Below are 143622 nucleotides of genomic sequence, written 5' to 3' on the forward strand. Positions count from 1 at the left end.
GGAGCCTCTTGTTTGCAGCCTGCCCTATGGAATTTGGACTTGTGCATCCCCACAGTTGCATTAGACAACTTTACAAAGTCTCACACTATTTACGGTATCTCCAAATACAACAACAAAAAATATCTCTAAAATAGATGTCAGTTCTATTTCCCTAGAGAACCCTGACTAATACCAGACGGGTTTATTGTTCTGTACTATTTTACGTATATTAGCTTGTCCCACTTTTTTTAGTTCTCCATTTGGAATTATGATTTTCATGATGCGCTTCCTCTACTAAAAGCTTCAGAAAGGGTACAGTGTGGCTGAGGCACTGTCCAGTTTTGCCTGGACTCCTTGACCAACTTGTGGTGGGTTTTCTTGTGGGTGCTTGTATTAGTCAGGGTTCTCTAGGGAAACAGAATCAACAAGAGATATCTGTCAATGGTATGCGATTATATAAGTGTCTCTCATGCAGCTGTGGGGATGCACAAGTCCAGGTTCCCCATGCAGGCAATGAAAGCCCAATGAAGGTTCTTTTTTTTTTAAAAGATTTATTTTTCATTTATTTCTCTCCCCTTCTCTGCCCCCCTCCCATTGTCTGCTCTCTGTGTCCATTCACTGTGTGTTCCTCTGTGTCTGCTTGTATTCATCTCAGCGGCACCGGGAATCTGTGTCTCTTTTTGTTGCATCATCTCGCTGCGTCAGCTCTCCATGTGTGCGGTGACACTCCTGGTCAGGCTGCACTTTTTTTGCACTGGGTGGTTTTCCTTATGGGGCGCACTCCTTGTGTGTGGGGCTCCCCTATACAGGGGGACACCCCTGCGTGGCATGGCACTCCTTGCATGCATCAGCACTGTGCATGGGTCAGCTCATCACATGGGTCAGGAGGCCCAGGTTTGAACCCTGGACCTCCCATGTGGTAGGCAGACAGTCTATTCATCGAGCCAAATCCGCTTCCCCAAAATGAAGGTTCTTGATGAGTTCTGGGAGATGTTGGCTGACCAAGGACGAGCTGGGAAATTCTCTCTCAATGCGGACATCACTTCCCCTTTTAAGGCATTCAACTGATTGAATAAAGCATCACTCATTGCTGATGGCAATCTCCCTGACTGATGCAATTGTAGCCACCTATCCATGATTTACCACTGCAGTAAAGTCAATGGTGACTAAAGTCCATAAATGCGCTTGTATTACAGTTAGTCCAGTGCTTGCTTGACCAAACAACTGGGCACAATTACCTGGCCGAGTTGACACGATAGCCTGACCATCACAGTGCTGCAGTGGACAGCTTGCGGGCAGCCTCTCCCACCGTGTGAGTGCTAAGGGTCGCTGGTAGTTAGTGAAGTTACCCTGCCCTCCTTTCCTGTTTAACTCGAATTGTCTCTGAGGAAACAAAGTCTTCAGGTACACAGGCATAAATCCCTATTTTTCCATGTAGCTTGGGACAGGATTTCCTTTCTTGAGAGGCAGAGCTGCTTCAGCAGGCATTTGGGAAGAGGGTGCTAAAGAGGACATCTTCCCAGGATCCATTTTCTTGATTTTTGATTTTCCTTGATGATAATTTGTGAAAATTACACTGTCATGGAACAATTAGAACAACTATTTATGCTTCACCATCTGTGTAGGTGATCTCGTTTTTTAAAATGTTTTACTGAAGTATATCATTCATGTATGAACATACACAAACCATGTGCGTAGTAAAAGTTGTGAACTGGATCTCATGTTCTTTTAAAGTTTTGTCACCTTTCTAACAGTACCACATTTTTACTCTCTCTAGGAAGTGTGGAGGGAAAACTTACACGTTCATTGTGTGTCTCCTGTCTGAGAAAGGTCATGTGAAATGATTCCTTGGCTCAGTCCTCCCCATTGCGGCATCCTAAGGCATCACTTGTGGAGACCCCTCCCATTCTGACAGCAGCCTGGGGGCTCAGGGAGATGCAGAGGAGATGCCTGGTGCAGCCCTGCGTGGCCTAAGAGGAGAACAGGTGGCGGCACGTCACGGCCGTCCTCTGAAAGTCTTTCCACCCAAACTTAACCAGTAGAGGCAGAGCCCGGGACTGGGACGGAGAATAAGGGGAGTACCTAGAAACCCCTCTCCCAAGTAAAGGGCCACCTTAAGGCCTGAGGGGCCCAGCCTCCCACCCCCTTACTGTCATTTAATAGGGCCCAGGGGAAGCTGGGAAGCAGCCAGGTGGAGCGAGATGCCTGAGGCTCGCGAGAGTCCAGGCTGGGTGCCAGGTACTCTCCTTGGCCGTCTCTTTGCTTCCTGGGTCAGAGAAAGTCCCAGGCCTTTTCTGTCCCAGAGGAAGGAAAAGCTGCTCCCACGCTCTGGGGGCTCTGCCTGTGTCCCAGAGACCCCAGGTACTGCCTGGCACCTGCCCCAAGACTTACTCCTGAAAGCAGCTTAAGTGAGAAGCAGGAGGAGACACGGCTCCTCCCTAAGGAGCCAAGGGTGTTCAGTGAAAGGCCAGGGCTCAGAAGAAGGTGGGGGGGGGGGCAGTGTGCCCCTAGGGAAGGACTTCAGCTCAGAGACTGGCCCTCTCAGAGGGGCAGAGGGAGCCTGGACACAGCCCCACGGGCAAAGGAGGATTTAGGTGGGCTGTGGGGTACAGGGATGAGCGGCGAGTTGTGCCTGGAGCAGGGCAGGCTGGTGAGAGCAGCTCCCAGGAGTCAAGATGACCCTGGACGGGTCAGTGAGGTTGTAATAAGCCTGGTCCATAACGAGAGAAGTGCAGCTTTGGAGCTTTCTTAATTTTATTTCTATTTTTCTCTTGACAGCTTAGAAAATTCCTTTTGAAAATCCTGTCCCATCTCTGCTGAACTTAGGGTAAGGAAAGTCTGCAGGCTGCCAGAGGAGCCTCTGGAAGGAGCATCAGGGTCCAGGGCCCCCACCTCAGCCCCTCCCAAGGGCTCCCAGCCCTTGCGCCCATGTTTATCTTAGAAAATGGCAGTATTAGCTATGCCTCTGCTTGCGCACCTCCAGGGAGTGGGGTCGGGCCTTCAAGCAGCCTGTCTGTGTAGAGCAGCCCTCACTGTCAGGTCTCCCTGGAGGGCGTCCCCACCCCTGCACCCCCAGCCCTGCCCTCCCCTCCCCTGTGGTCTGCAGTGGAATCAGCCTCTCAGGTTTCTAGTAATTTCATCAGGGCTGCATCACGTTGCTAGAGCGAGATAACATCTCCCACGGGTAACCCTTCCCTGCTAGAGCCTGTGGCTGTAGCCAGTTGGGGGAGGGGGGCACTGGGGTGGGGTGATGAGTTTGGGGGTTGCGAAGTCCGTGAAGCAGAGCAGCTGGCTGGGATGCCGGTGCAGTGCTCAGGAACATGCCATCTGCCATGCGGCCCAGGGAAGGGGAAAGGGGCAGCAGCCGGAAGGGGGCCTGGGGAGCCCCTTAGCTTGGTGCTTTCCTAGACAGTGCTGTTCCTGGCGTCACCATTGAGGCTCTACTGAGAAGCCCCCCAAAGCTGGCGAGAGGCCCCGCCTGCCCTGAGACCGGGCAGGAACTGGCCTCAGAGCGCCAGGGTCCACCTTAAACTGTGGGCCGGGCTCTGGGCGGGGCGCTGCGCTGCGCGATGCCACGTGAGGTTGGCAGCCAGGGCTGGCGCCGGACGGGCTTGCGGGCAGCACCTGCGTCCCACACAGGGCTCCACACCCGGGGTCCGCGCCCGGCACCATGATCCAGGATGCCCCTGAGCCTGGCGGCCCCCACTGGGGCTGGGACGAGGATGACGACTGGGACGCTGCCGTGCTGACCCTGCTGGCGCTGGCTGTGGGGGGCGGCCACGGCACTGGCCTTGCATTGGTTTGGCTCCGGGCAGGACCAGGAGGCGACAGGACCAGCGCCCACCACCGTCCAGGCTCAGCCTCCTCCGGCTGTAGACACCGAGCTGGCCCTGCACCCTCAGCCCGAGGCCAGCAGTGGCACCGAGGGACCAGAGCAAGGGAAGCGGGTCCCTCCAGGACCCAGCCAGGGTGGGCCTGTTGCAGCAGGGGCCCAGAGCCGGGGGCCCGGAGTGGGTGAGGGCCTGGTCTGCAAAACAGGCCCTCCATGCAAGACACCTGATGAGGCCGGCAGCGTGGCCGCAGGACAGCAGTGCGGTGGTGCCGCTGAAGCCCCCCGGGGTAAAGGCAAGGAGCCTCCCAGGCCAGGCAGAGCAGGAGGGACATCCGTCCCCATCTTGATACACTTCATCCCTCGGGGTCCTGGCAGGGAAGCGGAGGTGGCGGTTGAGGCAGCTCCCCAGGCTTCTGTCCACACAGCTGAACAAGACACTGGCCCTTGGCAGCCACGAGTCGGGCCACCTCCTTCACCGGGGAGAGGCCAGGGCAGGCGGCACCAGGCGGCGACCAGCACAGGGGACAGAGCCCGCCGTTCCCCGAAGCCGGACTCCCTGTGCCTGGGCTCAGTGGTGAGTGTGTGGGACGCTGTTGATGCAGCTGCTCTGGACATCCAGGCTGGCAGCTTTGTGGCAGGCTCCCAGAGGCCCCCTTTCCTGCGAGGACCTGCCCCCCAGGAGCTGCCCCCAGCACATGCTGTGCAGACAGGGCCCCTGATTGATGGCTCAGAGGGGGGGTTTGGGAAGAGCAGGCTCCAACCAGTGCCAGTGGTAGCCTGGGCCCCCAGGGACAAGGCTGATGGGCTTGAGAGCAGGGAGACCAGTCCCCAGCGCTGCACAGACAACCCAGTGGACCCAGGCAGTGCCTCTGTGGAAGCCTGGCCCTGGGCGAGGAGGGAGGTCCTTGTTACCAGGAGCTTCAGCTGTGCTCCAGGCTCTGTGGGTTCATCACCAGGGGGGCTGCACTGGGGGCGCCCACACTTGACCCCAGGCCAGGGGCCCACAGAGTCCTGCAAAGTGGGGAAGGCTGGGGCTAATGGCCCTGGAGACAGCAGCTCCTTCCTCTGCCCAGGGCCTGGAGGGACAGAAGAGCAAGGGAGCCACAGCCTTGGAGAAGAGAGAGGGTCCCAGCAGGGGCAGGCAGAGCACAGCAGTGGGCAGGCGGCAGGCAGGCAGGGTGCTGACGTGAGGCCAGGGCAGTCCCTGGATAGAGGGACGCCAACCCCAGACGCACCGAGAGGCATACTGAGCTGTGCCTCCTCCCTGAGTCCTTCAGGCGCCCTCCCCACGAACGCTCCCTCTCAGCCTCTCCCAGCCCCGGCTTCCTTGCCCACAGCTCATCTCCATGTGGGTCCTCCAGGTGCAGCCCCTGACCTTCCAACTTCTCAGTCACATTTGCATGGAGTTTGTCAGGGTCCTGCTGAGGATGAAAATCTCAGGGCATCCCCTGCACCAGCCCCTTCCTCAGCCCCAGCCCCTGCTCCAGCCTTAGCCCTTCCCTCAGCTCCTGCCCTTTCCTCAACTTCAGCCCCAGCCCCTGCCCCTGCCCCTGCCCCAGCCCCTGCCCCTGCCCCAGCCCCTGCCCCAGCCCCTGCCCCAGCCTCTGCACCTGCTCCAGCCCCAGCCTCTAACCCTGCTCCAGCCCCAGCCCCAGCCCCTGCCCCTCCCTCAGCTCCTGCCCTTTCCTCAACTTCAGCCCCTGCCCCTGCCCCTGCCCCTGCCCCAGCTCCTGCTCCTTCCTCAGCCCCAGCCCCTGGCCATTCTTTAACTCCAGCTCCAGCTCCTGTGCCAGAGCCTTCCTCATCCCCAGCTCCTGCCCCAGAGCCTTCCTCAGCCCCCTTCCCAGTTCCAGCCCAAGCTACAGCACCAGCTAGCGGGTCAAGGGCTGTTCTCCAGGAGCCCAGTGAGGCTCTGCCCAAGGGCTGTGAGGACCGGAACGTCTCAAGCGGCTGGGGAAGCCTCATTTCAATGGTTCTTAGAAGTCATCCCTTCCCCAGGCAAGAAAGGCCCCGAGGGGCAGCCCCCCACAGCCTTGCAGATGCCCACGTATCCCAACACACTGAAAACGGGCAGTCTGGGGCTCTCTCTGAAGGGGCCACCTCCAGCCTATTGGAGAAGCATGGTTCTTCTGCGGGAAAGGACACCACAGACACGGGGTCTGGGGTGCCACAGCCTGGAAACCTGGACGCCAGTGCGGCTTCCACAGCAGCCCACCCCCCAGGCCCAACAGGGCATGGAAGGGAGGAGACGGGCCTGGCTTCACTGGGCTCCAGAGCCCTGGTCCCCTCACGCCTTCCTCCGCAGCAGCCACCGCCTGACTCGGTCTCACCCGCTGCAAAGGCTGCCCCTCACAGCCGGTCCCCCGACCGAGGAGGAAACGCAGCGTGGGGGAAATCGCCGCGCGCATCCGCCTGGGCAGGCGGCCTGGAGGCGCCAGGGCAGCACCAGGGAGAGGCGCCAGGGCGGGGGACCAGCCCTGCAGGCAGCAGGGGCACCCTCAGCGAGAAGCAGAAAGAGGCCCGCAAACTCATGGTCTTTCTGCAGCGGCCCGGGAACTGGGGGGTGGCGGAGGCGCCGCCGAAGCCCAGCTGTCACCCCACAGCGCTGCCCGCCGCGGTGGCGGCTCTGCCGCGGCGCCTGGACCTGGGCAGCTGCCTGCACGCGTTGGCCCTCGCGCAGCAGCACGGGGAGCCCGGCCTGGCCCAGGAGGCCTACGCCTTGATGAGCGCCAACCTGCTGCACGTCCTGGGGGACCCGCACCTCTACCGGCAGCTGAGCGGGGCTGACCGCGAGCGCATCCTGAGCCTGCGCACCGGCCGGGGCCGGGCGGTGCTGGGCGCCCTCGAGCTGCCCAGCCTCTGCCAGGTGAGCCGCGCGGGGCTCACGCGGGGCTCTGGAGGCGAGGAGGCTCCTGCGGCCAGTCCCGCGCCGCGGCCGCGTACACGTCTGCACGTGTTTGACCCTCGAGGGAACGCCTGGAGGCCCCTGACCACCGTGCCCGAGGAGGCCCCTCTCCGGGGCTGTGGCCTCTGCACGATGCACAACTACCTGTTCCTGGCGGGAGGCATCCGCGGCTCCGGGGCCACGGCCGTCTGCTCCAAGGACGTCTTCTGCTACGACCCCCTGACCGACATCTGGAGCCAGGTGCGGCCCATGCAGCAGGCGCGCGCGCCCAGCTCAAGCTGGTGGCGCTGGACGGGCTGCTGTACGCCATCGGGGGCGAGTGCCTCTACAGCATGGAGCGCTACGACCCCCGCACGGCGGCCTGGGCCTCGCGGGCGCCCCTCCCGGCGGGCACCTTCCCCGTGGCGCACGAGGCCGTGGCCTGCCGTGGGGACATCTACGTCACGGGGGGCCACCTCTTCTACCGCTTGCTCAGGTACAGCCCCGGGAAGGACGCGTGGGACGAGTGCCCCTACAGTGCCAGCCACCGGCGCTCCAGCGACATGGTGGCGCTGGGGGGCTTCCTCTACCGCTTCGACCTGCTGCGGGGCGTGGGCGCCGCGGTGATGCGCTACAACACGGTGACCGGCTCCTGGAGCCGCGCGGCCCCCCTGCCCCTGCCCGACCCGGTCCCCCTGCGCTGTGCGGTGCTGGGCAACACCATCTACTGCCTCAACCACCAGGTCACCGCCACCTTCACCGTGTCCGAGGGGACTGCCCAGTTCCAGGCCAAGGAGCTGCAGCCCTTTTCCATGGGGAGCAAGGGGGTCCTCTGTCCCTTCGTCCTGACTCTGCCCCCTGCAGACCCCCTGCAGACTGAGCTCTGAGCTGCCCCCGCACCCCGGAGGGCAGGAGTCCGGCTTCCTGCTCTCCTTTCTTAGGAATAACTTTCCCTGCCTTGTTTCTGGAGACGACTCCTCGCCCCACCTCCACATCCCTCTCCTGACCCCCCGGCCCCATGCTGAAGACCGCGCAGCTGCCCCAGGGAGCCGGGCTGCTGTCCCCACAGCCCTCCTTGCCTCTCCCCACTGCACCTAGGCTGCTCACTGCCCATCACGTCCAGGACGTCACCTGCCCTGACCCACTGGGGTAAACTGGTCAACTCGGCTCCATCCTCGCCACCTCCAGGTGGAGTGCTCTGGGCTCCCGCAGGGCAGGGCCCTTGCCACTCAGAGGCCCTACTGCAGCGCTTTGCGGCGGTTCAAGAGCCAGTCACGGGGGGGCCACAAATGGCATGGGCTTGGTCCCTGAGGACCTGGCAACACCAAGGAAGGAGAGAGCTAGAAAGCACCTGTACCTGCTTCCCTTCTGACTGCAGGAAGCCACCCTTGGTCCAGGGCTTTCTGGCCATCCTGAGCCCCCTGAGGCTGGGGGGCTGGCTGGGGGCTTCCCCAGGGACCTGCCCTGTGCTCTCCTGATTCCAGCACAGCAAGGGCTCCTTTGGCAGCCCCTCCCAGGCCCGCCCGCCCCTCCAGAGGGCCTCCTGCCCACCCACTTTCCCAGCCCCCACTTCTAAACGAGACCTGGTCCCAACCCTCGTCCTGCCGCTTACTAGCTGTGTGGACTTGCACGAGGCCCTTGGATGCGGAACACGGATATTGTGCCTCTGGGCAGCTGTGATAGTGTGAGACCTGGCAGTGGTGCCCAGCTCAGTGCCCGGGGCACTGAAACACCACAAGTGACATTTCTTCCCATGTCCACTTTGAAATCCCCTTCCCGGAAGGTAAATAAATTTAAATTGAACACTGCTGCTTGTCCCAACCTCCTGGCTGGTTTTTCCCTGTCTGGGTCCTTTTTGTTTTTTATTCTAGGCTTAGGGCTGCTGAATCTATGAACACATCTGCCTTTTACACTTACTATGTTTTGTTCATAAGGTTTAATATGCAGCAAGGAGAGAGGTCCTCACATTGAGCTTGAAAATATGTTTACTGAGGAACAAGTGCTGTGCACACAGCTGTCCACTTGGGTCACTGCTTTCTGCCGTGCAGAGAAGGCTCCCATCCCTGAGGGGCTCTCCTGCACAGGCAGGTGGTGACAAGCTGGCACAGGGGTGGGCGGCAGGGCAGCTACTTGCGCTTGGTTTCGTTGAGCAGCTCTTGCCAGTTCTTCTCCATCTCCTCCTTGCAGTTGAGGAAGGCGTCCTCCAGCCGCCGCATGGACTCGGCCAGGGCGGGGTTGGTGCGCATCACCACCATGTCATAGGCCATCCAGGTGGCCTGCACTGCAACCAGCAGACAGGGCCTGGTCAGGGTCAGGTCAAGGTCGGGGTCAGGGCCATGGGGGTGGGGGCCTGTGCTGCAACCAGCAGACAGGGTCAGGATTGCAGGTCGGCCACAGCCTGCAGTGCCTGCGGGAGGTGTGGGTGCCTCTACCACCTCCGCATCCAGCGTCAGCGTGCTGAGCTTCCTAACTGCTCTGGCAGGCTCCTACACATCCCTGAAAACACTGCTCACCACTAGAGTGGTACTGAGCCTTCCTCAACTCACACAGGCTTAACTTCTGTGGCACTAGAGGCAGGAGGCCGGTCTGATGCTAGTCCTTGAGTCCCAGTTAACGGCAGGGGGCTGCAGAGTGGCCCAAGGAGCAGGAGCATCACCAGCATGTGTTCAGGATGCTCTGGCCACATCCAGACCCACCAGGCCCGAGTCTTCCCGCAATTGCAGGTTCTGTGGCCTGGCTGCTGCCTGCCTCTACCTGGTCACCCCTTGGGATGTCCCCAGTGTGCATGCCCTGGTGCCCATCTTTGTCCCAACATGCAGGTTTATCTGTCTTTCCTCTGTGCGCAGCCTGAGGGCAGTGGTGCTCCAGGTCTCGCGCAGGGCGACACAGCAGTGGGCACCTATGTGTTCCTGTACGGATGGAGGGGAAGCCTGCAGAAGCCCCACCTTTACACCCACCTCTGCAGCACCCACTCTAGAAACAGAACAAGGAGCAAAGGTGAGCTCCCTTCTACACGATATTTTACAATAGTGAATATGCTCCCTTAAAACTTCGCTTTGTTGGCACTGTGACAGACTTCAAGTTTTAGAGAAAATAACACGTTTGGTTAGGGAAACTTGGTTAGAAAAGATAAGCACAGTGCCTCAAAAGACCAGTACAGGCATTCTCAATTGTCGTGCGCATGAAGATCATGAGGAACGCTTGTTAAAATGTGGGCACCAGGTCCCCATGGAGGCTCCTGTTTGTGGGAACTGAACGGTACCTTGACAAGCATCCAGGTGATTCTGGTGCAGGGATCTGCAGACCATCCTCTCAGAACACCTGGACAGCAGGTAGAAGTCTCTTTAGCCCTTACTTCCTGCCTGTGTGATCTTAGACAAGTTACTTAACTTTAAAATACCCGTTTCCTCTTCTATAAAATAGAGTATAAGGTACTATCCTGTGGGCTTGCTGTGAGGATTAAATAACATATGTAAACTGCCTAGCACATATCAGGTGTTCAAAAAAAGGAGAAACTCTTACTTTAAAATAAATAATTGAGAGATTCAGGGCACAAAGAGAGGATGGGTAAGAAATTAAAATTCAGTGGGGAACAGCTCAGAGAAATGAATCTCCTACATACACAAACCTCTACATAGTAGCTGGAATTCTAGCTCTGAACTTCTTAGGGCCAAAACAGAGAAGGAAACATGCTTAGTTAAAAAGATTCAGTGGCCGTAAAATAAAAATAAACCCACTGAGATGATGTTACCAACTTAGTGACATAAGTCATCCCCTGGAAAAGTCTCCCCTCAAAATCAACTAAGAAATACATTTTCTAAATCAATTCAAAGAGATGAAGGAAAATATGAATATAAAGCTAAAGGATATTAGAAAGACAATGTGTATGCATAAAGAAGAATTTGAAAATTTAAAAAGAAACAAATTATGGGGGGTGAAAGGCACAATAATGGAGAATAAAACTACACTAGATCCTTACTTGACACCTTATACAAAAATTAACTCAAAATGGATCAAAGACCTAAATAAAAAAGGAAGAACAGCAAACTCCTAGAAGAAAATGTAGGGAAACATCTTTAAGATATGGTGGTAGGTGGGGGTTTCTTAAACCTATACCCAAAGCATGAGCAAAAAAAGGAAAAATGGATAAAAGGGGTCTTCTCAAACTTAAACACTTTTGTGCTTCAAAGGACTTTGTCAAGAATACGAAAAAGGCAACCCACTCAAAGGGAGAAAATATTTGGAAAATACATATCCAGTAAGGGTTTGTGACAGTTTGAGATTATTTATGAATCCCAGAAAGAGAGAGGTTATGTTTGTAAACTAATCTGTTCCTCTGGGTGTGATACCCTTTGAGTGTATTAAATTCAATGAGGGACCTCTGATTAAGTTTACTTGATAAAATCCGTTCAGGGCTTCTGATTGGGCTTTGTCAGTAAGGTGGAACTCAGGTTGAGTCCCCATTCCTTTGGTGGGCTGATATAAACACTCACTCAAGGAGATACATGGGGAGTGGTTGTGGTTCTAGCAGTTGAGGGCCCACCTCCCACATGGGAGGTCCTGGGTTTGGTTTCCTGGTGCCTCCTAAAAAAAACAAAACCAAACAACAAGCAAACAAATGAAAAAACCAACTCAAGGGGGCTGATGTGGCTCAGTGGTTAAGTGCTGGCTTTCCATATACAAGGTCCTGAGTTCAATCCCCAGTCCCAGCACCTCAAAAAAAAAAAAAAAAAAAAAAAAAAAAAAGATACATGGGAAGAGATGAGCCATTTGCCTGATAGTTTGCAGTGGACAGAGAGGAAGTACTAAAAGACAAGCCCTATATCAATCTACAGCTAGAAGAAGCTGGGCCCACAGAGACTTCAGAGTAAGAGGAAGCCCAGGAAGGAGAGACCAGGCAGAGATCAGCCACCACCTTGCTTCCATATCTGACTTTGGTGAGAAAGCAGCCTTGAGTTGGACTCTTTAGGGCCTTATATCTGTAAGCTTTTACTTCAAATAAATGTCCTGTATAGAAACTAAAAGATTTCTGGTACTTTGCATCAGTACCCCTTTGGCAAACTAATTCAGGGTTTGATTTCCATGCTATATAAAGAGATCATATAACTCAACAATAAAAGAGCAAGTAATCCAATTAAAAAATGGGCAAAAGACTTAAATAGACATTTCTCCAAAGAGGAAATATAAATGGTGAACAAGCACATGAAAAAATGTTCAGTATCACTAGCTATTAGGCAATGCAAATCAAAACTACAGTGTGCTATCATCTCATACCTCATAGAACGGTCATTATTGAAAAAAGAGGGGAGTGGATGTAGCTCAGTGGTTGAGCGCCTGCTCCCACATATGAGGTCCAGGGTTCAATATCCAGTACCTCCTAAAAAAAAAAACAAAAACAAAAAACAGAAGAGGATTTGGGGAAATAGGAACACTCCTTCTCTGATGGTGGGAATGTAGAATGGTGCAGCCTCTGGAAGACAGTTTGGCAGTTCCTCAGGAAACTAAATATAGAACTGCTGTATGATCTGGCAATCCATCCACTAGGAATACATACAGAAGAACTGAAAACAGTGATGGGAACAGACATTTGCACATGGATATTTGTAGTGGCATTATTCACAATTGCCAAAAGATGGAAATAACACACAAGTGCATTAACCAATGAATGGATAAACAAAATGTGGTCTAGACATATGTATTAGTCAGTCAAAGGGGTGCTGATGAAAAATACCAGAAATGGGTTTGTTTTTATAAAGGGTATTATTTGGGGTAGGAGCTTACAGATACCAGGCCATAAAGCATAAGTTACTTTCTCACCAAAGTCTGTTGCCATGTGTTGGAGCAAGATGGCTGCCGAGGTCTACAAGGGCTCAGCCTCCCTCTTCCTCTTAAGGCTCCGTGGTCCCAGCTTCTTCCAATATCAGCTGTAGGCTGGGATGAGTCGTCTCTCTCCTGGGGCTCATTCCTCTCTAGGCTCAGGTGCTCTGGTCTCTCAACAAGGTCAGCTGTAAACTATCAGGCTTGTTCTCTTCCTGGGGCCTCTACTGTATCTATGGAGCCATCTCTATTTCTCTGTGTTCTTCTCCTGTGTTTACTTCCTGGGGTTCCAGCTCAAAACTTCAACTAGTGGGGTTGAATGGGACCTCACATATATATTTTTAATGTAATATTATTACAAAGTCAATAAAAAAAAAAAAATTAAAAAAAAAAACAAAAAACTTCAACTAACTCCTCTGTCATTTAGTATTCCCTGTGAGTCCCCAGTCCCCAAGGAGGCGGAGACTCAATGTCCCACTGACGTGTGTGGGAAACAAAGGCATGCTGTTTCCATGGTAGCAAGTTACTTTCTGTCCACTGGATCATGCTGTCCCTAGAGATATATGTGCAGGTGGCTAATCTCTCTAGGAAACATAACATTCCAGCAGAACCCAGACTTGATATCTCAAGTAACCTGGGCAACAAGTTTTATGAGTATATTTGTTTCAATAACATAATAGAACATCTTGGGCTTTAGTTACTATCTTATCCACTGTACACTGTGTTTTCATTAATGAAGTTATGGGAATAGTTAGCTAGGATAGTTGCTGGTTCTCACGATCGCTTGGGGTATATAAAGAAGCCCCTGATATTAATAAATTTGTCTGATGAGCTTGAGGCTTCAATGCTCGCAGATCCCCTGATCCCAAACTCTCTTTGTCTTTCATTCCCGATACCCTTTGGGTCTGTGACTCCGACAGATGTGGTCCAATCAAAGCCCTGACCACAACTCAATCAAGTAAAAGTGAAACTTCTGAATTCAGTACAATCTAATATGCCCAGTAGAAAAGAACAGTTCACAAACATAATCCAATATGTTATTGGAATTCATAAACAATATCAAACTGCTACAGCATATGATGGAATACTATGCTGTTATAAGAAGAAATGAAAATGGGATACATCTGATAACATGGATGAAACTTGAGGACATTATGCTAAGTGAAACAAGCTAGACACAAAAGGACAAATATTGTATGGTCTCACTAATATTAACTAAATATGAAGAATAAACACATGGAGTTAAAACCTAAATTATAGGTTATTTGGAGATAGAATGAGGGCTGAGAAGGGGTACTGATGCTTAATGTAGTAGAATTTTTAATTAGCTTAACTCTAAAAGTGTGGAAATGGATAGAATTGATGGTAATACATTATAGTGAGTATAACCTGACTGGTTTATAAATGGAATTGTGGCTGAAAGGGGTCGTCTAGGGATGTAAATGTCCATTGAAAGGAAGCTAGAGAACAATCTAGGGACTGAATAACATAGTGAAACCAGAGGTGGATGAGGACTGTGGTTAATAGTACAAATACAAGAATGTTCTTCTATGAACTAGAGCAAATGTATGTCACTATTACAGGTTGGTAAGAATATGGAGATGCATGGGAAAATATAATTAATGTAGTTATAGTTAACAGCAATAGTGTGATATTCTTGTATCAATGTCAAAGAAGTTACGTATCAATGCTAAGGGGTAAGGGATTTTTTCTTTTGACTAAGGAAAACATTCAAAGGTTTACTTGGGATGATGATTGCAGAACTCTGTGATGAAAGTGAGAGCCACTGAGTGTACACTTTGAATAGAACGTACAAAGCATGGGACTGTATAACATAGTGAGCTATGTGGTAGAAGATGGACTGTGGTTAACAGTACAAATACTAGAGTTTTCTCTCATGAACTATAATAAATGTACAATACTAATATACAGTTTTAATAATAGGGGGTGTATGGAAAAATATACCAAATGTACACAATGGACTATTGTTAGTGGTAACAATCTGATCATGTTCTTTCATAATTTGTAACAAATGTTCCACAAATGTAAGGTACTGGTGCAGGGGTGATACATGGGAATTCTGCACGATATGAATGATTGTTTTGTAAGCTCACAACTTCTCTAAGAAAAAAAATGAAGGGAAAAATACACTAGAGGCAAACTACAGCAGATTCAAAGAGGCAGAAGAATGAATCAGTGAACTAAAAGGACAATCAAAATCACAGCCAGAAAAACATATATAGAAAAGAATAGAAAAAAATTGGGAAGTGTCTCGAAATCTGAGTGACAGCATGAAGTGTAATCATGGGTGTCCCAGAAGGCAAAGAGAAAGGAAAGGGGCAGAAAGAATATTTGAGGAAATAATGGCTGAAAATTTCCCAACTTTTATGGAAACCAGAAATATATATGTCCAAGAAGCATAACATATCTCAAACAGAATAAACCCTAATAGACCCACTCTGAGACACATACTGTATTAGTCAGCCAAAGGGGTGCTGATGCAAAGCACCAGAAATCTGTTGGCTTTTCTAAAAGGTAAAGTGCTTATAGCCACAAGGTCATAAAGCATAATTTACTTCTTTCACCAAAATCTGTTGCTGGTCTCTGTGAGGGTTTAGCCTTCCTCTTCCTCCTAAGGCTCCTGTGGTCCCAGCTCCTTCTGTTTTCAGCTGTAGGCTAGCATAAGGCTTGTCTCTCTCCCTGGGGCTTGTTTGTTTCTGGGCTTTCTCAGCTGTTCAGGGCTCCGGTCTCTTCAGTTGCAAACTATCAGGCAAACGGCTTGGCTCTCTCCCTGGGGATCCAGTGTCCAAAACTAAACTCTCTGTGCTCTCCTTCTCAGTGTAGTTTTCTCTGTGAGTCCCTGCATAGACTCAACAAACTACTGATGTGGCCGAATCAAAGTCCTAATCATAATTTAATGATTTTTGGAGTTCATAAACAATGCCAAACTGCTACACATATTAATCAGAATGTCAAATGCCAAAGATCAAGTGAGAATTCTGAAAGGAGCAAGGGAAAAGTGAATCACCACATACCAGGCATGCTCAATATGACTAAGTGTCAATTTCTCATCAGAAATCATGGAGCTGAGAAGGCAGTGGTATGATATATTTAAGGTACTGAAAGAAAAAAAAACTGCTAGTCAAAAATTCTTTATCTGGCAAAATTGTCCTTCAAAAACTAGGGAGAGTCCAAAATATTCACAGATAAGGAGAAACTGAGAGTTCATCAACAAAAGCCCTGCCCTAGAAGAACTGCCAAAAAGAGCTATTCATTTTGGGAGGAAAAGATAAGGGAGAATGGCTTGGAGCAGTTTGAAGAAGTGAAGATCTTTAGTCACAGTAACTAAAAGAGTAAATGCAAAACACAGTAATAGTGTATACTCAATACACAGCTCTACTAGTTCCTATAAAAGTAAGAATACAATGGAACAAAAAAAAAGTGTATTTTCTAATATTGGACACATAAAATATAAAGTGGTAAAGTGGGACAAAATCAACATAAAGAGGGGAAACAGGGATATGGGAGCAGGGAACATGTATGCTATTGATGTTAACTTAGTATCTTTTCAATTTAGCAGGTAATAGATGCAGGTTGTGTAAAACAAACCCCAGAGTAACTAGAAAGAAGGTATTTATAGTGTACCAGAAACAGATGTGAGAAAGGATCAGCTACATCACACAGCATCAACTATAGAGCAAAGGAGGTTGCAATAAAGGGAAAAAAATGTTCCCCCAAAAGGCAAAAAAATATGATGTATAAAAACCAAAGGACAAGGACTTCTGGAAAGGTGGTGGACTAAAATGACATGGGACTCTCTCCTCTCCCAGAAAAATAGCTAGAGGACAGAAGTGACCTGGAAAAAAATGTTCTAGAGTGTAGGAAATAGGAGAAGGCTGGACACAAACCAAGAAGAGGACAAAGGAAAAGACTCTCAATGGCAAAACTGTGAGTTAAAGCAGCTGCAGTGGTCGGAGCTCTCCCCTACCTTACAGACAAGTTTGAATTCTCTTTGTATGTAGCTGGTGGCTACAGACAAAGGGGGCCACAGGGATCCACCTATCCAGGAGAGAAAGGGACACTGCCCAAGGCTGACTCAGCTTTTGACCCACAAATTGGGTCTGCTGTGTCCCATGAGTCCTTTGAGTGGGGGGTGGTGTGCCATGGTTTGCCCTGGTAGCTGGCACAGGACTAAATATATCCAACCTTCTCAAGCTTCCTCCATGCGGACCAGGATGGGTTGTTGAGGATGCAGAAGGGAGTGGAATTATTTCTTACCCAGGAAAAGAGAAAGTGATGCCAGCAAAGACTGGAGAACTGTCTCTGAGAAAGTTTGAATTCCGAGGCTCTTAGCCTCCAGGTAGGAAACTCTATCACATTAATCTGGTTTCTGTAGCAGCAAACATACTCTGATCTGATTTTGAATTGAGAGGGCTGCTGAAGAGCACCATCTTCTGGCAGACCAAGGAAGTGCACATGAAGAAATTAAAAAGGATGTGGCTGAAGCAGTTGGGCACCTGCCTACCACATAGGAGGTGCTGGGTTCAGTTCCCGATGCCTCCTAAAGAAGACCAGCTGGCACGATGGGCTGGCAAGCCAATGCAATAAGAAGATGCAGTGAGATGACACAGTGAGATGCCAAAGATAAGAGGAAAATTCCGAGAGCAGTAAGGGAGAAGCAAATCGTCAAAAACAAGGGACCCCCAGTAAGACAGTGTGGATTTCTCATCAGAAACCATAGAAGTGAGAAGACAGTGGTATGATACAATTAGGATGCTGAAAGAGAAAAACTGCCAGCTGAGGATTCTTTATCCAGCAAAAATTGTCCTTCAAATATGAAGGTGGGTTTAAAATATTCACAAACAAACAAAAATTAGGCAAATTTGTCAAAAAGAATCCACGTTTGCAGGAATACTACAGGGAGCTTTACAGCCCAGAAGAAAAAGACAGGAACGAGGTATGGAGGAGATTTTAGGAGGCTAGCTAGAATAAAGGATAACAAAAAGAGTAAGAAGACAGACAAAATTAATACATGACCTATAAAAACCAAAGAACAAAATGGTGGCAGTAAATAATGCATTTAGAGTAATAACACTGAATGTGAATGGATTAAACTTCCCAATCAAAAGATAGGCTAACAGAATGGGTAAAAAAACATGAGCCATCCACATGCTGCCTACAACAGACTTCCCTTAGAATATAAACCCACTGAAAGTGAAAGGTTGGAAAAAGATACTCCATGCAAACAGTAACCAAAAAAGAGCAGGGGTAGCTATACTAATATCAGACAAAACAGTCTTTAAATGCAAAAAAGTTATAAGTGATGCAGAAGGCCATTGTATATTAATAAAAGGGACAATCCACCAGGAAGAAATAACTATGTACCTGACCAGGGTGCTCCAAAATACATGAGAAAACTCTGGAAAAACTGAAGGGAGAAATAGATATCCTTATAGATAGATACAACAGATAGATGTAAATAGATACAATAATAGTTGGAGACTTCAACACACCACTAACATCAGTAGATAGAATAACAAAACAGAAGATCTACAAGGAAACAGAGAACTTGAACAATATGATGAACAAGCTAGACCTAACAGACATACAGAACACTGTAACAAACTCAGCAGGTTATACATTCTTCTCAAGTGCCCATGGATCTTTCTCCAGGATAGACCACATGTTAGATCACAAGGCAGATTTCTATAAGTATAAAAAGACTGAAATTATACAAAGCACCTTCTCAGATTATAATGGAATGAAGCTCAAAATCAATAATAGATGGGAAAGGGGAAATTTTGCAAATGTGTGGAGGCTGAACAACACACTCCTAAACAATCAGTGGCTAAAGAAGAAATTGTAAGTGAAATCAGTAAGTATATTGAGATGAATGAAAACAGGAACACAACTTATCACAGCAAAGGAAGTACTGAAAGGGAAATTTATAGACCTAAACTCCTATATTAAAAAAGGAGCAAGAGCTAAAATCAAAAGATCTAACTGAACTGGAGAAATTAGAAAAAAGAACAGCAAACCATCCCCAAAGTAAGCAGAAGTAAAGAAATAATAAAGATTAGAACAGAAATAATGAAACTGAGAACAACAAAAAAACAAAACAGAATATCAACAAAACATAACCAGGTTCTTTGAGAATATCAATAAAGTTGACAAACCCTTAGGTAGACTAAAAAAGAAAAAAGGAGAGAAGATACAAATAAAATCAGAAATGAGAGAGGGAGGGAAGCAGACTTGGCCCAGTGGTTAGGGCGTCCGTCTACCACATGGGAGGTCCGCAGTTCAAACCCTGGGCCTCCTTGACCCGTGTAGAGCTGGCCCATGTGCAGTGCTGATGCGCGCAAGGAGTGCTGTGCCACGCAGGGGTGTCCCCGCGTAGGGGAGCCCCACGCGCAAGGAGTGCGCCCTGTAAGGAGAGCCGCCCAGCGCGAAAGAAAGTGCAGCCTGCCCAGGAATGGCACCGCACCCACGGAGAGCTGACACAACAAGATGAAGCAACAAAAAGAAACACAGATTCCCATGCTGCTGACAACAACAGAAGCAGACAAAGAAGAACACACAGCAAATAGACACAGAGAACAGAGAACAGACACCTGGGGCAGGAGGGATGAAATAAAATAAATAAATAAATCTTAAAAAAAAAAGAAATGAAAAGTGGGAAGTTATGACTGACCCCACAGAAATAAAAAGGATAAGAGGATATTATGAGAAACTATATACCAACAAACTAGACAACCTAGATGAAATGGACAAATTCCTAGAAATGCAGAAACAACCTACATTGACGCTTCAAGAAATACAAGAATTCAACAAAACAATCACATTTAAGGAGATTGACACGGTCATCAAAATTCTCCCAACGAAGAAAAGTCCAGGACGGATGGCTTCACAGGTGAATTCTATCAAGCATTTTGAGAAGAATTAACACCAATCCTGTTTAAATTCTTTCAAAATATTGAAGAGAGGGAAAATTACCCAACACATTTTATGAAGCCAACATCACCCTAAAACTAAAGCCAGATAAAGATATCTCAAGAAAATTTATAGACCCATCTCTCTAATGAACATAGGTGCAAAAATTCTCAACAAATCCAACAGCATTTTAAAACAATTATACATCACAATCAAGTGGGTTTTCTCCCAGGTATGCAAGGGTTGTTCAATATAAGAAAATCAATATAATATACCACAGTAACAAAACTAAGGGCATGGGAAACAGACTTGGTCCAGTGGTTAGGACGTCTGTCTACCACATGGGAGGTCCGCGGTTCAAACCCCGGGCCTCCTTGACCCGTGTGGAGCTGGCCCATGTGCAGTGCTGATGCAGGCAAGGAGTGCTGTGTCATGCAGGGGTGTCCCCGCGTAGGGGAGCCCCACGCGCAAGGAGTGCGCCCCGTAAGGAGAGCCGCCCAGCGTGAAAGAAAGTGCAGCCTGCCCAGGAATGGCGCCGCACACATGGAGAGCTGACGCAACAAGATGATGCAACAAAAAGAAACACAGATTCCCGATGCTGCTGCTAAGGATAGAAGTGGTCACAGAAGAATACACAGCAAATGGACACAGAGAGCAGACAATGGGGGAAGGGGAGAGAAAGAAATAAAAAATAAATCTTAAAAAAAAAAAAGATTACATTAACTTTAAAAAAAACAACAACTAAGGGCAAAAGCCACATGATCATCTCAATTGATGCAGAAAAGGCATTTGACAAAATCCAGCATCTTTTCTTGATAATAACACTTAGAAAAATAAGAATATAAGAAAATATCCTCAACATGATAAAGGGAATATATAAAAAAACTCACAGGTAACATGATATTCAATGATGAAAGACTGAAACTGTTTCCTCTACGATCTTTTTTTTTTTTTTAAAGATTTATTTATTTATTTAATTTCCCCCCTTCCCCTGGTTGTCTGTTCTCTGTGTCTATTTGCTGCGTCTTGTTTCTTTGTCCGCTTCTGTTGTCGTCAGTGGCACGGGAAGTGTGGGTGACGCCATTCCTGGGCAGGCTGCTCTTTCTTTTCGCGCTGGGTGGCTTTCCTCACAGGTGCACTCCTTGCGCGTGGGGCTCCCCCACGTGGGGGACACCCCTGCGTGGCAGGGCACTCCTTACGTGCATCAGCGCTGCGCATGGCCAGCTCCACACGGGCCAAGGAGGCCCGGGGTTTGAACCGCGGACCTCCCATATGGTAGACGGACGCCCTAACCACTGGGCCAAAGTCCGTTTCCCTCTCTACGATCTTGAATAAGTTGAGGATGCCCACTGTCACACTGTTATTCAATATTGTACTGGAAGTTATTACCAGAGCCGTTAGGTAAGATAAATAAATAAAAAGATTAAAATGGTAAAGGAAGAAGTAAAACTTTCACTATTGCAGATGACATGATCCTATATAGAGAATGTCCCAAAAAATGACAACAAAGCTACTAGAGTTAATAAAAGAATTCAGCAGGGTAGAAGGGCACAAGATCAACACACACAAATCATAATTTTTCTATATATTAGTAATGAGGAATCTGAGGGGGAAATCAAGAAAAAATTCCATTTACAATAGCAACTAAAAGAAACAAAGATCTAGGAATAAACTTAACCTAGGATATAAGGATTATACATGGAAAACTACAAAATTTTTCTAAAAGAAATCGAAGAAGACCTAAATAAATGGAAGGACAATCTATGCTCATGGATTGGAAGACCAAATTTCTTTAAGATGTCAATTCTACCCAAAATGATTTACAGATTCAATGAAATGCCAATCAAAATTTCAATAGCTTACTTTGCAGAAATGGAAAAGCTAGTTATCAAATTTAATTGGAAGGGTAAGAGGCCCTGAATAGCCAAAACCATTTTTAAAACAAAGAACAGGGAGGCAGACTTTGCCCAGTGGATAGGGCATCTGTCTACCACACAGGAGGTCCACGGTTCAAACCCTGGGCCTCCTTGACCTAGGTGGAGCTGGCCCATGCGCAATGCTGATGCACGCAAGGAGTGCCCTGTTGTGCAGGGGTGCCCCCTGTGTAGGGGAGCCCCACACACAAGGAGTGTGCCCCGTAAGGAGAGCCGCCCAGCGCGAAAGAAAGTGCAGCCTGCCCAGGAATGGTGCCGCACACACGGAGAGCTGACGCAGCAAGATGGCGCAACAAAAAGAAACACAGATTCCCGTGCTGCTGACAACAGAGGCGGACAATAAGAAGAACACATAGCAAATGGATACAGAGAACAGACAACTGGGGCGGGGGGTTGGGGGAAGGGGAGAGAAATAAAAAACAAAACAAAACAAAGAACAAAGTTGGAGGACTGATATTTCTGACGTTAAAAATTAGCAGATGTAGCTCAAGTGGTTGAGTGCCTGCTTCCCATATATGGGGTCCCGGGTTTGATCACCGGTACCTCCTAAAAAAAAAAAAAGAGGTAGAGATCTATCTTTACTTTAAAGAAAAAGTTACAAAGTTACAGTGGTCAAAGCAGCATGGTAATGGCTTAAGGATGGATATATAGACCAATGGATTTGAGATTTCAAAAACAGACCCTCACATCTATGGCCAAATGATTGTTTTTAAACAAATTAATTTTATTGATACATATTAATAAAGCAAACAATTCAACAAAAGTGTACCATCAATGGTATGTGGTATAATCACATAATTGTGCATTTATCACTTCAATCATTATTAGAGAATTTTCATTACTTCAATAATAATAATAAACAGAAAACAGACAAACAAGAAAATTCTTCACCTCCCAATCTCTCTATGCTTTCCCTGTTGTATAGCTGCCATTTCTGGCTATTCCTGCACATTTATTTATTAAGCAGTTTTATTGAGATACATTCACATGCCATATGATCTATCCAAAGTGTATAATCAATGGTTTTTAGTATAACAACACTGTTCTGCATTCATTACCCCCAAAATTTGAACAATTTCATTACTCCAAAAAGAAATACTCCACACCCCTTAGCAGTCCTTCCCCAGCCCTATATAACCACTAATCTAATTTCATCTTTATAACTGATTTATATTTACATTTTATATAAATGGAATCATACAATATGTAATAGTTTGTTTCTGGTGTCTTTCATTTAGCATAACATTTTTTTAGTCTGATAGTAACATCTTGTAGTATTAACATAATTTGTTTAGTTTCAAACAAAAAGTCTTATACATGCAATTTTACCCATATTCATATTTCACATTTAGTTTTACTATACAATTCCATGTTACATTTTTTAGCTTTCCTTTTAGTAATATACATGACCTTAGACATTCCCTTTAAACTACTTTTATAACCACGTGATAGTCCTGCTAGTGACAAATATATTGGGCTTGCAACTTTTCTATTCATTTCCAAAGACTAACACGTATATTTTTTCTTTTCTTTTCTTTTTTTTTTTTTTTTTACCAATTCTGCACAAGTTAACCTTTAACTTTCCATTATCTAACCTGATTCTAATTTCTGGTGATCCATATTAAAGTTATTAACTCCATGAGATTTCACTATACACACACACACACACATATATATAATACAATATATTTAGTTCATAGTAGCACAATCATACAGTGTTTGTCCTTTTGTGTCTGGCTTGCTTCACTCAACATAATGTTCTCCACGTTCATTCAAGTTACCATACACTTTACGACTTCATTCTTACAGCTGCATAATATTTCATCATGTGACTAAACCACAGTTTGTTTATCCATTCATCGGTTGACAGACACATGAGTGGTTTCCAACTTTTGGCAATCGTGAATAACACCACTATGAACATTGGTGGGCAGATGTCTGCTGTTGTCTCTGTTCTCAGTTCTTCTGGGTATATACCCAGTGGTGGTATTGCTGGGTCACGTGGCAAATCTATGTTCAACTCCTTTAGGAAATGCCAAGCAGCCCTGCACAGTGGCTGTACCATTCTACATTTCCACCAACAGTGAGTAAGTGTTCTTATCTCTCTATATCCTCTCCAACACTTGTAGTTCTCTGTCCTTTTAATAGTGGCCATGATGATAGGTGTGAAATAACGTGTAGTTTTGATTAGCATTTCCCGAATTGCTAGTGATGTTGAACCTTTTTTCATGTTTTTTTTTTTTTCATTTCTATTTCTTCTTTGGACAAGTATCTATTCAATTCTTTTGCCCATTTTTTAATTGGGTCATTTGTCTTTTTATTGTTAAGTTGTAGTATCTCTTTATATATCAAGGATATTACACAACTTATCAGACATGAGATTTCCAAATATTTTTCCCCATTGAATTGGCCACTTTTTCATCCTTTTGAGAAGGTCCTGTGAGGTGTATAATTGTTTAATTTTGAGGAAATCCCATTTATCTGTTTTTTCTTTTGTTGCTAATGCTTTGGGTATAAGGTCAAAGAACAAAACCACCTACCACAAGGTATTTAAGATGTTTCTCTGTATTTTCTTCAAGTAGTTTCATGGTCCTGGCTTTTATATTTAGGTCTTTGATCTACCTGGAGCTGATTCTTGTATAGGGAGTGAGATAGGGATCCTCCTTCATTCCTTTGGTTACGGAAATCCAATTCTCTCAGTACCGTTTGTTGAAGAGTTTGTTTTGTCCAGGTAACGTGGACTTGGTAGGTTTGTCAAAAACCAGTAGGCCGTAGAGGTGAGGGATTATTCCGGACTCTCAATTCTATTCCACTGATCAATGTGTCTATCTTTATGACTGTACCCTGCTGTTTTGACCACTGTAGCAGTGTAATATGTTTCAAGGTGCAGTGAAATTCCTCCCATGTTGCTCTTCGTTTTTAGAATGCTTTTGGCTACTCGGGTACACTTTCCCTTCAAAATGAATTTGGTAATTGCCTTTTCTATTTCTGTAAAGTAGACTGATGGAATTTTGATTGGTATTGCATTGAATCAATAAATCAATTTGGGTAGGATTGACATCTTCACAATATTTAGTCTTCCAACCCATGAATACAGAATGTCTTTCTATTAGTTTAGGTTTTCATTGATTCATTGTAGCATTGTTTTATAGTTTTCTGCATATAGGTCCTGTACTTCTTTGTTTAAATTGTTTCCTAGACATTTGAGTCTTTTTGTTGCTATTGTAAATGGAGTTTTCCCTGATTTCCTCCTCAGATTGTTTAATACTAGTGTGCAGAAACATTATTGATTTTTCCATGTTGATTTTGTATCCTGCCACTTTGTTGAACTTATCTATGAGCTCGAGTAGCTTTGTCATAGATATTTCAGAATTTTCTAATTATAGGATCATGTCATCCATGAATAGTGAGAGTTTTACTTCCTCTTTTCCTATTTCTATTTGGATGTCTGTTTTTTTTCTCGTCTAATTGCTCAAGCTAGAACTTCTAGTACAGTGTTGATTAACAATGGTGACAGTGGGTGTCCTTGTCTTGTTCCAGATCTTAAGAGGGAAATCTTTCAATCTCTCCCCATTGACTATAATGCTGGTTGTGGGTGTTTCATAAATGCCTTTCATTATATTGAGGAATTTTCTTTCTATTACTGTCTTTCAAAGTGTTTTTTAAATCAAGAAATGATGCTGGAGTTTTTCAAATGCTTTTCTGCATTGCTTGAGATGATCATGTGGTTTTTTTCCCCCTTCAATTTGTTAATGTAGAGCATTACATTAACTGAGTTTCTTATGTTGAACTACCCTTGCATACCAACAATAACTCCCACTTGCCCATGATCTATAAGTCTTCTGATATGCTGTTGGGTTCGATTTGCAGGTATTTTGTTGAGAATTTTTGCACTTATATTCATTAGAGAGATAGGTCTGTAATTTTCTTTTCTTGTAGTGTCTTTATCTGGCTTTGGTATTAGGGTGATGTTGGCTTCATAAAATGTGTTGGGTAACTTTCCTTCTCTATTTTTGAAGAGTTTTAACAGGATTGGTGTTAAATCTTCTCGAAATGCTTAGGTAGAATTCACCTGTGAAGCCATGTGGTCCTGGACTTTCCTTTGTTGGGAGAATTTTGATGACTGATTCAATCTCTTAACATGTGACTGGTTTGTTGAGTTTTTGTAGTTTTTGTAGTGTCAGTGTAGGTTGTTTGTGCATTTCTAGGAATTTGTCCATTTCATCTAGGTCATCTAGTTTGTTGGCATACAGTTTCTCATAATATCCTTTTATGATCCTTTTTATTTCTGTGGGGTCAATCATAACTTCTTTCCTTTCTGATTTTATTTGCATCTTCTTTTTTTTTTGTTAGTCCAGCTAGGGGTTTATCAATTTTATTGATCTTCTCAAAGAACCAGCTTTTGGGTTCTGTTGATTTTCTCTATTTTTTTTCTCAATTTCATTATTTCTGTTCTAATCTTTATTATTTCTGTCCTCCTGCTTGCTTTGGGAATGGTTTGCTGTTCTTTTTCTAGTTTATCCAGTTGTTCAGTTAGAGCTTTAATTTTAGATCTTTTTTCTTTTTAAATATAGGAGTTTTGGTCTATAAGTTTCCCTTTCAAGACTGCCATTGCTGTATTCCATAAGTTTTCAGAAATTGTGCTCTTGTTTTTATGCATCTCAATATATTTATTAATTTCATTTACAATTTCTTCTTTTACCCACTGATTACTTGGGAGTGTGTTTTTCAGCCTCCATACATTGCTAAATTTACCTCTTACCTACCTATTATTGATTTCCAGTTTCATTCCTTTATGATCTGAGAAGGTGCTTTGTATAATTTCAGTCTTTTTATACTTATAGAGATCTGCCTTGTGATCTAATGTGTGGTCTATCCTGGAGATAGATCCATGGGCACTTGAGAAGAATGTATAACCTGCTGTTTTTGTCTGCCTTGTTCTTTATATGTCTGTTAGGTCTAGCTTATCATATTGCTCAAGTTCTCTGTTTCCTTGTTGATCTTCTGTTTTGTTGTTCTATCTAATGATTTGAGTGGTGTGCCGAAGTCTCCAACTTTATTGTAGGGATATCTATTTCTCCCTTCAGTTTTTCCAGAGTTTGCCTCATGTATTTTGGGGCCCCCTGGTTAGATATATAGATATTTATGACTGTTATTACTTCTAGGTGGTTTGTCCCTTTTATTAATATATAATGGCCTTCTGTACCTCCTATATAACTTTTTTGCATTTAAAGTCTGTTTTGTCCAATATTAGTATAGCTATCCTTGCTCTTTTTTTTGTTCCTGTATGAGTGGAATATCTCTTTCCAACCTTTCATTTTCAGCTGGTTTGTATCCCTGGGTCTAAAGTGAGTCTCTTGTAGGTTGCATATGGCTGACTCATTTTAAAAATCCATTCTATCAGCCTATATCTTTTGATTGGGAAGCTTAATCCATTCACGCTCAATGATACTACTGTAAATGCATAATTTACTTCTACCATTTTGTTCTTTGGTTTTCATATGTCCTATCTTATTTTTTCCTGTCTTTTTACTCCTTTGGTTATCCTTTATGCTATTTTTTTCTTCTATACTCTCCTCTAAGCCTCTCTCTCCTATCTTGTTCTTTGAGGGTGTAAGGCTTCCTTTAATATTTCCTGCAAAGGTAGATTCTTTTTTATGAACTCTCTTAGTTTCTGTTTGTTTGTGAATATTTTAAACTCATCTTCATATCTGAAGGACAATTTTGCTGGATAAAGAATTCTTTTTTTAAAGTAAAAAAAAAGAGATTTATTTATTTATCCCCCACCCCCACCCCGCCCCGCCTGGTTGTCTGTTTTCTGTGTCTATTTGCTGCGTCTTCTTTGTCCGCTTCTGTTGTGAGCAGCATGGGAATCTATGTTTCTTTTTTTTGCGTCATCGCACTATGTCAGCTCTCCGTGTGGGTGGTGCCATTCTTAGGCAGGCTGCACTTTCTTTCACGCTGGGCAGCTCTCCTTATGGGACACACTCCTTGCAGCATGGGGCTCCCCTACGTGGGGGACACCCCTGCATGGCATGGCACTCCTTGCACACATCAGCACTGCGCATGGGCCAGCTCCACACAGGTCAAGGAGGCCTGGGGTTTGAACTGCGGACCTCCCATGTGGTAGATGGACGCCCTAACCACTGGGCCAAGTCCGTTTCCCTGGATGAAGAATTATTGGCTGGCAGTTTTACTCTTTCAATATCCTAACTAAATCATACCACACTACTGTCTTCTCACCTCCATGGTTTCTGATAAGAAATCTACACTTAGTTTTACTGGGCATCCCTTGTATGTGATGATTTGCTTTCCTCATTCTGCTCTCAGAATTTTCTCTTTATCTTTGATGTCTGATATTCTGAGTAGTATGTTTCTTGGAGTAGGTCTACTTTCATTTATTCTGATTGGGGTATGCTGTGCTTCTTGGACAAGTAAGTTCATTTCTTTCTTGAGTTGGGAAATTTTCAGCTATTTTTTCCTTGTATACTCTTTCTACCCCTTTTCCCTTCCCTTCTTCTTCTGGAACTCCTTGACATGTATGTTGTTGCATTCCATGTTATCACTCAACTCCCTGAGCTCTGGTCAATCTTTTCCATTCTTTTCTATTGTCTTTTCAGTTTCAGCTGTTCTGTCCTCTGTGTCACTTATTCTTACTTCTATCATTTCCAGTCTGCTATTGTATGCCTCTTTTTTTTTTTTAAAGATTTATTTATTTATTTAATTTCCCCCCCTCCCCTGGTTGTCTGTTCTTGGTGTCTATTCGCTGCGTCTTGTTTCTTTGTCCGCTTCTGTTGTCGTCAGTGGCACGGGAAGTGTGGGCGGCGCCATTCCTGGGCAGGCTGCACTTTCTTTTCACGCTGGGCGGCTTTCCTCACGGGTGCACTCCTTGCGCGTGGGGCTCCCCCACGCAGGGGACACCCTTGCGTGGCACGGCACTCCTTGCGCGCATCAGCACTGCGCATGGCCAGCTCCACACAGGTCAAGGAGGCCCAGGGTTTGAACCGCGGACCTCCCATATGGTAGACGGACGCCCTAACCACTGGGCCAAAGTCCGTTTCCTGTATGCCTCTTATGTTTTTTAAAAATGTCACCTATCTTTGTCTTTCATTCCCATAAGCTCTGTTACTTTTTTATTCAGGTTTTTACATTCTTCTTTGTGCTCACTCACTGTCTTCCTTATGTTCTCTATCTCTTTAGCCATATTGTCTTTCAACTCATTAATTTGATTTTGAAAATTTGTGTGCATCTCCTTGATTAGTTTTCATAACTCCTGTATCTATTCTGGGGCTTTGATATATTCCTTTTCTTGGGCCATTTTTTCTATTTTTTTAGTATGGCTTGTAATTTTTTGCTGATGTCTAGGCATCTGATTAGGGTGGTGAGCTTACTCAGATGCTCAACTTCTCACTCTTTCATAGGGTATTTGTGGCAGGAGTTTGTGTGTTATTGCTGTTCTTTGATTCTTGGTTCAACCTCTTCTGGGTCTTTAGGATTTTCCTTGTTAGTTGTTCAAATCTGGACCCTAGATCCAGTAATGGGTTGCAGACCTGCTTCTTAGGGCCTTGGGGAGGGCAGCTGTAAAGTCTGGAAAAAGCTTCTCTTACTTAAATTCTTCATGTGCACTTCCTTAGGCTGCCATAGATGGCGCTCTTTGACAGCCCTCTCAGTCCAATGAGTGTGTTTGCTGCAACACAGCCTAGATCAATGTGACAGAGGTTTCTGCCTGGAGGCTAGGAATCTCAGAATTCAAACTTTCTCAGAAGCAGTTCTTCAACCTTTGCTGGCAGCCCCCTCCCTTTTCTGGGGTAGGAAATAGTTCCACTCCCCTCTGCACCCTCAATAACAAGTCCTGATAAGTAGGGAGACTGAGAGGGTCTGATCTCTTTTGTCCCTTGCTGGGTCACAGGGCAAACAATGGTGTGGCCCCTCCTGGCCTGGAAGGGCCTGTGGGACTCAACAGATCAAATTTTTGGGTCTAAAGTTGAGTCAGCCTTTGGCTGTGTCTCTCTCTCTCCCTTTCCCTGGGGAGGTGGATCCCTGGGGCCCCCTTTGTCTGTAGCTGCCAGCCTGGAGGCCTGAGAATTTACAAGTGTCTGTAAGGTTTGGGGTGATGTTGGTATTTGCATCTGCAGCTTTTAACTCACAGTTTTGCCATCACAATTCTTTTTCTTTGCTCCTCTCTCCTCTGGGTGGTGTCCAGCTTTTCCCGTGTGTCCTAAAAGTGAAAAGATTTTTCCAGGCTCTTTCTGTCTGTCCTCTAGCTATTTTTCTGGGCAAAAAGAGAGTCCCATGTCTTTTTAGTCTGCGATCTTCTTGGAAGGCTGCATTAGTCAGTCAAAGGGGTACTGATGCAAAGTACCAGAACTCTGTTGGCTTTTATAAAGGGTATTTATTTGGGGTACAAGTTTACAGTTACCAGGCCCTGAAAAATCCAAGTCAAGGTACCATAAGAAGTACTTTCTCACCCAAAGTCATTTGCCATGTGTTGATGCAAGATGGTGGGCAATATCTGCAAGGGTTCAGCCTTCCTCCTTCCTCTTCAGGGCTCATGGTCCCACCTTCTTCCAATCTCAGCTGTAGACTAGTGTAAAGCTCGTCTCTCTCCCAGGGTCTCGCTTCTTTCCAGGTTTTCTCAGGTGTTTAAGGTTTTGGACTCTTCAGCAGCAAACTATCAGATGAATGGCTTTGTTCTCTCCCTTGAGCTCCAGTGTCAAAATTCAACTCTCTGTGTTCTCCTTCTCCATGTATTTTCTCCCCTGTCTTTGATTGAGCATCGTTTATATAGTCCATAGCTGTAGGTTAACTGTTGGCGGGGACTCAAACTGAGTCACCTTAATGACATGGTCAAATAAAGGCCTTAATCTTGATTAATAAAGTAAATGTGAAACCTCTGAGTCTAATACAATCTAATATGCCCAGAGGAACAGACCAGTTTATAAACACAATCCAATATCTATTTTTGGAATTCATAAACAATACAAAACTACTACAAAGGCCAACTGATTTTTAACAGGCTTCCAAGTCCACTCAATTGAGAAAGAGTAGCTCTAACAAATGGTGTTGGGAGAACTGGATATCCATATGCAAAAGAATGAAAGGAAAACCCCTATCTCACATCATATACAAAAACTAACTCAAAACAGATCAAAGACCTACATATAAGAACCAGGACTATAAAACTCCTAGAAGAAAATGGAGGGAATCATCTTCAGGATCTTGTGTTAGGTAATGGTTTTTTAGCTCTACACCTAAAGCACAAACAACAAAAGAAAGAACAGATAAATGGGACCTCATAAAAATAAAAACTTCTGTGCCTCAAAGGACTTTATCATGAAAGTGAAAAGCTAACCTACTCAATGTGAGAAAATATTTGGAAACCACATATCTGATAAGGGTTTAATAGCCAGAATATATAAAGATATTCTATAATTCAACAATAAAAAAATTCAAACAACTCAAACTAAAAATGGGCAAAAGACTTGAATAGACATTTTTCCAAAGAGGATACATGAATACCTAAAGAATAGATGAAAAGATACTCAGCATTATTAGCTATTAGGGTAATGCAAATCAAAACCACAATGAGATACCATTTCACACCCACTAGAATGGCTACTGTTAAAAACACCCAGAAAACTACAAGTGTTGGAAAGGCTGTGGAGAAATAGGAACACTTATTCATTGCTGGTGGGAACGTAAAATGTTGCAGCCACTGTGGAAGATAGTTTGGCAGTTCCTCAGAAAGCTAAGTATAGAATTACCATATTACCCAGCAATTTCTCTACTATGTATATACTGAAAAGAACTGAAAGCAGGAACTTGAACAGAACTGTTCGACACCTATCAGACTGGCAAAAATTAGGAAGTTGAATAATATCAAGGGTTTGGTGAGATTGTGGGACTAAGAACACCCAGGTGCTGCTGGTAGGAGTGTAGTCTGCTTCAACCATTCTGTGAAACAATCTGGCAGTAACCTGCCTGCACCCAAATTATCACATTCGTCCATGAGGGTAGATATACCAAGATGCTCATTGCAGGATTACTTTTGGTGATGAAGAGTTAGAGGCAATTTGGCTGTCCATTACTGGGAAGAGCAAGGGGGCAAAAAGTAGATCATCATGGGATATTATAGTGCACTGAACAGTAAATGTACACATGGCAACTTAAATGGATCTTTATAACATGATCTTAAAAAGTTAAAAAAAATTTAAAAAGACACAAAGAACACAACACTGTATTACATGCACAGAAGCACCTCATCTTCCATTCCTGAAGCTGCATAATATTTACCCTTTTGTCCACAGAATCCTCTCCCATGATCTGAAACAAATCATAAAGAGATCTAGGACTGACTATTCCAGGAGGAACCATTTATACATCACATGAGTTGTGAACTCCAGAAGTTCTTCGTGATTCTTCCACTTTTCAAAAAAATAAGATACAGCTTAAGATATAATAGAATATAATTTACATGACTTAAAGATATATGCTTACAAAACAAAAGTACTTATTTTTAGTTCTAGCCAGGGCAGTTAGGCAAGAAAATGAAACAGAAGGTATCCAAATGGGATAGGAAGAAGTAAAACCATCTCCATTTGTAGATGCTATGATTTTATATATAGAAAGTCCAAAAGAATCCACAAGAAAACTATTATAGTTAATAAACGAGTTCGGTAAAGTGGCAGGGTATAAGATAAATCCAATTGTGTTCTTCACACTAGCAATGAACAATCTGAAGAGAAAATTAAGAAAACAATTTCATTTATAATAAGACCTAAAAACTAAATACCTAGGAATAAATTTCATCAAGGACATAAAAGACATATACTGAAAACTACAAAACTGCTGAAAGAAATGAAAGATCTAAATAAATGGCAAGACATCCCATGTTAATGAATTGAAAGACTTAGTATTGTGAAGATGTCAATATTCCCTAATGTGATCTACAAATTCAGTGCAAACCCTATCTCACACCTTATACAAAAATTACCTCAAAATGGATCAAGTACTCAAATATGAAAACAACCATAAAACTCCTAGAAGAAAATGGAGGAAACATCTTCAAGATCTTGTGGTAGGTGGTAATTTCTTAAATCTTATACCCAGAGCATGAGTAACAAAAAAAAAAAATAGATGGGACCTTCTCAAAATTAAACACTTTTGCACCTCAAAGTGTTAGGCCTCAAGGCAATGCCTTAATGGATAACCAGAGATGGCACGAAGAAAACTTCAACACGAGTTAGGCAAATTCACATTTATTATGTCTGCAGAGGTAAGGAGCCAAGGTCAATTAAGAATCAGTGACTCAGATCAACCCTGGTCAATCTTGCAGTGTCACTCTTGTTTAAATACTCAAATTACTACTTAGTATTTGCTTTGATTATGCATTAGTTTTTATGCATATGGATAAACACACATAGCTGATTATATAATTGTATGATTAGTATTTTCAGGAAATCATGCTTGCACATACATAGCATGATCAAAAAAGGGGCGGGTAACTCCACCCTTGGGTGGGAATTTTACTATGTTAATTAAGCAAGTTGACGTGAGGACAGCAAGGGGCTGCTTCTGCACAGGTCTGGCCAACTGGTTGAAGCTGATTTTCATACTTCATAGCTTAAGCAGGATATTCTTAACCAACAAAAGCAGAATTTGGCACAAAGAGAGGATTACATCTCATTACCTTTTGATTTACACATAATTCTTTTTTTTTTAAGATTTATTTATTTATTTATTTCTCTCCCCTTCCCCCCCGCACCCTGATTGTCTGTTCTCTGTGTCTATTTGCTGCGTCTTTTGTCCACTTCTGTTGTTCTCAGTGGCGTGGGAATCTGTGTTTCTTTTTGTTGTGTCATCTTGTTGTCAGCTCTCTGTGTGTGCGGCACCATTCCTGGGCAGGCTGCACTTTCTTTCGCGCTGAGCGGCTCTCCTTACTGGGCGCACTCCTTGCGCGTGGGGCTCCCCTGCTCAGGGACACCCCTGAGTGGCACGGTACTCCTTGCGTGCATCAGCACTGCGCATGGGCCAGCTCCACACGGGTCAAGAAGGCCCAGGATTTGAACAGTGGACCCTCCCATGTGGTAGACGGACGCCCTAACCACTGGGCCAAGTCCACCACCTGCACATAATTCTTTTTTTTTTCTGTATCCTAGCAACAGGGAGAGAAAGAAGTTACTTTCAGATATTCGGTCATCCTACATCTATCAGAAAGACTGTCAAAAAGGAGAAAAAGCAGCTGACTCAATGGGAGAAAATATTTGGCAATCACATATCCAGTAAGGGTTTAATATCCATGTTATAGAAAGTGATCATACAACTTACAATAAAAGAAAAACTGCCTGATTAAAAACTGGCAAAAGACTTGAAAGATAATTGTCCAAAGAAGAAATGCAAATGGTGAAGAAACACATGAAAAAATATTCAATGTCTCTAACCATTAGGAAAATGCAAATCAAAACTACAATGAGGGGGAAGTGGATGTGGCTCAAGTGATAAGGCTTCCGCCTACCATATGGGAGGAACTGCGTTCGATCCCTGGGGCCTCCTGGTGAAAAAGAAGAGAAAGCGTGCCTGTGTGGTGAGCCAGTGCCTGCCTGGCAGCCAAGTGCCCATGTGGTGAGCCAAGTGCCCCATGTGGCAAGCTGAGTGTCCATGTGGGTGCCCATGTGGCAAGCCAAGTGCCCACATGGTGAGCTGAGTGCCCATGTGAGTGCCTGTTTAGTGAGCTAGTGCCTGCATGGTAAGCCAATGCCCACACAATGAGCCGAGTGCCTGAGCAAGTGCCTGTGTGGTGAGCTGGTGCCCGCATGGTGACTGAGAGCCTATGTGAGTGCCTGTGTAGTGAGCCAATGCCTGCATGGTGAACCAGTGGTCTGTGCGGCGAGCCGAGTGCTCACATGGCAAGTCCAGTGCCCACGTAAGTGAGTCACGCAGCAAGATGATGATGCAACAAAAGAGAGATGAAGGGGAGAGTCAAGGTGAAGCGCAGTAGAGACTAGGAACCGAGGTGGCGCAATTGACAGGGAACCTCTCCACATCAGAGGTCCCAGGATTGATTCCCAGTGAATCCTTGAGGAGAAAGACAGAAGAGAAGACAAAAAGAGAAACAGATACGGAAGATTATACAGTGAAATGGACACAGGCTGTAAAAACAGCAGGGTGGAGGAGGGAAGAAAATAAATAAATAAATACACAAAATTTTTAAAAAACCACAATGAGGGAGTGGATGTGGCTCAAAGCAGTTGGGCCAACTGATTTTGATAAGGATCTTAAATACATGGTGTGGGGAAAGAATAGTATTTTCAACTCATGGTACTGGGACAACTGGAAATCCACATGTAAAAGAATGAAGTTAGATTCCTACTTTATACCATATACAAAAATCAATCAAGGACCTAAATATATGATAAAAACTATAAAAGTTTTGAAGATAGTATGGGGCAAATCTATGTGACCTCAGATTTGGCAATGGATTCTAAATAAGACATCAAAAGCATGAGCAACAAAATAAACAATAGATAAATTTGATTTTATCAAAATTTAAAAACTTTTGTGCATTAAAAGAAATTATCAAGAAAGCAAAAAGACAATCTACAGAATAGGAGAAAATTGTTGTCAACCATATATTGGATGATGGCTTAACATCTTCAATATATGAAAAATTTCCACAATTCAATAACAAAACACAAACAACCCAATTAAAGAATGGGCAAAGGGCTTGAACAGACATTTCTTCAAAGAAGTTATACAAATGGCCAATAAGCATGTGAAAAAATGCTCAAAATCATTAACCATTAGGGAAATGAAAATCAAAACCACAATGAGATACCATTTTACACCCACAAGGATGGCTATTATTTAAAAAATGAAAAATAGAGAGACAGCAAGATGGTGGCGGAGTAAGGAACTCCTAGAGTCGGCTCCTGCTACAGGGCAGTTAGTAAATACCCAGAGTTATCTGGAGCTAGATGAAGCACCTGTTTGGGGGTTTCAGGAGGCCAGAAGTGCATCCTGCAACATCCTTGAAGGAATGGAAGAAGGAGGCAAGCCATCTGCAGAGAAGACTCGTAAGTAGAGTGCTTCAAGCTGCGGAGGCCAGTGCCCATCCTCCATTGGAGACACAAGCCGCCTCAGGAGCTGCTCTGTGGCTGGAATTGAAAGCTCCATTTCCCAAAAATGGGAGAGGAAGAGACGGTTGGGCACCATCTTCAGCTAATGATGAGTAAATTCAGCAGGCTAAAGTATAATCCTGAGAATAGCTAAAGTTTGAGCCTGTCCAAGACAGAAAGAGGCTGGAAGCTGCCACCTTAACACCACACCTGGCACAAGGGGAAGCGGGACACTATGAAAATCCCAGTGCTGGTGGCGACCAGCTTCTTTCCATCCAAGTCAGATTGCAGGTCTAGACTAAGACCCAGTGCCACCACTGACAGGGAGGAAGCTGCACGGACCTGCACCTGCCTCTCTGGGAAGTTGCTGGCCAAGCCATGGAGGTTGGTGATTGTCCTACTCTGGTGGTGCAAGCCACCCCAGGAGATGTTCTGTGACCAAAAGTGGAAGCTCCATTTCCCAAAAACAGGAAAGGAGGAGACGGTTGGCTGCTGATTTCAGCTACTGATTGGTAGACTTGGATGGCTAAGGAATAACGCTAGGAACAGCTGGGGTGTGAATTTGTCCAAGTTGGAAAAAGGCCAGTGGTCACCATCTTGACTCCACCCCCAGCCTGAGGGGAAGCTGGCCAAACCAAATATCACAGTGACCTTAGGAAGCGGTTTCTTTCACCTGGATCAGCCTGCAGCCTTAGCCTAGGCGTTAGTTCCACCTCTGGCAGGGAAGAGGCTGGCTAGCTCAGCACCAGTCTATCCAGGTAACTGAGGGTACCTTTGGCTGGCACAAACTGAATAATTAAAAGTCTACCAGGGCAACTGCATTCATCTTGGACCTGCACTGCATAGACTGCTGCCCACACCTACAGCTCAATCCATGCCCCAGGCATGGAAGAAAGGGGTATGAAGCTTCATCAGTCTCTTGGGCAACTCCAATCTAGGCCCGTACGACTTGGATTATTCCACACAGTTGTAACTCTGTCTCTACACTGGGAAAGAAGAAAGTTGGGAGAAGCTTCATTGGTCCCTGGGGCAATGAGGACAGCTTGAACCTCTACAGTTTATAGCACCAGTTACATCCTTGGCTCCTACTGCACAACCAGCAAGGGAGAAAGTGTAGGAAGCCCTAAACTAAAGAGAAAAACTTCACCCCGAATAAATACTCTAGTAATTCCGATGCCAAGACATCAAGCAAAAATTACAAACCACACCAAGAAATAGGAAGATATGGCCCAGTTAAAGGAACAAGATAAGCCTCCAGATGACATAAAGGAGTTGAGGCAACTAATTACAGATGTTCAAACAAATCTTCTTAATAAATTCAATGAGATGGCTAAAGAAATTAAGGATATTAAGAAGACACTGGATGAGCACAAAGAAGAATTTGAAACCATGCATAGAAAAATAGCAGATCTTATGGGAATGAAAGGCACAGTAAATGAAATTTAAAAAACATTGGAATCATATAATAGCAGATTTGAAGAGGCAGAAGAAAGAATTGGTGAGCTTGGAAAAATGGCCTCTGAAAGTGAACATACAAATGAACAGATGAAGAAAAGAATGGAAAAAATTGAACAAGATCTCAGGGACCTAAACAACAGCCAGATATATGCAAACATATGTGTCATGGGTGTCGCAGAAGAAGAAGAGAAGGGAAAAGGGGCAGAAGGAATATTTAAAGAAATAATGTTAGAAAATTTCCCAACCCTATTGAAGGACATAGATATCCATGTCAAAAAGCACAATGTACTCCCATTTGAAAAAAATCCAAATAGACCAACTCCAAAACACATACTAATCAGAATGTCAAATGCCAAAGACAGAGAGAATTCTGAGAGCAGCAAGAGAAAAGCAATGCATAACATATAAGGGATACCCAATAAAATTAAGTGCTGATTTCTCACCAGAAACCATGGAGGCAAGAAGACAGTGGTCTGATATATTTAAGATACTATGAGAGAAAAACTTCCAGCCAAAAATTTTATATCCAGGAAGACTGTCATTCAAAAATGAGGGCAAGATTAGAATATTCACAGATAAACAGAAACTGAGAGAATCTCTAATCAAGAAACCAGATTTTCAGGAAATACTAATGGGTGTGCTAGAGCCCAAAAAGAAAAGACAGGAGAGCAAGGCCTGGTAGAAAGTCTAGAAATGAAGATTATATTAATAAAAGTAACTAAAAGTGTCAAAAAAGTGGTGAAAATAAAATATGACATAAAAATCAAGTAGTCAGGAATAAACAGAACCAATGATGTAAAGCACTTGTATTCAGAAAACTGCAACCCAATGTTAAAAGAAATAAAAAAAGTCCTAAATAACTGGAAGAACATTCCATGCTCATGGATTGGAAGACTAAATATCATTAAGACGTCAGTTCTACTCAAATTGATATACAGATTCAGTGCAACTCTGATAAAAATTCCACCAGCATTAAAAAAAAAATGAAAACAGAATTAGCAAATTTATTTGGAAGGTTAAAGGGATCCTGAATAGCCAGAAACATCATAAAAGGAAAAGCAAGCCCTCATCTCCAGACTTTAAATCATACTACCTAGCTATAGTGGTAAAAACAGCATGATACTGGCATAAAGACAGATACATAGACCAATGGAACCAAACTGATGGCTCAGAAACAGACCCTCACATGTATGGTCAAGTGATTTTTGACTAGCTGTCAAACCCACATAGCTCGGGCAGAACAGTCCATTCAGCAAAATGGTGCTGAAAGAACTGGATATCTATAGCCAAAAGAAGGAAAGAGGACCTTGATCTCACATCTTATCCAAAAATTAACTCAAAATGGATAAAAGAACCTGAAAATAAAAGCAAGAATCATAAAACTTCTAAAAGAAATTGTAAGAAAATATCTTCAAGACCTGGTGGTAGCTGGTGGATTCTTAATGAAGGTAAGAGAAGGACTGAGATGGACTACTGATGTTTAATGTATGTAGAAGTTTTAATCAGTTTATTGTAAAAGTGTGGAAATGTATAGAATGGATGGTAAAAATAGTAATAGCTAGTTTATAAATAAGGATGTGGCTGAAAATGGTAGTGCAGGGATGTAAATACCAATTGACAGAGTGCTAGAGAATAATCTAGGAACTGAATAGCACAGTAAACCAACAGGTGGATGAGAATTGTGGTTGATGGTACAGATGCAAGAGTGTTCTTTGTGAGCTAGAGCAAATGTATATCACTACTGCAGGGTGTTGGGAACACATGAGAAAAATACAACTGGAATGACCTATGAAATGTGGTTAGCAGTGATGACATAATATTCTTGCATCTATGCCAAAGATGTACTGTGTTGATAATGAGCAGAATGGAAAATGTGAGACAAATGTATACTATAGACATGGTAACAATCTTATGTATTTTTGTGTATATGAGGGTGAGGATCCATTTTTTCATTTATATTTCTATGAATAACCATTTTCTCCAGATTCACTTATTGAACAGCCCCTTCCTCTGATCCACTGATCTTCCATTTTATGTATAAAACTTCCATTTTATGTATAAAAACTCCCTGTGAGGAAACCGGACTTGGCCCAATGGATAGGGCATCTGCCTACCACATGGGAGGTCTGCAGTTCAAACCCTGGGCCTCCTTGACCTGTGTGGAGCTGGCCCATGTGCAGTGCTGATGCGTGCAAGGAGTTCCGTGCCATGCAGGGGTGTCCCCCGCATAGGGGAGCCCCATGCACAAGGAGTGCACCCCGTAAGGAGAGCTGCCCAGCGTGAAAGAAAGTGCAGCCTGCCCAAGAATGGCGCTGTACACATGGAGAGCTGACACAGCAAGATGATGCAACAAAAAGAAACACAAATTCCTGGTGCCACTGAGAAGGAAAGAAGTGGTCACAGAAGAACACGCAGCGAATGGACACAGAGAGCAGACAATTGGGGGAGGGGGAAGGGAAGAGAAATAAATTTAAATAAATAAATACTCCCTGTGTATATTTTGGCTTTATGTTACATTCTGTCACTCAACTTGCTTATTTCAAATTCAGTATCACACTGTCTTAATTATATAACTTAAGCTATATAATTATACAATTATAATGTTATTATATATTTTTATATATTTATATATAATATAAAGAGTATTTATTTGGGTTAGAAGCTTACAGTCACAGGGCCCTAAAGAGTTCAACTCAAGGTACCATAAGAAGTACTTTCTCACCCAGTTATATGCCATGTGTTGAAGCAAAATGGCGGGCCATGTCTGTGAGGGTTCAGCCTTCCTCTTCCTCTTAAGGCTCCGTGGTCCCAGCTTCTTCCGATCTCAGCTCTAGGCTGCATAAGTCTTATTTCTTAGGGCTTCTCAGCTGCCGTGTTCTCTTCAGCTGCAAACTATCTCTTCTTCTGGGACCTCTACAATGTCTGTGAGCTGCCTCTTTTCCTCTGTGTTCCTCTCTATGTATCTACTTCTGTATTCTTGATTGAGTGTTCATTTATATAGCTCATCAAGGGGGTAGTGACTCAATTCTGCACACCCTAATGATGTGGTCAAATCAAAACCCTAATCTTGATTTAATCAAGTAAACGTAAAGCCTTTGAATTTAACACAATCAAAGGGTATTATGTCTAGAGAAACAAACCAGTTTACAACCAACCAATATCGCTTTTTGGAATTCAGAAATAATATCAAACTGCCACACATCCCTTGATAAACTTTATGTCTTTAGAATCCTGGCATCACCTTTGTCTGGTATGGTGCTAATAGTGAACTAGGTGTTAAAATATACTTGTTATCCTTGGCACCTTTTTTTGCCTGGCAAAGTGATAGAGTGCAACATATTTCCATTTGTGATAGATGATGGGATATACTTTGTTCCTTTCCATTTCCTGTCAGCAATAATTGGTCTTCATTCATTACTTGCTAATTATTTGGTTATGTTTATTTGTTTTTCCTCAGGCAGAAAGGTTGAGTACCATCATTGGTCCATTTAACAATCTTCTATAATTTTCTCTCTTTACTTATGCCCCTTTATTACCATTCCTTTGGGGGGGTATATCTCTTTTTTTATGTTTTCCTGTAAAACACGTCCTTAAAAAAATAAACACTCCCGTTTTCCCCCTTCCCTTCTCCATAACCTCTAATCTGCTTTCTATCTCTGCAAATCTGATATTTCTAGTCATCTCTTTTAAGTGACATCATGCAATTTTTGCCCTTTTTGTGCCTTGATTATTTCACTGAGCATAATGTTTTCAAGGTTCTTCCATGTTGCCATATGTCTCATAGCTTGATTATTCTATGGCCAAATAATATTTCGTTGTGTGTATGTACCACATTTTGTTTATCTATTCATTTGTTGATGGACACTTGGGATATTTCCACTTTGGGCTATTATGATAATGCTGCTATAAACTTTGCTGTATAGCTATGTATGTGCAAGCTTGTTTCCACTCTCTTTAGGTGTATACCTGGAACTAGAACTGTCAGGTGGGATGATAATTCTATACTTAACTTTTTAAGAAACCGCTATCTTGCTTTCCACAGTGGCTGCATCATTTTACATTCCCACCAGCAATGTATTAGGGTCCTTATTTCTCTGCATCCTCTCTGGCATTTGTTATTTTTCATATTTTTAAAATATAGCCCTCCTTATTGGTGTGAAGTGGTATCTAACTGTGGTTTTGATTTGCATTTCCCTAATGGCTAATGAAGTTGAGCATCTTTTCATGTGATTATTTGCCATGTATAAATCTTTGGAGAAATTTCAATGCAAGCCCTTTGCCTATTGGCTCCCTTTATTTTAATCTTTAATATCTCTTAGTCAAATTTTATAATTTTCTGCATATAGGCCCTACACATTTCTTGTTAAATTTATCTGAGATAAACTATAGATTTGCATGTGTGTTGTTCTTGTTGCTGCTGCTGCTATTGTAAATGGTGTCTTTAAAAAACATGTGTTCTAATTCTTTGTTGTTTGTATATATAAATGCAACTGACTTGAAAAAAATTTATCATGGAATAATTTCAAACTTACAAGACAGTTGGAGAACTAATACAAACTCTGTAAGAGACAACAGATCCCCATTCCCCCAGATGCCCAGATCCATCAGTTTTAACACTTTTAGCACTGTGATCTTTCATTCCTTCTTCCCTCCCTTCTTTCCTCCCTCCCTCCATCCATCCAACCATTCATCCATCCAATGAACATCTGAGGGCAGGTTTCACATTCATTTATATAATCACCTTAAGTGCAGTTATCAAGTTCAGGAAATTGAATATTGATATGAAGCTTATACTCCATATTCAATTTTTTGGTCCCAATAATGTTCTTTTTGAGCCTTTTCTCTTTCACTCTTAAATCCTATCCAGTATCATATATTGCATTTAATTGTCATTCTCTTTAGTTTATCTTTCTTTTTTAAAAATTGTGGAGCATATCTTCCCATCCCAACCTCTACCAAGCAGACCATTCAGTGGGATTAATCACATTCACAGTGGTGCAGTACTGTCACCACCTTCCATTACTAGAGCTTTCCCTTCCCCTCAAACAGAAATCTTATGCCCATTTTACACTAACTCCCCAATGTCCCCCCTTCCCCTGGTAACCTGTACTCTACTTATTATCTCTTATGAGTTTGCATATTCTCTGATATTTTCTTTGTGATTACTATAGGGATTCAATTTAACATCTTAAGTCTATAACAATCTCATTTGATTTGATACCAACTCAACTTCAATAGCATGCATAAACTACATTCCTATACCCTTCCATCCCCCCACTTTATGTCGTTCTTATCACAAGTTATATATTTATACATCATGACTCTAAAACCATTGATTTATCTTTACACTTTATGCATTTGCTTTTAAATACTGTGGGAAGTAAAAAAATGGAGCCACAAATAAAAAATACAATAGTACTGGCATGTATATCTACCCATGTCATTATCTTGTTATCAAATTTAACAAGAAATGTGTAGGGCCCTTATGCAGTCTAGTATTCTTTCCTTTCAACCTGCAGAACTCCCTTTAGCATTTCTTGTAGGGCTAATCTAGTGGTGACAAAGTCCCTCAGTTTTAATCTGGGAATGCCTTAATCCCTCCTGAGGCGGCTTGCTCGGTCGGTAGAGGTGGGGTCTGGCTGCGGACGAGGGGTTGGTCCAGCTCAGGACGAGGGGTCGGTCCCGCTTGGGATGAGGGATCGGTCCCACTTGGGACGAGGGGTCGGTCCGGCAGCAGACGAGGGGTCGGTCTCACAGGGGTTGCGCGGTTCGGCTGACGGGGTCGCCCGGCAAAGCCGGCGGTGAACTGGGGACAAGGGAGGCCAGGCCCTTGTCGGGGGCTCTCAGGACTGGAGGGCACATGACAGAAAAACTACCGCGGAGACAAGGTAAACACGCAAGTCCACTTTATTGAGGGAGAGGCAACAGTTTTATAGGGGCTGGGGAAGGCTGATTGGTCGAAGCCACGCCCTGTTCTGATTGGTTGCCGGAGAAAGGCCAGTGGGCGGTACTGGATGGGGGAGGGGTGGTGGTTAGGGATTGGCTGTCGCTGTTGCTGGGGGAAGGGGCAGGGTTTAGGGATTGGTGGCTGCTGTTGCTGGGGTGGAGGGCAGACTTGAGTTTCCCACCCATGCCTGGCTGTTGCTGCTGTCGGGGGGAGGGAAAAGGGCAGACTGGATTTTTCCGCCCACGCCTGGCTGTTGCAGCTGTCGGGGGAGGGGAAAAGGGCAGACTGGAATTTTCTGCCCTGCGCCTGCGCAGGGAGAAAGAAGAAGAAGGGTGCCGCCCCACAGGCATCGTGTGGCGGCATCCGGGAGGAGGGGCGGCCGCGGAAGCATGGCTGCCGAGAAGGGGAGACCCGAGGGCACTCTGCGCCCATGCCGAGCTCCCTTCAGGGGTGGCGGTGAGTCCGAACAGCCACCCTATTGTGGGGGCAGTGGCTTGGCCTGCCGCGGCTGCTCCCCCGCCAGGCCAGCAAACCACACTTCAGCCCGAGGGTGACCGCACCCTCCCTCAGTTTTGAAAGACAGTTTTGCTAGATATAGAATTCTTGGGTGACAATTTTATATGCTTTAAACATTAGTCTTTCCATTGCCTTCTTACCTCCATCCATGTTTCCAACAAGAAATCAGCACTTACACTTATCGAGACTCCCTTATTCGTAATATGTTGCTTCTCTCTAGAAGCTTTCAAGATTCTCTCTTTACCTTTGGCAGTTTGTTTATAACATGGTGCAGTGTGGGTCTATTTTGGTTTATCTGTTTGGAGTTTGTTCAGTAACTTGGATGTGTATATTCATGTCTTTCATTGAACTTAGGAAGATTTCAGCCATTATTTATTTGAATATGCTCTCTGCCCCTTTCTCTCTCTTCTCCTTCTGGGACTCCCACAATGCACAGACTGGTATGCTCAATGGTATCCCGCAGGTTCCTCAAGCTCTGTTTACTTTTCTTCATTTTTTCCTCTTTCTCCTCCTCAGACTGAATGATTTCAATGGCCTTATCTTTAAGTTCACTGATTCTTTCTTCTGAAAGCTCCAATGTGCTCTTGAACCCCTCTAGGGAATTTAAAATTTCTGTTAATGTGGTCTTCAGCTCTGTTTGGTTCCTTTCCACAATTTTTAAGTCTTGATATTCTCTTTGTGCTCACATATAGTTTTCCTGATTTCCTTTAATTCTTTGTCCATATTTTCCTTTAGCTTTTTGAATATATTTAGAACCATTTTTGAAACTCTTTGTCTATATGTTCCAGGTGTGACTGTCTCATTGATGGTTTCTAATACTTTAATTTTCTCCTTTGCCTGGGCCATTACTTCCTCTTTCTTTATATGCTTTGTAATCTTTTGCTAAAACCTGGACATTTTTTATATATTAGTGTGCTATCACTGGAATTTAGACAAGAGGAATCGTTTCCTTAATCTCTTAAGCAGTTAGTGTTATGACAGGGCTTTCCTCAAATGCCAAGAGCTAACCAAGAAAAAAAAAAAAAAGGAAAAAAAGAAAACATCTTTTTAAGTTTTTGTGGATTGACCTGTTCAAGTGCTCTCCTTTAGAGCTTATTCAGAGTTTTAGAGAATAGCATAAAGCCCTTCTTTCCTTTTCTCTATATTTTTGAAATTATTTTCTTAATGGTTAACTTTGTAACTATAATTAACATCTTAAATTAATAATAATTTAGTTCAACTAGTACCAACCTGATTTTGCTCCTATATAGCTCTTTCCCTTTGCCCTTTATATTACTATTGGCTCAGATTTATATACTGTATGCCCATTAACATAGGTATTAAATGTTATTTTACTCATTTGCCTGTTAAGTCATATGGGGGGCAGTTACAAACCGAAAGTATAATAATTCCAAATTTTTATATTCACCTATGTAGTTATTTTTACCAATATTCTTTATTTCTTCTTATGGCTTTGATTTAATATCTAGTGTCCCTTTGTTTCAGTCAGAAGGACTCCCTTTAGCATTTCTTGCAGGGCAGGTCTTCTGATAATGAGCTCTTTCAGCTTTTGTATATGTGTAAATGTCTTAATTTCTCCTTCATTCTTGAAGGATAATTTTGCCAGTTATAGAATTATTGGTTGGCAGATGCTTTTTTCTTTAAGGATTTCAAATATGCCATCCCACTGTCTTCTGGCCTCCATGGTTTTGATCAGAAATCTGCTCATAAGCTTATTGGGAACCACTTGCATGTGACAAGTTGCTTCTCTCCTGTTGCTTTCAAAATCCTTTGTTTTTGGATTTTGATAATTTCACACTAATATGTCTTGGTATGTATCTCTTAGAGTCTATCCTGCTTGAAGTCAGTGAAGTTCCTGGATGTGTATATTCACATATATTATTATTAGACTCAGGAATTTTTCAGCCATTATTCTTCAAATAATTTTCCTTCTGGGACTCATGTTATATGGTGTCCCACAGGTCCCTCATGCCCTGTTCATTTTTTGTTATTATTTTTTCTTTCTGCTCCTCACACTGGATAATTTCTATTGCTTTATCTTCAAGCTCACTGATCCTTTCTTCTGCCTGTTCAAATCTGCTATTGAATCTGTTCTTTTCATTTCAGTTAGTATGCTTGCAGCTACAAGATTTCTATTTGCTTTCCTTTTATACTTTCTATCTCTTTATTGTTTTTCAGATATTGTTTTCCTAATTATTTCTTTGTATATGGATTCCTTTAGCTCACTGAACATATTTAAGAAAATCAGCTGATTTAAAGTTTGACAAGTATTTCTGATGCATGAACTTCTTCATGGGTGGTTTCTGGATAATTCCTTTTTTTTCCTTATGAATGGGCCACACTTTCATGTTTCTCTTTGTATTTTGTAATTTTTTTGTTGAGAGCTGGACATTCTGAGTGTTATGTTGTTATAACTCTGGCAATAATTTTCTCCTACTCCTCTCAGATTATTATTTTGTATTTATTTCTCTCCCTCTGCCCCCTCCCCCAGTTGTCTGCTCTCTGTGTCCATTTGCTGTGTGTTCTTTTGTGTCTGCTTCTATTCTTGTCAGTGGCATGGGAATCTGTGTCTCTTTTTGTTGCATCATCTTGCTGCATCAGCTCTCTATGTGTGCGGCGCCACTCCTGGGCAGGCTGGACTTTCTTTCGCACTGGGCAGCCCTCCTTATGGGGTGCACTCCTTGCTTGTGGGGTTCCCCTATGTGGGGGACACTCCTGCATGGCACAGCACTCCTTGTGTGCATCAGCACTGCATGTGGGCCAGTTCCACATGGGTCAAGGAGGTCTGGGTTGGAACCACGGACCTCCCATGTGGTAGGCAGACACTCTATCCATTGAACCAAGTCCACTTCCCCCAGATTAGTTTTTTGTTTTTGTCCTTGGTGTAGTTGTTAAAGGCTAGAGCCATCAATCTGTAACTCTTCTAGACTTTTTTTCCCTCCCAAATGGCAATGGAAAGAGAAAAGGTAAAAACATAGGTACAGCCTCTTTTAGACTCCTCTGCTGCTTCTGCCCAAGGGAGACTGGAACAATGACTGCCCTCAGAACTACCTCTCATCCAAGCAATCTGAAGTACTGATCAAAAGCAGTGACCAGCAATCAGACCATATCCTCCTCCCCTAAGGAATAGATCCTTATAGTTCACCTTGGCATAGCAAGCTGCACCAGGAGTTCAGGCTAGAGCCCCCATTGCTGCCTGTCACATGGTTGCAGGGTGTGGGGGGGTGATACCTGTTCAGGGAGGGTGAAATTTATCCATATATATCTCAATTTGCCGGCCTCTTCCTCCAGGTCTTCCCTGGAACTGCATGGTGCTCCACTAGACTCCAATTTGAAAACAGTTGATTCATATAGTCTTTGTCAGTTCAATAGCTGTTTTTGTGTAGGGACTGATTTCTGGATCTTCCTATTCCACTATCACCCCACAATTGATATCTCCATTCCTGAAAAATAGTTTGCTGTTTGCATAATTATGGGTTGATGGTGTTTTTATTACATTTAGATATTATTCCACTGACTCCTGATTTTCATGATTGTTGCTAAAAATTAATTCCAATGGTCATTATTTCTTTTTCTCTGGCTTTTTACAAGGTTTTTTCTCCTGGTCTTTGGTGTTCTGAAGTTTTCACTAGCATGTATCTAAGCAGGGATTTCACTTTATTTTGCTTGGGAAATGTTTTGATTCTGGGATCTGTGGATTCAATTTTTCATAAGTTCTGGAAAAACTGCAGCCATTTCCATTGTATTATAAATATTGTCACAGTTCCATTTTCTGCAGCGTTGGGTAGTATTGTGCAGTTTTGGCACTGCACAAAGGCTTTTAGCCCAAGAAGGTGCATGGAGGTTGAAATCTAACTCACAATCCTCTCATCAAACTCTGATAGGCTGATCTAGCCAAAGGACCAGCTTTTTCTAACTTGTTCTAGAGAGGGAAGTTTTTCTTGATTTACCTACTCAAAGGAAGTGCCTTTTTCTAACTCACAAAGAAGTGCAGCATTGGCCAGGGAAGACCTATCAGATTATGTTTGTCTACATATTTTTTTTTGAGGATGTGGAAACTCTCCGACATTTTGTGAGACCTGGTGAATCTCAAAGAATATGTTCTATCTAAAGTTTAGTTCTTGAGGGGTAGAAGGATCCTGCAGAGCTCCTTAACAGTCACGATATTAGAAGTGCAAGTTTATTTTCTTTTCCACCCATGTCTTTGTCCTCACTAAAATAGCTCTCTTCAAATCACTAAGTGATCTCACAAGGGACATATTGATCCTCACTCCTTCCTGGAACTTTCTATTGCCTTATTTTGCATGACACTATTCTTTCCAGTTTTTTTATACATCTAAGATGGTTCTTCCATCTCCTTTATGGCTGTTTTAGTTTGCCAGGGCTGCTGTAACAAAGTACCCCAGACAAGTTGGTGTAACAGCAGGAATTTATTGTCTCATGGTTCTGGAGGCTAGAAGTCCAAAATAGCAGGGCCATGTTTCTTCTTACAGGGAAAATCCTTCCCATGCCTCTCCCCAGTGCTTCTATTGGGTGGCTGGTAATCTATGATGTTCCTTGGCTTGTGACATATCTCAATCCCTGCCTCCATGACATAGCCACCTTTCTGTCCCTTTCTCTGTCAAAATTTCCTATCCTTATAAGGACACCAGTCATACTGTATTAGGTACACCACAATCCAGTTGGCCTCACCTAAAATAATAACATCTTCAAAAACCATATATACAAATAAGTTCACATTAACAGGACTGGGGTTAGGACCTGACCATGTGTGGTTTTTTTTTTTGCGGGGGGGGCACAATTCAATTCATAACAATGGTCAAACTCCTTTGTCTGCTGTTTACTATCAATGGCACTCCTTACAGTTCTGTCCTTGGAGTTATACCAACTAGTCTGGGGTACTTTGTTACAGCAGTCCACTCCTCTCTGAACCTACTGTCTTGGTCAGTGTCATTTATTGTACTTTTTAAAAAAAGCAGTTTCATTGAGATATATTCACATACCATATAACCTATCTAAACATCTATCATACTTTGATGACACCTAAATCTACAGCTGTAGGCCTATCCTATTCTGTATATTTCAGACTTTGTACACAATAGCTAGTAGTAATAAATAATATTTATTGAATACTTAGTGCAATTTTTCTAAGAACTTTATTAGTATTACCTTGTTTAATTCTTGCAACAACTCTCTGAGGTAGTTTCTGTTATTATTCCCATATTAGAGATGAGGATATTGAAACACAAGAAGGTTATGAAACTTTCCCAAAGTCAAACAAATATTAAGTGATGATCCAATATGATTCTAGAATGTGAATTATTAATCACTATGCCATGCAGTCTCCCAACATCAAATGACCTGTTAGACATTTCTATCATGATGTTCTATGGGCACCCTAAACTCAACACATTCAAAGTTGAACCTCTAATCTCTGCTCTTCCTATAACCCAATCTGGTTGAATAGCACCATCATTCACCTACCTGCTTATGGCAAAAACCAAGGAATTATTCTCTCTCTACCATCATCTGCCATGGTCAATTAGTTTACAAGCCCTGATGATTTTCCTTTTTAAATCTCTACTCTCCATTCCCCTTGCTAATGTATTAATTTAGACCTTCATAATACCTTTCCTGGAATATTGCTTCACCTCCAGATCTCCCATCTCTTAATGTCTTTCACATTGCTACATGATCTTCCTAAAAACATGTATCTATCATGTCATTACTCTGCTTAACATTCTTCAATGGATCCCTTGTTGCCTACAGAGTATCTTTTTAGCATGGTGCACAAAATCTTTAATAATATGACCTATAGGATCCATCTAGAGCCACTATGTATTGGAAAAGAGGAATAATCAGACTTTTCAGAGATTACCGTTTACTGGCTCCAAACTGAAATTAATTCCTGGCAATCCAAAATATCACTGTGGCCTACAAGTCAGAGTAGAGGCTTGTAGAAGTCAGGTGATCAATGGAATTTTAGCTCAGGTCCATCTCAGAGTGGGCCCCGGACCCAGTGCATGGTTATTTCTCCAGTTCCAGAATCCTGAATTGGAACAGACCTATTCAGAAACTCGAAGAATCCCTGTATTTGTTTCCTGACTCATGGGTTGAGGGCTTTTATGGTAGGAAAAGCCAAATGTAAACCACCAAATTGCCTCTACATATGACAATAGTAAACCAATAATAATACCGCATTCCTGGAGGGACTGCAGAGATTAATGCCACCTGTAAGGACTTGGAGGACGCAGGAGTGATGATTCTCACCACATGCCCATTCAAGTTGACTATTTGGCCTCTGCAGAAGACAGCTGGATCTTGGAGGATAACAGTGGATTATCATAAACTCAATCAGGTGGTAACTCCAATTGCAGATGTTCCAGATGTGATTTTTTGAGCAAATTAACACATCCCCTGGAACTTGGTATTCAGGTATTTATCTAGCAAATGCTGTTTTGTCTATATCTGTTACTAAAGACCACCAGAAACAGTTTGCTTTCAGCTGGCAAGGCCAACAATAACCTTCACTGTCCTACAGTTTTATATCATAATTTAGTCCACAGGGACTTTAACTGCCTTTCCCTTCCATAGGACACCAAGCTGGTCCATTACATTCATGATATAATGCTGATCAGAACCAAGGAGCAGAAGAAGCCAGACACAAAAGAGCACAGATTCAGTGATTCAACTTATATAAAACTCTAGAAAAGCAGATCAGTTGTTGCCTAGTACTGGAAAAAGAGAGGTAGGGATTGATTGGGGAGGGGCGGAAGAAAACCTTTTGGGGTGACAGAAATGTTCTATATTTTAACAGTAGTGTTGGTTACACTGGCATGTACATTTGTCAAAACCTAGTGAACTTTATGCTTAAAATGTGTTTATTTTATTGCATATAAATTATACATCAATAGAGTTGATTTAAAAACAATAAAAAAACAAGAATGCTAAATACCAATACTTACGGTATGCTGTAAAGGACATACTTAGAGATAAATTCACAAATGTTTTCATGATTTAAAAAGAATAAAAATAAATGAACAAAGCATTCAACTCAAAGGTTTAATGACACCACAACCAAAAATTAGGAAAGGCAGGAGGAAAAAATACAACAAAGATAAAAACAGAAATATAAACAAATGAGAATATGGAGAAATAGATGCATACTGAGATTCCTGTCTGGTCATATACCCTTTTCTGAGAATCTGTCATCACCTACAGATCCTACAGCTCGGTTGAGCCTAATTTCAATATTATTTATTTCTCATGTAGCTTAGCCCACCTTGGCCATGAATGTAGTCCACTGCAGACTTTGTTGCATTTTTAAAAGCCATATATTAAATGTGCACATAGCCATCTTGGAATGAGTTGAGACAGAATTTTGAGTAAAAAAAGAGTAAGAAATAGTATGAGATATATAACACAATACAATTTAATAGCACATAAATTAAAAATAAATACACATAAAAAGCACTATACACTTCACAAGAACAAACACACAAAAAATATACACATTAACCACATTAGAATTGTTATGTATGGATAGAGAGGAAAGGGAATGTATTATGTCAATTAAAAGGGGTAAATAAAAAATAAAATGAAAGGAGCCTTGCATGGACCAATAACCATAATGTGCCATGAATTGAGAAGTATGATAAAATCAATTTCTTACACCTAAGGTAGAAAATAAAAAAACAAAACAAAAATTTAGACAACAGAACAATTGGGAAATAGGGGACAGTCTTGAGGAAACCACACAAAATAAGATGAAAAAGAACAAATAAAAAAACTGATTTCAGAGATAATGATAAATAAAGAAGATAGACAAAAGAGACATATAATATGGATAATTGGATTTTCTGAAGAATATCAAAGAAATAATACAAAAAAAATCCAACGATATAATAAATGAAAAGGTTCCTATAAAAATACCACAGCTCTAAAGGATGACTGTGTCCCAGGAAAAGTGTTCCAGAACTTTAATACCAAGGAATACCCAGGTGAAATTAGAAAACTTCAGATAAAGAATGAGTCTTACAGGCAGAAAAAGTCAGTCACTTACAAGAGGAAAACCAGAGGCAGACCTCATACCACTCCACAGGGCCAATAAATTCTGAAACTTCTTCTAAGTTATAAAGAAAATATTTATAAGTATAATTAAGTTACCTGCCTAAGTTCTTGAGCACTTACTAAATTCAAGGAACACAAAATTCATAAGCCTTTTTAAAAACAAAGAACTCAGGAATGAACCAGGTATAGTTCCTGTGTTAAGTGCATGGCCTGAGTACAGAACTACGTCTGAACAACCACAGGAACTATGATTATAGAGCAGACAAGTTTCAACAATGTACAAATAACAGTATAATTAACAATTGGGAAGTAGAGGAGAGAAGGTGAGAAAAAAGATAAGAATGCTAATTTCCTCGTCTTTGACAGCAGGAAGATGATTAATCCTGGTTTCATTGCTAACTAGCTGGGGAACTTTGGTAGGTATTTCTTTCTCTGTGCTTCAGTTTATTTATAAAATGCAGCTAGTAAGAGTCCTTGTACCACATGAGGTGTAACTGGTTCCTTGATTATGTCAGCTCTCTCATCTCTATGACTGCCTTGGCTGTCTCTTCTGCTGGGGTGTCCTTCCTGTCCACCTCCCAGCACCTGCCATGTGCCCTGTCCAATCTCCACGCACTCCTAGCTGCTCTGTTCAAAGGTCCCTGGCCTCCCAGACAGCCAGCCTCTGCTCCTTCTCTACTCCTTTTCAAGTACTCTGTGTACACAATTTTTAGCATTCGCTATATAATTTTTATTTATTTAAATTATAAGTTAATTGTGTTGATGACTGCTCCCAGCCTCCATCCATCTCTTCTAGTAAAGTAATATCTCTCCTCAACTTTGTATTGCTGGAATGATTCAGAGTAGGTACTTGAAAATGTTATTAAAAAGGAGAGTATAATCAAATTGAAGGAATTATAGAGTTTGTTTATAGAGGAAAATTAATTACGGAACTTTTTTTAAAAAGGTGGTTTAGAAATATGAAAAACTTTCAAGTATACAGGCAAATTAATTGTAGACATTTTTAAGCACCAATTTTCTAAAGCCTGTTGTAATGAATGAAGATTATTTGCAAACTATTATTATCCTTAAAAAGAGTTTGTTTTCAGTTGAGTAGAGTGCTTATGCTTTCTAAAATCTGTTTTACATTACGATTTTATTTAGCAAAACATAGGCTCACAAATTACAAGTTTTATACGCACTCTGAATTAGTGAAGAACAAATTAAAGAAATCTTAAATGTACTGCTACCACTGCTGGATACCACTCAGTGAAAACATGTTAAATAAAATAATTATTATTTCTTTCCGAAAATGGAGAAATTCACTAAAGTCTATTGCTGCTTCATTCCAGTGAGCTGTACCTCTATTTCAGTACCTAGCCAGTCTTTAACACTATTACACTATTACCTAACAGTCTTTAACACTCTTTTGTTTAAATAATCCAGAAGGAAATGTTCCAATTCTACTTACAGGTGTCATTGAAACAGCATGTGTAGCTTGCTGAGCATGTGAGCATGCATCTAGTACTGTGTCAGTTACAAAAAAATTCAGTTTCTGCTGCAAGTTGATAATAATCCAGCTATAGAAATAACATGTAGACACATAAAATAATCAAAAAGCAATTCAAGGCAACATTCACTTGGAAGTGCCACATGTGGTACAGCAGTTACATGTACCAGGCAGGCCTTGCCGGGAAGGCACTTGGTTGGAGCAATGCAGGGGGGACTGGGCTATTAGAAAGAAGTGGAAGGCACACTGCCTGATGAAACATCCTACCTGAGATTTTCTCCATCTCTTCTAACAGCTTTTCCAAGTCCTTATTCAGGTCTGACAGCATTTTCAACATATCGTCATAGTTCCTTTCCCCGGGGTCAGAATCAGCCATCTAGCAGTGCACAGAAAGAAGCCAGCATCAGATAGACCCATGCTTCAGTCGTGGCTTTACTACTCACCACTGTGTGAGTCCTCTAACAAATTCTCTCCCCATCTTTTTTTTAAAAGATTTTTTTATTTATTTCTCCCCGCTTCCGTCTGCTCTCTGTGTCCATTTGCTGAGTGCGTGTTCTTCTTTGTCCGCTACTGTTGTAGTCAGCGGCATGGGAATCTGTGTTTCTTTTTGTTGCATCACCTTGTGTGTCAGCTCTCTGTGTGTGCGGCACCGTTCTTGGGCAGGCTGAACTTTCTTTTGCTCTGGGCGGCTCTCCTTACGGAGCGCACTCCTTGCAGCGCACTCCTTGCGTGTGGGGCTCCCCTACGTGGCAGGGCACTCCTTGCGCTCATCAGCATTGGACCGCCCCTGCGTGGCAGGGCACTCCTTGTGTGCATCAGCACTGCACGTGGGCCAGCTCCACATGGGTACACAGGTCAAGGAGGCCCGGGGTTTGAACCGTGGACCTCGCATGTGGTAGACAGATGCCCTATCCACTGGGCCAAGTTGGCTTCCCTCTCCCTATCTCTTAAATCTGGACAATATCACCTACTCTATAGGCTGTAAGGGTTTAATGAGATCATGTATATTGAGTCCAATACAGTATTTGGCCCCTCACTTTTCCTCTCTCCTTGCCATAGAAATGCATCTTCAAACATAGCTTAGGGCTGCAACAATTAAAGTGGAAGACATTTTCTTTGGTCATAGAGGAAAAAAAAGTCTTTGCTATAAAAGTTGTGACAAAAGAGTGGAGTTCCTTTTGGCAAAAATTTATTGATTATCCACTAAATGCAAGCTACTGCACTGACACTTTATAAAAAAAACAATCCCTGTACTGAAGGAATTTAAGACAAATCAGAATGACATATATCATAATATATACATAAATAATAGTTATTATAATAAATACAGATATGAATGGGAGTCTGGAGGAAGGTCATTTAATTTAATTTACAAATTTGCACATTATTTTAGAGCAAGCCTGTGCAGGGCTATCTTTTAGTATTTATTTATAATTATCAACTTAACCGACTTTTCAGAAGGACTCTCTTATACATTAGAGGCAGTATCCCATAGAGGTTGAGTCCAGGCTCTGAGGTCAAACTGCCTCGACTAAAACTTTCACTCCCCCACTTATTAGCTTTGTTACATTGGGCTCTTATTTAACCTCTCTGATACAGTTTTATAATTTTTAAAGTGGAATTAATAATAATATCTATGTCTTATGGGCTTGTTGTGAGCATTACCTATACAGTACCTATAGCATAATAAGCATTTAATAATTATAGGTATTATTATTAAAAATAGTGAACTCTAAATCACTCCCAGAGATCCTCTCCTGATCTTTATGAATATATATTTATTCATTCTATTAATATTTGATGTGTGCCTCTTTATCTACAAGGCCCTGGACTAGGTGAGATGGGAGATGAAAAAGTCCTGTAGTAGCTATCAGGGAATTTATGACCTTGTGAAGGTGAGGGAAGAGCACACTGCGGTGAGCACAGGTGCTGCGGTGGCAGAAGCCTATTGCCCAGTCCTGCCGAATTCAGGGTCCCTCTCAGTCCCCATGCAGCTCTCTGGGTTTCCCCCATCATTGTGCCTGGTTTTATGGTCACACATTCATCTACCTCTGCAACTAGACTGTGTTCCTGGAGAGCAGGGCTGTCTTTTCAATGAACTAATCCCACTGTCCAGCTCAGGTCCAGGCAAAATGCTGACTGAATAAAAGAATAAATATTGTAAAACTCTGATTCTAAAAGATTCTGGTCTCTCCCTCCTGCTTCCTTCTCTGTTAAGGGCAGAGATTCTGAAGGAGAAGCAGAGGTCAGTAGGCAGACTTGAGAACCTGGTCTTTTGGGATCTGTAAATGAGCAGCTTCTGTGGGCATGGAGCCATTCCCCATTTTGGGGGCCTTTCTTTTTCCGGAGACGTAGTGGTCTTGGTAATGTGCTCAGAGCGAGTGGGGAGATGCCAGGGCAGGGACCACAAACATGAGGTCCTTGGCCTGCTGCTCTATGGCTACCCCTTCCTTTCATGGCCAGGTCTCACACAGCTGCCTGTCCTGCAGTCTATTCCTCGCCTTGTGTCTCCACCACCCAGGGACACTTTTCTGTCCTTTTATTTAACTCTCTGAAGCAACAAACACAGTTGACCATTTTCTCCTTTTCACAGTCCTCCCCCTTGGAGCCTCATCCCTGTTCTCCCCTACCCTCCACCACTCTCCGACAGCTCCTTCCCTGCTCTTCACTGGCTCCACTCCCCTCACTGGTTCTGCAGTAGCCCTGACAACCGGCTCAGGCCTGGCAGTCTGCACTGCACACGCCCACTGGCAATGCCCTCTCTTCCCAAGGACATACCTGCCATGCTCAAGTTGAGGATTCCCAAGCAGAAATTCCAGTGCTCCTAAATCCCAGATCTGCATGTCCAGCTGCAAACTGCACTTCTCCGATCGGTGTTCCCTAAGCACTTCAGACCCCGACTTGTGGTACACTCACTTTCTTTTTCCCCAAAATCTGTTAATATTTCTCCTTTCTACAACCCAGTGAACAACCATCATTCACCCAGTAACCCAAGCCAGGAGACTGAAGTAATCTTTAATTCCTCCCTCTTGCTTATCTTCCAAATCTACTGGGTCATTAAGACTCATCTATGGGCAAGGAAGGCCTTGGACATGGGAACCATGAGTGAGCAGAACCTTGTCCTTTGGCACTCCTTCCTGCCATCACCCTCCATCCACTTCAGACTCCCTGAAAACCCACTATCTTCCAGACCTCCAGTGACTCTGTGGGCACCACAGCCACTTGGACAGATAAGCCTGTGCTCTTGTGGAGCTTCCATTCCAATGGAGGAGAGATAGATAATAACCAAGTAAGCAAGTACATCGAGAAGTTTGCTTGTGATAACTGCTGCAAAGAAAATAAAACAGGTGGTGTAATAAAGAGAGTCTCTTATGGGGAAGGAGTACTTTAGATTAGAAAGTCAGAGAAGTCTGCTCTAAGAAAATGACATTTAGCTGACACCTGAAGGACAAGGAGGGGTGGCAATGAAGAGGGGACAAGGCCTAGAAAGAGGAAAATGGTTCAAGCAAAGACCCTCACGGCGGGAATGGCTTGGTGTGCTTTGAAGAATGGAAAGAAAGTGCAGAGTGGAGCTGAGGAGAAGACTAATCTGAGATGAGGCAGGCAAGGACTTTGATTTTATTCTGAGAGTGAGGAATTACTTACTTTAAGAGTGAAGAAATTACATAATCTAATTTATATTTTAAAAAGTTGATTTTGGGAAGTGGATTTGGCTCAATGGATAGAGTGTCCACCTACCACATGAGGTCCAAGGTTCAAACCCAGGGCCTCCTGACCCATGTGATGACCTGGCCCACGTGCAGTGCTGATGCGCGCAAGGAGTGCCCTGCCACGCAGCATGTTCCTTGCGTAGGGGAGCCCCACGCACAAGGAGTGCACCCTGTAAGGAGAGCCGCCCAGCGTGAAAAAAGTGCAGACTGACTAGGAGTGGCACCACACACATGGAGAGCTTACTTAAAATTTGCTAGAGTTGTATACTTTCAAGGGAAAAGATGAAGAGATCAATGAGAAGACATGTAAAGGTAAAATTTTTTAAATAATTTCTTACACAAGTCCAAAGAAATGCAAGATGCAATCAAATTATTATGTCATCTTGGTAGTGATTATAAATTTTGTGTGAAGGCAGAAGAATTAGATAATGACATTATGTAAATCTAAACTATATGGCTACTTGCCCACTTCATTAAGTTAGAAAGTTTCAGTTATATTCTTTTATCCACTCATTCAACCCAAATCTATTGAGCTCTATTCTAGAGTCTAAGGATACAGCAGTGAACAAAACAGATTAAAATCTTGACCCCATGTAGCTTATATTCTAGTAGAGGGAGCAAACAATAAACAAGAAAAATAAATAAAATAAATATAAGAGGGTGATAGGTGCTAAGGAAAAAAGTTAACCAGAGAGGGGGTGTGGGTGTAAGGGGATGATTTCACTTTCAAGAATGAGCAAGAAAGCCTCACTGAAGTGATTCTGATTGACGACCTGGAAGAAGTGAGGGAAAGAGTCATGCATCTCTCTGGGCAAAGAGTGTTCAAGGCAGAGGGAACTGTAGGTAGGAGCCTGTGAATGGGCTGGCAGAGTGATATCAGTATAGTTAGTGTGGAGGGAGAGAAGGGAAGAGAAGTAGGAGATAAGGTGAAAACAAGAGGATCAAATTATGGAAGGCCTAAGAACCCACTGAAAAGACTAGCATTTTCTCTGAGTGAGATGAGAGCCTGGAGGGTGCAAATCTCATGTACATTTTAATAAATCATTAGGTTGAGAATAGCTTGTGTGGACAAGGGCAGAGGTAGGGAGACTAATCAGGAGGCTGCTGGAGTAGAATAAGTACTAACAAGTTGGCCGATTAAGACTACACTTTGAAGGCAATGCTGACAAGATTTGCTGATGAGCTGGATGTGGGATATGAGAGAAAGAGGAGTCATTGATGGCTCTAAGGTTTTGGGCTAGGCAACTAAGAAATGGAAATGTCATTAACTGAGATGAAAGAAGAATGGAAGAAGGTGGTTTGTGGGGGTCAAATCAAGGGTCAGTTTTGAACATATTAAGTTTAAGATACCTATTAGACATCTGAGTAGGGATGTTGAGTAGGCAGCTGGATAAATGAATTCAGAGGAGAGGTTGGGCTGGAGATAGAAATTTGGAAATCATTAATACCTAAAGCCATAAAAATGGATGAAATACCAAAGAATAGCATGCAGATAGAGAAGAGGTCTGACAGCTACAGATGAGAATGATGCAAAGGAATCAGCCAAAGAGACTGAGGAAGAGGAGCCAGAGAGAGAAAGAGAACGAGGGTCATGTTCTGGAAGTCAAGGGAATAAGAGGTAAAGGACCAGGGTCTGGTGTGTCCCAGCCAAAGTCCTCTGATCTGTCTGAGAAGACAACTCTAAACATCACAAGATTGAGAAACCCCAAAACTTGTATGGCATGATAAAAGTCCTTCCTTGATGGGTGAGCATCTTAAAACCCTAGGAAGATAGAAGAAACTTTTAAAAAAAGAAAAAACTAGGACTACTGTGACTATTTGGTATTTTATTTGTATATTAAAAGAATTGGGCCTATTAGAGTAGAAATAAAGTTTGTGATTATAGATTGAAAGGTGTAATTAAAGGAAAAATTCTAAGCCAAAATCTTACTAAGTTTATATACAGTTTTACTTTTTTTAAGATTTATTTCTCCCTACCCCCTTGTTGTTTACTTTTGCTGTGTCTGTTCCTTGCGTTCTCATCTTCCGTTTTTAGGGGGCACTGGAAACTGAACCCAGGACCTTCCATTTACACAGTTTTAGAACATTTAAGAGAACTCAAGGGTCACTATACTTATAAGTTTGATTTAGGATATTTATGACAATTATTTAAGAAAGTGGAAAGCTTTTGTTATTAAGACAACTGAGATACTTAAACATACAAGTTGATTGAGTTAAACTAAATTTATAAATGGGATAAAAATAAATTAAAACCTCCTTAAAAATTAGTATTTAAATTTGCCAGAGTTAGCACTTGTATTCAGAAAACTACAATGCACTGTTAAATCAAAGACCTAAATAAATGGAAGAACAGTCTGTATTTATGGATTGGAAGGCTAAATATCATTAAGATGTCAATTCTACCCATATTGATATATAGCTTCAATGCAATTCTGATAAAAATTCCATCAGCCTTTTTTTAAAGAAATGGAAAGCACAATTATCAAATTTATTTGGAAGAGTAAAGGGACTGAAATAACCAGAAACATGTTTAAAGGAAGAATAAAATTGGAGGACTCTCACTTCCAAATTTTAATCATATTACCTAGCTACAGTGGTAGTGCTGTACTGGTATAAAGACATATACATAGACCAATGGAACCAATTTTATGGTCCAGAAACAAACCCTTACATCTATGATCAAGTGATTTTTGACAAGGCTGTCAAACCCACCTAGCTGTGGCAGAACAGTCTATTCAATAAATGGTGCAGGGAGAAACTGGATATCTAAATCCAAAACAAAGAAAGAGGACTCTATCTCACACCTTATATAAAAATTAACTCAAAATGGACCAAAGACCTAAATATAAAAGCGGAAACTATAAAAGTCCTAGAAGAAAATGCAGGAAAGCATCCTCAAGACTTGGTGGTAGGTGGTGGTTTAAACCTTACACTGAAAGCATGAGCAATGAAAGAAAAAAAATGGATAAATGGGACCTTCTCAAATTTAAACACTTTTGTGATTCAAAGGACTTTGTCAAGAAGGTGAAATGGCAGCCCACTCAATGAGAAAAAATTTGGAAACCACATATCCAATAAGGGTTTGATTTCCATGCTATATAAAGAGATCATACAATTCAACAATAAAAGAACAAGCAATTCAATTTAAAAATGGGCAAAAAACTTAAATAGGTACTTCTCCTGAGAGGAAATAGAAATGGAGAAAAGCACATGAAAAAATATTCAATATCATGAGCTATTAGGGAAATGCAAATCAAAACTACAGTAAGATATCACCTCACATCTCATAGAATGGCCATTTTTAAAAAACAGAAAACAGTAAATGATTGAGAGGATGTGGAGAAATAGGAATACTCCTTCACTTTTTGTGGGAATGTAAAATGGTGCAGCCTCTGTGGAAGACAGTTCAGGGTTCCTCAGGAACTTAAATATAGAACTGCTGTATGATCCAGCAATCCCTCTATTAGGAATATATCCAGAAGAATGGAAAACTGATGCAAACAGACATTTGTGCACCGATGTTTATGGTGGCATCATTTACAACTGCTAAAAGATGGAAACAACCCAAGTGTCCATCAAACGATGAACAGATAAACAAAATGTGGTATATATTCATGATGGAATACTATGCTGTGTAAGAATAAATGAAATTAGGACACACATGATAACATGGATGAACCTTGAAGACATTATGCTAAGTGAAGTAAGCCAGACATAAAAGGACAAATATTGTATGGTATTACTAATATAAATTAAATAAGAAGAATAAACATATGGAGTTAAAATCTAGAGTACAGGTTACTAGATTATAGGATGAGGGCTGAGAAGGGGTACTGATGCTTAATGTATATAAGATTTTCAATTAGCTTGACTATAAAAGTGTGGCAATGGAGAGTTGATGGTAACACATTGTAGTGAGTGTATCTAACATGGCTGGTTTATAAATGGGATTGTGGCTGAAAGAGATAGTATAGGGATACAAATGTCAATTGAAAGAAAGCTAGAGAATAATCTAGTAATTGAATAATACAGTGAACCCAGAGGTAGATGAGGATTGTAATTAATAGTACAAATACAAGAAAGTTCTTCTATGAACTAGAGCAAATGTACATCACTATGGTAAGAATATGGAGATGCATGGGAAAAATACAATTAATGTAATTTATGGACTATAGTTAATAGCAATATTGTAATATTCTTTCATCAATGTCAAAGAAGGTTTGTTAATAATGGAAAAAATATACAAATGTATGTTATAGACCATAGTTAATGGTACTAGTAATAGTAATGGTAATAGCCTGATGATGATGTCTCATAACCTGTAACAAATTTGCCACAGCAATGTAAGGTGTAGGTGGAAGGGTGTTGTATGGGAACTCTGCACATTGTACATGACTGTTTTGCAAGTTTACAATTTCCCTAATAAAAAAAATATAAAAAATTTGCCAGACTTAAAAATAGAATAAGATTTATGAACTAAACTCAAATACTTAAGGACTAGATTTTTAAATCAGAAATTTTAATAAAATGAATATTAATTTTTAAAGCCAAAGCAAACATTTGAATAGTCTCTTCTGTGACTTAAAAATGCCTTCAAAGGTACCAAAGCTCATATTTATCAATGTCAAGCGATATCTACTTAGTAACTCTAAGCTTCCATTATATTAACTATTTAATTTGGTAATTTTGGATGCATATTACAGAAACTGAGAATTTAAAAATAGGGTCCCCAACCCTACATGCTACACACACCAACCCCTGAGCCCACCTGTACAGCCCCTATGTGCCCAGGAGTTGTGATCCTGGCCTGGCTGTTCACGGACAGCCTCCTGCAGTGGCGAATCCATGACTCTGGGGGCTCTCCCTTGGCTGCAGTGTCATGACTGGCTGCACAAATGGCCTTTCTGTGCTTGATAAAAAGCCATATGGGAGAGATATCACAAAAAATGATGGGATAGAAAGCTCTGGGGGATGGTCCCTCCACCAAAGCAACCACTGAGCTAGACAGAGGAACCAAAATCAACTATTTCGTAAGCCTGGAACCTGATCAGATACTTATAAGAAACTGGGGAGTGCTTGTACTAGGGAAACGCCTCTAATCTTTCCAATGTGAGGGGCATCTATGAACCAGAAACTATCCCAGTCCTCATCCCTCTTACAGCTGCAGAGATAGCAACCCATCTTCCTGGAGTAGCTGGTTAGTGCCAGAGTAGGTAGAAGGGAAGCAAATTTTTGTCCTCCAAATATATGGGATTGTGTATTTGTGTATTTGGTTGGTCTGGCAGTACTCTCTGAAAGAATGGCACAGAAACTTGCCTTGTGTTTGGCCCTCTTGTCTATGGTGGCTTCTCCCTGTGGGAGATTTAAAGCGGCAGAACCATACACACACACACACACACACACACACACACACCTTTTGGATTTAGACATTTAAGGAAATCTTTGTCAGATTGCTGGCTGACTATAGCAATAACAGAACAGAAACTTCAGGGACTACACACTATAAAGAATATAGTCTTTACAAAAATCATTTGGAAAAATCATAAATGGAAGACTCCAGCCCTCAACAAGCAAAAATCAGCAATCCCTGAGGAGGGGGAAAATCTGATTTCCAGAGTTACCACATTATAATACTCAGAACTCCAGTTCTTAACCAAAAATTATAAAACATGCAAAGCAACAGGAAAGTATAGTCTATTCACAGGAAAAAAATATTTTTGCAGAAACCATTTCTGAGAAAGCCCAGATACTGGAACTACTAGACAAGGCTTTAAAAACAACTGTTTCAAATATGTTTAAAGAACTGAATGAAAACCTGGACAAAAACTAAAGGAAACAATAACAAAAAAAATGATGTATGAACAAAATGAGAATATCAATAAGACAGAAATTATAAAAAGGAACCAAATTAATTCTGGAGCGGAAAAGTACAACAGCTGAAATGAAAAATTCACTAAGAAGCTCAAAAGATTTGAAAAGGCAGAAAAAGGATCAGCAAATTTGAAGATAAGAAAATTAAAATTATCTAGGGTGAGGAGCAGAAAGAAAAAACAATGAAAAATGAATGGAGCCTGAGATTTGATAAGACATAATCAAGCATACAACATACATATGATAGGAGTTCCAGAAGAAAAAGAAAGTGGCAGCAAAATATTTAAAGAAATCATGGTCACAAACTTCCCAAATATGATGAAAGACATGAATATACACATTAAAGAAGCTCATCAAACCCTTAACAAGATAAATTCAAAGAGATCCACAACAGGACACACAGACAAAATGTTAAAACCTAAAGACAAAGAGAGAATTTTGAAAACAGCAAGAGATAAGCAGCTCATTATGTAAGGTATCTTCAGTAATAGTAATAGCTAAATCCTTAATGGAAGCCTTGGAAGTCAGAAGGCATTGGGGTGACATATTTAAAGTCCTGAATGAAAAAAAAAAAACCTGTGAACCATATCTATATCTGACAAAACTATCCTTTGAGAATGAAGGAGGAATTAAAATATTCCTAGACAAAACTAGGCTGAGGGAATTCATTACCTGTTCACCTGCCATACAAAAAAATGCTAAAGGGTGTGTGATGGTCAGGCCAATGTGTCAACTCAGCCAGTTAGTTGTGCCCAGTTGTCTGGTCAAGCAAGGACTGGGCTAACTGTAATGCAAGGACATTTAAGGACTTTAGTCACAAGTGAGTTTACTGCATAGATGGCTGATTACATCAACATCAATCAGTGAGATTGCATCAGCAACGAGTGACGCTTTATCCAGTCAGTTGAAGCGATCTCAGCATTCAGAGAGAATTTCCCAGCTCGTCTTTGGACAGCCAGTGTCTCCTGGGAACTCATAAAGGACCTTCACTGGACTTGCACCAGAGTCCCTGGTATCAGTCTGCCTGTGGAACCTGGACTTGGGCATCCCCATGGCCATCTGAGAGACTCTGGCAAAACTTTACGCTATTGATAGATATCTCCTATTGATTCCATTTCCCTAGAAAACCCGGACAAATATGGGGTGTCTTTCAGGCTAAAAACGAAAGGATGCTAGACAGCAACTCAAAACCATAAAAAGAAATAAAGAACACCAATAAAGTAATATAGGCAAATTAAAGTCAGTATTATCATACTTAAGTTTGTGACTCTTTATTTATTTAAAAGGCAAAAACATAAGGCAATAATTATAAATCCATGTTGATGGACACACAGTGTATAAAGATATAATCTGAGAAAATAACAATATAAAGGGGGAAGGATGGCAATGTATTGGAACAGAGTGTTTGTATACTACTGAAATGAATTTGGTAGTTTTCAAACTAGGTTGTTGTAAGTTAAAGATGCTAATTTAATTCCCAAGGTAACCGCTAAGATAATAACTAAAAATATACAAGAAGGAAAGAAGGGAATCAAAACGTTACACCACAAAATATCAACTAAGTACCAAAAAAAAAAAAAAAAAAAAGGTAATGGAGGAATTGAAGAAAAAACATATAAGACACACAGGCTTTCCGCCGCCTGACAGCAGGCGCCCGCCTAGCGACGGCAGGCTGGCTGGCACCTGGGGGAAAGGTGGGCGCAAGGGAGGGGCCGCCGCTCGAGTGAGGAGAGACGCCCAGGGCCGCGCCCTCGGCGCTCGCCTCATTCTTCTCTTGGCCACCAGGGCGGTTCCGGAGCCCGGCGCGGGGTCCTGGTGCCTTCCCTGATTGACAGTCTGGCCGAAAGGGAGAAACTCTCCAGATGTCTTCCAGTAATGACCAAGTTTATATCCCAATGTCACAAAGGAACACCAATGGTTTGCCTGGGATGACTTCCAATGACCTAAAGACATCTACTGAAGGCACTGTGTTAAGTTTTCATAACATCTGCTATCGTGTAAAAGTGAAGAGTGGCTTTTTATTTAGTCGAAAAACGACTGAGAAAGAAATACTAAAGGATATCAATGGGGTCATGAAACCTGGCCTCAATGCTCTTCTGGGACCTACAGGTGGAGGCAAATCTTCGTTGTTAGATATCCTAGCTGCAAGGAAAGATCCACGTGGATTATCTGGAGATGTTTTGATAAATGGAGCACCTCGACCTGCCAATTTCAAATGTAATTCAGGTTATGTGGTACAAGATGATGTGGTGATGGGAACACTGACAGTGAGAGAGAATTTACAGTTCTCAGCAGCCCTTCGGCTTCCAACATCTATGACGAATCATGAGAAAAATGAACAGATTAACAAAGTCATTCAAGAGTTGGGTCTGGACAAAGTGGCAGATTCCAAGGTTGGAACACAGTTCATCCGCGGTGTGTCTGGAGGAGAAAGGAAAAGGACAAGTATTGGAATGGAGCTTATTACCGATCCCTCCATCTTGTTCCTGGATTAGACTGGTTTAGACTCAAGCATAGCAAATGCTGTCCTTTTGCTCCTGAAAAGGATGTCTAAACAGGGACGAACAATCATCTTCTCCATTCACCAGCCTCGTTATTCCATCTTCAAGTTGTTTGATAGCCTCACCCTACTGGCCTCAGGAAGACTCATGTTCCATGGACCTGCTCCAGAGGCCTTGGGGTACTTTGCATCCGCTGGTTACCATTGTGAGTCCTATAATAACCCTGCAGACTTCTTCCTGGACGTCATTAATGGAGACTCCAATGCTGTGGTATTAAATAAAGCAGAAGAAGACAGTGAAGCTAAAGGAGCTGAAGAAGGTTCCAGAAGAGAGAAACCAATAATAGAAAAATTAGTTGAGTTTTATGCCAATTCCACCTTCTTCAAAGAAATGAAAACAGAGTTAGAGGAACTCTCAAGGGATAAGAAAAAGAAGAGCTCAGCCTTCAAGGAGATTTCCTATGCCACCTCCTTTTGTCATCAACTCAGATGGGTTTCCAGATGTTCATTCAAAAACTTACTGGGTAACCCCCAGGCCTCTATAGCTCAGGTAATTGTCACAACCATCCTGGGACTGGTTATAGGTACCATTTTCTTTGGGCTAAAAAATGATCCTACTGGAATTCAGAACAGAGCTGGGGTACTCTTCTTCTTGACCACCAACCAATGTTTCAGCAGCATGTCGTCCGTGGAGCTCTTCGTGGTCGAGAAAAAGCTTTTTATACATGAATACATCAGTGGATACTACAGAGTATCGTCTTATTTCTTTGGAAAACTGATATGCGATTTACTATCCATGAGGATGTTACCAAGTATTATATACACTTGTATAATATACTTCATGTTAGGACTGAAGCCAACAGTGGAGGCCTTCTTCATCATGATGTTTTCCCTTATGATGGTGGCTTATACAGCCAGTTCCATGGGGCTGGCCATAGCAGTAGGTCAGAGTGTGGTATCCATAGCAACACTTCTCACGACTATCTCTTTCGTGTTCATGATGGTGTTTTCAGGACTGCTGGTAAATCTCAGAACCGTTCCATCTTGGCTCTCATGGCTTCAGTACTTGAGCATTCCTCGATATGGCTATTCGGCTTTGCAATGTAATGAATTTTTGGGACTGAACTTCTGCCCAGGTTTCAATGCAACATCAAACAATACTTGTGACTTTGCAATATGTACGGGCGAAGAATTTTTGATAAACCAGGGCATCGAACTGTCAACTTGGGGTCTGTGGAGGAATCATGTGGCCTTAGCATACATGATTGTTATTTTCCTCACAATTGCCTACCTAAAATTGTTATTTCTTAAAAAATATTCATAAATCTCCCTTTAATTTACTATGATGTATCTACCTTAATGAGCACCTTGATTTCAAGTAAAAAAAAAAAAAAAAAAAAGACATACAGAAAATAAATAGCCAAATGGTGGAATTCCTTCCTTACTAGTAATTACTTTATGTATTTATTTATTTTTAAAGATTTATTTATTTCTCTCCCTTTCTCTCCCCCTCCCACCCCAGTTGTCTGTTCTCTGTGTCTATTTGCTGCGTGTTCTTTGTCTGCTTCTGTTGTTGTCAGCGGCACGGGAATCTGTGTTTCTTTTTGTTGCATGACCTTGTTGTGTCAGCTCTCCATGTGGGCAGTGCCATTCCTGGGCAGGCTGAACTTCCTTTCGCACTGGGCGGCTCTCCTTACGGGGCGCACTCCTTGCGCATGGGGCTCCCCTGCTTGGGGACACCCCTGCATGGCACGGTACCCCTTGCACATGTCAGCACTGCGCATGGCCCAGCTCCACATGGGTCAAGGAGGCCCAGGGTTTGAACTGCGGACCTCCCATGTGGTAGATGGACGCCCTAACCACTGGGCCAAGTCCGCTTCCCAGTAATTACTTTAAATGTAAATGGAACACACTTTATCTATTAAAAGGCAAAGTGTACAGATTGGATTAAAACATGAACCATCATATGCTGTCAACAATAGACTCACTTTATATATAAAGTCACAGGAAGGATAGAAGTAAAAGGATAGGAAAAGATAATCCCTGAAAATAATAACCAAAAGAGAGCCAGGTGGCTACATTATTGCCAGACAAAATAGATTTTAAATCAAAAAGGTTACAAGCAACAAAAAAGGATATTATATGTCGATAAAAGCATCAATTCAATGAGGTATAGCAATTATAAACATATATGTACCTAAAACCAGAGCCTCAAAATATATGAAGCAAAAATTGACTTGAATTGAGGGGAGAATTGAAAGGAAAATTAGAGCTCTACAATAATAGTTGGAGACTTCAATACCCCATGTCTGATAATGGATATAAAAATTGAACAGAAGATCAACATGAAAATAGAGGTCTTAAACATCACTATAAACCAATTAGAACTAATAGACATTTACAAAACACTCAGCCCAAAGAGAGCAGGATATACATTCTTTTCAAGTACATGTGAAACATTCTCCAGGACAGAACAAGTTGCAATAAATTTAAAAGACTGAAATCATGAAGTATCTTTTCTGATCACAACAGAATGAAACTAGAAATTGGTAACAAAAGGAAAACTGGAAAATTCACAAATATGTAGAAATTCAACATCACACTCTTAAGCAACAAAGGGTAAAGGAGAGGGAAGCGGACATGGGTAACTGATAGAGCTTCCATCTACCATATGGAGGGTCCAGGGTTCAATCCCCAGGGCCTCCTGACTTGTGTGGTAAGCTGGCCCATGTGTAGTGCTTTGGCATGTAAGGAGTGCTGTGCCATGCAGGGGTGTCCCTGTGTAGGGGTGCCCCATGTGCAAGGAGTGCACCCTGCAAGGAGAGCCACCCCACGTGAAAAAAGCACAGCCTGCCCAGGAGTGGTGCTGCATACATGGAGAGCTGACGCAGCAAGATGATGCAACAACAAAAAAGACACGCTGTTTCCCACTGCTGCTGGATAATGCAAGCAGACACAGAAGAACACACAGCAAATGGACACAGAGAGCAGACAATGGGGGGAAGAGGAGAGAAATAAAAAGAAATGCACTATTTTAAAAAAAGGGTAAAAGGAGACATCACAAGGGAACTTACAAAACACCTTGAAATGGGTGAAAATGAAAACACAACATACTAAAACTTATCAAATGCCACAAAAACAGTGCTAGAGGGAAATTTATAGCTGAAAATGCTTGTATTAAAAAAGGAATATCTCACATCAATAACAACAATATGCATTAAGGAGCTAGAAAAAGAAGAGCAAAGTAAACCCAATAAATAGCAGAAAGAAAGAAAAGAAATAATAAAGATTAAAGCAGAAATCAAGAGAACAGAAAACAGACAATAAAGAAAATCAACAGACCTGAAAGTTGGTTCTTTGAAAAAAATCAATAAAACTTACAAACCTTGAACTACATTGACTAAGAAAAAAGAGAGAAATCTGAAATTACTGAAATCAAATATACAAGCAGGGACATTACTACTATTCCTAAAGAACTAAAAGGGATTATAAGAGAATACAAAGAACTGTATACCAACAAAGTAGATAACCTAGGTGAAATGCACAAATTCCTAAAACACACAAACTACCAAAACTGCTTCAAGAAGAAATAGTAATTCTGAGATACTTGTAATAAGGAGATTGAGTCAGTAGTCAAAAACCTACCAACAAAGAAAAGCCCAGGACCAAATGGCATCACTAATGAATTCTACCAAAAATATTTAAACAAAAAAAAATTTTTTTTGTCTTTATTTTTTTAATGTTACATTAAAAAAAATGAAGTCCCCATATACCTCTCCCTCACCCCACTCCTCCCTCCATAACAACAACCTCCTCCGTCATCATGAGACATTCATTGCATTTGGTGAATACATCTCTGAGCACTGCTGCACCTCATGGTCAATGGTCTACACCATAGCCCACACTCTCCCACAGTCCACCCAGTGGGCCATGGGAGGACATACAATGTCCGGTAACTGTCCCTGCTGCACCACCCAGGACAATGCCAACCCCCCAAAATGCCCCCACATCACATCTCTTCCTCCCACTCCCTACCCCCAGCAGCCACCATGGCCACTTTTCTTCAATTACTAATTACAATAGTTCATGAATAGAATATCAGTAAGTCCACTCTAATCCATACTCTATTCCTCCATCCTGGGGACCTTAGAATGGTTGTGTCCACTCCACATCTATATCAAGAGGGGGCTTAGATTCCCCATGGATGCTGGATGCAATCCTCCTGCTTTCAGTTGTAGGCACTCTTGGCTCCCTGGTGTGGTGGTTGACCTTCTTCACCTCCATGTTAGCTGAGTGGGGTAAGTCCAATAAACCAGAGTGTAGGGGTTGCGAGTCTGTTGAGGCTCAGGGCCTGGCTCTCACATGGTCAGTCCATAGATTCAGGTCCCCTGGGTATACATTAAACCCCAGCACCAACTACAGTTCTGGTAAAAGTAACTGGATAGGCTTGTGGACAAAGATCACATCTGAGTCCAGCTCCATCACACAGAAATACAAACTCCAAAGTAGGGCCAACTGACATGGCACTAAACTCCATCTGCCATGACCATAGAACCTGTGGGTCTCTGTAGCCCACAGAAGAACCCATACCTGGGGTTGAATCTACTTTATCTGTCTCTGGGACTCTGCTCAGGTGTGCATAAGGGCAACCCCTCTGATAACCTCCCAGCTCTTTTTGGAGACTCATAGCCATATAAACTCATTTGTCCTTTCCATTTTCCCCTTTGATTCAGGTCAAAAAGCATTTTTAACTCCTGGTATTATATGTAGATTGAGATATTCTGCTGGTCCGAGTTGGCCCTTTTATTCAAAGTCATTTTCTAGTTACATCATCAGCTGGTACTTGGTAGCAATCCCTCGGCACCAGGGAGGCTCATCCCTGGGATTCATGTCCCATGCTGGGGGGAAGGCAACACATTTACATGCTGAGTTTGGCTTTGAGACTGGCCACATTTGAGCAACACAGAGGCTCTCAGGAGGTAACTCTTAGGCACCCTGCAGGGAAGCAGACTTGGCCCAGTGGTTAGGGCATCCGTCTACCACATGGGAGGTCCACGGTTCAAACCTTGGGCCTCCTTGTCCCGTGTGGAGCTGGCCCATGTGCAGTGCTGATGCGTGTAAGGAGTGTCACGCCATGCAGGGGTGTCCCCCACATAGGGGAGCCACATGCGCAAGGAGGGCGCCCTGTAAGGAGAGCCGCCCAGTGCGAAAGAAAGTGCAGCCAGCCTAAGAATGGTGCCGCCCACACAGAGAGCTGACACGAGATGATGCAACAAAAAGAAACACAGATTCCCGTGCTGCTGACAACAACAGAAGCGGACAAAGACAACGCAGCAAATAGACGCAGAGAACAGACAACCAGGGTGGGGGGAGAAATAAATAAATAAATAAATAAATCGTAGGCACCCTGCAGCTCTAGGCCTTGTTCTTATTTCAGGTGCACAGGCTCACAAGCATAGTCAGTATCAAGGGCTCATTGTTGGACCTTCCTTCTCTTTTGGTCTTTGCCGTTGCACTTGGGGGATTGTTGCTGTTCCTTTAGGGACTGTGATAAAGCTCCCCTGGCTAGGAACTCAGCACTCCCTCGGTTGTTATTTTTAATTGTAACCACTATGAAAATATTCAAACATTTTTATGTACCCTGGTTAAACAAAAATTAATATAAATTCTCGTTAAACTCTTCCAAAAAACTGAAGAGGAAGGAACACTTCCTAACTCATTCTATGAGGCCAGAATTATCATGATACCAAAGCCAAACAAAGACACTGCAAGAAAACTACAGGTCAATATTTCTTATGCCATAATTCTCAACGAAGTACTAGCAAACCAAATTCAGCAGTATATTAAAATTTCTATACACCATGATGAAGTGGTATTTATCTCAGTGTTTTAGTTTCCTAGGCTGCTCAAAGCAAATACCATGAAATGGGTTAGATTTAAACAACGGGAATTTATTTGCTCATGGTTTTGAGGCTAGAAAAACATCCAAAACAAGGCATCATCAAAGTATCGTCATGGCAATGCTTTCTTCTGAAGACCAGCTGCTGGCGATCCTAGGCTCCTCTGTCTCATGACAGGCACATGGTGGTGTCTGCTGGTCTGTTGCCTCTCTTCCTGGTTTTGTTGATTTCAGTTTCTTGCTTCCATGGCTTTCTCTGTCTGAATTGTGTTCTCTTTTAAAGGACTCCAGTAATAGTCTTAAGACCCATCCTGAGGGGAGCAGATGTAGCTCAAGTGGTTGAGTGTCTGCTTCCCTTGTACAAGGCCCTGGGTTCAGTCCCAGGTACCTCCTAAAAAACAAACAAACAAAACCCATCCTGAATGAGGTGGGTCAAACCTTAATTGAAGTAGCCTCATCAAAAAGTCCCACTTAGGGAAGTGGATTTGGCTCAGCAGATAGAGCGTCTGCCTACCATATGGGCGGTCCAGGTTCAAACCCAGGGCCTTCTGATCCATGTGGTGAAGATGGCCCACGCACAGTGCTGATGCATGCAAGGAGTGCCATGCCATATAGGGGAGCCCCACGCGCAAGGAGAGCTACCCAGCGTGAAAAAAGTGCAGCCTGACTAGGAGTGGCGCCGCACACACGGAGAGCTGATGCAGCAAGAAGACGCAAGAAAAAGACACAGATTCCCAGTGCACTGACAAGAATACAAGCGGACACAGAAGAACATACAGTGAATGGACACAGAGAGCAGACAACTGGGGGAGGGGGAAGGGGAAAGAAATAAGGAAAAAGTCCCATTTAAAATGGGTTTACACCCACAGGAATGGATTACATTTCAGAACATGTTTTTCTGGGGGTACATATAACTTCAAACTACCACACCCAGGAATGCAAGGGCAGTTCAACATAAGAAAACCAATGTAATATACCTGTTATAGTCAAGTTCATGTGTCAGTTTGGCCAGCTTATGGTGTCCAGTTGTTTGGTCAAGCAAGCATTGGCCTCACTTTTACTATGAGTATATTTTTTAGACTTAAATCATCAGTGAGTTTGTTGCATCTATGGATGATTACATCTACAATCAACTAAGGAGACTGCTTTAAACAATGAGAGAAATCTCATCCAATCAATTGAAAGCCTTAAAAGGAGAAGTGATGATTTCAGCAGTTGGAAAAAATTTCCATCTCTACTTCAGACAGCCAGCTTCTCCTGGGGAATTCATCAAAAACCATCAGAGTTCCCAGCTTACAGTCTGCCCTACAGAAGTTAGACTTGTCCATCCCCACAGTTGCGTGAGCCAATTCCTATTTAAAAATCTCATAGCATTTACATTGTATATGTGTGTGTGTATCTTCTGTCAATTCTGTTTCCTTAGAGAACGTTGACTAATGAAACACTACATTAACAAAATGAAGGGGAAAAAAACACACATAATCATCTCACTTGAGGTAAAAAAAAAAAAAAGCATTTGACAAAATCCAACATATGTTCATGGTAAAAAAAACACTCAGAAAATTAGGAATAGAGGGGAATTTCCTTGAAACAACAAAGGCCATATACAAAAGATCCACAGCTAGCGTCATACTCAATAGTGTAAGACTGAATGCTTTTTCCCTAATAGGAATAAGATAAGGAGGCCCACTTTTACTACTTCCATTCAATGTAGTCCTGAAAATTCTAGTTCAAACAATTAAAAAACAAAAAGAAATAAAATGTTTCCAAATTGAAAAGGAAGAAGTAAAATTATCTGTTAGCCAATGACATGATTTTATACAAAGAAAAAACTAAAGAAGCCATGCAAAAAAATGTTAGCACTAATAACTGCATTCAGCAAAGTTGTACGATACAAAATTAACAAACAAAAATCAGTTGTATTTCTATATACTATCATGGAACAATCCAAAAAAGCAAATTAAGAACACTTCCACTTTTAATAGAATGAAAAAGAACAGAAAAACAGGCATACCTGGGAGATATTGTGGGATCAAGTCCAGACCACTACTATAAAACAAATATGGCAATAAAGTGAGTCACATGTATTTTTTGGTTTTCCAATGCATATAAAAGTTATGTTTACACTATCTGTAGTCTATTAAGTACGTAATAGCATTATATCTATAAAAACAATGTACACACCTTAATTAAATATACTTTGTTGCTAAAAGATGCCAACCATCACCTGAGACTTCAGCAAATTGTAATCTTTTTGCTAGTGGAAGCTCTTGCCTCCATGTTGATGGATGCTGACTGATCAGGGTGGTGGCTGCTGAAGGCTGGGTGGCTGTGGCAATTTCTTAAAATAAGACAACAATGAAGTTTGCTGCATTAATTGACTCTTCCTTTCATGAAAGATTTCTCTGTAACATGTGACACTGTTTGATAGCATTTTACCCAGAGCAGAATTCCTTTCAAAATTGGAGTCAAGCTTTTCGGACCCTGCTGCTACTTTATCAACTAAGTTTATATAATATTTTAAACCCTTTGTTGTCATTTCAACAATGTCCATAGTATCTACCAGGAGTAGATTCCATCTCAAGAAACCACTTTATTTGCTCAACCGTAAGTAGAACTCCTCACCCATTAAGGTTTTATCAAGATTGCAGCAATTCAGTCACATCTTTAGGCTCCATTTCTAATTCTAGTTCTCTTGCTGTTTCTATCACATCTGTAGTTACTTTCTCCAATGAAGTCTTGAAACTCTTGAAATCATCAATAGCAGTTGGAAATTAACTTCTTCCAAACTCCTGTTAATGTCAATATATATTTTTTAAAGATTTATTTTTTATTTATCTCTCTTCCCTTCCCTTCCCCCTCCCCCATTGTCTGCTCTCTGTGTCCATTCACTGCGTATTCTTCTGTGACAGCTTCTAATATCATCACCAGCACCGAGAATCCATGTTTCTTTATTTTATTTATTCATTTTTAAAAAAAATATTACATTAAAAAAAATGAGGTCCCCATTCACCCCTGCCGCCCCCACCCCACCCCTCCTCCCACAGCAACACTCTCCCCCATCATCATGACACATCCATTGCATTTGGTGAGTACATCTCTGGGCATTGCTGCACCTCATGGTCAATGGTCCACATCATAGCCCATACTCTCCCATGCTCCATCCAGTGGGCCATGGGAGGATCTACAATGTCCAGTAATTGTCCCTGCAGCACCACCCAGGACAACTCCAAGTCCCGGAAATGCCTCCACATCTCATCTCTTCCTCCCATTCCCCTCACCCAGCAGCCACCATGGCCACTTTTTCCACACCAATGCCACATTTTCTCGATTATTAAGCACAATAGTTCATGAATAGAGTATCATTAAGTCCACTCTAATCCTTACTGTATTCCTCCTTCCTGTGGACCTTGGCTTGGTTGTGTCCATTCCACATCTATGTCAAGAGGGGGCTTAGATTCCACATGGATACTGGACGCAATCCTCCTGCTTTCAGTTGTAGGCACTCTAGGCTCCATGGTGTGGTGGTTGACATTCTTCAACTCCATGTTAGCTGAGTGGGGTAAGTTCAATAAACCAGAGCGTAGGAGCTGAAGTCTGTTGAGGCTCAGGGAGTGGCTATCATATTGTCAGTCCAGAGATTCAAATCCCCTAGATATATCTTAAATCCCAGCACCAACTACAATTCCAGTAAAGTCATGAAAGGCTTATGAAAAGAGATCACATCTGAGTCCAGCTCCATCACGCAGAAACACCAACTCCAAAGAAGGGCCAAATAACATGGCAGTGAACTCCATCTGCCATGACCATAAAACCTGTGGGTCTCTTTAGCCCTCAAAAGGACCAATACCTGGGGTTGTATCTACTTTATCTGTCTCTGAGACTCTGCTCAGGTTTGCATAAGGGCAATCCTTCTGACAACCTCCAGACTCTTTTTTAGAGACTCATAGCCATATAAACTCATTTGTCCTTTCCATTTCCCCCTTAATTTAGGTCAAACAGCATTTTTAACTCCTGTTATTATATGTAGACAGGGATATTCTGCTGGTCCGTGTTGAACCTTTAATTCAAGGTCATTTTCTAGTTACGTCATCAGCTGATACTTGGTAGTGATCCCTCAGTGCCAGGGAGGCTCATCCCCGGGTGTCATGTCCCACGGTGGGGGAAGGCAGTGCATTTACATGCTGAGTTTGGCTTCGAGACTGGTCACATTTGAGTAACACGGAGGCTGTCAGGAGGGAACTCTTAGGCACAGTGCTGCTCTAGGCCTTGTTCTTATTTCAGGTGTATAGGCTCACAAGCATAGTCATTAGTATCAGGGGCTCACTGTTGGACCCTCATTCCATCCTGGTCCTTGCCGTTGCACCCGGGGGACTGCCGCTTCTCCCCTAGGGACCACAACAGAGCCCCCCCGGCCAGGAACCCAGTACTCCCCCAGCTGTTGTTTTTAATTGTTTCCACTATGAGTATATCCAAACATTTCCATGCACCCTGGACACATGCCCTGTATAACTCCCTGTCAACCATATGTCCCCTGTCAATACCATGTTTCTTTTTTTTTAAAGATTTATTTATTTATTTAATACCCCCCCTCCCCTGGTTGTCTGTTCTTGGTGTCTATTTGCTGCGTCTTGTTTCTTTGTCAGCGGCACGGGAAGTGTGGGCGGCGCCATTCCTGGGCAGGCTGCTCTTTCTTTTCACGCTGGGCGGCTTTCCTCATGGGCGCACTCCTTGCGCGTGGGGCTCCCCCACGCGGGGGACACCCTTGCGTGGCACGGCACTCCTTGCGTGCATCAGCACTGCACGTGGGCCAGCTCCACACGGGTCAAGGAGGCCCGGGGTTTGAACCGCGGACCTCCCATATGGTAGACGGACGCCCTAACCACTGGGCCAAAGTCCGTTTCCCCATATTTCTTTTTGATGCGTCATCTTGCTGTGTCAGCTCTCCGTGTGTGTGGTGCCATTCTTGGGCAGGCTGCACTTTCTTTTGCTCTGGGAAGCTCTCCTTACGGGGTGCACTCCTTGTGCGTGGGGCTCCCTTACACGGGAGACACCCCTGAATGGCACGGCACTCCTTGCATGCATCAGCACTGTGCATGGGCCAGCTCCACACGAGTCAAGGAGGACCAGGGTCTGAACCGTGGACCTCCCACGTGGTAGGCGGACACCCCATCCATTGGGCCAAGTCCACCTCCCAATGTTAATATTTTGACCTTCTCCCATGAGTCACAAATGTTCTCAATGGCATCTAGAATGGTGAAACCTTTCCACAAGGTTTTCAAATTATGTTGCCCAGATCCATCAAAGGAATTACTAGGAATGGCAGCTTTAGCTTTACAAAATGCATTTCTTACTAAGACTTGAATGTCCAAAATAACTCAATCTATGGGACGCTGAAAGGATGTTGTGTAAGCAGGCATGAAAACAACATTACTCTTGTTATAAATCTGCATCAGAGCTCTTGACAATTCACCTGACAAGCCATGTTGTAAACATATGTGCTGTCATCCAGGCTTTGTTCCATTCATTTACAGAGCACAGGCAGAGTAGATTTAGTATGATGTTTAAGGGCCCTAGGATTTGTGCATGCTAAATGAGCACCGGCTTCAACTTAAAGTCACCAGCTGCTTTAGCCTCTAACAAGACAGTCTAATCTTTGAAGCTTTGAAGTCAAGCATTAATTTCTCCTTTCTAACTAAAGTCCTAGATCATATCTTTCTTCCATTATAAGGCTGTTTCATCTACACTGAAAATCTGTTGCTTAGTGTAGCTACCTTCATCAATTATCTTAGTTGGATCTTCTAGATAACTTGTTACAGCTTCTACATTGGCACTTGCTCTTCATTTTCCACTTTTATGTTATGGAGATGGCTTCTTTCCTTAAACCTCATGAAGTAACTTCTACTAGCTTCAAACTTTTTTTTCACCTTTGTCACCTCATCTCTCTCAGCCTTCACAGAATTTAAAAGAGTTAGGGCCTTGCTCTGGATCAGGCTTTGGCCTGTGACTGGTTTGGTCTCTTCTCCAGACAACTGAAAATTTCTCCATATGAGTAATATGGCTGTTTCACTGTCTTATTTTATTTTAATTTCCATGAGGAACTTTTTCTTTGCACTCAAAACCTGGCTAAGTCTTCAGCACAAGAGGCCTAGCTTTTACCCTATCTCTGCTTTCTACATGCCTTCCTCACTAAGCTTAATCATTTCTAGCTTTTGATTGAAAGTGAGAGACATGCTACTCTTCCTTTCACTTGAACGCTTAAAAGGCCATTGCAGGGTTATTAACTGGCCTAGTTACAATATTTTTGTGTCTCAGGAAATAGGTAGGCCCAAGAAGAGGGAGAGAGACAGGGGAATGGCTGGTCCCATGGGGCAGTCAGAACACACATAACATTTATCAATTAATTTCACCATCTTACATGGGTGCATTTCTTGGCACCCCCAAACAATTACACTAGTGACATCAAAGATTACTGATCACAGATAACTATAACAGATACAAAAATAATGAAAAGGTGTGAAATATTGAGAGAATTACCAAAATGTGACACAGAGTCACAAAGTGAGCACATGCTGTTGGAAAAATGGTGCCCACAGACTTGCTCAATTCAGGGCTGCCACAAACCTTCAGTTAAAAAGTGCAATATTTGGGAAGCACAATAAAGCCAAGCACTATAAAATAAGGTATGACTGAAAATTTAACCAAGAAAGTGAAATACGTGTACACCAAAAACTAGAAAATATTGCTAAGGAAATCAAAGATGACCTAAATAAATGGGAAAGATGCCATGACCATGGATTGAAAGACTTAATATTGTTAAGATGTCAGTACTACCTAAAACACAATCTACAGGTTCAATACAATTTCTATCAAAATCTCAGTGACATTTTTTTTTTTCAGAAACAGAAAAACCCATCCTAAAATCCACATAGAATTTCAGGATGAATAGCCAGAACAACCTTGAGAAAGAAGAACCAAATTGGAGAATTCACACTTCTTAGTCTCAAAACTTACTGCAAAGCTACAGTAATCAAAATAGTATAGTACTGGTTTAGGATAGACATAGATAATAATGGAACAGAATAGAAAGCCCAGAAATAAACCCTCACATAGACGGCCAACTCATTCCTCCTCTCCTCTCCTTTGAAATGGCGCCCCTCCTCTGATTTTGCTCATTGTTTTGCTTGTTGTTTGTACTTGTCTGCTTGTTGTTTTTTGCTCCTCGTCTGTTTTTCTTCAGGAGGCACCTGGAATCAGGTGGGAGGCAGGCACTCAACTGTGTGAGCCACATCTATTCTCTACTCATTTTTTTGTTTTTGCTAATTTTTTCCTCATTGTCTGCTCATTTTTTTTCTTTTGTCTGCTCATTGTTTTTCTTCTATGACTACTCATTGCACAGATTGTATGGTGTGTGAACATATCTCAATAAAGCTAAATAAAAATAAATAAATAAATGTGCAAGAATAGCCAGAAATGGTGGCTATATATGGTAAGGGAAGTATGGAGAGATTGAGAAGTGAAGAATTTTTTGGGTTTTTTTTTGTCTGCTTTTTATTATTATTGGAATGATGAGAATGCTCTAGTGGTGACTGAAGTGCTGGATGCACAACTATGTGATTGTGCCAGGTACCAATGACTATGAACTTTGGACGAATTGTATACTTTGTTAGTGTGTGTCAAGAAAATTGATTTGTTTTAAAAAAATGGAAATGATAGCTCTTTTGCAGGTTGTCATGAAGATGTAAAGAAAGGGTATATGAAATACCAGATAGAGTAGTTACTAAGAAAATATTTTACTATAATTAAAAACTGAGAGATATAAATCCCCAAATAATAAAAGCTAACATTTATTTAGTGCTTAATATGTACCAAGAACTATGTAAATTCTCAACAAGTGTCATCTAATCTCATTCTCACAATACTATGAAATAAGTGCTATTATTCTCCCCATTGTAGAGATGGGGAAGTGGAGGATTATAGAAGCCAAACAATCTAACCAAAGCCACACAGCTAAACAATGACAGAGCTGGATTCAAATCCAGACCAATAGGATTCTAGAGATGAGGTTCTTTAGCACTATTTCCTGACAACTGCCTCTAACAATAGTGTGGTGGTTTTGAGTCTGTCAGGATAGATGGAGCAAAGGTGAAAAAAGAACGGGGGTGGGGAGAATGGGATAGGAAGACTGAGTTCAATTGGAGCAGTCAAGTGTGGTGTTCTATGGAATATCCATACAAATATTTAGTAAGCAGCTGAAATACAAGATTAGAGCCTTGGAGAGAGGATCAGCTGAAAATAAAGATTTGATGGTAGTTTAAATTTTGGGAGGAGAGGAAATCACTCCTCATGAGTGTTTAAGGGGAAAAGTGAAGAGAGAGTAGGAAGGAGCCCTGGAAAGCATCAGCTTACAAAGAGCAGAAGGAAACAAGTCCATAAAAGACATGGATGAGCAGTCAAAAGTGTAGGGAGGTGGGAAGATGGCAATGGACTAACAGGCAGAGCTGAAAGTTCTCACAAAAACAATGGAGAAAGAGCCAAAAGCTGTCCGAGGGACCTGCTTTGGGGGTCAGCAGACAAGGACAGTGCTACACAACTCTCAGGAGGGTTAGGGACAGAGAGACGAAGAAGCTGAAATGACAAACCTGAGTTATCAAGCCCCCATGGTGGTTGGGAAGGGCTTGCCCCTCCATCCCCAAGACACCATGGAGGAGAGAAGAAAGTAGTATGATGTATTTAAGGTACTGAAAGAGAAAAAATGCCAGCCCAAGAATTCTGTATCTGGCAAAGCTGTCCTTCAAAATTGAGGGTAAGTTCAAAGTCTTCACAGACAGACAAAAACAGAATATTTTACCAAAAGACCAGATTTTCAAGAGATACTAAAGGGGGTGCTGCAGCCTGAAAGGAAAAAACAAGGGCGAGGGATCTGGAGAAGAGCTTAGAAATGAAGATTATTAGGAAGGATAAACGAAAGGATAAGACAGACAATAGAACGATGTGAGAACAGAGGACCAAAGAACAAAATGGACGAAGCAATTCCAAGTTTTCACGTAGCCCTTCACGTCTATCCACGAACCCTGAAATATGAAAAGGCCTTTCTTGGGCAAGAACACTCCAGGAGCAGCAGAAAGTGGCACAGAGGATTAAAAAGAGTGAATCTGCAGAAGAGATTTCTCACCAAAGTCAATTCCTGACTATGACTGTGAAAGTGAGATTGTTGCTGTTTGTGCAGCTATTGCTGAGAAACTGAAGACAGCTTCAACAAATAAAACAATGGTTATTGTGTCTGCTTCTGGGACTGTAGAGACTGTAACTGAGAGGGAACATGGTGCTCCAATACCAGATGGCTGTTTTCATCAAAGCCCAATGAAGGAAAATACAGAGCATGAATTATTTGAATCTGTCTTTTTTGATTATCATTTAAAGTTTGTAAGATGAGTTTTTCAGACAAAGCATATAAATCTAAACAATAGCAATACTGTATAATGTTTGGACAATGTTTTGATAAGTTATGGTTTATACTTAAGATTAGAAATCTGAGCAAAAGGTTTTTGATGTATAAATTTAATTTAATCCAAATATATGGATGGATACATTTTAAAGACACAACTTGAAAAGCAAATTCTTGAATAGTAAATAACTTGGTCAGTGTTATTAAAATGTTGACTCATCAAATTTTGTTTTATGATAAAGGAAATAAGTGATTGCTTTCTCTCCTAGAAATATACTGTTACTATTTACTCTGTTTTCCTTGCTTCTGTAGAGTAAGTTTGTCACAAGGTTTAAGGGGTTTTAATGTTCATTTTGTTTCAAAGTTGTGGTTTTGTTACATGTGGAATCTCTGAATGTTCAGCCAAAAATGCATGCAAATGTGAACATTCTGGAGTTTCTCTTAATTCTGATTTGTACTTAAGTTTCTGGCTTTAAAGAAGTTATAACAATAGTAGTTGTTTCCTTCAGTATTTGCTAGAAGTGTGAAGTACTGATAAATTTCACAAGAATGGTTTTATTTTTTTTAGATTATTACTGTAGGTACGTTAATCCTTATATTTTAAAAATGTGCATTTTTAAAATGAGTTGCTTTTACAGATACATCATAATATATTGTACTGCTACATTAAAAAAAACGGGATGATGTGGGAAAGGGTAGGGATAGATGGGAATCGCTTATACTTTTGATGTAACTTTTCTGTAATCTAAAACCTCTTTAAAAATAAAGTTTATTATATTAAGGAAACAAATTTTAAAAACTGGGAGTGAATACATGAAGTCAATGGAAAAGAGAGGAGGGAGTGGTCAATTTATTAACTTACTCAACAAACACTTAATGAATGCTAGTCACTGTTTTAGGTGCTAGGAGTGTATCAATAAATAAACCAGACAAAAATCTGCACCCTCATGGAGTTCACTCTACTTGGGAGAGAGACAATAAACAAATAAATATATAAAGTGTAAGGTAGTAATATGCTATGGAGAAAATAAAGCAGGGTAGAGGAGGTACAGATTAATGGGGTGTGGGTAGCTACCCCATATATGTGAACAGAGAAGTCCTCTCTGATATGGTGACACATGAAAATAGACCTGAAGAAAATGATCATGTGAGCTTTATGGAGGGTTCTAGCTTTTATTGAGAGGAGGAGATATTGGAGGGGGGCTGACCAGAGGTGACATGATTTGAATTATCATTTAAAAGAAATACTTTGGTTGCTAGGCTGAATATAGACGACGGCATGGCGGTATTTATTAGTTTTGAGGGAGAACAGCTAGGAGGCTGCTGCAAAACTCCAGGTAAGAGATGATGGGGACTTAAATTAGGGTATTAGAAGTAGAGGTATTGAAAAGTGGATGGATACTAGATATGTCTTCAAAATGCTGGTATTTGCTGGCATTCAAATGGAAACATGAATCTGAAGTATGATGAAAATCAGAGTACAAATAGATGCTATTTAAAATCATGGGAATAATTGAGATTACCTAAGAAGTGAGGGTAGATAGAGGGCAGATCTGGGTTCTCCACTGTTTAGTTTGGGAAGATGAAGAGGAACCAGCAAGCAAAACTGAAAAGCAGCAGCCAGTGAGGGAAAAGGAAAACCAGAAGAGACTTGGAAGCCAAGTGAAGAAAGTAAGCAGTGATCAACTGTGCACCATATCAAGCAGTGCAAGGACTAAGAAACGACCATGAGAATCAACAGTCCAGAGGTCTTTGGTGATCCTACAAGAGCTGTTTTCACGGACTAGCAAGGACAAAAGCCTGATAGAAATGTGCTTAAAAAGGGAGGAGTAGAAACCCATGAGTTTTGTTTCAAAAAAGAACTGGAAATTGGCCAGTAGCTGAAGTATAGCATGGGTCACAGGTGTCTTTTGATTTAAGTTGGGAGCTATTACACCAATGTTGAATATTACAAAAGGTATCATCAAATTCGGGACATGTGATTTGGGTCATCTGAGTGAGACTTGTTTCAGGGGAGCAGTAAAAGCAGGAACAAGATTTCTGTGATTTAAAGAATTAATGGAACATTAGACAAAATAGGGTGTGCAGACTTAGATGAGGAGGGTAGGGAAAATGGAAGATACAGATGATCCTCACTATTCATGGATTCCATATTTGTGAATTTGCCTACTTGCTATAGTTTATTTGTAACCCCCAAATCAACACTTTGATGAAAGTGTGGCACTTTCACAATCATTCCCAAGCATGTGAAGAGTGGCAAAAAATTTGAGTTGCCCAATGTGCACATTCCCAGCTGAGGCTGAACAAGGTGATGCTCTGCTTTTTTTTTTCAGCTCTCATACTGTAAACAAATGTCATTTTTGCAGTATATTTAGCGACACTTTCCCCCCCAGTTTTGTACTTTTTCTGGTGCTTTGTTAAAAATGGCCCCCAAGCATAGCACTGAAGTCCTGTCAAGTGTTCCTAAGCACAAGAATGCTATGATGTGCCATACAGAGAAAATATATAGTGTTAGATAAGCTTCGTTCAGGCCTAAGTTGTAGTGCTGTTGGCCATGAGTTCAATGTTAATGAATCAACAACCTGTATTAACTAAGATGTCTTTAAACAGAAACATACATAAAAGAAAGCTGTGTATTGACTGGTTGATGAAAATGTTGTGGCAAGTGGCTCCGAGGAACCTAACCCTGTATTTCTCCCTAGCAGCAATGGTTAGCGCTCTGCTCACTTGGTCTTCAGTGGCGGCTTTATGTAACTACCGTTATGTAACAAGGAGACTCAACTGGAACTAGAAGCGGATACAGAGTGAAAATGTATGAGGGGAGAGATCTGCATTTTCTAGGCTGTGTGGGAAGAGCCACTGGGGTCGAAAAGGCTGAAGAATCGGGAGAAAGGGTAATGGTGCAGGGACTAGCCTCAGACAGGAAAAACGTCCTACGGAGGGAAAGGAAAAGGTAGGTACGGGTCTAAGTGGGGCAGCAAGGGGAGAGTTCAGCCTTGATGACTTCTAACTCACCCCACGAATTATAATGGAAAAGGGTTTTTATCTAAGAAGAAACATTCTTGGTTTGAGGAGCAGGATTGGGCCTTGGAAAAGCTGTGCGCCTCCCAGAGGTGCTTAGACTTGTAGCTGAGAAGCTGTGGTAGCAAGGCCAGGCTGGAGAGGGGTGAGGGTCGGGGGTGCGAGGAGTGGGGTCCGGGGTGGAGTGAGGGCTGAGGGTCCGCGGTGCAGCGTCGGGTGAGGGCGAGGGTCCGTGGTGCGGGGGCAGGGCGACGTCCCCGGCCGAGACGGCCCCGCCCGGCGGCCTCTCACCTCACGCTCGCGCTCCGTGCTGGCTCCTCACGAGGCGCCTACCGGCGTCCTGCCGCAGGGGCTCCTGGGAGCGCCGCAGGACCGCCCCTTTCCGTTACCAGACCCGCCCCTGCCGCCGGCCTCGCGCCCTCATTGGCTCGTCTCAGGGGCGGGAGGGGCGGGGCCTGGAACACGTGGCTGCCGATGCAGGCTTGCTCCACCCGAGGGCTTGTCTTAAGGCCGGGGTCTGAGGTTGTGGAGACAATTGCTGAGACGACAGGCGTCGGGCTCTCGCCCACCTGAGTGCCGGGACCACCTCTTGAGTTAAGGCCATGGACGCAGGTCCTGTCTGCTGTGTCTAGGGTGCTGCTTGGCACGGAACAGGTGCTAGTAGATGTTTGCCGACTTGATAGCTGCATACCCAAATATTTTGAATCCTCACGAACACCACGCTTGGTCGAAATTATGTCCCTCTTCCAGAGGAGGAAACCAAGCTCCGAGATGAAGCCGGTGCCCGAGGACTAGCAGCTGGGAGGTGCTGGAGCTCTAGGCTTCTGGAAGCACCCACCACAGAGCAAGCGAAGGCGATACTGCTCAGTGCTTAGAGGGGCTTTTCTGTTCCAAGCTGGAGAAAAGAGTCCACTGGCCTTCCTAGGTCCATCTTTATTCAGAGGCCTTGGGGTGGTCAGAGAGCTGAAGGGTGGTCAGCAGGGAAGTGATGTGGACAGATGTGTGTTTTAAAAAGGTGTCTCTGACTTTGGACAGAGGATGGAGTTGGAGAGACTGCTGTTGGATGGATGACAGATGATGAACACCGTTTCCTGGTGGAAGGAAGTTCACAAAGTCAAAGGTCATGTGGAAGGTCTGTTGGCAGGGCTTGGAAATGGGAGAGGTGAGGGAGAAGGAAGGAATGGGTTAGTGGTTACCACTGGCTGAGATGGGGAGAAGCCGTTTGGAAGGTCAGTAAATTCAGTTCTAAACACCTTGACTTTGATACTCTTTACACATCTTCTCAGGGATACTGACCCTTAGCAGACTACAGAGAATAATAGCTGGAATTGAGCCAGACAGTTCTGGGTAGAGTGAGCACTTACCTGTCTATTGAGGAGACTACCAAATGGCCACAGCCCCTCCCCAGCTGCCAGGCTCCTACCCCTTTCCCCTTGGTTCTCTGGCCTTTTCCCTTCATGAGTTACCACTTGCTTCAACTGCCCAGAGTTGACTTCTGATATAGCACCCCAGAAATCATGAGTCATGAAAGACTTGATGGGATCATGAAGGCAGTTTTGGGGAAGAGTAGTTCACCAGCTGAGAAAGGGCACAGGATACCAGGTAGATGGTCCAGCAAGTGCAGAGGCCAAGGTGTGAATGCAAATGGAGAAAGCAGGTGGAGGGGAGGACTTTGGGGAGGTGCAGAGGGTATTCTCTGGGAAGATATTTGGGGCTGGAACAGGAAGGGCCTTGATTGTCTGCCCAGCAGACACAGGTAGGCTACCTCAAACACCCCGTTGGAGTCCAGACCAATAAGGCATGGGCTTTCTGGAAAATTCAGAAGTCAGTCTGTTCTGTCCATTCACCAAATGTTTCATTTATATTCTGGGCACACAGCTAGACTTCATTTCCCAGCCTCCCTTGCAAGTATGATTCCTGCAATGGAATGTGGATGGAATGCTCTGTCTCACTCTATGGCACATAAAAGCTTCCCCATTTACCTACTGGATCTTTTTTTCCCCTAAGATTACTTTTTACTGCCCCTCCCCCCACCATATGATTCTCTCGTCTCTCTGCTCATTGTGCACCAGGAACTGAACCTGGGACCTCCCACATGGGAGGCAAGTGCCCGATGGCCTAAGCCACATCTGCTCTCTGTGGGCTGCGGCATCTGCTGGCTTGTGGCATCTTCTTGTGTAGGCGTCTGTTCGTTGCAGTGGGTATGGTGTTTGCTGGTCTTCTTTAGGAGGCACTGGGACCCAAACCTGGGACCACCCATGTGGTAGGTAGGTGCCCAACTGGCTGAGCCACATCTCCTTCCCACCTGCTGGATCTTGATGCCCAAGGGCACCTTGGGAGCTTTGTGTTGAAGGTGGGGCCTCTGCCAGCTCAGGTCCTTGGATAATGGTATGGAGCAGAGTCTCCTTACAGCCCACTGGAGTTGACTTGAGCAAGAATTGCGTTCCTTCACTAATGCAGCTCCCCAGGGACACAGGGCACTGGACAGCTTATCAGAGGGCCACAGCCTGGTTTTAGCACTTAGGTTTCTCGTCATTTATTTTTAAACAGGAACGAGTCAGATGGAAGAACCCCACAGAATGTCTGTTGAAAGCCAGTTGTTGGACAGCGTCTGCTCACTGCTGCCACAGGGCTGGGCTGGCTGGTGGACCAAGCCCCAGGTGTTTTTCCAGGGATGCTCTACAGTGATGAGCACAGAGGACAGTGAAGATATTTTCAGGAGGCTCTGCTATGGAATTTGACATTTTATGAATAAAAATGTCCTTTTATAAGCTTCTTGGGGTCTGTGACTGAAAAGAGGTGAGGAGCCCTGCCCTGGGAATGCTCTCACCGACTGTCACGATTTTAACAACCTTTAAAGATGTTGTTGTAGCCTAGACCTCTCCTTGGCTTCCAATTTATATTTTCAAAAGTCTGAGATAATTTCATGCAATTTCTTACGGACCGTTCAAACTCAACATTAAACATCTCATTTAATGGTGTTATCCATGTAATCACCCAAAATAGAAAATGTGAGTGGTCTTTTGTGTCTCCCTGCCAGTTCTTCCAGGTCTATCTCTGATACCCTCAGCTCTGAGTGCCCATTTCTGCGGTTCCTGCTTTAGTGTAAGTGCTGTTGCCTCCCGCTGCCTAACCCTTCCTGTACCCTCCCTCTTGTTTTAGTGGCCAGTGGCCAGAGGGACCCTCTGCTTAAACCCCAGTGGCTTCTCCGACCTTTCAGAAACGCCTCTGTGCTGACGCTGGCCTACAGGTTCCTACAGTTCCCACCCCGTCCTCTCTTTGCTGGCTCCACTTCAGCCACTCGCTCCTGCCCTCAGCTGCTCCTCAGATCGGCAGGTGAACGTCCCCACTCTAGGAAGCTTTCCTTAGCTGTGCTGTCTGGAATCACAGCCCTCCTCTCAGTCTCCCTGGATTTCCTCCTTAGCACTTACCACCACCCGGCATATTTGGAAGACTCTTCTCGCGTAAACTGTCTCCCCCACCAGACTCTGAGCCCCACAGCGTGTTGTTCACTGCTGCATCTGCAGCACGAGCACACTGTCGGCACTCAGTGATGGCTTCTGAAATCAATTATTCACGAACCCTCTGTGGAGGTCTGGAGCTGTCTGAACCCCAGGAATTCACGCTCTTAAACCTGACCCACTCCTGTGGGTCTGCCCAGCGTCAGTGGGACCTGATGAGGCTACTTGGGTTAAGGTGGGGCCACCTCCCTGAGGAGGGGTCTTAGTCCTCTTACTGGAGTCCTTGATAAATGGGATGGACACAGAGAGAGGGAGAGAGAGGCAGGGAGCAAGAAGCTGGAAGCAACGAAATCCCGAAGAGGGGAGAGACCAGCAGACGCCGCCACGTGCTGTGCCACGCGGCCGAGGAGCCAAGAATCGCCGCAGCTGGTCTTCGGGAAGAAAGCCCCGCCTGGACGATGCCTCGATTTGGGCATTTTCCCAGCGAGTAAATCCCCACTGTTTAGGCCAGCCCATTTCCTGGTGTGAAGCAGCCTGGAAAACTAAAACCCCCTCCTGTCTGATGTCCTCTGACCCGGCGTCTCCCTTCTGCTAGCCCCACGCCCCACAAGGCGGACACGTGGTGAGTGCGCACAAACGCGCTGGGTGAATGAGGCGCCTCGGGTTCGGGGTGCCCTGCAGAGTGCGGGACCTGCGTCCCTTCTGGCCTCCAAGGACCCTGGGCTTACTCCCCAGAACAGCCGAGGGAGTGCTGCTGAGCAGGCAGGGACTGGACGTAGCACCGGCCTGTGTCCAGGAGGCCCGGCGCCCCCCGGGGCTGGCCTGGAGGAGGCCGCTGGGCCCCAGGCTGGGGGAAGGCTCTGCGGCGATGTGTGTGTGAACACAGCCAAGACCAAGTCGAGCCGCTCTGGCCCCAGCCCCAGCCACGCCTCTCAGCTGAGCCAGGGCAGGCGGTCCTCCCAGTTCCCCAAACAAAACTCAGGCACCTAAGAGCTAAAAGAGAATTACACGGCCTTATTTTTATTAAGATCTACTGAGAAAAAAATTAGAACTCCATCCTGGCTCCATTCCCACCTCCACCTCCTCGGTCCTCAGGAAGCAGCATCTGGTCAGGGAGGCCCTGCTGCCCCAGCCGTCCTTCAGAGCCTGTGACCTGGGCACGGCCACCTGTGCCGGCCTGCGTGCTGGCCACGGGCCCCTTCCAACCACGACGTGGGGTGAAAGGGCAGCTGGCCATCGTGTCCAGCCCTCAGCTGTCAGCCTTGGGGACTTGGAAGAGATCCGCGATGTCCAGCAGAGCCTGGCGGATGTGGTTCCCGAAGCGCTGGGCGTTCTGTGGAGCAGGGTGCTCAGGCCCACCCGGCCGCCCCACAAGCTGGGTCCCCCCAGTGCCGCTCCTCAGGCTTGAGTGGGAGAGGGGAAACCTACCGTTTCTGAGCTCGAGAACTTGCTGGAGACATGGAAGAAGATTGTATTCTCACCCGCCATCATGTAGGAAACGCCATAGCCATCATCTGCGACCTACGGGCACCGTGAGGCAGGAAGGACCGGATGAGGAATCCAGGGTCTGCAAGTCCAGCTGGGCCCGCAGGACACTGAATCCTCTGAGGTGAGGTCAGGACAGCCCAGGAAAACGGGGCACAAGGCACCCCCCCCCCCCGCAGCCCCAGCCCAGGCCCAGGCCCACTCCTCATGTTTCCCTCAGAGTTGATGCTTCCCTGATCTCTAAGGTGGTCTCTGGCCTGACAAACCAGCCCGGTTAACATGCTAGTGGGAGAGCCTGCCTCTCCACAAGCACGGCACGGGGTGGCCCACGCCTCTCCACGAGCACAGTCCGGGGTGGCCCACGCCTCTCCACGAGCACGGCCAGGGGCGGCCTCTCCACAAGCATAGCCTAGGGCAGCCTGCACCTCTCCACAAGCACGGCTCAGGGCGGCCCACGCTTCTCCAGGAGTACGGCCTGGGGCAGGCCACACTGGCCTTGGCTCCCAGGTACCACCTCCCTGTGTTGCCAGTACACAGTTTTGGGGCAGCCATGGCCAGGGCTCTGTACCCTCCTCAGCGTGGTGCCCTCCCATCCTGACCTCACCTCTCCACAGAAGCCCCGTGCCCTTTTCCTCCCCCCCACCCCGCGCCACTCACAGGGCCAAAGCCGCCTCCGGCGCCCAGGTGATTGGGGTACTGGTCTGGGTCAAACATGCGGATCTGGAACTGAGCAGTCTGGCTGGTGGAGAGGCGCCAGGGTTCTGAGAGCACCTGCAACACAGACTGGGCCGTCGGCACTGCACGCTCGTGGCTGCTGTCCACCGGCAGTGCTGGGCCAGGCCTGCATGAGTGCGTCCCCTGCCCTGCAGTGCTGGGCGCACCTGCTGGCCTGCCAGCCGCTGCCCCCTGTCCCTGGGCCTGGCCGCTCTCAGGGTCTCTCTGGGGAGGCCCCTTTGCTTTCTCCGGCCTGCTCAAATGCCGCTTTGTTGGGGCCTTCCTGACAGCCCCTCTCCCGCTTTCCCCTCCTAACACCTCTGTCTGCCGCCCACGAAGAGGGACCGGTTCTCGCTGAGTGCCGGCCTTGGGGGGCGGGAAAGCTGGCCCCTGATTCCAGGGCAGCGCAGGGGAGCTGGTCATGCGGGACTGAAGCTGAGACCCAGGACCTGAGCCCTAGCCTGAGAGGGCCAGAGGGAGGAGAGGCACAGCGCTGCAGCACCGACCTCAGCCAGGAAAGGGGACGTGACCCCCAGGTACTTGGAGACCACGTAAAGGCAGAAGAGGTGCCTGTCGATCCCGGCCCCTGTCATGGCCAAGCGGTACATGTGCTGATGCTTATCGGAAGCTTTCCGGAAGAGATCCTGGAGGTCTGCTTTCTGGGGGGACAGGAGCGGACGGGTGAAGAGCAGCCCAGCTCCCGACGGAGGGTCCTCAGGCTGTGGGCCTGGCTGCGCGGGCAGGCAAGGCGGCCTCACCATGGCGTGGGCTTTCGTCATGGCCTGCACGAAGGCTGCGGACTCACTGGTGCAGGACCGCACGGTCTCCGTCCGCCCTTCGCGGAACATTCTGGTCATCGAGGCCTCGTAGGTCAGACAAAACTTGCCTCTGTCCTGAGGAAAAGAGGGAGAGCTGTGGCACGGGGCCCAAGGCTGCCCCTGCCGCCGCAGCACCGCCGCGGGCGCTTACCCGGAAGTGCGCCAGCTGCAGGGCGATCTGCACGAAGGCGTCGGGGCTGGTCCGGCACTTCTTGATGAGGCCTTTGCCGAAGGGCAGGAACTGGAAGCAGTATAGCTCCACGTCGTCCGCCAGGGCCTTGGCCACCTGATAGGAACTCTCGATGGCCGCCTCGCACTGCCGAGAAGCCAGAGGGGCGGGTGGGACAGAGCTCCTTCCGGGCAGGGCACAGGGCGCAGGGCTGTTCCCGGGTGTGCCTTTTGGTGCACGCCCCACGCCGTCGCGGAAGAGGAACCAGAGGGAAACAAGCCCAGGCACACCTGAGGCAGACGGGCCCCGGCCCAGCTGCACGCATGCCCCATGGGACCTCGTCCTCACGCACCCGTGGGGGGCCCGGGGCCTCTGCCCTCCTGCAGCCCTGAGATCTCCTGGCCTGCACCCTCGCTGTGGCCAGTGGAGGAAGGGCAGGAAGAGGAGGCAGAGGGGTGGCCCTGCGCACCTGCCCGTAGCCCCTGACCCTCCTACGAGGGCGTCCTCCCTGCCCTCCGTGCCCTGCCTACCTCCTTGGGGATGTCCCACTGTAGCCGCTGAGGTGGGGGCAGCGAGGGGTTCGGTTTGCCCAGGCAGTGCCCATTCTCGGTGTAGCCCAGGTGGAAGTTATCAGTGGCCAAGACAAACTGGGGGGAGAGGGGCCTGTTAGAGAGGCCCACCCTCTCCGCCCAGAACCTGGCCCCACCAAGACCCTCTGCTGCCATTCACCTCCCAGAGGTGCCCTATGATGGGGGCGTCCGCCCACGCGTGCTCCGTGTTGAGGCCCAGGCGGCCGTTCTTGAAGGCGACGAGCGTGAACGACTTGTCAAACCACCTGCCAGGGAGGAGGAGCGGGCAGGGGCTGTGAAGAAGTGGGCGGGGGCCTGGGGGCACCACGGAGGGGCGCGGGCTGGGGCCCACCTGTTGTAGCAGCTGCCGTGCAGCAGGGCCTTGCCGTAGAGACTCAGGCTGGCCTCGTCGTCGGGGTCGTAGCCATGGGCATCCTCGTCCAGAGCCACGAAGAAGGCGGCCCGCTCGATGGCCTCCAGCGCCACCTTGTTCCTACCGCTGCTGAAGAAGGCCTTGCGCGCCTCCGCCCACTCCACCCTGGGGACACAAGGGCGGTGCTGGGCTGCGGCGGGCAGGGCTGGGGCCCGGGGTGGGCAGAGGCAGAGACCGCGCTCCACGAGCTCCAGGGAGCCGGGCAGGGAGCGCCTCTCCCCGCGGAGTCACCCCTGCCCTCTGCCCGGGCCAGGACACCCTCCTGGCAGCCAGCACCTGCCCCCGGCGGTAAGGGCGGCCAGCTTCTCCTCCCCCCGCTGTGGCGGCGACGGGTCGTCCAGGATCCTCTGGATCTGCAGCTCCAGGTCCCGGGGCTTGAGCAGGCGGGAGCCGTCGTAGAGCCACACCTTGAAGAAGCGGCCCTTGTGGTAGACAGCCACGTGCCTGCTGTCCATGAGGTGCTGCAGCACATCTGCGGCAGAGCCAGGGGCTGAGGGCGGGCTCGCTGCGAGCCGCGGGGACCACCCCTCCCTGGCCCTGGGCCCTGGCCTCGTCCTCACGGAAGAGGAGCCGGAGCCCAAGGAAGTGTGTGAACTGCCGAGGACGCGGTGCGGGCTGTGCTTCCGCCACCTGGGCCTGCCCGGCCAGCCCTGGCCTCCGCGTCCACTGCTCCCTCTGTGAACCCGAGCAGAGCACTCTCGCTGCTGTGTTTGGTGGCACCGCCACCCTCCTGAGCACCGAGCCGAGCCTGGGGCCTGGAGAGTGTGCCGTAAGCAACTCTCATGAATTGACCGCTTTTCAGTTACGGGTCCCTGAGGCGCCGGCATGCGGGCTCAGCTGCGGGCAGGGTGCCAGCAGCATGGTGGGCCTGGGGAGGGGGCCCGGGGGCCTATCTCCATGCCTCCGCGCCTGGTACCTGTTTCCTTGCCCGGAATCCGAGTGGTGTTGAACATCCGCTCCATCTGGGAGGAGCACATGGGCACGATACCGAGGGCCATCACCTGCAAAGAGGCCCAGTGTGATGCAGGCGTGGGCGCCGGCGGCCCTGCCCACGCTGTCCTGGCCGCCACTCACAGGCCTGATCTCCTCCCGGTCCAGCTTGCGGCGGTACATGATCATGGCGTGGATGACGTTGCCCAGGCGGGCAGCCTGCACCTCTGTCGTCTTGGTGAGCACAAAGTCCTGGAAAGAGAGCAGGGACTGCAGGTGGTGCGATGGTGGATGCAGCAGCCTGCCCGCAGCGGCACGCAGGCTCCGCAGCCCGGGACCAGTCCACCCAGGAGCCTGACGTGCTGCTTCTGCTTTCCACAAGCCGTCCTGCACATGCTGTCAGGGTGGGCTTCCGAAAGGCAGGACTCAAGCACCACCCCCCTGCTCCAGCCCACCTGAGCTGCTTTGCTTCTCCATAAGCTACTGTATTTGCTTATGCTTTGCTTATTTATTTTGCTTTGAACAGGGGGTTCTGCTGCTAAAAAAAAACCAAACAACTTAAAATGTCTGGTGGAGACAAGTTGTGCATAAGCTTTGGAAAAGGACAGGAATGAAGGGGGGTTCCAGCTGGCCCTCAAGGCCGCAGTTCTGAGACGCGTGGGCTTCGGTCGTGGCTCTGGGCCTAGGAAGGCGTGTCAGAGGCCCACTGGGACCGGAGTGAAGCAGGCGAAGCCTGGGCTGGGCGGCGCCAGGAGCCCGAGGCTGAGAGAGACAGTGGGCAGGCAGGCTCGGGTGGGCCCTCCAAGCGCAGTTCCCCACTGCCCCACGCTGCGCGGGACTGTCCTTCAGGACCTCCACTCCCTCCTCCCTTTCTGCCCCTCGCCGCCCAGGCTCACCATGGCGTAGTAGTTGCTGTTAACCATGAGGGGGCTCCTGCCCCGAAGGTAGATGTACTCTTCCCACCAGTCGCTCACCTGCAGTGGAGTGGGCGGTCAGAGCAGGCCGGGGGCACAGTACAGGCGCCGGCAGCAATGTGGGTGCCCAGAAGGGGAAACTCACATAGTTGGCTGCCCACCACGACTTGAGAACCAGGTACTTCTGCAGCCGGGGGGCAGTCTTGTCCTGGAACTCTTTGGCCAGCGTCTCCATGCGGTAATACTCCTCATCATCCAACAGGGGCCGCACTGACTCCAGGTACTGCCCACCAAGTGGTCGTCACGGTGGGGCCATGCAGCCAAGGCGGCCTTCCCTACTTCCCCTTCTCCGCCAAGCCCTCCCCGTTAATCTTAGACCCGTTTACAGGGGAGTCATCCCCGAGGTTTGGGCAAGTCCTCTGAACCGGGCCCCCTCTCCCTGGTCCCACGGAGCCCCTCACCCGCTGGACTGTGGCAGACACACTGGGCACAGGGAGCTTGGGCAGGGATGTCTGGAAGCTGTAGAGCATGGGTCGCCGGCTGGACAGAAGCCGGACGCAGATCTGGGGTTGCAGGAAGGAGGGGTGGGGGTGGGAGCCAGGGGAAAGCATGAGACCAGTTAGCGACACCCGAGGAGCCAGCCTGTGCCCTGCAGGCCATGCCGCCCCCCCACCCCGGCACCCGCCCGAGCCAGCCCGCCTCTGCTCACAGCCCAGATCCTGGTGGAGTGGCTGGCCTTGCCGTGCATCTCGAACATCCAGCCGTGGTAGGAGAGCAGCAGCTTCAGAGTTTGGCGGAAGAAGAAGATGCCGGTCACCCAGACCCCCGTGGAGAAGACAGCCATGCTGATGAGGGCGCGGGCCTGCGGGCTCTGGCAGGGGCCACACCTTGGGAGAACGGAGGGGGCTGCACGGCCCGTTCTGACCGCGCTGGATCCCCGTCGAGTTCAGCGTTGCTTTCTGGTTGTGACCGTGTAGGGCAGGAGCGCAGGGGAACACCGGCCCAGACACGCCCCCCGGGGGCACCTGATACAAACCAGGGGAGGCACAGCCGGAAGGACGGCGGCCCCAGGGAAGGGGCCGCCTTGACACCGCCAGAGGGGGGCACCTGCCCAGCCCCGCGCCCCTCCAGGCTCTGCTTACCCATCAGGGAGGCACCTCTGGATACAACCGACCAGCCCCATGGAGATGTCCACGTGGCAGTAGGAGGAGCCCACTGTTGCCATGACGACGACCAGCCAGCTGGTGGGGCTGCCCGGGTACACGCCCCTGAGGATGCCATTCTGTGGGGCAGAAGCGGCGCGGAGCTGTCCCAGGACCCAGGAGTAGCGGCCGCAGGACGAGGGCCAGACGCCCGCCCCGCCCCTGCGGGTCTCCCTCCGCCACGCGCTCACACTTGCGGGAAATGGGACCGCTCAGGGCCCCCCCACACTCGTGCACCCCTCTTGTTCCTGCGCTGCTGGCGCCTGCCCCCAGCCAAGTTTTGGGGTGCGGTGGGGACCCTGACAACGGGACGGCAGCTGACCCGGCCGGCCGCGCTTCGCGGCCCCGCTCTGCACCTGCTGGGAGGCGGCGCCGCCCGTGCCCACCTTGATCCGAATCAGGCGTTTCTTCCACGAGTTGATTCCGGACAGGTAGATGTGTTTCAGGGCCTCTCGGCTGAGCCGGAAGTCGACCCCCTCCGGGGTCACCGTGAACTGGAAGGCCACGGCCTGGTGCGCTTCCGCCATCCTAGGGCTTGGCCGGCACCTGGGAGGGGTGGGGGCGCGCGGCGGGCTCAGCCGGCCCCGCCCCGCCGCAGCGCCGAGGCCCCGCCCCGCGCCCCCGCCCCGCCGGCGTCGCCCTGGCCCGCACCCCCCGCCCCTGCGCCCCCGGCCCCGCCAACGGCCGCAGAGCCTCGCGCCCGGCGTTCCGGGCCCGGCATAACGGGTGGGCGGCCCGGGAAGGGGCGCCTTGAAAGCCCGGAGAGCCTCTAGGACGAGCGAAGGGGGGTCTCGGGGTGGGGGCCGGAGGCGCCCCCAGCCCAGGCCGCGCGGAGCCCCCTCGCTGCCCTCGGCCCCGCGCCACGCTGCTCCCTACTCACGGCTCGGATCAGTTCGCTCCTGTCCCGTGTGGGGCCGACCGCTCTGGCCCGTGTCCCCACGTCCTTCAGGCCTGGCCGCCCCCGCCCCGCCCTCAACGGGAACCTGACACCCACTCCCAAATTGGGGTCGAGAAAACAGATGCGGGGCGGGAACCGGCACCCCCTGCGCCCCTGGTTGGGAATCAGAAGTAGGGGCCCTGATTTCTGCAAGTTGAACTGGGGGAGGGGATAAAGTTTCACGTGAGGAGGATGGTGTTAGAGCTAAAAATAGCTGCATGTAGGGGAAAGGTCAGCGATGTGTCAGCTGGGCCCTGGACTCCCCGCTCAAGGCTGGACAGCCCCGCCCTAGGCCCTCTCCTGCCCCAACGCCCCCCACCCCAGTCCTCCTAGAGTGTCACCCCCAATCTGGAGCGGAAGAGAGGGCACGGAGCCCCCCTTGGCACAGTGACCCTCACAACCACTTCCAAGCCCATGTGCTGTCCATCCCTGCTTTCCAGGAGGGAAACCGAGGCTCAAAGCAGCGGCCACTGTTCCTCTGTGAGATGCCTACAGAGCAGGGCCAGGACCAGGTGGAGGGAAGAAGCTCTTTATTGTCTGCAGGTACACAGGTGGGGCTCCAGCAGCTGCCCCAGACCCATTTGTGTGGGGGCTCAGCCCTCCCCAGGGCCTCTTTGCCCCCGCCCTCCAAGGTCCTGCCCTGGAGGCTCCGGGGAGATCCGAGGAGTGGGGAGAATCAGGACGAGGGGTGCAAGTGGGTCAGTTGCCCCTTTTGCTGGAAGTAGAACTGGAAGCGAGACTGGGCGTACTCCTGGGAGGAGACCCCCCGCACAGGGTGAGGCGGCTCGGGCCGGCACCCGCCCCCAGCCTGACCCCGGCTGCTGGGGCCCATACCAGGGCTGCCCCCTGCTGCTGCCCTCCTCCCAACACACCCATTTTCTGGGGGGTATTTACCAGATAACCAAACTCGATGGTGGACATGGATGCCTGGAGGATGGACCAGAGACCCCAGAAGAAGTGCGATGCCAGGGCATACCTGGCAGGGGCGGGAGGAGCAGGGGCTCGAGAAGTCAGGCAGCATCCCGGAGCCCCAGCCCCGTCCCGTCTCTTCTGCCTTCAGCCCTCACTGCCAGCTGCAGTGCAGTCCTCCGGCTCTTCCCTGCACCTTCGTGCCAACGCCTCACCTGCTGCCGGTGAGGGTGACTGTCGCTCTCGCCTCAGCCCCCTCTGCCTGCACCCACCCCTTCCCCCTGGTCCCGGCTCCTCCCTCACCGGCTGATCTCCACCATCAAGTCCTCTTCCAGCTTCCTCTGCTCCTCTTGGGAGGGAGTCTCACCTTTCTTTACTTCTGCCAGGTAATGGCGAATGAAATGGAGCTGAGATCAACAGGTGAGAGTCAGGAATTGGGGAGACTGCAGAGCACGTCCCTGTAAACCCCCTTCTGCCCAGACTCCCCCTCCTCCTCCCTCACAGGCCTCTTCCTGCCCCCCACTCCAGCCACATACCTGTTGATCCCGGGTGGGGTAGTCTGCCGGCTGGGCCTTGTAGAAAGGCCACTCCTCATGAGTGTAATCATAAACCCACTCGCAAAAGTGGTTCCCAATGTCAAAACCCCTGGGGGGAAAGGTGGACACTCAGTCCCTAAGACCCCAAGCGGCTGGGGTGCAGAGATGAAGGGCACTGTGGGAATGAAACACGGTTGGGCCTAGAGACCACCCCACCCCTCACCTGTAGTTGTAACTGCTGTACTCGAAGTCCACCAGCATGAGACTGTCAGCACTCCCCGGCTCAGAGAGCAGCAAGATGTTCCCTGAGGGGCGGGGTGGGGCTTGGTCACCCCATGGCCTCTGGCCTCTGATGCACACAGCATCTCCCACCTGAGGAAGAACCCCCCAACTCCCTGGAAGCATGCTGAGCTTGAACTGCCATAACCTTGAAAGCTGGGCCCCAGAGCGCATCCTGGTTTTGCTTTGTTTTAGGTACCGGGAATGGGGATTGAGGAGCCCAGAATGTCATGTGTGGGAGGCCGACACTCAACCACTGAGTCCCATTGGCTTCCCTGAGTTGGTTTCATTTGTTTCTGTTCTTGGGGACTGAACCCAGGACCTCCCATGTGGGAAGCAGGCCCTCAACCACTTGAGCCACAGCCGCTATCTCATATCTTGTAGGGTTTTTTTTTGAGGTACTGGGGTTGGGGATTGAACTCAGGACCTCATATGTGGGAAGCCGACACTCAAACCACTGAGCCACATCAGCTCCCACATCTTGTTGTAAAAGAACCCATACCTGGATATTTCCCAGGACTTATACACAAAGCCTCTGGCACTCACCCACCTTTGTCCCTGAGCCCAACGTAATCTAAAGAGCAGCTGCCCTAGGCGTGGATACACTCAAGGAACTTCTCCCCTTCTCACTGTCTGTCAGGAGTCTGTTGGGAAGTAGCTGCACTGCTCTCACTTAAGTTCCCTCCCCTAATAAACGCTTAAGGGCTGACCACCTGGTGTTTAGTGCCTCTTAGGAATCTCAATGAGTACAGCTGTGGGGCAGTTTCCCAGATTTCTTCTTTTGCAGTGAGTCCTGCTGGTGGCTCAGCAGGATGCAACAGATGTAGCCAGCAGGATTCCAGACAAACGGGCTGGGAGACCCTGGGCTGGCCACTAGGTCTACGGAGGGCTCCGTACCAGTCCCTAGACAGCTGTGAGCCATCCTGGGAATGCAGTGATGCTCAAAAACTAGGCAGGTCACTCCTCCCTGCCGGGAGGGCCAAAGTTGCCCTCAGCCAGCAAGGGAGCAGAGTGGCTGAGGGAGAGGTGGATAGCCCCTGCTGTGGGCAGCACGAGGGGCGACTAAAGCATAGGTAGCAGCTGAGGCCTGGGTTCCTACGGTGGAGGAAGAGGTGCAGTTGGAGAGAGACAGGAAGACAACTGCCAGTAACTGCTATGGTGGGGAAGGTGGAAGGAGAGGGGTTGAGGCCAAACACAGTACACAGCCTGCCACGTGCAAAAGAGGTGTGCTACGAAGCCCCTAAAGTCAAGGCACAGGCTGGAATGACAGCTCACACTAAAGAACTCTTTAGTGTGAAAGTGAGTCCCACGAGTGGGTCAGGAAACCAGCTTGGAGGACGAGAAGGGGCAGCATCTCTCCACACTCGCCCTGTTATTCAGAAGGTAAAACAGGCTAGACCACCGGCAGCTCAGGGACCCTCTCCACCAGCGATTCACACCTATTCCCTTTGGGACTCTCCCCTGGCAGAGGAGACTGATGCTGTTTGTGCCAGAATCCTGCGGAGACTGGTGGCTGGGCTGGTCAGTCTGTGGGAACTGGAGCTGAGTGTCTTGTGGGGGAGTGAGGCTGAAAAGGTGCTAGCACGGGGCAGGGGCGGTGCTGGGCACTCGTACAGCTTGACTGACTGGATCGTGAGCGTCTGCCGAGATGCGTGGCCGCCAGAGGAGGACGTGCCAGAAGATGCAGCCACCCCTGCAGAACCACTGCAGGAGCACAAGCTCTGCGGAGAGCTAGTGATGTGCACGGCTGTGTGTGCCCCCTCCCTGTTCTGAGCCCTCTCGCCGAGTCCCTGTGAGATGTGGGACCAGCCTTGCTGAGACAGGACAGGCAGCGTTGGGGGTGCTAAAGGGGAGAGTGTGAAACACGGGAAAAGGACAACCACCTCCCTCCAAATCCAGGGCGAGGAGCTCCCGTGGCCAGGTGTGGCAGGCCCTGCTGAAAGCTGGGGCGAGAAGGAAAAAACGGACAAACCGCCCAATGCTGCTGCTGGAACACTGGAAGGGGCTGAGGCCAGAACACTAGAGGGTCTAGTGGTCCCAGTTGAGAACCAACTGCCTCCCACCCCTCTACGGGGGACACAGAGAATGGTGACCCTCACGCCCCTTCCTGGAAAGGGAGAGCCAAGGTTCCCCAAGATGTCCAAGGCCCCATGTGGAAGTGACTGTACAGTGGTTCCCCACAAAACCAACCAAAGGTGCTGGCCCTGGTAGCCAGGGAGCAGAAGGCACCCTCCTACGTGGCAATGTGTGTATTCACCAGTGGGGATGGGGCACATCCATCCCAATGGCAAAAGCTTGCCTCCTCCTTCAAACAGGGCCAACCCCTCCATCCCACAGGTGTGTGCGTAGCCCCTATACTTGAAAGTATCCTGGGACTAGACATTCTGCTATAGGAGAACTCTGCCTAGGGTAAGTCCTGAATGTGCTGCTGGGACATGCCGAGGGAGACCATCCCCCTACCGTGACCATGGAGAATGATTTTTATTAAACAGTATCCCCTGCTGGGATCAAAAGAAACATCCACAACTGTCTTGGAATTTTAAAAAGCACAAACTATCCGATTAGGCAAAGGGCCCTTTCAGCAGACCAGTTTGGCCTATACAGAAGCCAAGAGAATGTGCAAAATGACTGTAGATTATTGGGAATTGAACAGTGACTCCCCCGCCCCAATGCTACACCCAACATAGCTCAAGTGTTAGTAAGAGTAGCAACCTCTCTAGGACCTGCCATGCTGCCTTGGACTTGGCCAGTGTTTTCTGTAGCACACCAATACATAAACGCCACAGAACACGGCCCCGGACCTTCCAAGTGCTTCCCGAGGACACCCAAAGCCCTGCAGCCAGGAACCCGCCTGCCCTGGGCCACCTCCAGGACTGCATGTGGAACACTGTGGGTGACTTCAAGTCGACAGAAAGCCACACTCTGGCAGCACCTCCAGAAAAGAAAACAGGACCAGGAAGCACTGTCAGTTCCTAGGGCTGGTATGGTTGGGTGAGACTCACATTTTACCATCTGCCATAATGAATAAAATACAAGCATACCCAACCCACAGTTAGGGGTGCAGATGTCTGTGGGGCTACTGGGCTACTGGAGTGTGTTCATTCCTCATTTGGCACAATGCCTGTACCCCCATATAGGCTTAACAAAAAAGGGAGCTATAGAGAATTGGGAGCACAGGGAAGAGGAGGCCTTGGCCAAAGCAGAAACGTTAGTAGCCCAAGTACAGGCTCTGCACACTGGCCCACGGCGACTGCTGAGCTAGACAGCTCCATCACAGAGGATGGAATGGGGTGGGCCCATGGCAAAGGTGAGGATCCCCACAGAGTTTTTTAATTTTTTTTTTTTTTCTATCTGGTTGTATCATCATCTTTTTGGTGCTTTGTTTCACTGCATGGGGGCCTGTACCTCGCCGCTCCATGTAGGTCTGGAGCGCCTTTTTTCTTTTTTTTTATCGGGAAGTCCAGGGGATCAAACCCAGGTCCTCCATATGGTAAACAGGAGCTCAATTGCTTGAGCCACAGCAACTTCCCCCCATGGGGTTTTTTTTAGTGTTTTCATTGTCTTTATTATTTGTCCCATTGGGCTTTGGTCTCCTCTTCAGAGCTGCTGAGCAATGCCATACCGTCTTAGAAAAGCACTTCCTAGCTATGTGCTAAGCTTCACTACGGAGGCTGTCACAGGGAACACGGCAGCAGAAACAGAAACTGCACGTCCCATGAAGGGGTGGGTGGAAGGCTGTTGCAGGGCCTAGGTCTGCAGTCACCCTAAATGGCACATGGGTCAGTGGCGTAGCTACAGAGAGGAGACGCTGCTCATCTAGCACCATCGCACTGGATACAAGCCCTTCTGGGCCCATAGGGTACACCAAAGAATTATAAGTGGCCCTAAATTTGCCCCTAGAAAAGCCCCAATTGATAAGGGAGGGAGCAGGGACACCCCTGTAGAATGCTTGCTGTATGGAAGGCTCCTATTCAGGTCACACAACTGGCAACAGACACCGTGTGGATGGAGAAGGAAAGGGACACAGGAGCCCATGGGCTAAGAGCCACCTGGTTGGTTTACGAATGAGCCACACCTGGTCACCAGCTGTACTGATTGATGGGCAGTTATGAAAGGGTTAACAATATGGATTGCCCAGTGGGAAGCTGATAAGTAGCTTATAAATAGGTGTCTTGTTGGGGGCTGAACTATGAACATCTGGAACCATCTACGCAGCTGCCTGTCAGCCAGCCTCCTGCCTGGGGAGCAGAGAAGTAGGTATCTTAGCAAAGATCCAGGTCATGGAGATGACTGACGGGACACACAGGAAAGGAGGCCTGGGGTGTTCATGCAACATGGAGGCAGCCAGCACAAGCAGCTGGCCTGCCTGTCTCAAGGACCCTGAGAGCACCAGCCAGGAGCGCCCCACCTATAGCCACATGAGACCCAAATCTGTGGGGATGCCGGGCCGTGGAGCACGAGGCACTAACACTTTAGATGGTGGGCAGGTGGACTCCACGGGGCCTCTTCTGGGGTGCTGCGCTGACCTGGGTGGACACCACCAGGGGTCTCGTGCAAGTGTCCCCTGCAGATGAGCCACCCACGCACTGCTATTAAAGGCATGGAATGCCCAGTGCCATGTCTAGTGGCCAAGGGCCCCGTTTTACCAGCACAAAAGGAGGGGATACCACAGCAGTTGCATTTTTGCCTTCTGACTCACAAGGGGCCAGCTCAACGAAGTATAAACGGTCTGCTGAAAACAAGACCAAACTCCTCCCTGGGTGGACATCTCTAAAGGGTGGGGCGTGGTCCTACCTGAGGCCCTTGGACACTGTAATGACGTGTCCGCTGAGGTAGGAAGCCAGCCTGGGACGGGGTCCTGGCAGCGCCAGCCCTTGCACAAGCTGCGTGAGTGTGGGAACGGACAGAGGGGGCCTGGAGCCCTGCGTGCAGTTCCGAGATGGAATAACACCTCAACTCCTCTCCTGTCACCCCATATCTCCAGTGCCCAAGGGATGGATCGAGGTCCTCTTGCCATAAGCCCCACCCCCTAGAGCCAAGCCCAACACTCCTGGGAGAGAGAGGACCCTGAGGCAGCCGCAGTGGGCAGGTGCATGTCTGGCCTGGAAGGGCACCTGCACTGGGACACGCTCAGCAGGGGGGTGGCCCTGGGGTGAGGGATGAAAAGTAAGGCAAGCTGCAGCAGAGGAACCACAGCTGTTCTGTTAGTAGAAGGATGAGAGAACCCAGTGGGTGTTCCTAACAAGTTATCTTTTTTTTTTCCTTTGAGGTACTGGGGGCTGGGAAGCTGACATTCAACCACTGAGCCACATCGGTTCCCCCGAGCTGGGTTTTTTGTCTGTTTGCTTATTGTTTCTTTTTTTGTTTTTAGGAGGCACCGGGGACTGAGCCTGAGACTTCCTGTGTGGGAAGCAGGGGCTCAACTGCTTAAGCCACATCTGCTCCCTCCTCTTTTTGATGTGGGTAAAGACTCTAGAGTGCCTGTTTCCATACTCAAATGGTTACAGTGCCACTGAAAATGTTTGTTTAGGCTGGGCCCACATGGTGGGCAGCTGTTGGGTTTGCAGCCTCAAGCCTCTGAACAGCTATGGAAGCTCCCCCAGTGGGTCATCCACCCTGAGGTCACTGTTGGGAGGTCATCCAACGCTGGACTCAAGAGCAACAGAAGACAATGCCAGCTGTGAGCACTGCTGGCATCACAGAACACCTCAGGGTTTCAGCGAAGTGTCAGATAGAGATGCCACTGGGAAGGCATGTAAAGCCCCAAAGTATATCTTCAATCAGTGGGGGTGCTATACACAACTGTGGGATGGGTTGATTTGGCCAACTCCCATCACAGGGATACTATCCCAACCTGCCTCCCTGTGTGAGAAACAAAAAATACACAAAAGACCATGAACAAATTAATTCTAGATATCTGGGCTGTGTGTCTCCAGAAAACACTCCCATGCCACTGTTGTGACTAGCAGGAACTGGTTTGCTACCAACTGGAGCCAATACTCCATTAAAATTGCCGCAGTGACACCCAATGGGTGTGTGGCACCAACACATGGCTGTGGCTGCCCTGGGTAGATGGGAGATGCACTCTGGGATTTCCAACACAAGCCCAGTGTCCTTCAGTGAGCTATTTGGGGAGGGAGGTGGAGCAGGTCTACATTCTCTTGGTGGGGTGATTTAATCTGTTTCTGTTCCCTGAGGAGGTGACACTGACCTCATGCTCAAGATAAAACCCTTCCTAAAGTTTGTAACCATGACTCTCAGTCATATTGAGCACAGGTTCCCTACACTAAATCAGGAAACTACAGTTGGGCACAGGTGGTGCCACAAAGCCACATGGCCCTGGACAGGCAAGTCCAAGGGAAACGTGCCTCACTGAAAACTAAATACTGTGTACATTCCAGATAAAAAGGCCAAAGAAGTAAGTCCTTAACTCATTTGCAAAAGCAACTACAACTCATAAATCAAATGAGTGATGACTCATGGTGGTCTCAAGTAAAGGCCTGCTTCATAGGGGGGCGTAGCCCAAGGAACACACTGCCAAAAAGCCTTCTAGGTATTGGCAATTGGACTTATTCTATAGCTTATATGTTATTGCTGTGGGTTCTATATCCAATGCTCCTTAAAAACAGGAAAGAGTCCTGTGAACTCTTCCTCTACCCTGCCCATGGCCCAGTGACTCTTACAGAAGGGGCATGTGAAGTTATAAGACCTGAACAGGGAGACGGGTTATATGATACACCAGTATCTCCCACCTGACCGAGGACTCACCTCACCCCTGGCTCCCCCTCCTCAAACAGCCCTCCCCCTAATTCCCTGGAAGCATGCTGAGCTTTGGTTGCCATAACCTTGAACACTGCTTGCTTGAGCACATCTTGTTTTAAAAGAGCACATTCCCAGATGTTTCCTAGGACTTGCACGCAAGCCTCTGGCACTCAGCCACCTTTGTCCCTGAGCCCTACATAATCTAAAGAGCAGCTGCCCTAGGCATGGATACTCAAGGGAACTTCTCCCCTTCTTGCTGTTGTGAAGTAGCTGCAGTCCTCTCACTTAAGTTCCCTCCCCTAATAAATGCTTAAGGGCTGATCCCCTGGGGTTTAGTGTCTCTTTCTTAGGAATCTCAACAGGCCCAGCTATGGGGGTAGTTCAGGGCAGTGCCAGATGGGTCTCCCCCTATTTCTTCTTCCAGAGTGAGTCCTCCTGCTCAGCGAGGTGCAACTCTCCCCATCTTGGGTCAGGGTGGACCTCTGGCCCCCCACCTTGGGCCAGGGAGACTTAGATGCCTTCTCCTACCTTCCTGGATGTCGTTGTGGCAGAAGACCACTGGTGATGGGGTGGAGTCTAGCAACTTCCTGCGGGGAATAGGAGCCATGGGTCCTGACCAGGAGTGACTAGGGGTGGCTCAGAGCCCAGCCTGTGAGGCCCAACCAGGCACCAGGCACCTCCCCCTTGCCCTCACCCGCCTGCCCTCACCTGAGATTGCCCATCTCTTCCTTTAGGCTGTACATCTCCAGCAGGTTCACCTGTGGGAGGCCACTGGGGGGCAGGTCCTGGATCTGCTTTAAGTACCTGAAGCCCCAAGGAAAGGACACACCTACTGTTATCGTGCCACACTGTTCTGTCACCATCTGACATGTCTGACAGTGTGAGGAAGCCTGTCCTGTGGGACTCGTGACCCATCTGGCTGGAGGTGCGGCATAGCCACAGCCCCGGGTGGAAGGGGCAGCTCGAGGAACGCAGGAGCCCCAAGGAGGCACCTGACTCACCGTTCCATGGTCCCAAACAGCCAGTGGGGCTCTTTGGTGAAAGGCATCTCCATGCCGTGGAACTGGGCCATCTTCGTGGCAATGGCTGCTGAAAACACTGGCTCCCGCAGCTCTCGAGTTTTCAGGGTCCGGCTCTGCACCCAGGAACCTATCAGGGTGGTGAGGGGGCCGGGGCGGGAGGGGGCTGGGGCGGGAGGACCGGGGTGCGGGGGTGTCAGGGTCTGGGGGAGGAGGTGCGTCGGGCAGGTCAAGGCTGGGCTGTGCTCCTACTGGGATGTACTGTTCCAGCCGGCCCTCTGGAAAGACTCCGTAGAGTTGGGGCCCCAGGGACCGCTCCGCAAGGATGGCGAACATCACGCTTTCAAGGACCAAGGAGTCCACGCCCTGCAGGAAGATGGGCAGCAAGGGAGCAGAGGGTCTGGTCTGTCCTCTCACCACCTCTGGGCCTTCCTGTTGGAAGCTCCTAGCCCCCCCCCCCCCCGCCCCGTTTCAGTTCCCATCAGCACAATGGAGAGCTCCTCAAGCAGAAGGGAGCTGCGGCCCTCGGCCCTCCTCACCTGCAGGATGGCCCCGTACAGCCGAAGCAGCACCTCCCGGGGCTCCTCGCCGACGCTGGGCAGGTGGTCCGGGAGCGAGCAGCGGAAGAGCAGGTTACTGAGGCCCCCGCTGCAGACCCACAGGGCGCTCAGCCGGCCGCCGGCCCCGCCCCCGGCCCCGCCCACGCCCGGAGACCCCGGCCCGCCCCGGCTCGGGTGCTCAGTGCCTGCCTAAACGTCTGGCCCGCGCGCAGCGGGGCTGACCCCTGACCGCCCACCTCACGGGGTTAACCCTCAGCTCCTCGGGCCGCACTAGCCGCCAGGCCCCGCCCAGGTGCTCCCGGCACCACTGGAAGGCTCGGCGCTCCGCGTCACGCGACAACACCGAGGTGCGGCGCCGGCTCGACGCCGCGTCCGGGCACTTAGACGGCCCCAGAAGGTCCCTGGCCGGGAGGCCCCCAACAGCGCCACCTCCGGCCACAGCTGCGCCCTCCGCCGCCATTGCGCGGGCTCGGCCAAGCCCCAACGCCTTGTCTCACTCGGTCCCTTTCGTGCGAGCTCGGCTCCTTCCGGCCGCGCTCGGCTCTGCTTCCGGCCGGCCTGCGCTTCTCAGGTCCTTCTCGGGTCTCTTCGGCACTTTCGGCTTTTTCCGGCGCCATTCGGCTCTGTCCGTAACTCTAGTCCGAGTGCTCTTTCCAAAGGCCAAGTTCAGCGCGTCTCCGCGGAGCCCCGTCCGCAGGGCGTGGCCGCCTGAAAGGCCGCTGTTTGGACGATTGCCCGGAACTGAGCAAACGGCGTGGGCCAATCAGGACTGTCGTGAGCGGTTGGGCGCGCAGCGGGCCAGGAGGCGTTACGTCATCTCTCTGCGCGAGAACGGGCCAGTCTGCAGGCGCCTGAAAGCAGAGAGACTGGTGGGGAAGTCGGTCGGTGCCGGTGACAGGAGACGCCCTCGCCAGGGTCGAAGGTCGGCGCGTTTGGCTCCAGGAGCTGTCGGGCCATGAAGAAAGCGGCTAAGAAGGTGTGACTGAGGCTTGAGTATGTGGCACACGGAAGAGAGGGAAAGTGTCTACACACACATCCATAGGGGAGAATGGGGCAGATAGTAGGAGCGCATTAGACATTTGTACAATGAGTGAATGAAAGATTGGGATCCAAAGATTGGATGGCTGCTTTGGACAATTCCAGTGACTTCAGGTTCCATTTATTCCTAATGACCACCGAGCCTCCCTTGTCAGTAGAAACGCCGCTCTGAATGGTACTTGAAATTAGGGGGATGACATTACCTTAGGTTGGGAGAAGTTGTCAGTTGTCTTCATGCCCCGGTCTACTCCCCCGTATTACCCCCAGACCTAGACCTAGAGTCAAATTCCAGCATGCCCCAGAGCCAAGAGAAGCCTGAAACACGGGAGCAGGTGCCTCTTGGACTGTATCATGTCCTTTTGGCTCACCTCTGCCGTTCTGTGGTTGCTCAGACTCACTTCACATCAACAGCTCCCCACCGCCATGCGTGCTTGGTGCGTTTCTGCTTTCTGCCCCAGGCTGTAGTGGCAGCCAGGATGGTTTGACCCACAGAAATCTGTGGCAGTGTCAGATGTAGTGCTCTTAGGGGTGAAATAGATGGGCAGCGAACTAGGGTGTTGTTTAACTTGCATAACCAGAAAAAAATCCAGAATTAGTGTGCAAAAGGCTGACATCAGTTGTTGCAGTGGAAAATCATGATCCCTTACTCTAAATTTAAATCTGAGCAGTTCTCAGATCCAGTGCCCATTGATTGAAAGGGGGTCCTGATTGTGGGTGCCACCACAAGTATATACAAAAAATATTCCTCCAAACTTTACTGAAAGGGACCTAGAGACATTTAACAAGCTAACTGTAAGTTGTGGGGAAGGGAATATCCAGACCTCCCAAGGGCTATTAGATAAAGAGTCTGATGCTCATAGCAGAATACCTGAAATATCATGATTCTCTGGGTAGAATGGCGGCTTATGGAGGTCAGATGACAAAATCCTGTTCCAAGTCCTGTGGTTATTTGTCTGATCCCCAATGCATATTTGGGTATGGTTACACCAGACAGCTGGCAGAGCCTACATGCTGATGCCTGACTTGTGGAGTAAGAACCATTGTGATAGGCAGGGCGAATGGAAGCCCCTGAAACTCCCAGAGGAGTCTGTTTCCAGGCTAGAATCCTATAACTACAATTACAAGGCTTTTCCTGGCAGGCCTCATAGGAGGAAACTGCCCTCCCAATGCCAGACCTTATGCCCAACCAGCGTCCTGTAGTCTCCTGGAGGGAGTTGCAAAGACTCAGCTCACCACCTTCAACCCTCAGGCAGCCAAGCTCTTGCATAACTACACCCTCAGGTCTATTCCATATACAGCACCCCACCCCCACCCTGGACAAGGCAGGGGCTTTTTGTTTGGGCTTCTTGGCAGTGGATTTGCCATCTGCATTGGGTGTCATCTAATCCTCACTGGATGCCATTCTTTAGGGGTCTGTGGGGAGACTGTGCCTTTCTCTTTTGCTTCTCGCCTGTGCTGTCACAGTGAGTGAATAAAGACTCCATTGTTACCTCCAGTTTGGTTCGTTGTCTTAATCGATCACCTTGTCCCCTGGCAGCTCATCACTCCCCACAGGTTGTGTAACCCTCAAAGACTTAAAATGGTGTCCCATCACATCTCCTTCCATTTACCTGAATGGTCCCTGCAAAAACCAGGTGGGCTAAAGTGAATGTTGGGGGACCACCACAAACAGCCAGTACTATGCCCAGTAACAGCAACTGTACCAGGTTTGGGGTCTTTACTGGAACTGATTAATGCAGCTCTGGCACTTGATAATGAAATTACTGATAGGAACATTCTTTCCAATTCCCAGTAGTAAAAAGGATCAGAAGTAGTTCACATTTATATGAGAAGGACAGCCATACACATTCATTGTTTTGCTTCAAGCCTGTTTTAATTCCTTTACTCCCTGTTGCATTATAATCCTTATGGGCCTTAATCATCCAGACATTCCACAGAATGTTGATGATGTCAAGCTAATGGGACATGGAGAAGAGGAAGTGACAGGCTTTTGATGCCTTGGTAGCACAATGCATGTCAAAGGGTGAGAGAAAATCCCAAAAGTTTGGGACCTGCCCTATTAGTGTTGTTTTTAGGGGTGCAGTGTTCTAGGACATACCAAGATTTCACTTCTAAGGCAAGGAAAGTTACGGCATTTTGCATTCTCTTTCACTCAGAAGAGACAGAGCACATGATGGGCCTCTAGATTTTGGAGTTGGCATATACTGATCCATTTATCAGTTACCACTCATTTATCAGTTGACTTGGAAGACTGCCAGTTTTGAGTGGGGCCAGAGCAAAAGAGGGTTCTGCTGAAGATCTGGATTGGGGGGCAGGCTTCCCTATCACTTGAGCCTTGTAACCTCCAAGATTCTGGAGCAAAACCATGCCTTCTGCAGCAGAGAATATTCACCAGCTGAAGGCAGTTTCTGGCATGCTAGTAGACCCAGGTCAAGATCAATGCCTGATTAGGTGACATCAAATGACCATGCAACCAACTCTTCCTGTCCTAAGCTATATTGTCAGATTCTCCAAGTCAATAGGTCAGGTGGGCTCAGGAGCAATTCATTGTGCAAAGAGAGTGGTGCATGTGGGATTGACCCTAAGCGTGTCCAGAGGCCACCAGTAAGTTATGGGGAGAGGTGACTGAGACCCCATATCTTCTACCTTGTTGTGCACATGCCTCTCAGCACGCAGAGGAAAACAAATTTGAGGTCTTGTTGATGATGGGTCTGCTTGACATGTATGTAGATGCAAGCTGAAAATGAACTGCTGCTGTACTATAGTCCCTTTCAGGAGAGGCCCAAGGAACAGTAATGACAAGAAGATTGTGGGAAGATGGTAGAATCGGAAGCTTCAGGAATCATACTATTGAACTGTCTGAATCAACTATTTTGAAACTGAAGTCTAGTGAAACACTGAGCAGCATCCAGGGAAGAGATGAGGGAAGAGACTGGTATTATAGTAAAAACCAAAAAGTTCCATGCTCCATGCAGTGGCTACAATCCCCCAACCGCATGTCAAGCAGCCAGGGGCCTGCAGTCTGGGCTTCTGGTATAGCTTGCTGGTGCCGAAGTGGGCAATAAGGCCTCCAAAATCATGGAGTGAGTGGTCTGTTCCCTGATCACTGCTTTTGATCACCTACTGTAGATCACTGGAGGGGTGAGGGGTGGGGTGGGGAGGTGCAGCTCTCAGGGAGGCTCTTGTCCTAATCCCACTCAGGCAAATCAGCAGAGGAGTCTTAAAGAGGCAGATTCTATTTTTTCTCTCTTTTCTCTTTCCATTCATCGTTTGGGTGCAAAAATATTTTGGAAAAGTCAGAATTTGAGGGCTCCAGCCCTCAACTGCAACAACAAAAACAAAAACTAGTAAGCCCAGAAATGTGGGAGAAATAGATTTCCAGAGTTATAACAGCATAATTCTCAGAATGCCCAGTTCTCAACAAAGAATTAAAAAACACAAAAAGAAACAGAAATGTATGACCCATTCACAGGAAAAAACCAAAACCAAAACCAAAAACCAGACAAACAACAAAACTTGCCAGACATCCCTGAGGAAGCTCATACATTGAAACTATTAGTTAAGGACTAATAATCAACTGTCTTAAATATGTCCAATGATCTAAAGGAATCCATAGACAAAGAACTAAAGGAAATTAGGAAAATGCTGTCTGAATGAAATAGAGATAGAGATTATAAAAGGAACCAATCAAATTTTAGAGCTGCAAAGTAACAGTAATTAAAATGAAAAAATTAGCTTCAAAAGCAGACTTGAAAAGAAAGAATCAGCAAACTTGAGGTAAGACAATTGAAATTATCCAGTGTGAAGAGCAGGAAGAAAAAAAGGAACAGAGCCTGAGGGACCTGAGGGAAACCATCAAGCATACCAACACATGCATCACTGGACTTCCAGAAGGACAAGAGAGTAAGAAAGGGGCAGAAAAAGGGTATTTAAAGAAATGTCCAAAACTCCAAAATTGATGAAAAACATGAATATACACATCCAGGAAACTCAACAAACTCCAGGCAAGATCGACTCTTAAGAGATCAACACAAGACACATCACAGCAAACTGTCAAAATACAAAAAGACCAAGAGGGGATTTTGAAAAGAGCACGAGAGAAGCGACTTGTCACAATCAAGGGATTCTCAATAAGAAAAACAGTGGATTTCTGATTAGAAACCATGGAGACCAGAAGACAGTGTGATATATATTCAATGTCCTTAAAGATAAAAAATTGTCATACAAGAATTCTATATATGGCAAAATTATCTTCAAAAATGGATAGGGAAGTGGATGTGGCTCAAGCAATTGGGCTCCCTTCTACCATATGGGAAGTGTCAGGTTTGATTCCTGGGGCCTCCTAGTGAAGGCAAGTGGGCCCATGTGGAAAGCTGGACCCCATGGAGGGCTGGCCCACATGGAGAGCTGGCCCGCATGGAGAACTGGTGCAAAAAGATAACACAACAAAAAAGAGACAGAGGAAAAAGACAACGAGTGCGGCTGGGGCGGCTTGCACCCCGACGCTGACGGGGGGGTTTGGAGGGGTCAGCTGGCTGCAAAGGCGTCTGAGGCTGCGGCAGACAGCCTCAGAGGGGCTCTCAGGCGTGGAGGACGCGCGGCGAGGGAAGAAAGAATGCCGCGGAGACCAGGTCTGGTACGCAAGTCCGGTTTATTGCGGAAGGGGACATAGCTTTATAGGGTTAGGGACTGCGTGGAGGGATTTGATAGGTGCGGGCGGGTACTGCTTCCTGATAGGTGATTGTAAGCGGTTGCTAGGCAGAGGGCTGGCGGAGAGGTTTGGAATAGGGGAGGGGAAAGGGGGAGTGAGAGCTGGCCGGATGTTGGGCTAGGCGGGAGATAAAAAGGGGGAGGGCAGCACCGGCCAGCCGTTAGCAGCAAAGGCCTAGTCAGGCGTGGTCACCTTATCTAGGCCCAGTGGGCAGAGGCGGTATCACTTCTTGCCGCACCGTTTGCTACTGTGGCAAGCCGGGCGCCCTTCCTCCCACAAACGAGAGACACAACAAACCAGTGAGCTGAGGTGGCACAAGCGATTTAGTGCCTCTTTCCTATGTTAGAAGGACCCAGGATCAGTTCCTGGTGCCTCTTAAAGAGAAGATGAGAAGACAGGCAGACACAGAAGAATGTGCAGCAAATGGACACAGAAACCAGGCAGTGTAAGCGGCAGGGGGTGGCATAAATAAAAATTTTTAAAAATCATTTTTAAAAAAAGGAAAAATTAAGACATTTACAGATAAACACTGAAAGAGTTCATTGCCAGAAAACCTGCCCTATAAGAAATGCTAAATGCAACTTGAAGTTGTAAGAGAAATAAAGAATGTTGGTAAAGATAACTACATAGGGAAACGTAAAATCCTGTATTTTTGTATTTTTGGTTTATAACCACTCTTTTTTTCTCTCATATGACTTAGGCAAATGTGTATAGTAACATTTAAAATCTATGTTAATGGGTATACAGTGTATAAAAATGTACTGGGAGATAATAACAATATAAAGGGGTAGAGATGGAGCTATATAGAAGTAGAGTCTGTATACTTCTGAAACTTGGTTGGTGGTAGTCTAACTAGGTTGTTATTTGTTTAAAATGCTGTAGCAATTTGATATTATTGATGAATTCCAAAAAGAAATATTGGATTATGTTTGTAATCTGATCTGTACCTGGGCATGATTGAGTTATGATTAGGGCGTGTCCACCAAGGGGTGGGGACTCAGATAAAAGGCATGGTGAAGAACAGAGGTGAGGGTTTCTGATGTTGGAAGTTTGATGTTGGAATTTGGTGCTGAAGTCTTAAGCTGGAGCCCGGGGGAAAGAGACAGAGCCATTCACCTGATAGTCTACAGCTGACCTTGTTGGAGAGAGGCAAAGCCTAGAGAGCCTCATAGTCTACAGCTGACCTTGTGGAGGAAACAGAGGAGCTGAGCCCAGAGGAACCCAGGAAGCCTGAATCCTGGCAGACGTCAGCAGCCATCTTGCTCCAACACGTGGAAATAGACTTTGGTGAGGGAAGTAACTTATGCTTTATGGCCTGGTATCAGTAAGCTCCTACCCCAAATAAACACCCTTTATAATGCCCAGCAGATTTCTGGTATTTTGTATCAGCACCCCTTTGGCTAATACAGACGCTAATGATAATTACAAAGGTAACCATTAAGAAAGTAACTAAAAAATATGAGGAAAGGAAAGAAAAAAGGAATCAAATGGTACACTATAAAAAAGTAAGTAAATACAAAAAAGAAAAGGCAGTAACAGAATGTGGTAGTTTGGAATTATGTTCCCCAGAAAAAACATGCTCTGAATCTTAATTCATTCCTGTGAGGACGAACCCATTATAAATAGGATCTTTAGAAGATGTTATTTTTAGTTTCTGTGTGGCCAACTGAATTAGGATGGGTCTTAATCCTATTCCTGGAGCCTTTATAAAGACCACAAGGAAAAAGCCATAGAGAGAGAAGCTGGAAGTCAACAGAACCTACAAGAGAGAGAAGATGCCATTACAGTTTTCAGTGTGAGTCTTCTATATCCTTGGTTAAACTTATTCCTATATATTTTATTCTTTTAGATGCTATTGTGAATGGACTTCTTTACTTAACCTCCTCTTCAGATTGTTCATTGCTAGTGTATAGAAACACAATTGATTTTTGCATGTTGATCTTATACCTTACCATTTTGCTGAATTTGTTTATTAGCTTTAGTAGTTTTCTTCTGGATTCCTTTGGATTTTCTATGTATATGATCGTGTCATCTATAAATAGGAGAGTTTTACTTCTTCCTTCAAATTTTGATATGCTTTATTTTTCTTGCCTACTAGATCTGGCTAGAGCTTTTAGTACAATATTGGATAGCAGTGGTGAAAGCAGGTATTCTTATCTTGTTCCCGATTTTAAGGGGAATGTTTTCAGACTTTAACCATTGAGTATGATATTAGCTACATTTTAAAAAAAATTATAAATAGCCAATATCATGGTGAGAAAGTTTCCTTCTATTCCTGGTTTTCTGAGTATTCATCAAATAAGGATGCTGGATTTTTTCAAATGCCTTTCCCACATCTATTGAGATAATTCATTTTTCTCCCCTTTGTTCTATTTATGTAGTGTATTACATTAAATTTTTTCATATATGGCAAGTTGGTTTAGTTAGATCTAGTTGGCTTATAGTGTTGTTCAAGTTCTCTATTTTCTTGTTGATCTTCTGTCTAGATGTTCTAGCCATTATTTAAAGTGGTGTATTGTAGTCTCCAATTATTTCTCCGTTCAATTCTGTCAGTGTTTGCAGTTGTTATATCTTCTTGTTGAATTAGCACTTTTATCAATGTAAATGTCCCTTCTTTGTCTCTTGTAACAGTTTTTGACTTAAAGCCTATTTTTCTGATATTAATATAGCCACCCCAGCTGTCTTTTTTTTTTTTTTTTACCATTTGCACAGAATATTTTTCCATCCTTTCACTTTCAAACTGTTTGTCTTTGGATCTAAGATGAGGCCTTTATAAAGAGAACACATGGTTCGTGTATTAACCAAAGGGGTGCTTATGCAAAGTACCAGAAATCTGTTGGCTTTTATAAAGGGTGTTTATTTGGGAAAGAAACTTACAGTCACAGGGCCAAAAAGTATAAATTATTTTCCTCACCAAAGTCTGTTGCCACATGTTAGAGGAAGATGGCTGCTGTTCCCTGCGAGGGCTGAGCCTTCCTTTTCCTCCTAAGGCTCCATGGTCCCAGCGCCTTTCAGTCTCAGCTATAGTTTAGCATAAGGCCTGTCTCTCTTCCTGGAGCTCATTTCTTTCTGGGCTTTCTCAGCTGTTGAGGGTGCTGGTCTCTTCAGCTGCATACTGTCAAGTGATTGGCTTGACTCTCCCTGGTATTCCAGCATCCAAAACTCAACTCTCTGTGTTCCCCTCTGTGTAGTTACTTCCCTGTCTTTGATTGAATGCCTGTACGCCAGCTGTTGGCAGGGCTCAAACCAAGTTCCCCTAATGTCATGGCCAAATAAAAACCCTAATCTTGATTTAATAAAGTGAAAGTGAAATCTCTGAGTCTAATACAATCTAATATGCCCAGAGGAACAGACCTGTTTACAAACACAGTCCAGTAAGTTTGGAATTCATAAATAATACCAAACTGCCACAGTTGGTGAACAGCATAACCCTACAGTAACAGTAACCTCCCAAAAGAGACTCCCCCTTTGCAAATAGAACCAAATGGGGACTATGGTAGGGGCAGGAGAATTCTCAGAGGCCAAAGACAATAAGAAGATGATAGGATCTCAGGATCCCATCCTGCAGCAGCTGAAGCAAAGGCTCCAACACCAAAACTTGACTTACTAGCCTTAAATTTTCCTCTTTACCTGGCAATTCAGAATACCTGGGGGAGCTGATGTGGTTCAGTGGTTGAGCACCTGCTTTCCACATGGGAGTCCCAGGTTCAGTCCCTGGTGCCTCCTAAAAACAAAACAAAACAAAACAAAACAAAACAACAAGCAAACAAACAAAAAACCAAGTCAGGGAAGCCAGTGTGGCTCAGAGGTTGAGCACTGGCTTCCAACACATGAGGTCTAGGATTCAATCCCCAGCCCTGGTACCTCAAAAACAACAACAGGGAAGCAGCTGTGGCTCAATTGATTGAGTGTCCGCCTACCAAACAGGAGGTCCAGGGTTCGGTACCCAGGGCCTTCCGACCCGTGTGGTGAGTTGGCCCACGTGCAGTGCTGCCGTGCACAAGGAGTGCTCTGCCATGCAGGGGAGGCCCACGCGCAAGGAGTGTGCCCCATAAGGAGAGCCACCCTGCACAGAAAAAGCACAGCCAGCCCAGGAGTGGCATCACACACATGGAGAGCTGATGCAGCAACAACAAAAAAGCGACACACTTTCCCAGTCTCACATGACAAGGATGCAAGCAGACATAGAAGAACACATAGCGAATGGACACAAAGAGCAGACAGCGGGGGGGGGGGGGGGGGGGGGGCACGGAAGGGGAGAGAAATAAAATAAACCTTTAAAAACAACAAAAAACAACAGCAAAACAACCGGGTGAACCTTTAAAAACAACAAAAAACAACAGCAAAACAACCGGGTGAACTTGTTTTGGATAGTAGGATATCTGATGTTGTTAAGATATATGTCTACAGAGAAAAGGATAATGAAGAGTTGAGAATTAGTTGTCCCATGTCTGCAGAGGATGAGCAGACAGACTGCAGCTCTCCCCAGCAGTTCAGTATGAGTTCAAGTCCCTCAAGTGCAGCTGAGCTTCCTGCACTAAGCACAGCTCAAGAAAAGGATCTAATAGAGGATTCCTCTCATCAGAAGAATGTTCTCAAACAATGACTCTACCAGTTTCTTCCCCAAGTTCTATAAAGCCTTCAAGGACCAATACTGCTCCACTATGTAATAGTAATCTAAATGCAGCGTACCTATTGCCCTGCAGGGACCCTGAAAGCAGAGCTGTGCTGAAGTGTGCCAGAAGCCCTCTAAAAGCCAGTTTCTGTTCTTGTACAGCCACTGTGGGAACCTCACTTCAATGTCATGTCTCCCACTGGAAAGTGGAGTTCCTAAGAAGTTCATTGAGAAACCACATGAGAGGCCAGAAGCAAGGGCTAGTAAGGATTATTCTGGCATCCAAAGCAATACCGTTCCCAGCGGAGCAGCTGGAAAAATTTTAGAATAGAGATAGCAGTTTGGCCATAGGGCTACACCTCAGGGAATGACTCACTGTAAAGACAGAGCAGTATGTGCCACGCAGAGCACCAAAATAACCAAACCACAACAGCAAAAAACTGTTAAAAAGCCTTTCTCTTCCCAATTAAACTTGAGCTGGGCTGTACTGAACTGTTTTTGAGGAAGGGGATAGTTAGAAAGGAAATGGGAGAAAATCATTATGGATTTTGGAGTTGTGAGCAGTATAATCCCAGAATTCATCTCTAAAGTGTTTTTAAAATTCCAGAGGATTCCAATATCTGTGTGTTTTGAATTTTTTTTGCAGAGTTTTCTGCCTTGAATCAATTTTGAGAGTTCAGATTTAGCTGGGAAAAATATATATTACACATCCTTCAGTATAGGAGATGAGGGAGTGAGAATAAATATTTTTTAAAGAGGTATTTCTGTGAAATTATAAATTACTTTTTAAAAAATCTATGTAAACCTTGGCATGGAGAATACCCTGTCTGCCTGTTATGGCCTTGGCTGCAAGGCAGCCCGTTGACTGGGTGCCGCTGTGGGCTCTGAGTGTGAGCAAGAGTGGCTGCAGCCAGCTCTGTCGTCATGTGAGAAGGTAATGCTTGAGTAGAATTTTTTTTCCAGTTTGAAATTTAGTTTGTCTTTTCGACCTTACAAATATTTCATTAAAAAAGCTGTTAAGCTCTGATTTTACTTGGATATGGAACTACAAGTTGGCTAGATACTTGAGGAAAGAGTGAGGGTTATACCAAAAAAAAAAAAAAAAAAAGGAAAATTTGGTCTTAGACCTAAGTGGATAGATTAAACGTATTTAAGAGATTTAAACTGCCCTGTGATTCCCCCCACCCCTATAATGGGAAACATATTTTTGCATTTTACTTCATTTGTTATTCTCTGTGCTTCAACTGCCCACCCTCAAAAGTAAAATTACCAACCACCTACAGAATTGCACATTTCTAACTGCTTTGACTGTCTGTCATGTCAGATAACAGCTGTTCTAAACTCCTGAGTTGAATGTTATTGAAGAATTTTCTTCTTGTGTTCATGTACTTAGAACTCTAGATCTGAGATTGGTAGGGCAATGTAACCCTACAGTGTGGGAGGAAGGGCGCCCGGCTTGCCACAGTAGCAAACGGTGCAGCAAGAAGTGATACCGCCTCTGCCCACTGGGCCTAGATAAGGTGACCACGCCTGACTAGGCCTTTGCTGCTAACGGCTGGCCGGCGCTGCCCTCCCCCTTTTTATCTCCCGCCTAGCCCAACATCCGGCCAGCTCTCACTCCCCCTTTCCCCTCCCCTATTCCAAACCTCTCAGCCAGCCCTCTGCCTAGCAACCGCTTATAATCACCTATCAGGAAGCAGTACCCGCCCGCACCTATCAAATCCCTCCACGCAGTCCCTAACCCTATAAAGCTATGTCCCCTTCCGCAATAAACCGGACTTGCGTACCAGACCTGGTCTCCGCGGCATTCTTTCTTCCCTCGCCGCGCGTCCTCCACGCCTGAGAGCCCCTCTGAGGCTGTCTGCCGCAGCCTCAGACGCCTTTGCAGCCAGCTGACCCCTCCAAACCCCCCCGTCAGCGTCGGGGTGCAAGCCGCCCCAGCCGCACTACAGTAATTTATTTGTATTAGTTTTAAAAATGAAACCTCATAACTGACATTTAAAGTAGTAAATAGTGTAGTAGTGGAAAATTTTTCTAAAAAAGGTTTAATTTGGGGGCCGCTTTTTCTATTTACAGTGTATTTATCACCTTCTTTACCTTCACTTCTCCAAATTCACTGATAAACAAGTCATGAGATTTTTTTTCAGCTAAGATGAAAAAGATGGTTGGAGAAAATTAAAGCATAATTTCTCAACGAATAAAATTGTGGCTTTCTTATATTAAGGCAAGTTACATGCTGGTATTTAGAAAATGGCTAAAATATTTAAAAACATGTTGAATTAATCTGTTTTAAGTCAGAGTTCTATGTAAGGTGGAATTTTTCCTTTGGGTGGATAGTTTGTAATAGTAATAATCGTCCCTTAAAATTAGTGAATTTTTTATGTACAAATTGAAACTATAAACACTGGAAAGTACCATTATGGCATAGAATAGACAGCTTTTTTAAAAAGGTCATTGCTTTTAATTAATTAATTAATTAATTTGTTTTATTCATTTCTCTCCCCCCCAGTTGTCTGCTCTCTGTGTCCATTTGCTGTGTGTTCTTCTGTGTCTGCTTGCATTCTTGTCAGCCGCACTGGGAATCTATTTCTCTTTTTGTTGCATCACTTGCTGCATCAGCTCTCCTTGTGTGTGGTGCCACTCCTTGGCAGGCTGCACTTTTTTCACAGGGGGCGGCTCTCCTTGAGGGGCGCACTCCTTGGGTGTGGGCCTCCCCTACACGGGGGACAACTTGAGTGCATCAGCACTGTGTGTGGGCCAGCTCACCACACGGTCAGGAGGCCCTGGGTTTGAACCCTGGACCTCCTGTGTGGTAAGTGGATACTCTTATTAGTTGAGCCAAATTCACTTCCCTAGAATAGGCATCTTAGTTATATATTAAAATGAATGTAAATGGAGGTTTAAAATTACATTACTGGGAATGGATATGGCTCAAGTGATTGATTGCCTGCTTCCCACATTGGCAGTCCCAGGTTTGGTTCCTTATGCCTCCTGAAAAAACACCAAAAATAAAACAATAAAAAACATTAAAAATTTTACATTACTGTGAAACTCATCTTCCAACACTAACTTAGGCTTTGGAGATTTGCATCAGGAAGTAACAGTAAAGAGTTTGAAAACACTGCACATTACTTTTCTGTACAAACCAGATTATTATTTCTTCGTAATTTATTCAGCTTGGCAATTGTTTTTTATTTGATGGATTGACAACAAGATATAATGTATTTAAGTAGCTTGAAGCTATTAATTTCTATACACTTTATAAAAATCATCTACTCGTGTATTGGAGATGGTATTTAGGTATCTAGGTTCTTGGCTTCCTCACGAGAAAGAATTCAAAGATGAGCCATAAATCAATTAGACAAGCAGAGAATTTGTTGGGGGTAAAATGAGCAACAGAAAGTTCAGTTTTCAGAGTTAAAGGCGGGCATTTTCGAATTTCTGCCCTGGAGTCCCCTGTTTTATGGGGGTACAGGACTCCAGGATCTGCAGTGATTGGCAAATGCGAGACAAAGCAGGGAAAGTCTATTGGGTGATTTGATTCTCTTTGGAGGTTAGGGGCTACCATCATGGTGATTGGGTTCTGGCTGCTGCCCATGAGCTCTGCAGGGCATGTTAACAGGCAGTGATTGGCCACTGATCACTGTTCATGAGGCATGACGTAACCTGAAAATGGGTAGGTGGTGGTGGTAGAGTGCCTCCTGCCCCTCCTCTTTTCTGCCAGGTAATGATGTTGCTGGCTGCCTTCTGATAATGCAGTCCTTGAATATGTGCTGTCAGCTGCAGGGTGTGTGCTGTCAGCTGCAGGGTGTGTGCTATAAACTTCAGGGTGTGTGCTGTAAGCTGCAGGGTGTGCTGTCATCTGCAGGGTGTGTGCTGTCAGTTGCAGGGTATGCTGTCAGCTGCAGGGTGAGTGCTTGTCAGCTGCAGGGTGTGTGCTGTCAGCTTCAGGGTGTGCTGTCAACTGCAGGGTGTGTGCTTGTCAGCTGCAGGGTGTGTGTTGTCAGCTATAGGGTGTGTGCTGTCAGCTGCAGGGTGTGCTGTCAACTGCAGGGTGTGTGCTATAACTGCAGGGTGTGCTTGTCAGCTGCAGGGTGTGTGCTGTCAGCTGCAGGGTGTGTGCTATGAACTGCAGGGTGTGCTTGTCAGCTGCAGGGTGTGTGCTGTCAGCTGCAAGGTGTGTGCTGTAAACTGCAGGGTGTGCTGTAAACTGCAGGACGTTTATTTGTAAGCTGCTACTTGCCTGTGTGACCCAGCAGGTTAATGCTAGCCAGCAGCCCTTTGCCTCAGTTTCTTACCAGGCTTATTGGCTTTTCTCTCTGCTTCCTTCTTAGGTCCCTATTCTCTCCTGAGTAGGAGAAAAATACAACAAAAGTACCTGTGAAATTTGAGGAAGTTTAGGTCCTTTTAACAAAAAAGTATTAATAACCATTGATTACATCTGTGACAAAAGTGCTTATTTTAGTGCCCGCCCTGGACAACTAACAAAACGATGCTGATGTACCAGTCCCATCTCAAAAGTTAGGAGTATCTTCAACTGCAAGCAAAACAGTTCCACTCCTTGGCCCCATAATATCTCAGCCTGAAGCATCCAGAGGGGACATCGTCCCAAATACCTCAGATTGAGGAATGAACAAAAATAACAACTGACTAAAGTGGGTTTATTTTTGTTATTATCTTGTGTTAACTGAGTTAATTTGTAACATTGATATAAAAGTAATTAAATAAAAATATATACCCTTTTGAAATCGCTTAGTATGAATTATGTTTACACAGTTTTAAAATAAGATAAGTATTTAGGAGACACTTTTTTTACGCAAATGCATTTTGCATTTCAGGACAGTGAATGTGCAATACTAAGTAGATGTATTACATCATTTTCTTAAAACCCATCCCTTTTTGTTAGATTAAAAAAATACATTAAAGGAATTTTACCCATAAAAATGTAAATTATCTTGATTATTCCATTATACATTTTTAATGATGATTGGTATTCATTTTTCATTAAAAATTCAGGGATATTCTACTATTTTTATAATTGCATCTTGAATTGTTGAGTATTACTTTAAGCTATTAATAAACCAGGATAGGTGAACAATTATAACCTCCTTTTTCAAAGAGTATTTGTTGTTTGTAGTCAATTCTCATGAAAACTCATTTAGGTACAATTCTGAACTTTGATTCTGTCAATCCACTTTAATTACTTTTGGGATCAAAAGAGAAGTTTCAGCAGGCTTCCAGATAACGAGTCACTTTACATTGTTATTAGTACCTTGTCATACTGAATTGAATCTGTAGGCACATTGGTAAGACATTAAATTTCTGCAATAAGTAGTTGGATCATGCTTTTTTTCTTTTTTCTTTTTTTTAGGAGCTACCAGGGATTGAACGCAGAATTTTGTACACCTTGTATGTGGGAAACAGGTGTTCAACCACTTGAGCTACATCTGCTCCCCATGGATCATGCTTTTATTATCCAATATCTGCCTTTTGATTAGAGACTAAATCATTTATTTAAAGTAATTACTAATAAAGCAAGACCTGCTTCTGCCATTTTGCTGGGTTCTGTTTCTTTAACGTTTTTTCTCCCCTCCTTTCTCCATTATAGCCTTACTTTTTGCTTAGATGGTCTTTTGTAATGAAGCATTTTGAATCATTTCTCATTTCCTTTGTAAAGATTTTTTAGATGTTTTCTTTGTTGTTACCATGGGATTTACATTTGACATACTGTGACAGTTTGTCTTTGGTGAATCCCAAAGAGAGATTATGTTTCTTTTTTTATGGTTACAGTTTTTTAAATTTATTGAAGTGTATCACTCATACATGAACATACATAAACAATAAGTGTATAGTAATAGTTGTGAACTTACAAAACAAACATACACAACATCATACAGGACTTTCATACCTCACCCTACCACTAATACCTTGCATTGTTTGTAAACATTTTTAACTAATGATTAAATAGCATCCTCAAAATATTACTACTAACCAAAGTGTTTTCCCCCAACCCACCCTATTACTATTATTATTTTTATATCATTTATACATGAACATACATAAACAATAAGTATATAGTAAAAGTTGTAAATTTACAAAGCAAACATGCATAATATCATACAGGGGTCCCATACATCAACCCTCCACCAACACCTTGCATTGTTGTGAAACATTTGTTACAAATTATGAAAGAATACTGTCAAAATATTATTACTAATTATAGTCCTTATATCACATATGGTCTATTTTCCACCCAACCCCCCTAGTATTATTTTTTAAATATATTTTTATGACAGAAGTTGTAAGCTTACAAAACAAACATGCACGTGTGCAGAATTCCCAAACAGTATTCCTCTATCAACACACCACACCATGGTGGGACATTTACTATAGATTATGAGATAATATCATCAGACTATTACCAGGTCCATATCGTACATTTGGTACATTTTTTACATACTGCCCCATTATCAACACATTACATCTTTGGCACAGATGCAAGAATATTACATTACTGTTAATCACAGTTCATAGATCACTCCAATTGTATTTTTCCATGCTTCTCCACATTCCCACCACCCTGCAATAGTGATGTACATCTACTCTGGTTCACAAAGGACACTCTTGCATCTGTAGCATCATCCACAATTCTCATCCACCTCTGGGTTTACTGTGCTATTCAATCCCTAGATTATTATCTAGCTTTTTTTCAATTGGCATTTACATTCCTAGACTACCCTTTTCAGCCATATTATATTTATATACCAGCTGTTACTTACTATAATGTGTAACCATCAACTCTGTATACCTCCACACTTTTACAGTAAAGTTAATTATTAATAAACCTTCTACATACATTAAACATCATTAGTCCATCTCAATCCTCTTATCTCCTTTAAGAATCCACCAGGCCTTGAAGATATTTTTCTATGTTTTCTTCTAAAAGTTTTATGGTTCTTGCTTTTATATTTAAGTTTTTGATTCATTTTGAATTAACTTTTGTATAAGGAGTGAGATAGGGGTCCTCTTTCCTTCTTTCAGCTATGGATATCCAGTTCTCTCAGCACCATTTGTTAAATGGACTGTTCTGCCCGAACTGTGTGGGTTTGAAAGGCTTGTCAAAAATCACTCGACCATACATGTGAGGGTGTGTTTCTGAACCATCAATTTGGTTCCATTGTCTGTCTTTGTGCATGTCTTTATGCAAGCACCATGCTGTTTTTGCCACTGTAGCTAGGTAATATGATTTAAAGTCCAGAAATGAGAGTCCTCCAACTTTTCTTTTCTTTTTTTTAAATTAAATTGTCTTTTTTAAAGTACATAGATCACAGAAAATGTTACATTAAAAAATATAAGAGGGTCCCACATACCCCCCCCCCCACCCCCGGTGTTCCCACATCAACAACCTCTTTCATCACTGTGGCACATTCATTGCATTTGGTGAATACACTTTTCTTTTTTAAAGATATTTCTGGCTATTCAGGACCCCTTACCCTTCCAAATAAATTTGATAATTGTGTTTTCAATTTATTTTAAAAATGCTGATGGAATTTTTTTATCAGTGTTGCACTGAATCTGTGTATCAGTTTAAGTAAAATTGACATTTTACTGTTAGTCTTCCAATCTGTGAGCATGGAATGTTCTTCCAATTATTTAGGCCTTTTAAAATTTCTTTTTTTTTTTTTAAGATTTCTTTCTTTCTTTATTTCTCTCTCCCCCCACCCTGGTTGTCTGTTCTCTGTGTCTGTTTGCTGCATCTTCTTTGTCCGCTTCTGTTGTTGTCAGCGGAATGGGAATCTGTGTTTCTTTTTGTTGCATCATCTTGTTGTGTCAGCTCTCCATGTGGGCAGCACCATTCTTAGGCAGGCTGCACTTTCTGTCGCGCTGGGTGGCTCTCCTTATGGGGCATGCTTCTTGCGTATGGGGCTCCCCTACGCAGGGACACTCCTGCGTGGCATGGCGCTCTTTGCGCACATCAGCACTGCGCATGGGCCAGCTCCACACGGGTCAAGGAGGCCCGGGGTTTGAACAGTGGACCTCCCATGTGGTAGACGGACGCCCTAACCACTGGTCCAAGTCCGCTGCCCTAAAATTTCTTTTAACAATGAGTTGTAGTTTTCTGAATGCAAGTGATTTACATTATTGTTAAGTTTATTCCTGAATATTTGGGTTTTATCTGTCATATTTTATTTTTACCACTCTTTTGACACTTCTAGTTACTTTTATTGATACACTTTTCACTTCTAGACTCTCTTTCAGGTTTCTCTCTCCTTTTCTTTTCAGACTGTAGCACATCTGTTAGTATTTCCTGCAAAGCTGGTTACAAACTCTCTCAGTTTCTGTTTGTCTGTGAATATTCTAAACTCACCCTCATTTTTGAAAGAGTCTTGCTGAATATAAGATTTTTGGCTGGAAGTATCTTATCTGACAGTATCTTAGATATATCATAACACTATCATCTTGCCTCCATGGTTTCTGATGGGAAATCAGCACCTAATCTTATTGGGTATCCCTTATATGTTTGCAGTACTTTTCTCTTCCTGTTCTCAGAATTCTCTCTTTGTCTTTGGCATTTGACATTCTGATTAGTATGTGTCTCAGAGTTGGTATATTTGGATTTTTTCAGATGGGGTACATTGTGCTTCTTGGACATGGGTATCTATGTCCTTCAATAGGGTTGGAAAATTTTCTACCAGTATTTCTTCAAATATTCCTTCTGTCCCTTTTCCTTTCTCTTCTCATTCTGGGACACCCATGATATGTATGTTTGCACGTTTCTTGCTGTCATTTATTTCCCTGAGACCTTGTTCAATTTTTTCCATTCTTTTCTACATCTGTTCTTTTGTATGTTCACTTTCAGAGGACATTTCTTCAGGCTCAACAATCCTTTCTTCTGCCTTCTCAAATCTGCTATTATATGTTTCCAGTGTATTTTAAATTTCATTTATTGCACCTTTCATTCCCATAAGACCTGCTATTGTCTATATATGCTTTCAAATTCTTCTTTGTGCTCATCCAATGTTCTCAATATCCTTAATCTCTTTAATCATCTCATTGAATTTATTAAGGAGATTTGTTTGAATATCCATGATTAGATGTCTCAATTCCTTTACGTCATCTGGAGGCTTATCTTGTTCCTTTAACTGGGCCATATCTTCCTGTTTCTTGGTGTGGATTGTAATTTTTTGTTGGTGTCTTGGCGTCTGGCTTACTAGAGTATTTATTCTGGATGCAGTTTTTCTCTTTAGTTTAGGGCTTCCTGCCCTCTCTCCCTTGCTGGTTGTGCAGTAGAAGCCAAGGATGTATTTGGTGCTGTAAGCTGTGGAGGCTTAAGCTGCTCTCATTGCCCCAAGGACCACTGAAGCGTCTCCCAATTTTCTCTTTTGCCAGGGGTAGGGACAGAGTCACAGCTGTGTGGAATAATCCCAAGTCGTGCAGGTCTAGACTGTAGTTGCCCAGAGAGATTGCTGGTGCAGGGGTGGGGATGAAGCTGCAGGTGTGGGCCACACAGTCTATGCAGTGCAGGTCCAAGATAACTGCAGTTGCCCTGGTAGACTTCTGATTTTTTAGTCTGTGCCAGTCAAATGTACCTGCAGTACCTGGATAGGCTGGTACAGGGCCCACCAGCTTCCTCTCTGCTAGAGGTGGAGTGGAAGCCTAGGCTAGGGCTGCAGGTCAATCTGGGTGAAAGAAACCAGTCTCTCCCGTCACTGATTTTCAGTCAGGTGGGCTTCCCCTCATGCTGGAGGCAGAATCAAAATGGCAGCTACTGGCCTCTTTCTGACTTGGACAGGTTCAAACTTTAGCTCTTCTTAGGGTTATACTTTAACTCACCAAATATACTAATCAGTAGCTGAAGTTGGTGGCCAAGCATCTCTTCCCTGTTTTTGGGAAATGGAGTTTCCAACTCCAGCCTCAGAAAAACTCCTGAGGCAGCTTGTGCCGCCAGAATTGGATAATCACTGGCCTTTGTGGCATGGTCTGTATTTTCACAGAGAGGCTGGTGCAGGTCCCTGGAGCTTCCTCCCTGCTGGGGGTGGGGGTGGGGCTCGGGCTTAGGCTAGAGCTGCAATCTTATCTGGATGGAAAGAAGCTGGTCCCTACCAGCAGTGTGATTTTCAGTCTGCCCCACCTCCCTTTGTGCCAGACATGGAGTTAAGATGGCTGCTGCCTCTTTCTGACTTGGACAGGTTCAACTTTAGCTGTTCTTAGAATTATACTTTAGCCTGCTGAATTTACTAATCAGTAGCTAAGGTTGGTGCCCAACCCTCTCTTCCTCTGTTTTTCAAAAGTGAAACTTCCAATTCCAGCTATGGAATAGCTCCCAAGGTGCGGTCACCCCTCGGGCTGAAGTGTGGTTTGCTGGCCTGGCGGGGGAGCAGCCACGGCAGGCCAAGCCACTGCCCCCATAATAGGGTGGTTGGTCGGGCCCACCGCCACCCCTGAAGGAAGCTCAGCATGGGCGCAGAGTGCCCTCGGGTCTCCCCTTCTTGGCAGCCATGCTTCCGGGCCACCCCTCCTCCCGGATGGCACCACACGATGCCTGTGGGGCGGCACCCTTCTTCTTCTTTCTCCCTGCGCAAGCGCAGGGCGGAAAATTCCAGTCTGCCCTTTTCCCCTCCCCCGACAGCAGCAACAGCCAGGCGTGGGTGGGAAACTCAAGTCTGCCCTCCACCCCAGCAACAGCAGCCACCAATCCCTAAACCCTGCCCCTTCCCCCAGCAACAGCGACAGCCAATCCCTAACCACCACCCCTCCCCCATCCAGTACCGCCCACTGACCTTTCGCCGGCAACCAATCAGAACAGGGCGTGGCTTCGACCAATCAGCCTTCCCCAGCCCCTATAAAACTGTTGCCTCTCCCTCAATAAAGTGGACTTGCGTGTTTACCTTGTCTCCACGGTAGTTCTTCTGCCGTGCGCCCTCCAGTCCTGAGAGCCCCCGACAAGGGCCTGGCCTCCCTTGTCCCCAGTTCGTCGCCTGCTTCTCCGGGCGACCCCTTCGTCGCCGGCTTTGCCGGGCGACCCCGTCAGCCGAACCGCTCAACCCCTGTGAGACCAACCCCTCGTCTGCTGCCGGACCGACCCCTCGTCCCAAGTGGGACCGACCCCTCGTCCCAAGCAGGACCGACCCCTCGTCCAGAGCTGGACCGACCCCTCGTCCGCAGCCAGACCCCACCTCTACCGACCGAGCAAGCTGCCGCACCAAGGCAGCTTGTGCCTCCAGTGGAGGATAGGCACTTGCCTCCATGGCATGGAGCACTTTACTTATGAATCTTCTCTGCAGATGGGCAGTCTCCTGCATCCATTCTTTCAAGCATGTTGCAGGATGCTTTTCTGGTCTCCTGGAGCCCCAAACAGGTGCTTCAGATAGCTCTGGGTGATTACTAACTGCCCTATAGCAGGAGCTGACACCAGGCGCTCCTTACTCTGCCACAATCTTGCGGTTGTCTCTGAGATTATTTTTTTGAACTGTTCTGTTCTTGTGGATGTGGGGCCTTTTTGGTACCAGTGATTGAACCCAGGACCTGGTATATGGGAAGCAGTGCTCAATCACTGACCTACACCTGTTCCCTATGTGGGACCCTTTTGAATGGTCTCCACCCTCTTACTGGAACTGGATATAAATGGAGACAGAGAGAAAAGTCATAGAAAAGGAATTTTCTTTTCCTGCCATGTGAAAGAGGCCTCAAGGATCTCTAGCAGCCAAGGCTTAAGCATGAATCCTGCAAGAGGTTAGGCCCATGGAGCACCTCAAGGCTGAAGAGATAAGCCCTATACCTGGTTGCCCATAGGTAAACCCTGAGACACAGATAATAGATTCTGGAGGGAAAGGAAGAGACATCAGCAGAGATGGCCGCCATCTTGCTTCACCAAGGCACCAGTAGCTGCCTTTGGTGAGAAAACATCTCTGATGTTGCCTTGATTTGGACGTTTTCACAGATTTGGAACTGTAAGCTTTTACCCTAAATAAAAACCCCATTATAAAAGCCAACTCATTTCTGGTACCTTGCATTGACAGCTGTGTGGCAAATGAAGACACATTAAGTTATTTCAATTTAGTTTATATTGATACCAACTTAACTTCAACAGCCTACACACACACTGTGCCCTCATGCCTCCATCCCTCTTCTTTACATTGTTCTTGTTACAAATTACATCTTTATATATTATGTGCCCAGTAACAAAGGTTTATGATGGCTTTTTATGCATTTGAATTTTAAGTAATATAAAAAGTTAAAGTGTTACTAATGAAAAATACAATAATACTGGCATTTATATTTACCCATATATTTAGCTATACCAGAGGTTTTATTTTTTTTTTCATACAGCTTTGAGTTACTGTCTAGTGTTCTTTCCTTTCAACATGAAGGCCTCTCATTAGCAGTTCTTGTAAGGCAGATGTAGTGGTAATAAACTCCTTCAATTTTTTTTAATCCCCCCCCCTTGCAGTCTGCTCTCTCTGTCCATTTGCTGCATGCTCTTCTGTGTTTTTACTTGTCTTCCTTTTTGTTGCATCACCTTGCTGAGTTAGCTCTCTGCAGCACTTGCAGGCTCACTCCATGGTGCCTGGGTCAGTGGCTTTCTGCAGTGTGCGAGTGAGCCTGCTTTCACAAGAAGGCCGTGGGATGCAAACCCAGGGCCTCCCATATAGTATATGGGAGCCTAACTGATTTAGCCACAGCTAAATCACTTTTTAAATCACAGCTACCCTCACTTTTTGTTTATCTGGAAATGTCTTAATTTCTCCCTCATTTTTTAAAGGATAGTTTTACCAGATACGTTAATCCCAATTAATAATTATTTTCTTTCAGTTTTGTTATCCTACTGCCCACTGACCTCCATGTTTTCTTTTGAAAAATTGGTTGTTTATCTCTTTAATGATTGCTTGTGTGTATGCATCATTTCTCTCTTGCTGTTTTCAAGATTTTTCTTTTTGTCTTTGGCAACTGGCAGTTTGAGTATAATGTGGCTCACTGTGGATCCCTTTGGGCTTATCCTGCTTGAAGTTTGCTGACCTTCTCGGTCTTGTATGTTTGTATCTTTTATCAGGGTTGGGAGGTTTTCAGAAATTATCTCTTCAAATATTTTATAGTCTCTTTCTCTCTCTCTTCTCCTTCAGGGACTCCTGTGATTCATATATTAATACACTTAATGGTTTCCCACAGATTCCTTTTTTTTAAATTCATTTTTCTTTCTCTCCTCAGAGTGAACAATTTCAACTGTTATCTTCAAGTTCACTGATGCTTTCTTCTGCCTGCCCCAATCAATGGTTAGATACCCTATTGAATTTTTCATTTGTTATTATAATTTTCAATCTCCAGTATTTCCATTTATTTATTTTTAACTTTTTAAATTAAAGCTAATAGATCACAAAGAGCGTTACATTAAAAAACATAAGAGGTTCCCATATAACCCACTCCCCACCGCCCACCCCCATCATTTTTGTAAATTGTATTTTTTGAAGGTGTATACCTCAAAAAATGTTACATTAAAAAACATAAGAGGTTCCCGTATACCCCCCACCTCCCCACCACATAGTATTTCCATTTAGTTCCACTTTATAATTTCTATCTCATTCTTAAAATTCTCATTTCATTCATAATTTTTTACCTTTAGTTCTTTGTCTGTATTTTCCTTTTGCTCATTGATCCTGTCAAGGTAGTTGATCTAAGATCTTTGATTAGTAATTCCAACAGCTGGGTTTCCTCCAGGATAGTTTGTCTAATTTTTTTTCTGTTACTGAGGCATACTTGCCTGTCTTCTTTTTTTAATTAATAATTTTTGTTTTGCTAGAGAAGTTGTAGGTTTAGAGAAATACCATGCATAAAATTTATAAGATACAGAGTTCCCATATACCACCCTATTATTAAGACCTCACATTAGTGTGGTACATTTGTTAGAATTAATGAAAGTATATTTTTATAACTGTACTACTAACATAGTCCATTGTTTACAATAGGGTTCACTATGCTGTACAGTCCTATGTTTTTTTCTTTTAGTTTTTATTCTAGAACATAAATATGACCATAAAATTCCCCCTCTTAACCACATTCACTTTTATAATTTAGTGCTGTTACATTCACAATGTTGTGCTACCTTTACCACAATCCATTAACAAAACTTTACAGTCAACACAAATAGAAATTCTGTACAATTTAAGCATTAACTTCTCATTCCCTATTCCCTACCCAGCCCTGGTAAACTATATTCTAGATTCTGACTCGATGTGTTTGTTTAATCTGATTATTTCATACCAGTGAGATCATACAATATTTATCCTTTTGTGTCATGCTTATTTCATTCAACATGATGTCTTCAAGGTCCATTCTTGTCACATGAATCTGAACTTCATTCCTTTTTAATATTGAATAATATTAAATAATAATATTTTTATCCACTGATTGGTTGATAGACTCTTAGGTTGTTCCCATCTTTTTGCAATTGTGAGTAATGCTGTTAAGAACATTGGTGTGCAAATATTTGTTTGAGTTCCTGCTGTCAATTCTTTTGGATATATATCTAGTAGTGGGATTGCAAGGTCATATGACAATTCTATACTTAGCTTTCTGAGGAACTGTCAAACTGTCTTCCATAGTGACTGCACCATTTTACATTCCCACCAGCAATAAATGAGTATTCCTATTCCCCACATCGTCTCCAACACTTGTAATTTTCTGTTTTTTTTTTTAAACAGTAGCCATTCTAGTGTGTGTGAAGTGGTACCTCATAGTGTTTTTTAAAAATAAGATTTACTTTATTTATTTCTCACCCCCACCTTGTTGTTTGTGCTCATAGTCTGCTCTCTGTGTCTGTTTGTTGTGTTCTGTCTGTGTCTGCTCATCTTTTTTTTTTTTAGAAGGCACCAGGAACCACTGGAAGCTCCCATGTGGGAGGGAGGCACCCAATTGTTTGAGCCACCTCTATTTCCTTCTTGTTGTCTCTCATTGGGTCTCTCTCATTGTGTCTTCTCATTGTGTCATCTTGTTGCATGAGCTTGCCACACCAGCCCGTCACATCAGCTTGCTGTCTTACTATTCTTTAGGAGGCAATGGGAACCAAATCCCCTTCATGTGGTAGGTGGGTGCCCTACTGCTTGAGCCACATCCATGTCCCATCATTGTGGTTTTGATTTGCATTTCCCTAATGGCTAATTATGTTGAGCTTCTTTTTGTGTTCTATTTAGCCATTTATATATTCTCTTTGGAGAAAAGTCTGTTCAGATCTTACCCATTTTTAAATTGGGTTGTTTTGTCTTTTTGTTGTTGAGTTATAGTACTTCTTTATATATTCCAGATATTAAACCTTTATTGGATATGTGGTTTGCAAATATTTTCTCCCATATAGTAGGTTGTCTTTTCACTTTTATTAAAAAGTCCTTGGATGAACAAATTTAAAAAATTTTGTTGAGGTCCCATTTATCTATTTTTATTTTGGTTGCTTGTGCTTTGGATGTAAAGTCTAAGAAATCATTGCCTAAAACAAGATCCTGAAGATATTTCCCCGTGTTTTCTTCCAGGAGCTTTATAGTCCTTGTTCTTACATATATTTAGATCTTTGACCCACTTTGAGTTAATTTTTATATGTAATGTGAGATTGGGGTCCTCCTTTATTCTTTTACATGAGAATTTCCTGTTGTCCCAGCACCATTTGTTGAAGAGCCTGTTATTTCCTAGTTGAGTGGAATTGGCAGCCTTAACTTGGTTACTATTTGCATGGATTACTTTTTTCCCTCCTTCACTTTGAATCTATTTTGTGTTTGGGTCTAAGGTGAGGCACCTTAAACAGCATATAGTTGCATCATGCATTTTTATGCATTCTGCCAATCTTTGTCTTTTGATTGGGGAGTTTAATCCATTAACATTCAGTGTTATTACTCTAAAGGCAGTACTTAGCCATTTTGTCCTTTGATTTTTATGTCATATCTGTTTTTTCTCTCTTTTGCTTTGTTGCAGCCTCCTTTTCTGTATGCTTGATATTTTGTGATATATCTGGCTGATCCCTTTCTCATTTCTGTTTCTGTATGTTTTTAAAATATGTTATTTGTGGTTACTCTGGGGTTTGTGTTACAAAATCTACATCTATATAACCTGATAATTGGAAAAGATATCAACATAACTTCAATAGCATACACATCTTCTCTGCCATATCTCTCCATTTCCCCTCTTTATGTTGTTTTGTCCCACATTACCTCTTTATATTTTGTGTGCCCATTATCAGGAAATATGTCTTTTTCTTGTTTGATTTTATTCTGACTCTTGTAGGAATTACAGAGTTACATATTGAGGATACTGTATTATTGGATTTTGAATTAACCACTATAGTTACCTTTACTGAAGATCTCCACTTCTTCACTCTGCTCCAAGCCACTCTCCCCTATCTTTTCTTTTCAACCTGAAGTACTCCCTTTAGCATTTCTTATAGTGCAGTTCTTTCATTGATGAACTTTTGCAGTTTCTATTTATCTGTGACTATTTTAAAATCTCCCTCATTTTTTAAGGACAGTTTTTCCAGATAAAGAATTTTTGGCTGGAAGTTTTTTTATTTCAGTACCTTAAATATGTCATACCATTACCTTCTCACCTCCAGTGAGAAATTGGCATTTAGTCTTATTGAGGATCCCTTGTATATGATGAATCACTTTTCCTTTGTTGCTTTTAGAATTCTCTCTTTATCTTTGCCATTTAACATTCTGATTAGTATATGTCTCAGAGTAGGTCTATTAGAGTTTATTCTGTTTGGAGTATGTTGTGCTTCTTGGACATGTATATTTATGTCTTTCACAAGAGTTGGAAATTTTTGGTCATTATTTCCCCAAATGTTCTTTCTGTCCCTTTTCCCTTCTCTTTTCCTTCTGAGACATCCATGATACATATGTTTCTATGCTTCATGCAGTCACTCAAGCCTCACTCAAAAAATGAGACACTGTTCCATTTTTTCTGTTTTTTTCTCTACCTGTTCTCCAGACTGTATGATTTTGATTGCCCTGTCTTTTCTACCTGTTGAAATCTGCTGTTATATGCCTCTAGTGTATTTTTAACCTCCATTATTGTGCTTTTCATTCCCATAATTTATGCTTCTTTTCAACTTTTGACTTCTTTATGCTCACATATTGTCTTCTTAATATTCTTTAGCTCTATAACCAACATTAGATTATTTCTATCCATATTTTCCTTCATCTCCTTGAATTGATTTAGAGGATTTGTTTTAACTTCTTTGATCAGTTGTTTCAAATTCTGTGTCTCCTCAAAGTTTTAATTGGTTCCCTCGATTGAGCCATATCTTCCTGTTTCTTATTATAGTTTGGCCTGTAAGTTTTTGCCAGTGGGAAGCTCGAAACTTCTGCTGTTGAGGCAAAAACCAAGACTAACATCCATACTAGTCCCTCAGGAATCTGCCAGACCAAAAAACATAAAAAAGAGAAAGAAAGAAAACCACCCCCCCAAAAGTTGAACTGGGTCTTTACATCCCAGTATATGTTGGTGTGAATTCCTAAGTGGACAAAACTGAGGCCAGCATCCGTGTTAGTTCCAAGAATCAGCAAACCAAGAAACACCCAAACTCAAATGAAAGAAAACCATCCAAAGAAGACTCACTGGCTCTTTATGTCCCAGTGGGTACTTTTTTTTTTGGGGGGGGGGCGGGGCTAGGGGGCAGAAGCCACTGCTGCCCATAGGGTTGAAAACAAGTTCAGTGTCTGTGCTGGTCCCTCAGAGACATCCCAGGTCAACCTCAACTTCATACCCCAAATGTTGAAGGGAGTAATTTTCTGTGCCTGGCCTAGCTCCAGCCATCCACTCCTGAAATCTGGGTTGCATTTCCACAGTCACTGCTTTGCATTTGCCTTCACTTACAAAAGCTGGACTCAGCAAACTGCCCCTTCATCTGTTACTCCTGTGGTTGTTCTAAATGTTCAGTCTGGTTCCAAGTGTTACCACCTAGTTATTTCTAGTCTCTTTTCTAGATCATTCACTTTTCTGGTGGAGAGAGAAATCTGTAAAACTTCCCACTATACCATTTTGCATCTTTATCTTATGTTGATTAAAAAAAGAAAAACATGTTAGGGGATGCTAGGAGTTTCTTTCCAAGATACTGAAGGGGTGTAAAATATTTTACATGAAAAAGATTTGTAAGTTCTGTTAGAGTTGTGAACCCTACAATTAGGGTTCAATTAGCATCCATATTCTTGGAAATGAATAACAACTTCATTGGCTATACTATTTTGAGGTTATTGTACTAATTTCTATTGCCACAGTAACAAATTATCACAAATTTGGTGACTTGAAACAACAAAAATGTATTCTCTCAGAGTACTGGAAGTGAAAAGTCCAAAATCAGTATCACTGGACCAAAATTGAGATGTCATCTGGGCTACACACCCTCTGGAGACTCTAGGGGAATCTGCTCCTAATTTCTCCATCTTCTAGTAACTGCCAGCATCCCTCAGCTTGTGGCCACAACACTCCAATCTCTGCCTCCTCTTCTTCCTCTGTCTATTTTATAAGGACATCTGTAATGGCATTAGAGGTGTCCTGGATAATCCAAAATAATCCCCTCATTTCAAAATCCTTCACTTGATCTCATCTGCAAAGACCCCATTTCCAAATAAGGTAACATTTACAGGTTAAAAGGATTAGGATATGGATATCTTTTGGGGGACCATTTTTCAGCCTACCACTTATTATTCTTTCCTTTGCAGTTTTGAGCCCATTTCTCCATTGTTCCTAGTCCTTGAGTACTATAGTTGAGATGGTCTGTGTCCAGTCTCATTTTTATGACTTAAAGGTGATCTGATTTTTCTGTCTGACTACTTAAATAAGTATAGTATATTAATAAGGGAATGAGTTGCTTATTCATTAAAGTAATCATAAGCTCTTACATGTTAACATAAATAACATAAATAACACTTTATGAAAAATAACAATTTTCTAAAATAAAAACTACCTAGTGAGAAGAGTGGTATTGTTTTATATTTTTGCATATCTCCTTAATATCTGTTCCTCACCTTGTATGTGTGTTTTTTCCTTGGCTACTTTTAAGATTTTTTCCGGGAAACGGACTTTGGCCCAGTGGTTAGGGCGTCCGTCTACCATATGGGAGGTCCACGGTTCAAACCCCGGGCCTCCTTGACCCGTGTGGAGCTGGCCATGTGCAGCGCTGATGCGCGCAAGGAGTGCCGTGCCATGCAAGGGTGTCCCCCGCGTGGGGGAGCCCCACGTGCAAGGAATGCGCCCGTGAGGAAAGCCGCCCAGCTTGAAAAGAAAGAGCAGCCTGCCCAGGAATGGCGCTGCCCACACTTCCCGTGCCGCTGACGACAACAGAAGCAGACAAAGAAACAAGACGCAGCAAATAGACACCAAGAACAGACAACCAGGGGAGGGGGGGAAATTAAATAATAAATAAATAAATAAATCTTAAAAAAAAAAAAAGATTTTTTCCTTTATCACTGATTTTCAGTAATTTGATTATTATATGATTTGGTATGGTTTATTCTGTATCTGCTTGTGGTTTGTTGAGTATTTTGGATCTGTGAGCTCTAAGTTTTCATTATATTTGGAAAAATTTCAGCCAATTATTATTTTTAAAAAATATTTATTTATTTTATTTCTCCCCCACCCCATCCCTGCATTGTTTCGTGCTTGCTGTCTGCTCTCTGTGCTCTTCTGAGTCTGCTTGTTTTCTCTTTAGGCAATTATTTTTTCAAATCTTTTTTCTACTGCCCATTTTTTTAATCCTGTTATACAGCTGTCAGACTACCTGATATTGTACCAAATATCACCAAGGTTATGTTCATTTCTTTTCCAGGCTTTTTTCCTCTCTGTGCTTCAGCTTGGATAGTTTCTACTATTCTGCTTTCATGTTCACTGATCTTTTTTCCTCAGTGTCTAATCTGATATTAATCCCATCAAGTAAATTTTTCATTTCATATACTTAATTTTCCATCTCTTAAAGTTGCATTTTTGTCTTCCATTTCTTTGCTCATTTTGTTCCTGTTGCTTTTAAAACCTTGAACACATTTATAATCCCTGCTCTAAAATTCATGCCTGCCAATTCCATCATTTCTGCCCTTGAGTCTTTTCTGACATATTTTTTCTCCAGTTTTTCTCCTGCCTCTTGCAAGAGTAGGATATTTTTAAATTGGGTACTGGACATAGTGTTACATTGTTGAGTGTCTGGATTTTGTTATCTTCCTTCAAAGAGTAGTGAAATTTTGGCAGTTAAGTTACTTGTGGACCAGCTTGATGCTTTTGAGACTTGTTTTGAAGCTTTGTTAGAGTTGGTCTAAAGTAGCCTTTACTTTGGTGCTAATTTAGCCACTGAATGACCTGGGTGTTCTTTACAGGCTCTCCTCAGTTAGTGTTACCTTGCATGCTTCTCAGCCTTGCATGAGCACTAGAAAATTTCTCCTTATAGTTCTCCAATCATTTTTCTTTCTCCAGCCTCAAGGAATTTTATTCTATACATGAATAGTTTAATATTTATCAAAAGCCTTAGGGAGGGAAGTGGCTGTGGATCAATCAGTTGGGCTCCATCTACCATATGGGAGGCCCTGGGTTCGCATCCTGGGGCTTCCTTGTGAAGGCAGGCTCACCTGCACGCTGCGGAGAGCTGCCAGCCTGGGCACTGCAGAGTGCTGCCTGGCCCACCAGTGCCACGGGAGCTGACTCAGCAAAGTGACACAACAAAAAGGGAGACAAGTAAAAAAAGAAAAAAAGAAAACACAGAAGAGCATGCAGCAAATGGACGCAGAGAGCATACAACAAGCAAGCCACAAGGGGGGGTGGAATAAATAAATACGGACACAGAAGAACGCACAGCGAATGGACACGGGGCAGACAGCGAGCAAAAGCCACAAGGTGGGGGGATTAAAAAAAGCCTTAGGGAGGTCTATATAGATTTCTGGACTCTTTCTCAGTGTAGATCCTTTCTCTGCAGGACTCATCTACAAATTTCAAATACTTCAGCCCCCCAAAATTCTGATTTGTCTCCTAAATGCAGTAAAATTGCTCTGCTCTGCTTGGATCCTCCTCCTTGCAGAGAGATTTGGGAAATTAAAGGACACACCTCTTTTGTTTCCTTCTCAGGGGTCACAGTCCTGTGCATCTGGTGTCCAGGATCTGAAAATAGTTGCTTCCTGTAATTTTCTCAGTTTTCAGGATTATTTTATTATTTGTTTGTTTGTTTATGTGGGGCTTTTTGGTTTGTTTTCTTTGGCTTTTTTTTGGTAGGGAGGCAAGTTCAATAGCAGTTACATAGTGGCTGAGAGCCTTGACATCTAATTTCTAGTTTTTACTATATATTTTTTTTTCTTAGAAAAGTTGGAACTTACAAAACAATCATGCACATTATTGTGCAGAATTCCCATACAACATCCTTCCACCAACATCTTACATTGTTGTGGAATATTTGTCACAGATTATGAGAGAACATCATCAGACTGTTACCACTAATTCAGGTCCATAGCATGCACTTGGAATATTTTTTCCATAACCCCCTATTATTAACAATGTAACTTCTTTGATATTGATGCAAGAATATTACAATATTGCTGTTAACTATAGTCCATCAATTACATTAATTGTATTTTTCCATGCATCTCCATATTCTTACCAACTTGTAGTAGTAATGTACATTTGCTCTAGTTCATATAAGAACATTCCTGTATTTGTACTATTAACCACAGTCCTCATCCACCTCCAGGTTCACTATGTTATTCAGTTCCTAGATTTTTCTTTAGCTTTCTTTCAATTGATACATATATGCTTAGACTACCCCTTTCAGCCATAATCCCATTTATTAATTCCTGATTTTTAAAGAGTGTTTTTAAAATCTAAATAATTGTTGAATACTATTAAATTCATCATCCACATCTATTGAGATGATTATATAAATTTTCTCTGTTAGTCCATAAATGTGTGGGATTACCATTGGAACTGAAGGTGGAATTGTTGAACCAGACTTGGATATCTGGGTGAATTATCATGTGATCTGAGTGTATATTTTTTAGTGAACTGTTGGATTTAATTTACTAATATTCTGTTAGGACTTTTGTATATATGCTCATAAATTAAATAGGTATATAATTCATTATTTTTCTTGTACTATTTATTTTTTATCAGGTTGTAACTTTATAAAATGAATGGGGATGTAATATGGCAAGCTAGATTCTTAGACAGAACTTCCTGCTGAAAAAATAAAAAATCTAGGATAAATTATTTTCTAAGAAATCATTTTCTAAAATCATGGGTGAAATGGCAAGAAAGTAAGGGACTAAGATCCCCCAACAAGGCAATTGGAACCCTATGGGGCAAATGAAATATTGCAGGGTGTTTTTATTTAAAAATTTTTTTATTGTGGTAATATATGTATATTTTGCTATTTTAATTATATTCAAATATAATATTCCACAGTATTAATTCCATCCACAATGTTGTTCTACCACCTCACCATTCATTACCAAAACTTCTTCAACATCCCAAACAGAAATGCTACACCTATTAAGCAATAACTCCCCATTTCCCCTTCCCTTGGCCCCTGGTAACCCCTAATCTACTTTCTGTCTCTATTAATTTGCTTATTATATATATATATATATATATATATATATATATGAAATATCTTATATTAGTGGGATTATATAATATGCATTCCTTTGCCACTGGTTTATTTCACTCAATACAAGGTTTTCAAGGTTTTTTCATGTCATAGTACTTATCAGTACTTCATTTTTTTATGGCTGAATCATATTCCATTTTATATATACAGCACATTTTGTTTATTCATTCATTTGTTGAATTGTGGGAAACAATATGGGCTGTTTCCACCTTTTAACTATTATGATTAACACTGCTATGAACATTGGTGTACAAATATCTGTTCAAGTCCCTGCTTTCAATTCCTTTTCTGTGTCATATGGTAAGCTTATGTTTAACTTTTTGAGGAACTGCCAAACTGTTTTCTGCAGCAGATGTGCCATTTTACATCCCCACTAACAATGTACTAGGGTTCCTGTTTCTTTGTATCCTTGCTAACACTTGTTATTTTCCATTTTTTAATTATAGCCATTGTAGTGGGTGTGAAATGATATTTCATTGCGGTTTTGATTTGCATTTCTATAGTGGCTGATGATGTTGAACATATTTCATATACTTATTGACCATTTGTATATCTTCTTTGGAGAAATATATTTTTAAGTTCCTTTGCCTATTTCAAAAAACACTTCCCCATGTCTTTATTTTTTCAAGGTTATAGCATTGATATACAGAATCGATGCTTTTAAAATATTTACAAAAGTACTTTTTCTTGTTGTTTTGCATTCTGTAATCCACATTTTGCTGAAAGTCACTTGGAAAGGAAAGCATGCATTTTCAATTCCCTGGATTTCCAAGCCTCAGTCAGGTCTGGGCAGTGTAGGACAGTGGGCTATTGGAGGAATTAACTAGCTTGCTGGGTTATCTAGGTGAGAACGGTTCTTAGCAGGGATACCTATAAATGGTGGAAACGGATCAACTCTGAGGATGCCAAAGTAGAAACCAGCAGACCAGGAAATGGGAAGAAGGACCAGTCCTGTACAGGACTGTCAGAGGCACAGATTCAAACCCAAGGAGCAGAAATGGCATGGCAGCATCAGCCAGAGAATCTCACACTTGAATCAGGATTGGGCCATGAATTTTAAGCCTGGTTTATGCTAATAGCAAGGAGCCTTTTAAAGCCGTGGCCTGGGATAATTGCCTTGTCCTGTCTAGTCTTTAAGGAGCCCATTCCCAAGAACTTTGCCCAATTTTAAATTGGGTTATTTGTCTTTTTTTTTTTTTTTTTTGTTAACCTGTAGGATTCAGGCTGCTTTTGATCAGAGGCATTTGGTGAACTGAGAGAACCTGAGCATTAGATTTTTTTAGCCTTTTGAGATGTAGAGGACAGAGACAAATCTCAGAGCTTGCTCAGGGTGGGGAGTCTAATAAGAGACCAATCCTCCATAATCCTTGAACTTCAAAGGGTTAAACCCTCAGTGTAAGGGTAAAATAGAGAGAAACTGACCTTTAGTGACTGCATAGAAAGTCAATTGTCTCAAATTAGGGGTGAAGTAAAGTGTGCACGTAAGATAGATGCTGAAAATGTAAACAAAGGACCCACCCATCACATGGGTTGGCAGCACAGACTCAGTCAGGGAGGCCCACGAGATCTTCAGTGGAATATTTACCACAGAGAAATCTAAGGCAGGTAAACCTCTAGGTATCTGGTAGAGACAAGCATAAATTCTCTCTGAAGGTACCATCTTCTTCCTAGGTTACTGTTTCCAAAATACATTTCCAAGGGTAAATATTTTCTCAGTTAAAAACAAAAAGCAATTAAGGAAAAAGGTAATTTGACATCATAAGAGCAAACCAGCAGTAACCATAGACATCTACTTCAGGTAATAGAATTATCAAATACAAATGATAAAATGCTTATGTTTAATGTAGTTAGAGTTATGAAAGACAAGCTTGAAAATACATGCAAAGACCAAGAAAATATACAGAATAATCAAGTAGTTTGAAAAGAATAAAATAAAATGTTAGATTTTAATTTCAATGAAATTTAAAACTCAGTATACAGCTTTAAGTGCAGATTATAAACTGCTGAAGAGAGAATTAGTGAACTAAAAGGTAAATATGGATAAATTATTCAAAATACAACTTGGAAAGACAAAGAGATGGAAAACATGAAAGAGAGATTCAGAAACATGGAAGCTAGAGTGAGAAGGTCCAATGTGAGTCTAATTGAAGTCCCAGTAGAAGAAATGGAGTGGAGTAGAGGCAATGTTTGAAGAGATAATGGCTGTGAAGTTTCTAAACTGATGAAAGAGAGACATCCATATAGTTAAGAAGCTCAGTGAACCTCAGGAAGAAAAATACTCAAAATAAACCCACACCTAGATACATCCAATGGAAACCTCAGAACACCAAAGACAAAGAAAGAAGTCCTAAATGTATTCAGAGGGGAAGGCAAGGGAGTTTTCAAGGGAGTGACAGCCTGATGGCTGGCTCTCCATGGCACCAAGGAAAGTCAGAAGACAAATGATGAAGGAAAATAGCTGTCTATCCCAGAATTCTATATCTTTCAGGAACCAGGGCAAAATAAAGCTGAAAGAATTTACCATCAAAAGACTCTCATTGAGGAAAAATCTAAAATATGTACTTCAGGTAGAAGAAAAGTAGTCTCACAAGGAAGGTCTGAAATGCAAAACAAAAACAAAAACAAACACAGAAAGAGATAAATATTTGGGTGAATCTAAATAAACATTGATTGTTTAAAACAAAAACAGGGAAACAGGGCAATTGGGCTCCCACCTACCACATGGAAGGTCTGTGGTTCCGTTTGGTGCCTCCTAAAAAAGATAGCAAGCTGGAGTGATTGGTAGGTATGGCAAGCTCACACAACAAGATGACACAAGAGACACAAGAAGAAGAAAAAAGCATAATGAGAGACACAACAAACAGGGAGCAGAGGTTCCCAATGACTCCTAGAGCAGACAAACAAGACAGGGAACTGGTATGATGAACAAGTGTGGCAAGCTAATGCCACAAGATGATGCAACAAGAGACACAAAAGGAAAAACATAATGAGAGACACAACGAAGCAGGGAACAGAGGTGGCTTAAGCAATTAGGTGCCTCCATCCCACATTGGAGGTCCTGGGTTCAGTTTCCAGTGCCTCCTAAAGAAACAAAGAAGATGAACGGACACAGCAAATGCAAACAATGAGGGGATGGGGAGAGATAAATAAGTTAAATAAATCTTTAAAAAAATAAAAATAATTTCTCGTGAGTCTTGAAAAATGAAGAGAATTAAAATACACCATAGGGACAGCATATAAACTGGAGAGGAGTAAATAGCTAATGTCTTCTAAGGTCCTCGTATAGTTGAGGAAGAGGGTAAAGATACTAACTTTTGGCTTTGATAAGCCAAGTGTGGGTGTCATAATTAAAAGGATGCCTTATATAGGATTCTTTTCAGAAGCAGTGGCTGAGACAAGAATACAAGTGTGAGTAGTTTATTTGGGGGTGCAGGAAACACAGGTGAGTGGGTGAGAAAGTGAAACAAGGAAGGGAAGGAAGCTGTCTGGCCATTTTTATATAACCCCATGGTCTGTGTAGCAAGAACCTGGATATCAGATCCAGGGAACATAATTTGATAAAGGCAATAATCTTGCTGGAGTTCCAGGATGACAAGTTTGTAGGTATAAAAGGCTGGAAGAGCCCTGGCTCAGGGCCTCCCACAACCTGTCAGGGACCCCTCCTTGGTCATGCAGAACCCAGCACCACCATTTAGTGCATCTTTGGAAGGAGCTGAGGCAACTTGAGAAGCTGTGCTTTCCCCAGCCTGTCTGCTGGAATGCTTTGTTAGGGTGTGCCCTTTGCCCTTATTGCAGCAAATGGCAACTTCTCTAAGATTCATAAGTCAGAAAGACTTTTTTTTTTCAAGTCTCCAATCATAATTCTCTCTTTGGAGTTATGACACTGGAATACAGTGAAGACTTGAGTGAAAATATATAAACTTTTTCTTTATGTGGTTATTTAAAAACTGTATTTTTCTTTTCATTTTTTTTATTTTTTAAAAGATATTTAGATTACATAAATGTTACAGAGAATATATAGGGGATTCCCATATGCCCTGCTCCCCATGCCTCCCACATTTTCCTACATTAGCAATATATTTCATTAGTGTGGTACGTTCATTGCAATTGATAAACATATTTTGGAACATTACCACTAAACATGGATTATAGTTTACATTGTTAAAAACTGTCTTGAAAAGTTTACTTTATGAGTCTTTTAATTTAAGACACCCATGCTTCAGAGATTGTTGTAATTTCCTGATTAACCATCCCTTAAAAACGTGAATTCTGATTCATTGTTATGTTTTTTTTTTTTTTTTGCCCTGGTGAAGATCTGTTTTTTGAAAGATATAACTATTTGTGAGATTTCTTTCTTAAATTGGAAGGTTTTTTATTTTTTGTATTTGGAAGGTTTTTAAAACAAACTGTCCTTTTAGGTGTAACAGTATTATAAATTTCATGGCTACTAGATTTCTTATCAAACTGAGATGATGGAACTGATCCAGAAGTGGAGAAGGTGATGATGCAAGAGAAGGGTTTAATTTCAGATCAAAGTAACTTGAGTTTGGCAGTGAGAAAAATGGTAGAAACAACGGGCAGATTGGTGGTTTTAGAGCATGGCCCCAAAATTCTTTGACTCTCCTATTGAGAGGTGAGATCTATGTCCCTTATCTTGAATCTGGATGGACTTGGTACTGCTTTGACCCATAGAATATGGCAGAAGTGATGACATTTGACTTCCAAGGCTAGATAGGAAAAAACCATGCAGTTCACCTGGCCCTCTTAGGACACTCTGAGGAAAGCCAACCATCTTGTAAGAAGTCCGATTACCCTGAGACCACCATGCTGGAGGGGTAGGTGCTGCTTGACAGCCCAGTTGAGCTCCCAGGTGATAATCAGTATCAACTGCCCATCTTGTAAGTAAGCCATCTTGGATGTGAAGCCCAGCTAATCTCTGACTGTAACTTACCACCTGTGAGACCCAAGGCAAGTACTTCCCATTGGAGTCCTCGAATTTCTGGCTCAAAAACTGAGCAGAATAAAATGGTTGTTTAATCCACTAAATTCAGGGGTAATCTGTTACATAGTAATAGTAATTGAAACAAATTTCTTATGGAGTCAAAGAATTATGGGTATCACAGCAATACAGTAATAGAGTATGAAGAATAGGAGGTGATGGTTAGAGAAATGGATGCTTAAAATCAAGATTCAGAAGGAGGCAAAGTTATTGGTTATGAAAGCATTCCCAACAGGGTATGACTATTAAACTTTCATTTTTATTATATTTTTTTATTGTAGCTTTAGTCATTGACATTTTCATTTTGTTCTTGTGATTTCTATACATCACGAGTAGAATAAAAGACTGATAGTTTGTATTTATTTACTTTCTAATCTATGAGAAAATTGTCAGAAAATAACCTCTGACTTCTTAGGGTTGCCTGTTATCATGATTGCTGAAATTGTGTTGCTATTCCAATTCTTCTTTATAAATCCAGTCAATTTTGTGCTGTGTACAATCTCTGTATACCACTGCTGGGCCAGAGAG

General features: G+C 44.5%; 4 protein-coding genes and 1 pseudogene across 10 annotated transcripts; 2 read left to right on the forward strand and 3 right to left on the reverse strand.

Annotated features, from left to right (window-relative positions):
* Window positions 1-5747: 5747 nt before the first annotated feature.
* Window positions 5748-8495, forward strand: KLHDC7B (kelch domain containing 7B). The gene is given in 4 exon segments (XM_071218744.1): window positions 5748-6155; window positions 6158-6241; window positions 6243-6974; window positions 6977-8495. Coding segments are annotated over 4 exon segments (1797 nt in total). The 5' UTR covers window positions 5748-5780; the 3' UTR covers window positions 7583-8495.
* A 117-nt stretch (window positions 8496-8612) lies between these two features.
* SYCE3 (synaptonemal complex central element protein 3) lies at window positions 8613-83790 on the reverse strand. Its single transcript, XM_058309070.1, has 3 exons — window positions 83711-83790; window positions 53238-53346; window positions 8613-8976 (listed from the first exon to the last, which is right to left on the reverse strand). Exons 2-3 carry the CDS (start codon window positions 53344-53346, stop codon window positions 8822-8824), a joined length of 264 nt encoding a protein of 87 aa, XP_058165053.1. The 5' UTR covers window positions 83711-83790; the 3' UTR covers window positions 8613-8821.
* On the forward strand, window positions 64391-66392 carry LOC101442128 (broad substrate specificity ATP-binding cassette transporter ABCG2 pseudogene; annotated as a pseudogene).
* Window positions 83791-87874: 4084 nt separating the features above from the next.
* CPT1B (carnitine palmitoyltransferase 1B) lies at window positions 87875-95325 on the reverse strand. The gene is made up of 19 exons (XM_058309055.2): window positions 94995-95325; window positions 94501-94660; window positions 94055-94194; window positions 93622-93799; window positions 93374-93475; window positions 93058-93195; window positions 92895-92972; window positions 92143-92250; window positions 91985-92069; window positions 91345-91540; window positions 90988-91173; window positions 90796-90901; window positions 90597-90713; window positions 90049-90213; window positions 89838-89972; window positions 89586-89738; window positions 89023-89136; window positions 88309-88401; window positions 87875-88213 (listed from the first exon to the last, which is right to left on the reverse strand). The coding sequence occupies exons 2-19, from the start codon at window positions 94639-94641 to the stop codon at window positions 88130-88132; spliced, it is 2319 nt and encodes a 772-aa protein (XP_058165038.1). The 5' UTR covers window positions 94642-94660; window positions 94995-95325; the 3' UTR covers window positions 87875-88129.
* A 239-nt stretch (window positions 95326-95564) lies between these two features.
* Window positions 95565-105854, reverse strand: CHKB (choline kinase beta). Of its 7 annotated transcripts, none has more exons than XM_012529749.3 (11): window positions 105353-105854; window positions 105096-105204; window positions 104809-104922; window positions 104539-104672; window positions 104246-104341; window positions 104066-104124; window positions 96720-96801; window positions 96497-96605; window positions 96264-96367; window positions 95946-95978; window positions 95565-95802 (listed from the first exon to the last, which is right to left on the reverse strand). In XM_012529749.3, the coding sequence occupies exons 1-11, from the start codon at window positions 105574-105576 to the stop codon at window positions 95751-95753; spliced, it is 1116 nt and encodes a 371-aa protein (XP_012385203.1). In that variant the 5' UTR covers window positions 105577-105854; the 3' UTR covers window positions 95565-95750. The 7 variants fall into 7 exon arrangements, with proteins under 7 accessions (XP_012385203.1, XP_004470401.1, XP_004470399.1 ...); XM_004470344.5 differs by having other exon boundaries at window positions 95946-96027; window positions 105353-105811; XM_004470342.4 differs by having other exon boundaries at window positions 95565-96027; window positions 105353-105814.
* Window positions 105855-143622: the final 37768 nt, after the last annotated feature.

This window comes from Dasypus novemcinctus, chromosome 12 (assembly GCF_030445035.2).
Source record: "Dasypus novemcinctus isolate mDasNov1 chromosome 12, mDasNov1.1.hap2, whole genome shotgun sequence".
Classification (NCBI taxonomy): Eukaryota; Metazoa; Chordata; class Mammalia; order Cingulata; family Dasypodidae; genus Dasypus; species Dasypus novemcinctus.

What these genes read in the sequence shown, in the direction of transcription:
- SYCE3 (XM_058309070.1), bottom strand. Translation starts at nt 53,346, where the DNA reads ATGGCTGATTCTGACCCCGGGGAAAGGAACTATGACGATATGTTGAAA. An exon ending in AGAGATGGAGAAAATCTCAG is followed by an intron (nt 8,977 to 53,237) that starts GTAGGATGTTTC and finishes TGCTGGTTGCAG; the next exon opens with TGCAGGCCACCTGGATGGCC.
- CPT1B (XM_058309055.2), bottom strand. Translation starts at nt 94,641, where the DNA reads ATGGCGGAAGCGCACCAGGCCGTGGCCTTCCAGTTCACGGTGACCCCG. An exon ending in TGCAGCTGGCGCACTTCCGG is followed by an intron (nt 89,973 to 90,048) that starts GTAAGCGCCCGC and finishes TCTTTTCCTCAG; the next exon opens with GACAGAGGCAAGTTTTGTCT. An exon ending in TGACGAAAGCCCACGCCATG is followed by an intron (nt 89,739 to 89,837) that starts GTGAGGCCGCCT and finishes CTGTCCCCCCAG; the next exon opens with AAAGCAGACCTCCAGGATCT.
- CHKB (XM_058309063.2), bottom strand. Translation starts at nt 105,576, where the DNA reads ATGGCGGCGGAGGGCGCAGCTGTGGCCGGAGGTGGCGCTGTTGGGGGC. An exon ending in CTGAGGGTTAACCCCGTGAG is followed by an intron (nt 105,205 to 105,352) that starts GTGGGCGGTCAG and finishes GTGGGTCTGCAG; the next exon opens with CGGGGGCCTCAGTAACCTGC. An exon ending in GAAGAGATGGGCAATCTCAG is followed by an intron (nt 104,125 to 104,245) that starts GTGAGGGCAGGC and finishes TATTCCCCGCAG; the next exon opens with GAAGTTGCTAGACTCCACCC.